The sequence below is a fragment of the Chionomys nivalis genome, chromosome 10 (assembly GCF_950005125.1).
Source record: "Chionomys nivalis chromosome 10, mChiNiv1.1, whole genome shotgun sequence".
NCBI lineage: Eukaryota > Metazoa > Chordata > Mammalia > Rodentia > Cricetidae > Chionomys > Chionomys nivalis.
The window spans coordinates 53,191,560-53,335,738 of NC_080095.1; the positions used below are offsets into that span (position 1 = coordinate 53,191,560).

The 144,179-nt window shown below is 44.8% G+C and overlaps 1 protein-coding gene across 2 annotated transcripts; it reads right to left on the reverse strand.

Annotated features, from left to right (window-relative positions):
• Nucleotides 1-8,016: 8,016 nt before the first annotated feature.
• On the reverse strand, nucleotides 8,017-79,692 carry Frmd6 (FERM domain containing 6). Of its 2 annotated transcripts, none has more exons than XM_057782694.1 (14): nucleotides 79,594-79,692; nucleotides 45,329-45,582; nucleotides 38,987-39,077; nucleotides 34,548-34,627; nucleotides 33,490-33,566; nucleotides 30,632-30,818; nucleotides 27,736-27,891; nucleotides 23,949-24,014; nucleotides 23,225-23,293; nucleotides 21,003-21,177; nucleotides 16,730-17,065; nucleotides 15,750-15,881; nucleotides 13,025-13,116; nucleotides 8,017-10,846 (listed from the first exon to the last, which is right to left on the reverse strand). In XM_057782694.1, exons 2-14 carry the CDS (start codon nucleotides 45,425-45,427, stop codon nucleotides 10,562-10,564), a joined length of 1,845 nt encoding a protein of 614 aa, XP_057638677.1. In that variant the 5' UTR covers nucleotides 45,428-45,582; nucleotides 79,594-79,692; the 3' UTR covers nucleotides 8,017-10,561. The 2 variants fall into 2 exon arrangements, with proteins under 2 accessions (XP_057638677.1, XP_057638676.1); XM_057782693.1 differs by having other exon boundaries at nucleotides 34,524-34,627.
• Nucleotides 79,693-144,179: the final 64,487 nt, after the last annotated feature.

Sequence of the window (144,179 nt, forward strand, 5' to 3'; positions counted from 1 at the left end):
CCCTCTCCACACAATCTCTCCCCAGGCACAATTTCCTCCTCCAGGACTAATACTTCAGCTAGCAGTGTTGGCTCCCGGAGCAGGCGGTGTTTCCCCTGAGCCTAGCAGCTCTGATGGCGCCCTCAGTTAGTATTCCTTTGTGTGCTCATCTAGATTTGTATCGCTGACCTTTTTTATGTTTTTCACAGAGCTATAAACCTCCCATATCACTCTTTAAAAAGCCAAGCACATTATGAGACTTTGAAAATTGCCTGATGATCTTTCCTGAACTGGTCTTCATTACTTGTTTTCTGGGTGTTTCCGCTTTTTTTTTTTTTTCTAGTTTGGACAAGCCTATCTTCATCTGGAGTCATTTCTTGTAAGCTTTCTTTCTCCAGATTGTCAGTGTGAACCAGCTGTCTTTCCATGTCTGCAGGTCCTGGATGCCTGCAGGTCCTGGATATCTGGGGTCCTGGATATCTGAGGTTCTGCATATCTGAGGTCCTGGATATCTGGGGTCCTGGATATCTGAGGTTCTGCATATCTGAGGTCCTGGATATCTGGGGTCCTGGATATCTGAGGTCCTGGATATCTGAGGTTCTGCATATCTGGGGTCCTGGATATCTGGGGTCCTGGATATCTGGGGTCCTGGATATTTGGGGTCCTGGATATCTGGGGTCCTGGATATCTGAGGTCCTGGATATCTGGGGTCCTGGATATCTGAGGTTCTGCATATCTGGGGTTCTGGATATCTGGGGTCCTGGATATCTGGGGTCCTGGATATTTGGGGTCCTGGATATCTGGGGTCCTGGATATCTGAGGTCCTGGATATCTGGGGTCCTGGATATCTGAGGTTCTGCATATCTGAGGTCCTGGATATCTGGGGTCCTGGATATCTGGGGTCCTGGATAGCTGAGGTCCTGGATGTCCACACCCTCTTATTTTCTTTCTTTCCCTCTTGCCCTCTTGACCTTCTGTTCCTGTTTTCTGGGGGACTCCCTTTCTCTCCCAACTCTTCACTTAAACATTATACAGCTCTGTTTCTGGAACTCTCCCTTCTCTCTGTGGCAGCTCTAATGTTCCACACACAGCACTTAATCTACCTCCGACAAAGTCCTCTAAAATCTGTTCTCTGATTCATCTATTTTTAATTTTTAAAACTTACATTTATTTAATGAAGGTGTTCCTGTGTGTGTGTGTGTGTACATTTGAAGGTCAGAGGACAACATGTAGAAGTCAGTTTCTCCTTCTACCAACCAGGTTCTGGTGTTCAAACTTGGGTCATCAGGCATCACAGTAAACACCTTTGCCTGCTAGGTTACCCCTCCGGTCTATGCTGTTGTTCTAAAATACTGATTTCCTGAGAAGAATGTCGTTTAGAAGAGAACAGCAAAGGTCTTCTTTTCATGCATGTGGCCTGTCTCTTCTGATTTACTCGTAGCTTTGCTAAGTGTCCTTCATGATCATTTGCCACACACTTCCCATGTAAGCAGACACAGACAGCCACATGACTTTTCCTCAGACCATGCTACTAGAGAGGGTTTGTTTCAGCCACTGAGAGGTGTCAGCGGGGCAGGAGTGGTGGCAGCAGAGCAGCTCACACCACAGCAGCTGGCAGGTACAGAAAGAGCCTCATCTTCATTTGTGTCTTCAGCCCAAGGGATGGTGCACGCCACACTCAGTCCGGTTCTTTGCCCGCTAGTTAATCCTTTCTGAAATGTCCGTTCAGATACACCAGGAGTGTGCCTTTCTAACCTAGGCAATTTTTCAATTCAGTCAGGCTGACAATCAAGCTTGTCCTTCATGGATAGCCAGGGAGTCCAAACCAGCCTGCTACTTGTAGTTTTGTTTTGGTGCATGTGTGTGTGGGGGTGTGTGTGTGTGCGACTATCTCTTTATTTGGAACAGATCCATGATCCTTTGCGCCTATGTTGTCTAGGGCTGTGCTCAAGCTATAATGGCAGAGGTATGTAGTTCTAACACACTTCACGTGTTAGGTAAATGTTCATTTATTGACCTTTAAATATGTAGTTCTACCACACTTCATGTGGTAGATAAATGTTCATTTATTGGCCTTTTATAGAAAACACATTTCTAGTTCTTTTGATAGTATATTTTCATCTTTCCTGTGCTATTATTGCCAGACACCTTCTTTCCATATATGCTTATATGTGTGTATATATATGTATATATGTATGTATATATATGCATATAAACTTTGTAATACATTGCTTTGGTTTTTGCTTCAACCCTTCAGTCTTGAGTGCCTCCTCAGTGTTTTCTCGGCTCACTAGGTCTCTTCATCCCCACTGGCAGAGGTGCAGACAGCTCCCACCCTGGCTAAGCTCCAGGGTTTTGTCTATTCTGCTTTCTGTGGGTTCTTTCAGTGCTGAGTGTTTTCCTCGTGTGTACCAAGTCCTCAGTTCTGTCTCCTCCGCCTTGGTACTCAACCCCGTGAGCTCTCGCCCCTTCACTTTACTTGTCTCCTCACCTTTCCTTTCTCATTCAAGGGGGCCCTGGGCTCTCCTGGGTGCCATCCCCCTGCTGTGGCCTGGAAGCTCTCCAAGGCACTAATCAGGGCATTGACAATGATGCCCATTTCCCGTCTCTGTGCCTGCCCACTGTCAACCATTGGCAACTATCTAAAAAAAAGATAAAATTTTTAAAATTAGTTAAGGCAAGCTAGCCTTCATCACTCCATCGTGGTTGCCATGGCTCATTTTGGTTGCAGCTGATGGGAATAACATACGTCATTGCAGCTGATAGGAATAACATACGTCACTGCAGCTGATGGGAATAACATACGTCATTGCAGCTGGTGGGAATAACATACGTCACTGCAGCTGATGGAATAGCATACGCTATTGCAGCTGATGGGAATAACATACGTCATTGCAGCTGATGGGAATAACATACATTATTGCAGCTGATGGGAATAACATACGTCACCGCAGCTGATGGGAATAACATACGTCACTGCAGCTGATGGGAATAACATACGTCACTGCAGCTGATGGGAATAACATACGTCATTGCAGCTGATGGGGGATAACATACGTCACTGCAGCTGATGGGAATAACATACATCACTGCAGCTGATGGGAATAACATACGTCATTGCAGCTGATGGAAATAACATACGTCACTGCAGCTGATGGGAATAACATACGTTATTGCAGCTGATGGGAATAACATACGTTATTGCAGCTGATGGGAATAACATACATCATTGCAGCTGATAGGAATAACATACGTCATTGCAGCTGATGGGAATAACATACATCATTGCAGCTGATGGGAATAACATACATCACTGCAGCTGATGGGAATAACATACGTCATTGCAGCTGATGGAAATAACATACGTCACTGCAGCTGATGGGAATAACATACGTCATTGCAGCTGATGGGAATAACATACGTTATTGCAGCTGATGGGAATAACATACGTCATTGCAGCTGATAGGAATAACATACGTCATTGCAGCTGATGGGAATAACATACGTTATTGCAGCTCTACATTCTAGGGACACAGCAGATCAACTTATTTCGGCCTTCCATTAAATCCTCATTAAATCGCACTTACCTTATCTCACCCACGGTGACAGGACGTGACACCAACAACTTAGGACTCATGACTCTGAGACCCTGACCCCAGTGGCAGTGGGACCGGGTCCTGCCTGTAGCAGTTGAGGAATGCTTGTGTCCCTTTGACAGATGGGGAAGCCCCTTGATTTTTAAGACACGCATTGGGAGTTAATGGGTGAGTGTGCGTGCTGAAAGGTTCCCTTTAATTCAGTCTTGGGCTGGGTCCACAGGAGGGTGCCACCTCTATTCAAGGTAAGTCTCCCTTCAGCTAACCGTCCCTGGGAAAGTCCTCAAAGGCACATCAAAAGGTGTGTCTCACTAATGCTCAGGATTTTTACTCATCCAATTAAGTTAAAAATTAATCAGCATAACCATCGCCCCTGTTCATATTGCTGTTGCATTTCAGAGCCTTCACGTAAGTTCCTTAGCTTTTCTGAAACACTTCCCCTACCCTGAGACCATTCAGTGGTAGACTCTTCAGGCTCTGAGCAGCTCCTAGCCCTTCCTTTCACCTCTGTGGATCTGAAGATGATATTTTCTAGGCCTTTCTCCCATGATGCCAGATCTTCTAGTGCTGCTCTGAACTTGGGGGGTTGGAGGTGAAGATTCTTCAGCTCCAAGACAAGTGCTTCACCTGGCCTGGCTTACCTGACGCTAATTTCTCTGTGTATTATAGCTGAGCACAGAGGAGCCATGAGAAGGGAAACCTGAGATTTCACTCTCGCCTTGCAGGGTCTGCTGTCTTCTTTGCACCTGTTTGTGGGGGTCACCTCTGCTTGTGGGGGGCACTCCACCTACTTTCTTTGACAGATGGTTACTAATGTACATGGTTAAAAAAAAAAAAAAAGAAAAAGAAATCTCTAATAATATCCCTGGACAAAACAGGCATTTTCAGGCCAGTAAGGGAAGTGGGATGTGTGTTCTAAATGTCAGACGATCAATTTAGAAGCACACTTGGAACACGATTCCTTTCCCATCTGAGAGCTGTCTGTTCCAAGAAAATCAGCCTCTTGCAGTGATGACGGCGACACATGGAGGAGTCCTCAGCTGATTACAGCTGATACCAGATGGGTAAACATCCAGCCCATGTAATAAGGTGGTTAATTATAGCTCTGCCATGTTTATAGAATTCGATTAATCTCTTGAGCGTATTTAATTTTGTCACCTACAATGGCTCAGGGCATCTATCTGAGCAGGACTTCTGAGAAGTCATGCTCCTGTGTTGACTCTACACGCATGCCTTAAGAATCAAAGGGCTAGGTGGGGTAGCTTGCTTTCATTACCTTCTGCTTGGGGATAAATCTACACAAAGCATCTGAGAAATGCTGAGGCAAATGAAACAGTGGCAGGGGATTTAAGAACATCTGAGGGCACTCCCTGATCCCCACCCTTACACTCAATTACAGGGCCCAGCACTCTCCCCTAGTGAGAGAGGATGCATTCAGATGTTCTGGAACAGTGAGCCCACTGCCTCATCTGAACTCGAATCCCTCTAGCAGTTGTACTGACAAAGGAATGTTATTCTCACAAAATGTGATATGCTTGGATGCCCTGGAGACCCAGCCCATCCCAAGCAAGGATCATGGCAGTTTGGGGGCAATGGCCTGACTGGTTCATACTGCTCAGGTTCAGCTCCAGACAACAGGCTCAACCCTTGTGCATCTTAGTTTACCTCAAACTACCCTGGATGAAACTGGCCAGATGCCCAGGCTAGCCCTGGGTCAGGGCTGATTTATGTTCTATAGGTCTTCTTAATGGGCAGCTGAGACTGAAGAGGGTAGGGAACCGGTAGCCACTGGGACTGTTTTTTAACAAAGTATTCACAAGGCGTACTTGTCACTCATAATTGAGTTGTAGATAACCGTCATCTTCCCAGGCCCTCTGCCAAGCGCACAACTGTCTGCTCTTAGCGGGTGAGAAGACTGTGTCTAACAGCCCTTGGATTCTGCTACCCCATGGCCGCATCCCATTCAGACTCTCGCCATCCTCTCTAGTCTGGCTTCCCCTCCCTAACCATCTGTAAGCACCATTCCGTTGTTTATCTCAAACCAACACACATTTTCTTCCTTCCATACCATCTGTCAGTGACTCCTTCCATCGATGAAACAAAACAAAACCCAGTGTCTTCTCTCTGTACTCAAGATCTTTCACCACTATGCAGAAGAGTCACCAGGTCCCTAGAGTTCCTCACAGGGCCCCAGAAGACCCCTGCCGTGCGAATTTCAAGTCTTTGGCTAGCCCCATCCTGCCAGGAGGCCCCTATTGAAGCATAGTCTTCCCCCCAAAAGCCTCTGCTCTCCCACTCTTTAAGCCCAATCCTTCATCGCTTTTAGGTTAAGGCAAAACCTGAGCCTTGTACATGCCTGGCATATCGGGTGCTAAAAAGCAAATTACTTAATTAGCACTTTTTACTTTCACCCCTAAAATGTGGTTCTTCCCCTCAGCATCTGTTTTCTCTAAGGGCTTTGGTTAGGTTGGTAGGTACAATGGGAAAGGTTTTGTGTAGATTTGGGTTTAAAACTGATTCATGGGGCTGGAGAGATGGCCCAGCAGTTCAGAGCAGTCCCGGCATCCACATGGCGACACACTTGCTCACCTGTAACGCCAGCTCCAGAGGACCTGCGGCTTCCTCCAGCCTGTGCTGGCTTCAGGCGTGCACACGGTACTCATACATACATGCAGACAAGATTACTCAGACATAAAAATTTAAATGCCATGGTACCATTCACTAGCGACAGGGTCTTGAGCAAGATTCACTGTTTCCTCAGTGGTGAAATGCGGGTGATAATTCCTTCAATCGCCTGAGGATTAGACAAGACGGATGTAGCACTGGATGAATAACAAGTAGCCTGACTTTTTTTCCCATTGACTTCTTCAATTTACTCTGCAACATTCATGAATAACACCCCACTACAAAATTCTGGTTTTAGCTAGGCCTGATGATACAGGCCTGTAATTCATTCAGTAGGCTGAGACAGGAGGATCATGAGTTTAAGGCCAGCCTGGGCAACTCAGTGAGAGCCTGCCTTGGGGGTGGGGTGGGGTGGAGACTAGGGGGCCAGAATTGGGGGTTGGAATCCCAGAAGCCACATAAATGCTGGGTAGGTGTGGTGGCCACCTGTAATCCCAGCCCTTGGAAGGCAGGGATAGGGCCTAGGCAGTTTGGCTAGCTAGACTAGCTGAGGTTAGTGACTTCCAGGTTCAGCACGAGACCTGCCCCAATAAAGTGGAGAAAGATTAAGGAAGACAGTCAGTGTTAACTTTGGGCCTACACATGTATTCGTGCACACACACAGAAACATCACACATAAGCAAAAAACCATGGGCTGCCGGGCGGTGGTGGCGCACGCCTTTAATCCCAGCACTTGGGAGGCAGAGGCAGGCGGATCTCTGTGAGTTCGAGACCAGCCTGGTCTACAAGAGCTAGTTCCAGGACAGGCTCCAAAACCACAGAGAAACCCTGTCTCGAAAAAAAAAAAAAAAAAAAAAAACCATGGGCTATAGCTCAGTGGTACAGTGCCTGCTAGCCTGCTTGGGGCCCTAACTCCAAACCTGAGTGTTACCCCCCCACACACACACACTCCCATACCCATCCCTCACTGTGGACTCTAGGCTTCTAAATGACTATCCCAGAAGAGTTAAATGCCTGAAGTTCTGAAAGCTCTTGCTTCTCATCCTACTCACCAGGGTATCTTATTACTTTAATTTCTCAAACAGTCCTTTGAATTATTACTGCCTCTTTGGAGCCGAGAAAATCAGAGCAGAGGTAAGGTCTTGTCTTTGAGAGCAGAGGTAAGGGCTTGTCTTTGAGGGCAAGCGAGGCTCTGCAGAGATCATCTTTAGACACTAATTCCTGGCTCCTTCCCTTTATGCCTCAGGGCCTCCAGCCTCGCGAATGCAACCACTTAAAAACAACTGACAGTTTTAAATGTCTAAAGTTACTGCCTTTTTTTTTTCTTTTTTAAGAATCAGGGAGATACCTTAGTGGATAAAGGTACTTACTGCTGAGCCCAATAACCTGAGTGCGATTCCCAGAACCCACATGACGGAAGAACCAATTCCTGCAAGTTGTCACCTGACCTCTATACAGGCACTGTGGTCTATGTGCACCCCCCCCTCCACACACACCTTTGAGCCTCTGATGAGACAGAGACAGCGGTGTGTGTCTTTGCCACAGTATCTGGAAAAGCCCTCGAAACCTTGGTTCACCCTAGCTGGCAGGACTCGCCACCTCACAGACATGAGGATTAACGTGTGCAGCCCCAATCTGGCAACACAGGCCTGGCAAGACGGCAAAACTCAGCATCCTCTCTCACCGCCCTCCACGAGGGTGTCTTAAACATCCTCTACAGTGGGACAGAAGAGCACAGAGAATGCATACAAGCACTTCTTCCTGGTTCCTGCTGAACGTGAAGCCGAATAACAAAAGACACCTTAAAGGCCAAAAAGTTAACTTTATTGACTTCCGATCTCACCATGAAACACCTATAAGAAATAATTACAAAATAATGCGAGTTTTTTTTTTTAACATACTTTCAGTATCATCCCAACATGGTGATCCTTTCACAGAAAGGATTATTTACAGCTTACTGAGATATAAAGCTCACTGTGGCAAATACAAACGCGGTGACATGGAGCGGTGACATGTTCCGACCTGGTCTATGTACCAGTCATCAACATGTTAACCAATGCAGCATCAACAACAGCTGTGTCGTTTTCTTTTCTTTTATTTTTAAAAACAATTTCCCAATACAAAAATGCCAATTATTCAAAGTGGGTTTTCACATAGCTACCTGTGTACGAGTCTACCATGGACCACAAAATTACAAATGTTCCCTAGCAGGTTTCCTCTTTGAAAAATCTGTAAGGCTATTTCCCAAATCCAGCCAAAGGAGAGGGAAGGAAAAGCAACACCCCGGCAGAACCCTGGAGACTGGATTCTGGAGCAGAGAGGAAAAAGAATACAGAGTACAACCTGTTCAATTAAATAACTATTTTATCTTTGTATCTGCAAGCGCTGCTGAGGGCCATGGGAACACACGGCACGGCGACCGGGGCTCTCAAGAAGACCAACTCCACCAGGGCCTGGCCCCTAAGCGTCTATGAAAAAATGGTGAGATTATGTAATGACTCATAAGCAAAAGAAGTCATTAAGTCATCCCTTCAACTTCCAGCCTTCTGCAAGGAGACTGAGATATATTCTGGTATCTGAGACTTTGGTTCTTCTAAAAAGCATTTGACAACAGCAAAAATAATGTCATGGCCACAGAACTTTTTTCTTCTGTTCTTCTTTTTAAGGGGTCCGGTGAGAGTTACTGGGTGACATTCTGCGGCAGCTGTGCCTGCACAGGAGGGCAGCATGGTGGGGCAGCCCCGTGGCCGCCACCGGTGCTGTAACACTGACTCCCACACACAGGGAGCACTGCTTAAGTTCTGCCGTGCCCTATGTCTATTTCTTCGTTACTTGAAAACATAATTTTGTAGAAAAATATGAGCTTCTTTAGAAAATAATACATTTTTTAATAAAACCTGGCAGATAGCAAAAATGGAGTATCAAAATATGGTAAACAAATGTTGCAAAATACTAAACCATTAAAAACACCCCCTAGAAAGACATTGTGCTGTGAAGTCCTCTCCCGAAGTGCGAGCAACATTTCACTGCATGTCAAGTTGCTAAACTCGTCCCCTGGCTTGCTCTTACCACACACTGTAACAGTAGCAGGGCAGTGACCGTCTTCTTAAACATGGCCCACTCACCATCACTAATATCCCCTGTATACTTTTATTTCAAAGTTAATAAAAATACTCTCTTGGATCAGTGGGCTCCAGTCCTACTGTGCATTACTTCTGCCTGGTAAACTTTACAAGAAAAGACCGTGTCACCCGGGCCCCATCCACAAGAGCCCGATTTGAATTGACCTGGGGTAGGACCCAGGCTTGTTTTAAAAGCTCCCCAGAGGAAGTCTTATGATGCAATCGGGGTTGAGAATCTTGGCCAAAGGCACACAAGGAAAGTCACTCTTAACTCTACATTTATCAACTGATTGTCTGTGGCTACCATTCTTTCCATAATGCACCCTCAACATTAAACAAGGGATTCTATGTGTGCAAGACATACAGGGAAATCCAAATGAAGAGTCATTAGGCTTCAAACACATATAAACACACAGAGTTCCATGTGTCTACACATGTGTGACATATACACACAGTTAGGGTATCTTTTTAAAGCAGAAACTAGCATTGCCACTATTAAAAAAACAACAAAGAAAATACCACCAAACAAACTTTTTCTAAGACATTTCCACTGTTTTTTTTTTTTTTAACATATACCAGCTTTGTAAACTCCACAAAATGCACCATGTCACGGACACAAGCAAATCCCAGAGCTTCCTGGAAGACCAGCACAGTGGGCGTGGCACTGTGTGAAGGAGTCCCAGCATGCGTCTCCAGGGCTCTGAGTAGCACTTCCATTGTACACGCATCTTTGGCTAGAACCCCAGACTCCCACCACTCTGTCGGTGTTCATTTTGGGCCAGCCTCTGTGAGGCAGCCATGGCTATAGACCTAAGAATGACTCTCTGTAAAAGAAGAGAGAACTTCCATCTGTCCTCCCTCAAGACATAAGCGCTCCATGAGGGAGTGGTTAAAAAAAAATACACAAACAAACAGATAAGCCTAACATCTTCCATGTGAATAACTAGAAAACAAGGGATGAACACATACCACAGCCTAAGCCTGGAAGCTGGGCAAGCTCTAAAGCACACTTTCCCCCAAAGGGTCAATAAACATCCGGGCACTTGTCTGCCTTTTACATTCTGTGTATCTTTTACCTCTGCATAATACTTAAAGTGCATTGTCCCAAGGCTTTCGTTTCCATCGTGGATATTATAAAGAAAGAGCTAAATTTGGGGTGAAAAAAATATGGCACAAATAATATGTGAAGGACCTCGGACTCCACAGCCTCCAGCAGACAGCAGCTGCCCGCAGTGAGGCTTATACGACGAACTCCGGGACCTCATCGTGAGTGAGGTCCAGGGAGAAGTATTTGCTGGTTCTTTTGACTGGGAAAGTGTCTTGGATGTTGACGCACTGTTGAGCCAAGCAGCTGTTGCAGTAGAGACCGTCCTCCTCCAGTCCATGGCCACACCCGAAGGTGTAACTCTGTGCAGTGTCCTGACACAGGCCTGCGATGCGCAGGAAGTCTTTCTGGTACAGCCTGATGTCATCGAGGCTCAGGCTGTGTCGATCGGTGGAAGTCTTTGGTTTCCGACATATTGTCTGCAAGACAAGGAAGGGCGAGAAGACGCGGTGATGTGGACTGCCTGGGAAGGTAGTGTCTCTGGCCAGCCGCGGCAAAAGCGTAAAATGTCAAGTAGTCCTTCTGTGTTACAAAGTGCTTTCCTACCCACGGCTTCTGCGGGAAGGAACTTCGATCGACTATTTAAATCAGTGTGCCTGTATTCTGCCTAGACACTCAGCTGGGACGAACTGTGTAGTGTCCCTCCCCAGTCCATAGAGCCAACACAAAGACTGGTGGGCAGCTCCTCCTAGCACTTGAGAAATGCAGCAATTACTGCAAAAGAAGGCTATAAAGATAGAAGTACTGCTTTTCTTCCATCAGGACAGGGCAGTTCAACTTGCTAACACCCTTCCTGTTTGTGTCTATTAATATTTTAATAAGAAATGGAAAAGCAATTATCACTCAAGAAACACAGCTTGAAGAAGCAAGTTCTAGAGTCCAGAATATAGAGCTCTTGCTGCCAAAAGCTGGGAGGAAGCTGGGGCTGCAAAGACGGCTTAGCTGTTAAGAGAATGGGCTACTCTTGCAGAAAACCCGGTTCAGTTCCCAGTGCCCACAGCAGTGGCTCACATAACTGCTTGTAACTCTGGCTCCTAAGACCCGCCACTCTCTTCTGTCCTCTACAGGTACCTGCATGCATGTGCACACACATGCACACTAAGAAAAAATAAATTTCGAAATACAGAATGAAAAAAACAGCAGTTCTGGCCAGAGAGGGCCTGTCCTTCCAAATGGTACCAGTAGGTGGCAGGCCTTTGGAATTCATTATCCAAGTGGTCCTTGTGTAATAGAGAAGGTAACACTGGCTGGGAGAGTAACACAGATGGGAGATGCTTACTGGGTGATGTGAAGAAACTAGACAGTCTAAGCTTGTTGTTTGGCACCACAAGGAACATCTTGTCGGAAAAAGACTCCACTTTTCTAGACATTAACATTCCAGGAGCACATTTTGCTAAAAAGGGGTCACATATGAGAGATACTGGCTATATGGAATGTCCCCTTAAACTTGATATAGTCTTCCCAGGTCTCAAAAAGAGCTCAGACATGGAATTATTTGGTTATTACCAGAAACCCTCAAGGCACACAAATGTCCCAGAGCTGTAGGTTTGGCATTTGCTGCTTAGCTGTGATACCTGTGACATCCGTGTACAGTGTAGTATATACGGGGTGGCAGAACTTGGGTTCCAATTTTCCATGCTACACCTACTGTTTAATATCGGGATTCTAGAATTATATAAGTATGTCTACATTTTTAAAGAGTTGTACCAGCGGCCACAGCCAGCAGACAGTGTAGCTCAGCATCAGTGGCCACAGCCTCAGACAGTGTAAATGTAGCTTAGCATCAGTGGCCACAGCCGGCAGACAGTGTAGCTTGTAGCTCAGCATCAGTGGCCACAGCCGCAGACAGGGTAGCTCAGCATACTTTGGAAATTCAGTGAAACTGCCCTGCTAGTTACACACTCAACAATGATCTTCCCATCTGCTGAGGTGGCCAGTTAACCATGACACACACTAACACAAACATACACCTTCTCAGATGCACACAAGCAGTTATCCAGAAGCCTACTGACCAGAGAGGTTCCCACCTAAAGAGAGTGTATGACAAAGTACACAATTATCCAAATAAAACCCAAATATAAGTGGAACTAGCAAGCAAGATGCAAATAAATTCAGAATATAGTGAGCTGTATGTAACTGGTCACGACTTGTTTCCTTCTGGCTGTTTTTTGCTCATTTGTAGGAACTGCAGTCCTATGCAAGCAAGTGATGGTCTGAATAGGAATGATTGGCCCATAGGAAGTGGCACTATTAGGAGGTGTGACCTTGTTGGAGGAAGTGCATCACTGTGAAGGTGGGCTTTGAGGTCTTATATGCTCAAGCTATACCCCATGTGGCCCACAGTTCACTTCCTGCTGCCTGTGGATCATGATGTAGACCTCTCAGCTCCTCTCCAGGACCATGTCTGCCTGCCTGCTGCCATGTTTTCCTGCCATGTTGATAAGGGACTAAACCTCTGAACTAAGCCAGCTCCAATTGCATGTCATCCTTTATAAGAGTTGCCGTGGTCAATGTGTCTCTTTACAGCAACAGAAACCCTATGAAGGCAGAATGCCTACAACTCCAGTTCACAATATAAAGGTTTCAATGCCCAGTACCTGTGGAAGGGAGTCGGTGCTCTGTCCACGCAGCTTGACAACCGTTTCTGAAGAGCTGGAGGTGGAAGAGCTGATTTCTTTCACAATTAACCCTGAGGTAGAACAGAAAGAACGATGAACCTCCTCCACATTTTCTGACAAGGCCAGCTGTGACCATTTCTGAGGACTCTCATGGTGGCTCCTCGGTGGCTCACAGCTAGTGGCACCCACTCTTTGCTAGGAAGCAGAGGGCGATGAGTAAGGGTCAGCTGGGGTGGGGAGGTTCAGGAGTAAGTTGTTCACAGCGTGAGAAGAGGCCTGGCCTCGTCTCCGCGTCTCCCTTCTCCTCTCCATGTATCACAGTGTGCAGCATGTGTATCACAGTGTGCAGCATGTGTATCTCCATGTGAAGCATGTGTATCTCCATGTGCAGCATGTGTATCACAGTGTGCAGCATGTGTATCTCCATGTGCAGCATGTGTATCACAGTGTGCAGCATGTGTATCACAGTGTGCAGCATGTGTATCACAGTGTGCAGCATGTGTATCTCCATGTGCAGCATGTGTATCACAGTGTGCAGCATGTGTATCTCCATGTGCAGCATGTGTATCTCCATGTGCAACATGTGTATCACAGTGTGCAGCATGTGTATCTCCATGTGCAGCACCAACATAATCTCCTAGCTTTGGGTCTATGTGGACATTAGGAGTGAGGACGTCGGCCTCTGCAATCAGGTGGCTGGGGAGCTGGAACCTGCCCAGATAATTAACTGACTGTGTATCCTGGCCAATCTTCAAGTCTCCCCACATCTCATTAGCTTCCTTCTACAAACAGGGCCGCTACTCAACTAGTATTTTCGTGATGGTTAAACAGTAATGGACAAAAGGGTCAGGAGCTCCCGCTGGCCAACAGGTCACTATGACCACAGTCCCCATGGCAGATCCCAGTGGGAAGAGATCAAGATGGAGATGGCAGTGAGAACTCAGCACCGGGTCTCAGAGATCAACGCAGCCCTTAATCACCTCTGGGCCTCGAGGAAACCTCCATTTCCAGGACCAGAAATGCAAGGATGATAGTCTCCGTTCTGACTTTAACATGGGAGTGATGCACTCTCCAAAAACGTTCCAGAGGCTAAAATCACCAACCCGTGCTGGATACTGGACCAAACACCACTGAAACAAGTGAGGACCAGCAGAGGCGTAAAGACGATGGCTCAGAGGGACACACACCCCTACCACCCCACTGCCAGCAGCCTATAGAGCCTAGCATGCACCTTGTAAATACAGAGGATTCAGTAAGCAGCTCAACTGAAACATGAGCCGTGAAGCCGTTCCTGGCTTATACAAAGGTGCTTTAGATGCTCTTGCTTGGGATGCAGTGTGAGCCCCTGAATAGATCCCACAGGACTGAAGGGCTCGTGCACCATTGGGTATGTAGGATGAATCTGTGTGGGCTCTCTGGTAATGTTCTTGGCTCCTATGCCTGTGAACACTCCTCCACACTCAGATCCGCCACTGAAGAAGTCAGAGTCAGGCATGGCTGCCCTCATCAGTCCTCAATCCACCATGAGAGTGCAAAGGCCATGCTCATGTGGTACAGAAAGTGGAGAACTGGGGTGATGCGAGGAGCAACTGAAAGCATCCGTGACCCCATCAAAGTCACGTTTTTATGTGTTCTATGTAAACAGTTTTAGTTATATCACTTTTATATAACTTGTATTTTTGTTGCTTAGCTTTTGAATTCTGTGTAGTATCCTTTGAAAACTCATGTAGAGGCTATCTAATGCTCAATGTCTAGTGATCAGATAATTCAACTAGTCACTGTTTGCCTTCTTCACTATTAAAAAGGTATATCAAATATTAACAGCCATACTATTTAAATTCTGTTTCTATTCAAAATTACAAATAAGGATCCAGGGTCCCTTTATGGGGAGCTGGCTCCCTAAATCTTAAGTCTTAAGAACAGACCCGTGATAGAGGTACACAGAGGTTTTAAAACAAACTCACACTGCTGACTTCAGATGGTGGAAATATGCATTACAGAATATTATACAACCCTAGTGTTGAAGTTACTGTGAAGGCACATTTTCTAGAAGAATTCATGCAAATATGCAATTTAAGAATGTCCACCTCTGTGAATGACAGCATGGTCTACAGAGCGAATTCTAGGGGAGCCTGGAATTTGAGATAGAGAAAGCCTATCTCAAACAAACAAATAAACAACAACAAAAGAGAAAAAAAAAGACTATCAAAAAACTACACTGTTTTTTCTTGCAGATTCTTTTCTTCATATAATACAGTGGGGGACACAGACTAAACCTGGAGACCTGACTTCTGTTTCTAGCCATGGACACTTGTCTCTTTAATCTCTATATACTTCTCATGTACACAAGGAAAGAGGCCAGACTGAAGGGTCTCCAAGGTTCCCTCTGGGGCCACAGGGTTCTCTAATTATCAGGTTGATAATAGCAAGGAGGGAGATGGGAGAAGGAAAGAAAAAAGTCAGTCACCCTATAGCACAGCGTGGTCCACAGCCTGTGTAAAAGATGCTAATGCTCCTTCCTGGTATCCCCCGCCCTCAAACACGCGTGCACGCGTGAGCGCACACACACAGACACACTTTCTACAGACGGCACCTGGCCTTGTGACGGTCAAGTGACCCAGAGTGGCTGCTCTCCATGGTGAACTGAGCAGGCCCACTCTCCTCCTAGTCTCAGAGCCACACGTGGGCTGCTGTGAGAGCTCACCCGAGTGCCCGTTCAGCTTCCTTGACAGGAGCATGTCCTCTGTGATGTAGATGCACACGTCGGGGCTGACTTCCAGTGACTCTTCTGTCATTGGCTCCAGGTCCCTGGGGTCATCGACCAGCATCTCTATTTCTGACACAGAAAGGGAAGAAGACACTGAATGATCCCAAGGAAAATGAAGACCATACCCACAGCCACATTACACTGCGAGGGCGGCCAGGTAAACAGCCACACTGAGAATGAACTGAGAGCGCGACACTCTCAGTCTAGGTTCCTTCTGAAGGATCGCTGGTGCTGCCGCAGCCTCTGTGCCACAATCTGCCATCAACCGCTCCACCCTTTACGCTGTAGGGTCATGCGGCACTGACCCGAGGCTAACTGATGCTGACGGGTCATTAGCACCAGGGCAAGGACTGCTGACCCATGCCCACCTGAGCGCCCCAAAGCGGCTGCTGTGGAGTCCCGTGCAGCGTTTAGGGGCCTAACATGTTGTGCAGCTTTTCTTAACAGAGTCAATCGTGTTTCTTTGTCTGTTTTCATCAAGCCCAGATGTCACAGATCTCATGTGAAACAGAACAAAAGAAGCAAACAAATGCTACATCTGGCAGACACAGGCTGGGATCAGTTGCATTCTCTCCACAGAGAGCAATTTCCTAGTAGCCAGGTTCCGTGTTTCTTTTATACTCCCTGTAGTTCCGGTGGCATGGGGAACACTCAAGAAAACACTTTAGGGCTTAACGGTATGTACTGGGTGCAATGTTTCAGGGGAAGAACACAGGACAAAAGGGCTACAGGACTTCTGTCCCCTTGACTTCATACAAGCTGCCAACCCTGAGGCTGCCAAGGTCCCTGACAGACACGGGTAACTCAACCATGTCCCTGGGGAGACGGCCAGACCTCTCTACCACCATTACTTAGTCACTAACCAGATACTAATGCTACGGGACCAACATGGGAAACGCCGCAGCGCCAGGACTTACCATCGTCCTGAGAGTCCTCTTCCAGGCGCTCTTTGCCACCGCTCTCCACTCCTGAGGTGTGGGAGCTGCCATGGCTGGTCATGGAGCTGCAGGTCTTCAGCTTGCGGTGCATGGCGCTGCCGGAACAGCTGTCTTCTGGCCCGGGGTCGCGGGGCTTAGTGTCTGCTTCGATGCCGGAGGTGTGGGAGCTGCTGTGGCTGGCCGTGGAGTGGCGGGACAGACGCTTATGCTTCGCGCTGCCAGCGCTGCTCCCGCTGGCACGGGACCGCTTTTCCAACTGGTCCATGTCAAGGTCCAGGGTGTCACTGATGTAGGATTCCCGGTACTGCTTCTTCTCTGTGTGGGAAAACGCAGCTCAGCAGCATGCTCAGCGAAGGCAGAGAGCCTGAGAGGGCCAGGCTGAGATCAAGGGCAGCCTCTCTGAACCTAGAGACTGAGGAATTCAGGGAGCTGGAGCTTGCTGTAGGAACACTGTGAGGGGAATAAACATCAGCGCAGCAGTGCCTTGGGGGGACTTAGAACAGCCAGTTATGAAGCTCCAGACACCAGAGAAGTGAGCTCTTCCGAGTGTCACGGCGTGTCACTTACTCCCCGTCCGCAGACTGCTACCATTCCACAGTGAAATAAATTCAGTGACTGAGAACACCTATCACCTTGCAGCGTGACGGTGACATTACCACGGCAGTCACTATGGGATTCTGCATTTTGCAAAGCTGGCAGATAACAGCATGTTAAATATCAAAATCTGGTCCTCCACAGATGATTCTAGAAACATTCAATGATTGGTTATTCAATATGCTAACTGCTGTTCAATTTGGTCTCCTGTTACCTTCAGTTGCTGAACCCAACAAGACAAAGCTATTCAGAAAATTTCTTTCAAAAGATTCTAAAACTTAGCTTTTCAAGTAATCCAAGAAGAATAACTTTCTCCAGTTTGGCCAAAAAGTGAGGCACTATTTACCATGGTCATCACTAATGGCTTCGTGCCATACCCAGGTGACCTTCAATTGGTAAAAATCCTCAGATGTTGGCTGCAGCAGTCAAAGCAGATAATGGAAAGCCAGACTTGAGGAAGCTCTCTTAGCAAACACTAAGCTAAATAGACATGGAGTTACAAAGCCACACATGGACACGTAAAAGGAGCAGCTGGACTAGGGGGCGGTGCTCACTGCCGAAATCTTATGTTTCAGGTGAGAAAAATTTAAAAGCAACAGTCTGGCTTCCTTAAAACCGATGAGAAAGAAACACAGCAGACCAATGTTAAGGACAGAGTACATTTGGGGAACATTAAACTGATGTAATTTTAGACTAGCAGCCTATAATTGGGATCTTGGGGGCCTGTTAATGGATATACTTGTCCTGCTTCTTGCCTAAGTGGAAACACTTGCAGCCCTTCTGTCTGCACACAGCCCTGAACCCGCACCCCCACCTGCCCTCTGGAGGCAGTGGGTGGCAGGACAAAGAAAGGAGGCCTGGGGATGGAGCTCACAGTCCCCTGCCTCCTTCTGATCACAAGAGCCCATGGCCAGATCATCAGAACACCATGCCTTCTACAGAGTAAGCCGGGAGAACAGAGGTTTTTTTCAGACTATATTTTGGAATATAATGTCGTAAGCGTGATTTCTTGATCTGGGACCTAAGAATGTGTTCTAGTAACTGTAAATGATGTTTTTTGTTTGTTTGTTTTTTTCAAGACAGGGTTTCTCTGTGTAGCAGCCCTAGTGTACTGGGTTTCACTTTGCAGACCAGGCTGGCCCCAAACTCACAGAGAGTTGCCTGCCTTGGGTGATGCTGAGATTAAAGGTGAGCACCACCGACTGACTGACTGGCTGGATGATATTTTAAAGACACTAGGCACACTTTCCTTCTCTCAACCCCAAGGAAGTATTCTTGTGACCTTTTCTATAATAATGATGAAACGGTAGTATCTTTTTTTTTTTTTTGTTTTTTCGAGACAGGGTTTCTCTGTAGCTTTGGTGCCTGTCCTGGAACTAGCTCTTGTAGACCAGGCTGGCCTCGAACTCACAGAGATCCGCCTGCCTCTGCCTCCCGAGTGCTGGGATTAAAGGCGTGCGCCACCACCGCCCGGCGAAACGGTAGTATCTTAAAAAGGTATGTAGAAATGAAATTTAAGAATACTCTCTCTTTTTATGTTCAACTAAACGCATAAAAGGGCTTTTCTGGTGAAAATGATAAAGCCCTTACATGTGGATTAGCTCACAGAAACTTGGTGTGAGAATGTGTTCAGACCTGAAGGTACCTCTAAGTAGGAAAAATAAACAAACAACCCCAACCCCTGCCCAGATGGGTTTTCTTTGTGTAAGTCCTAGCTGTCCTGGAACTAGCTCTGTAGAGCAGGCTGGCCTTGAATTCACAGAAATCCGCCTGCCTCTGCCTCCCAGGTGCTGGGATTAAAGGCGTGCGCCACCACCGCCCGTATATTCTTTTGTAGGAATACTGTCCCCATCATTTATTTGAATTGAACCAAATAAAAGATGCAACATGTACCGTTATCATTTCTCCAGTCCCCTATTATGCTCTGAATCCCCCTCTCAACCCTGGTTGAAATTTCATCAGCGTTGAGACAGCATAAGATGTGGGGCTGTTCAGAGGAGATGAGGCTGTGACAGCTCTGTCCTTTTTTTTTTTTTTTTTTTTTTTAAAGATTTATTTATTATATATACAACATTCCTTCCATGTATGCTCGCATGCCAGAAGAGGGCACCAGATCTCACTATAGATGGCTGTGAGCCACCATGTGGTTGCTGGGAATTGAACTCGGGACCTTTGGAAGAGCAGGCAGTGCTCTTAACCTCTGAGCCATCTCTCCAGCCCAGCTCTGTCCTTATTAATGGGCAAATGTGACCGTGGGAGTCTCCTCCAGTCTCCTGCGCCTGCTCCTTGTTCTTCCAGATGATGCATCAGGAAGCCCCTGCCAGACGCCCAGCCTTGTTTGGGCTTTCCAGACATTCTCTCTGCATCACCAGCCTGGAGCGCTCTGCTCCGGCAGCAGACTGAACTGAAACACTTGCTCCCTTAAGTTCTAACACATCAAGGGGACCGTGCCCCGGCCTCCATGAGCTCAGCGTCCTCTGTAACCTCACCAAATCTACCAGACTCTCAAGGGTTCCACTCAAGGTCTTCTGCATCACTAAAATGCTTTGGGCTGAGAATTGGTGTGATAAATAAATCTCTTTTAAAGTGCCACAGTGGCCACTTAGGAATGAGGCAGAGATGGAAAATCATGGGCTCTACACCTGGCTGAGTCACCTGTTCTCACAGGCTCCTCCTTGGTGCTTTTGTCCCCGAGAGGATCCCTCTTAACATTCATGCCAGCCCAGAGGTGACATATTGGCTAGGCTGACAGACAATGGCAGTCTGCAGCAGCAGCCGGGACATCGGATGGTGCCACAGGAGAGTCACAGGATCTCCACACAGATCTGACTTTAGGGAAGTTGGTCAGATGCACATGTCTTTAAGGCTGTGCTGTTAGAGGAGCGCTGGAGTCAGCAGTTGCTTCCTAGAGCTAAGGCATGAAACCGCATGCACCACTGTGTCCTGAGGCCCAGCAGACATTCCGTTTCTAATCTGATTACTGTGACAGTGACCACAATAGAACTTTGTGCAACAAACTGAAAGCAATGCTCAGCAAACCGCATTTGGGGCTGAGGAGCTGGTATTTACTAAGCAGAGGAGCCCCACGGTGTCACAACTGATGACAAAGACAGAATCTGTTAAACTGAGGTCATCTACCGGAGGCCCCAACACTGCCTCCTTCCCCACACAGTTCGCCCTCTCAGGAACAGTGCTAGGACCTCAGACACGCTCTTCAGCTTCACCGCATCTCCACGAAACCACCATGCTGCTGTGGGCAAACTCCTTGGCTGGAAAAAGCCTCCCCCACTTTTATTATTATAGGGTCGGTCACCTTGAGGGTCTCCCTGCTGTCAGTCAGAGAAGCTGTGATCTATCTTCACTGACACTTGGACCTAAGGAAAGCACCACATTAGGAGGAACTGCGGCTTCCTGTAGACAGCAAGGCCATGGCCTGGTGCAGTCAGACTCTGATGCAGAAGGTTCCATCCTAGCCCTCTCCAAGCTTTTCAGGTTGGGGCTAGAAACTCTAAATAGGCCTCCTGGGCTGAGACCGGAATGGAACTGAGCTCTGAAGTCCTAGTCCCCGGTCCTGGCAGGGAGAGCAGGAGGCGATCTGGGCCAAGGCATTCTTTGCTTTCCCCATGTGGGACCCACATCGCTACCCCACCCGTCCCACCTTCGTTCTCCTCCAGCTTGCGGAGGTGGCGCAGGACCGGCTGCAGGTTCATGTAGAGGCGGTGGCTATTGCTCAGCAGCTGCAGTAGATGCCGGGAGCGTGTGGGACACCCTGTGTAGTAGACCAGCTTCCTGGCCGAGGGAAGGCCGTCGGGCAAAATCTCAAACTTCTTGCCCTGTGGAGAAAAAGCGCAAATCAAATTATGGTAGAAAACTCCCCCCAACAGCCAAAGTCCCCTAAGCTTTTTATTTATTTAAGACAGTTTATTTATTTTTATTTTATGTGTATTGGTGTTTTGTCTTCATGTATGTCTGTGTGAGGGTGTCAGATCTTGGAGTTACAGACAGTTGTGAGCTGGGAATTGAACCTAGGACTATGGAAGAGCCGTCAGTGCTCTCAACCGCTGAACCATCTCTCCAGCCCGTCCCCTACACTGTAAAACTAAGATTCTCACAGATGTGTGAAGCTGAACTGACCATTCTGAGGGACAAGTTATTGTTTTTTTCTCCTTCAGAGCTGTCAGAAAATACCAAACTCAGGTGGGTTCTATCCAGGGTTTCTGGGAAGCCCTCACGGTGGGACGGGTCGGGCCCAGCACAAGAGATCCCTCCAAATACAATCCCAACACCTTAATGTAGCACATGAAAGGGGGTGGAGCTGAAGCAAAGGAACAGGGGACCGAAACTCACATACAGATGGCGTTTATGTTTTTAAAGCATTGACTCTTGGATTTATTGGGCCACAATGTTGGGACGTCAATAACTGAATTTAGTAAGCATTAAACATGCATTGATTCATCTAGCCCTCACAAGAAGTCTGCCACTTGGTAGAAGAGCAGACTATCACTATTTGAAAGGAACACCAAGGTGGAGAGAAACTGAGTCTCTTGTTAAAGGTCACATGTAGGCAGGGCTGGGAGACTTGGGAAATGGACTCCTGGTGTCCATGCCAATTGATAAACCTCCCAGGAAGGGAAACGAGGCTGAGAAACCTGCCACCTTCAACAAGACCCTATGTAAGGGTGGTGTGGTGGGAGTTCCAGGGGTCATGGTCAGAGAACCCTAAAGAGACTTAAAAAGGGCCGGACCATGAGAGCACAGCGAGGAGGGGGCAGAGCAAGCTCTACTTAGCGTGAGTGAGGCCAGAGAAGTCGGTGCTCAAGGAATTAAGGCAATGCAGAGTCAGGCCTGACTGGCAGAGCTGCGCAGGCCAGGGTTCCGCTCCAACCAGGTAAGATGGCCCTCTGTCTGCATAGGCCTTCTTGTCGGTAGAAAGGAATGCGTGTCTACACATCTTTTACAACGTTTTCTGGTCTACTTTTCTTGATTGCTCCAGAACTCAGGAGGATTATGGATATTTGTGACCTCCATATAGACACACATGACGGTAATTCTTGTAATTCTTGGAATGCTATCACACAGTGAACATGGCTGGTAGAGAGGGTCACCATGAAGAGTTGAGACTTTGTTCTCATAGACCCCATGTCAGTCCTTACTGCTCCCCCATTGCTTATGGCAGACCACTGGAAACGGCAAAGGTTACAGGGTCTGGCATTCATGGAAACACCTTTGTCAGTTTTCGTTGCATTTTGAACCTCGTAGGCCAACCGTCAGTCTACACACTGAGCCATTTACTCCACGTGCCGACAACTCCTCTACTGTGGAGTTTGAAATACAATTCCACGTGGCGGACTAACTTCTATTTTCTCCTTCACTTCCTTCTGCAGTCCAGTTACTCACGGTGGTGTGGCAGGAACTGGACTCACAGATGAAATTCTTTGGTTCTAATTTGCTTCTGACATAAATAACTTTGGTTATGAGAATACCTGAGAAAGCAAATTGCTCTCAGCTTTTTTACTTTTGAAAAACTGCTTAAACACTTATTTTGTGTATGTTGTGAGGGGCACAAGCCACTGAGTGTTTCTGGGGTCGGTGAGAGGACAGCCTGTAGGGTCAGGCCCTCTCCTTCCACCTGGTGGATCCCAGGGAGTCAACTCAGGTTGTTAAATTTGGCTGCGAGCCCTCAATGCGGAGCCATTTCACCCATTTAGCTTAGATTGAAAAGAAAAGAAAACAACCAACCATTCCTGACCCTATTTTAAAAAAACCTGACGACTTTTGCTCTTGGACACAATATTTTTCAAAATGACCCTCAGATTCTCAAAAACAACCATTCTTCTTTTTCCCCTTTCCACCGCTTTTTCTTAGTTACTTTATACTTACCACAAATACCAACTTCCCGACATTTGTCCAGGGGAAATCGTACAGCAATTGCTTCTCTTCTTCTAGATTCTGTGGGAAAAGAATGTCGGCACATGAGGAGTTAAGAGGAAAGGACAAACATCCTAATGTTGCTGACTCATCTCATAGTAAACAAGGATTCAGTAATGAAAACCTGAAAGAGTTCTCAACCCTGTGTGGAGAAAGGCAGACCGGGGCTCCTGTGGACTGCAGTCACTGGTCCTTGGCAATCTCCCCTTTGGTCTTATCCCCGAATTTAAATAGGAAGTCCAAAAGACTCAGAGACTGGGCAACCCAACCAAGGGAATGAGACTTCCAGATATTTTCCTGGATCAAAGATAAGACATCTTTTTATCTTCTTCGAAGAGAGCTACTTCCTCCCAGTAGTTCCTGATATAAAGCTAAAGCTCCCACCAGCGGAAGGGAGACTATGGGACATCGTGTATCAGAAAACTGTAAAAGACACGGAATCATCGGGAAGACCCGAGGAGCAAAGTTTGGATAGTGAGGCTCTGGAGACTGGGCCCGTCTTCCGCCCTGCATTTTTTCTTAAGGGGGGTGGAGCCGCTCCATCCATGACTTACACCACCCATCTCTGTGCCAGCACACTGGAGATGAGGGCTGAACCTGGCAGGTTGGCAAAGCATTCCCTGTAGTAAGACCTGCTCGCCACCATTTGATACTCCTCCCCCTCCCCTTTACAAACCTGAAAAATCTGTATTCCCCGCATGGTCAACCCCAGGGCCAGTGAAGCTTCAACTTCCCTTTTATCCTGGGGGAACAAAATTTTATGAAAAACCGTTTTTCCTTGTATAATAAACAACTGAGTAATGAAGAAACAAATAGATACTTTTCAGAATTAGGTTTTTTGTTTTCTTAAAATAACTGCTCAAATCGTTCACATCCTTGGTTTCCTGCAAGACTTAAAATTTTGAGTACTTATTAAACCAATTATTCTCTTATTTCCGACTCCTTAGGTTTCCAGGTCTTAGTGTTCAGCACTGTATATGCAGCGTCCCCTTCTGAGACTATTCTAAATACTAATGTCACGAAGAACTTGGACAGCAAGGCGTTTCCTGCTGCCTTCCCACTTTTGATGACTGTCTCCTTCCACTCTATGCTCACTTACTGTTGGATGCCACACTATTGATTCAGGGGTCTAGCTATGTATAAGATGGAGTTCAGAGGTTTACAGGTTTCAGATCGGGTAACTCTCCCAGCTCCCCCTCCCTGAAGCCAAAAGGAGAGACAAGCAACCAAACACGGCTCGCCCACACAAGATTTATATTGTTCACCTGCAGGTACGTGCCGGTGCACACTCTGCTATTATGTGTGTATGTATAGAAACTGTAAAACTGAAGCCATTTTAACTGTAAGAAAAACAATACTACAATTTAAAAATGTGCTCAGATTGGGCAAATCTTTAAGGACTTATATGTAATGAGTAAGCCATGAAGCTTTAAAAGTTACTAATATTGTCTTTACAAGTTATCTCAAAAACAATAATGAATATTATCAAATCTTCAAGTTTAAAAATATTTTTAGATTTATTTTACATGTATGGGTATTTTGCCCGTGTGTGCGCATGTGCTGTGGGCTGGCAGAAGTGAAAGAGGGTGTTGGATGCCTGGAACTGACGTTACGGATGCTTGTGAGCCACTATGTGGGTGGTGCGCATCTAATCCAGGTCCTCTGAAAGAGCAGCAAGTACTCTAAACAACTAAGCCATCTCCTCAGCCCCTAGATCTTTATCAAGCTTAAGGCCAGTTTTCTCAGGAACACACAGGAAGAAGTATTAGAAATTATGTTCTTGCCTGAAATAGAAAAAACTGACCTGTTACTAGGTTGGATTACTTCTTCCTAGCTAATCAATTTTTATGTCAAGAAAGGCACCTGCAGGGTCAGGTTCAACAGGGCCTGCTCCATCAGCACACAACCTCAGGTCGGTTTCCCTCCCCAGGCTGTGCCCGTGCTTCTGAAATAAGATTGGGTCCAAAGCAATACTGTGTGTGTGCCTGAGGAGTGCACCGAGAAAACAGGCACCAAACCTTAGGAATGCTCCCCGTTCTGCCTTCTCTCTTCATAAGTGACCCCTGATGAAGCAGATTTAATGGCTGCCATTTGAACTTTCCAGACGGGAGGTGTCTATCAGGTAGCAGTATCTCCTTCACCCTCTTCAGTTACAGCTCTGGTGAGTCTCTTTTTAAAGCAGGCAAGGCATTTTCTACACAACGTAGAACCATATACTAAGCAAACTGCCCCCACGCATCCTCAAAAGATTAAGTTGTATATATCAATTTTACTGAAAGACTAATTTCTTATCAAGCTTCTTTAAACTAGCAAATTTCCCCAGCCAATAAGACAAAAAGCAATGGTCAATTTCTAAACACTTGCTAATGTCACAGGTGCCCACCTTGCTATTTCAAGCCCGTTACTGCATGGCCTCACAGGCAATAGAGTCAACTCTCACTCAACAGATGGCCCGTGACCAGCACAGCTGCCCAGGATCCCCAGGGCCTCTAACTGATACCTCATTCCAAGACCACAGTCTGTCCAACGTATCATTTGTATCTCTAATGCACTTCAAAATATGAACAGATTGTCCCAGATGCCACTTACTGGAATTGTCTCATGTAAAGTGGGGTGTCACAAAGATACCTCTTAGGAAAAGCAAGTCAGTCCTTTAGGAACTTAGATCGTAGGGAACTAACTCTATGGGCCTCGCTAGGACAGTGAGGTGTTAACTCTGAGAGCCAGAGCAAAGGAGGGGGATTGTGCTGAGGTCTGCAAGCAGCTGGGAAGACTACCCAGCAATACGACCAAACGCCTTCCTCCGTGTGTGCACACACACAATGGTTCAGTTATACTGATCTCATCACAAAGGATGTGATAGGGACAGCAAACATATCAATGAAATAGCTTGCTGAACATCATGCCTGACATGTGACAGACATTGTTTTAAGCATGGTTCTCTCATCTCATCAATTCTTTTAGACTGCAGTCCTAAGGGGTAGGTATGTTCTAGTGATCCTTTAAGTCATGGGACATCTGCAGCACAGAGATGTTAAATGCTTGCCTAGGGTCACACAGTAAAGAGCCAAACTGTGTTCAACCTCACAGTTAAGACCTACTGATCATATTTTAACAGCTTCATCCCATTGGGCTTATAAAAACAACTTGAGTACTTAGAATCCAGTTCCAGTCAAAGAATAGCACTTGTAAGGATAGGGAAGATGAGTGGGGGGCAGGGAGGGAAGGCAAGAAGATGCTGAAGCCCGGCATGAGTGTGTGCACAGCAGAGCACTCCTCCCCCCAATGCTCTGTGACTGTGTGGTCCATATCAGGAGAGAAAAACAGGGCTAGGGATACAGGGCTGCAAAGGAGACTAAGGCACCCGAGTGCGGCAGTGCTTGACTTACACACACTGTCATCGAGGAGCCCGCTGAATCCAGTCTGCCGCTTGGTTTTGCAGCCTTAGTGAATTATTTAACTTCCTTAAGCCTCAAGTTACCTGGCCTATAAAATGAGCACACACTTCTTGCAGAGGGGTGGGGGACTGAACGAAACAATGAGGAATACTGTGCTCTGTCTGCACTGGCTGCTGTGGGGACATTTAAAGGACCTCAACGGAGGCGAATGAAGGCTAAATCATATCCACTAAGTGGGTTGCAAGGGTTACTCTTCAAAGCAAAAAAAAAAAAAAAAAACCTACGGAATAGGGACTGCAGAGATGGCTCAGTGGTTAAGAGCACCGAGACTCCTCTTTTGGAGGTCTTGGGTTCAACTCCCAACTGTAATGATCTGTCCTGTCCTTTAAGAGACAAGCTCGGCCTACTCCCACCCCCCTGTCCACTGAGGCAAGCTGATCTTCCTTCAGCTTCCAGACTGAGCTCCTTCCCTTTCCATCTTTCTCCCAAAGAGGTGGCTTCTCTTCTCCTCCCCCCCCCTTCCCCTTTCCCTCCATAACCCACTAAATAAATACCCACTTTCTCTGCACGGTGTGCCTATCCGTCTGTCTCTCAGCTGCTGCAACTTCTCGAACTCTCACCCGCCTTGCGGCTCCCTGCCTGGGACCCACTGTCCCTCATGGCCTGCCGCCCACTGCTGCCCCTCGGGGAACGGGGCTGTTTTATTTTTACCATCACACCAGCACCCACACGGCAGCTCACAACTGTGTAACTTCAGGACCCAACACCCTCCCACAGACTTACATGCCAGCTAAACATTAATGCATATAAAGTAATAAATAATATAAACAAAGGGCATTAAAAACAACTACAGATTAAGCACCAAAGAGGCAGATTCACGATCTACAGTCACAATCTACGGTACTGTTACAAACATTTAAGGCATCCTCCATCTTGCTTCTAGGCTGGATCAAGATGGCCTCTGGTCTGACCTGTGGAAGCCAAGGGCAAGCCAAGAGAAGCTCTTTCTACAGCTGTGCAGTGCTCAGGCGAGCTCATCCCAGGGGCGGGGCCTCAGACTCCTACCTTGTACAGCCTGTAGTAATGGATGGCAACGTCGTCCAGTCGGACGGCCTCTTTGATGTATTTCAGATGCGCCTCGGAGGCTGTCAGTGCAAACTGGTCTTTGTGCATGTTCGGAATGTGCTTCAGGATGTACTCCTTCCCCCTCTTGGAAACAACCTGTTGGAACACCGGCCCCCACAAACGACAGAAGGATGAGAAGCTAAAACAGGCCACATTAAACTGGCTGGTTTCCATTAGAAAACTCTAATTTTATCCCCTTTCCACTGTCTTGTTATGCTACTGGGTGGAACTGGCTAACATTATGAGCTATAAGTCCATTTGGTAGAAGAAAAATCCCAATGGGAAAAACAGTTTCTCTTTGTTTTAACAATCACCAAAGTGGGGAAAAAAATCCCATGCAATCTGGTGTAACTTCATACACTTCATGGATTATACTCCCAAAACGGTGGGTACCATAAAAAATGCCTACGTCAGAACATCTGCAGGCTCTGGCTCCCGCTCACTCCCATGGTCACTCTTCTCTCTCTCTCTCTCTCTCTCTCTCTCTCTCTCTCTCTCTCACACACACACACACACACACACACACACGGAACACGAGACTGTAAACATGCGTCTGGGGAAAGTAAAGGAGCAGGCAGGGTTCTTTGGAACACTTTTGATTTTCACACAAAAGGCCAGGAACTCTACTTAAAAATGCGTGAGGAAACTGTTTCAACTCAGTGTTCATTGTGATTTGTTGAGGCTCAGATTCCGATGGTGTCAAAGGCACACAGGACCCAGCAGCTGCAGGCTAACAGATGCAGAGAACGCCCTACCTGATTTCACATGGAAAGGTGGTGGCAATGAGAGCAAAAGGAAGGACTTCAAACAGGAGTGAAAATACTCCTGAGTTTCTAGCTTTAACGTGGCTTTTCAGATATGGTGTTTGCGTCTCACTTTGAATATCTCATAAAGAATTATATTTGGCACACCTTTAACCCCAGCACTCGGGAGGCAGAGGCAGGTGGATGATGACACTTATTGTATAGAAACTTCTTGTATACAGAGCAGGAACGCGAGGCACACTGCTGGACACCTCGGCAGGAACACCCGCCCCGCAGGAGCCGACTTTCAAGGGTCAGGAGTCAGGCGCCTGAAATGAGGGGAGTGGCTTCACATGCTAAAGGAAGTAGAAGAGAGGCCACTGCTGGGTGTGGTGCTGTGTGGACAGGTTTTTAACGCCAGCACTCAGGAGGAAGAGGCAGGAGGATTTCAGTGGGTGCCAAACCAGCCCGGTTTACATGGAGAGGTCCAGGAAAGCCAGGTCACACAGTGAAAGCCTGTCACAAAACACAAAACCACCAGCCAACCAGTCAAGCAAGCAAACAAACAAACAAAAAAAAAAAAAAAAAAAAAAAAGAAGAGGCCCAAGGTATGAAACATCACAGTAATGATGCCGACATACAGGTCAGTCACTGGCTGGGTGATGCCAGGCACACATTCAGGTCAGTCACTGGCTGGGTGACACTAGAACACATAGTTTAAGGTGCAGGACAAGCAGCTAAGAAGAGCTGGAGGGGCAGTGGGAGCCAGATCCTGGAGTTTTGACATTTGGGAGCCGGGACTTCCCACCACAGGGAACTGGGGAGTTGCTGCAGGCTCGATTCTCTCAGGTGCAAGCTGGGGAACACAGAAGCAAGGATAGCGCCACCCGGTGTGCTGAGATTTGGGACTCAAATGGAGGGACTGATAAAGGGAGCGGATGCAATAGACATGGACGGGAAGTAACAGTAACAAGAAGATTCAGGACTAAACATGGTGGCAGGTGATGTCAGAGGATGCTGCTGCTGCTGGGTGGGACACGGAAGAAGCCGAACACCAAGCAGAGTCCACGTGATGCCAGCCAGGTTCGGGGCAACCGGGCCAATGGCAATGTCCAGCACTCTATACCAGAAATATGGAGGTCGGCTACTTCTGTGGAGTTGGGGAAAGGAGCATGATGGGGTGCTCTGAGTTTGCAGTACTTAGGACTGCACGGCTATGTAACAGTACTGTGGAAACATATTGAGGGGTCACCTGCATATTGTGATGGTAGTCATGAAAAGCAGTGGTCAGGATGAAATCTCCCTGGTGTAAATGGCCAAGTGCCATGTGCAACAGAAAAACTCAGCAGAAAGAGAGAAAAGTGTCTGCTAAATCAACCAATGTGCATGGCTGAGCGGAAGCGGGTAGGCGGAGGTGGACCAAGGTATACACACGGGAAGGAAGAAGCTGGAAAAATAAAAAAACACTTGGCCTATCTTTACCTTTTTCAAGCTTTCCCGAGACAGGAAGCAAGCCAGGTGGCTCTGCTTTGCAGATGCAGGTGACCCACTGTTCTGTGAACACTATCTATTGCGGGAGAGTGAGCTAGAGCCAGAGCAGAGGACTCGGAAGAGAGGGCCAGGGTGGCCTGCGGGAAGAACAGCAACCCAACAGGCTAGGGAGCCTGCTGACCTACATCTATCTTCTCACCAACAGAAGAGGGTGGCTCCTCGCCTGGCAGGGAAGGACACAGAGGGTAGAGCCAAAAGTTGATTTAGATTTCTTTTCTCGGCCCATTAAAACTGTGAATGACCTCATCTCTTGAGAAGCCACCATTTTTTCCTCAAAGGGGAAAAATGCATGTCAGCAGGAGGATCCTGAGTGCCACCACCACGCACATCCAACAGGGGGCTGTGGACACTTGCGGTCCCCGGCATCTAGGCTGGCCGGTGAGCCTCCTCAGCTATGAGCAGACTGGGAAAGACCTGCAGTGTGCCAAGCTCCTGTACGTGGGCATCGTGAGCAGTTTCACTGTCCCCAGAACCGGCAGGTTCATCTCTCAAAGAAGGTGGTGCACCTGAATGGGTGGGCAGGGAATCCAGACAGTACCTACCCATGCCGGGAAGTAAGCCTCGGGCTCAAAGTACTTTTCACGGTGCTTATTCCTTTTGAAGTTCCCAAGATCAGCCTGCAGCGCGAAGGCCGCCAGCAGGAAGTAGGCCTCCTCTCTGAGCACGCACCGAGAGTGCAGGACTTGTTTCCTCAGGTGCCAGTAGTAATAATACCGCGCTATGCGGTCACTAGAAGACAGGAAAACAGACGTCGTGTTCCGGGGGAATGGCACAAACATGTCAACAGAACCCAAATTTCACTCTGCATCTGCTGGCAGACGTCCTTGGCTTCTCTTCCCCGTACCCACGTCACCAAGGGAGGAAGGCCCAAGCTGGGACCAGATCACCACCTCAGGAGGCTTCAGGAGTCAGAAGGCCCCCACTCTAAGGCCCACAGCCTTTGATTTGTTCAAGAAAGGGAAGTCTGAGGAATTCCACTCCAGTAAGGCAAGTACGTCACAGAACACAGAGTGGCCATGCTGGAAGCTGGGCACTGGCAGTCTGCTCAATGTTTATTCTTCCCCTGCACATCAACGCTGTGCACACCACTCGATGGGAAAAGCCTGACTGATGCTCTTTGGATTGTTCCAAAGGCTCTACAGCTCTTTAGAATGCTTGTCGGCGAACACCACGCACTAGTGGTTTGTTACTCTTCTGTGGCTGAGGAAGAATGGACCAGAGCTTCCCTTACACCTGCCCTGTGTTACAGGAAGAGGATGCCGTCTTACAGAGTGTTTTCCCAGGCACATCATGACAACCATGATGCTTCCCCCAAGAGGAAATACCAACGGCGCACACTCTGTAATCCACTCCAGCCAGAAATAAACTCAGTCTCGGCTGAGATGAGTATAAAGCGCTGGCTGTAGTGGTGGCAGGGGTGGGTGGGTCACAGGACATCTAGTCAGCTCTACAGAAATGTTCCTGGATAGCTTTGCAGACATGCATGCTCTCAGCGAGGTCACTGCTCTCCCTACTTCAGACTGTTTTCCTGAGGTCACGGCTCATCGGCAGGTAACAGAGCATAATGGTCTGTTTTAACTAAGACCAAGGCTAAGAACAAAGAGCTTAGAAAGAAAGCATCTATGGCATTCCTTCCCCACAGACAGGCACCTTTTAGTGTTGCCTTTTATGACACTGACTACATGCTGTCGGGTGGTGAGAACCCAGCCTGTCTCCATCTTCTAGTAAGGACAAACTAGGTTTATTCCTGTTTATGATTAAACCTCTATTTCTCAGAGATGGGGTGGGCTATACCCTACCTGTAACCTTAACTACAAATGGTTCTGTGCTGCCTGTTCCGGGAAAGGCGATCATGTCTTTGTTCTAAAAAGTTGTTTATAACCAACTTACTCTCCTCCCTTTGTTTCAAAAGGTTGCAGGGCCACCTATGACTTACCTCGCTATGACTACCTGTTGTCATGACAACTGTGTTATTGTTTCAGGTGGCCGCCAGGACTCACTTGCTATGCTTATGTCCTGCTCCTGTAACCCTGCCTATTTTGCCTACAAATCCCCCATTTGGAAACCCCCTACCCTGAGCTATAGAAGCCTTGTCTTCCTCACATCCAATGCTGACCCCTTGAACTCCGACTTAGGGAAGGCAGTCCGTGCAGACAGATAAAAAAGCTTGCTTTAATTAATTTGGTCAGGATGATTTGGGTCTGTGGTCTTTCTCCTCCCATCTTTGGGGTTAATAGTGGGGGTAGGGGCACACAGAAGTAAAGGGTTAACATTCGTTAGCCCTGTGGGGTTTATTAGTGGTCAAGTACTATATTTTCCTTCCTTGCAGGGCATTCCATATAACCAGGTAAAGTGGGTGAGCACATCACACAACAGGCAAACTAGTGAGGTCTTTAGCCTCTAGAAATAGTCTGGGTATTAGTACTTCTTACTCTTCCTTTGCAGCTGATAATAATAGAAAAAAATTAAGTGCTAATTTTTCACATTACATTGTCCCAGCATCCTTCAAGGTAAAGGAAAACAAGTTCTTATTTCTTGTGGTTTCTGTCAGCCAAATATGTGATCTCTTCACGTTCTCTAACATTGAATCCCACACCAAAGAAAGAGATTCAGAACCAGTTAATCCTGACTCACATCATGGTGCAGATCACACATCCACCTCTGAGAAGAAGAACCCTGTTCCACTCCCCTCAGAGTGTACCCTCGAATTCCACAGGAAGCGCCTCAAGGTTTGCTCTTAGCTTCTGAACCACTGGCTAAGAGTGCAAACAAGACCTCAAGTGAAAACCAAGCAGACCCCTAAAACTCAGTGGCTTGAGAGTTTGAGGCCCTGTCCCGCCTGGAAAACAATATAATTGCCAGGCAGTGGTGGCACATGCCTTTAATCCCAGCACTCAGGAAGCAGAAGCAGGTGGATTTCTGTGAGTTTGAGGCCAACCTGGTCTACATAGTGAGTTCTAGGACAGCCAGGGCTATTCAGAAAAACCGTATCTCAAAACAAATAAACAAACAAACACCCCCAAACAACCAAAACAAACAAACAAACAAGAACAGACTCATATTTAACGAGTCTTTTTTTACAATGGTGACAGTTCCTTCTTGGGGACTGTGAGTGGAAATGTGAGCCAGTGACATTAACATTGTCACCTTTAGTCTATGATTTACTTAGCCCACAAACACTTGTTTGGCAACCAAAGTACCCTGTGTTTAGGCACCGAGAATACACAGATGTGCAAAGACAAGCAAGCGAACAGACGAACGAACAGACTGCTGCTGTTGTAGACTTTACATTCCAGCGGGAGAAGAAAGCAAAGAACACCATGATGTGTCCGGTGTGTGTCAGGGAAACATGCTGTAGAGGAGACCAAGGCCCAGGCTCACGAGTGCTTCGTCTTCATACCTGATCAGTTTTCCATTCTCCACATAGTACTGCACCCGGAAATGGATGATCATGGGAGGCCCGAACTGGTCGATGCCCTAAGACGGAGACATGGGCAGTGAGCTGTGTGTAGTTATCTCCACTGTGGGCCTCAAAGGCAATCACTCTGGTATCGCTAGCAAAGCACATTCCCCCGCACAGAGAGGTTTTATATGCTTGGAATGTGGAGCTTGTAGCAGGCACTGTTGTCCCATGCAGACACCAGGTCCACGTCCAACCAGAAAGTTACAAGGCGAAACAGGGCACCCTCCCTCTTTGGATTCTCTTCCGTGGTGATGCCAATGGGAACATAAGGGAAGATAAAAATAAACGCCATGGAAATTTCTAGCTGAGATCCGGCTTCTGGCCCAGCTCTGTCCCCTGTGGTGACCATTTGCTCCCTATTACAAGTGCTCTCTTGTTCCCTCAGCATTCCACATGCCACATTCTAATATGCTGCTTGTTTACTTAAACGTTGGAGTGTTTTACTCTGAGGCTGGCTTTGAAGTCCGCCTTCCAGTGCAGCCCAGAACCCTACACTGCTACGGGAGAATCTGGATTAGAAGTGCGATTTCATTCCTGACTCACCAGGATGATGGGGAAACCACACAGCCCCCCTGTGCCTGCTCCCTCGCTCAGATGGAACTGATGTTTACTACATAAAGACGCCAGCACAGCAAAACAACAAAGACCCGAATGCAAGAACTCTAAGAAGGCAAATTTAAAATTACTAAAGACTCCGGCAAGTTTTGACAACACTGTCACAGGAGAAAAGCAAATACTTTCTCATGCTTTTCACCCCAGACAATACCCCAAGATTATGGAAACATTACTACCAATAGGTAGTTTACACTGTCAGGTATTCACACCCGAGCCACAAGACATTTCAGCACCTAGAATTCATTTCCTTTCCTCATTCTCCACTGGAGAAGTCGCTTAAGACTTTTCCTAATGAGACAGCTACAATAAACAGCTTTCAAGAATAAAAAGAATTTTGCGCATAAATGTAATCTCACCCAAGTGACTTCGTATTGTCGTACCTTGCTGGCCTCTTTTTTCCATTCTTTTGGACAATACTTATAAAGCTTTTGTGACAACTCCATATATACGTGTTCATTATCTGCACATTAAAAAAAAAAAGAGAAGATGCTAAAGAGAAAAAAATCTGTTTCAAAGAAAAAAATATGTAAAGTGACAGTTCAATAAATACAGTCTCATGATCTATGAATAAAATGTGAACCAGGAAAACTCAAGACAAAAAACCCAAGGTGTATTAGCTAGACATTAATGAGGTTATGAATTCTCTTGCTTTTGCAACACAGAACTCAAGATTCTAGAGCATGTAATGCTCAGAAGAACTGTGGCTTCTAACTCTCTATGTGCTTAGATTCCAGAATCTGTAGACAGCATCTAGCACCCACTCCCGTGGACATGCATCTTAGAAAATACACTTTGGTTCAGTGTACAGAACACTCTTCTCATAGATGCAAAACACTGATCCAGCGGCAGCACCAGACCAACCTCTGTGAGACACTAAACATTGATGATAGCTCACTTCCAAGGGTGGGCATGACACCTGCTTTGTGAAGAGCTGGCTTTAAAAACATCCATTCTCCATGTTCCCACGCCAGAGCACGGCTTGCCAGAATGACAAACCACTACTGGCTCTGCCTTTGGGATCTATCCTATCAGAAAAGTTCTGCAAAAACCAAGAGTTAACACCAAACAATCCCTCGAGGGGGGTGACGTGCTCTTAGAGTGAACAGAAAATATGCCCACTGGAACTTATGAGAGATGAGTGAGCATAAAAAACAAGCTGGAAGATGCCATTAGGACAGTTATGCTACTCTGGCTATAAATGGGCTCTTCAGTCCTCTTAACATGAAAGAAGGGATGAGACGTCCCAAAGAGGAAAGACAGGAGGTGCTGCTTAACCCAATTAGCAGGTCAGTGAACGCCTCCCGTTCTTTTACTGACCGAACACGACTGATCTGTGTGTGGCTGGAGCCCCTGTCAGAAGCAGCAAAATGATGACGCAAGTGAGACCGCTCAGAGTAGCTCATGCATGTTTTCATTTTATATATTGTCGAAAATAATTTTTTAGACAATATATTCAGATCATGGTTTTCTCTCTCCCATTCCCTTCCACATCCTCTCCACCTCCCCTCTCAGCCAACTCCATGCCTTCTCTCTTTAGGAAACAAGCAGGCAAATAAAGCAAACTAAAACATTTAAAACAAAACAAAAAGAAAAAAACACAAGAAACACAGACACAAAATCCATAAAAATACAAAATCAGAAACTGTAAGATACAAGCAAAAGGCCAGTTAAGATTAAAAAAAAAAAAAAAAAAAAAAAAAAAGGCCAAACAAAGCACTAGGAGACAAAATGTTTGCAAAAAAGTGTCCGTTTTGTGCACTGAGTTTGTTTTGTGCTGGCCATCTACTGCCAGGCACGGGGCCTGCCCTTGAGTGTGGGTTGTTTCCCCAGTGAGACTCCACAGGACAAACTCATTTTTCCTCTGTGAGTGGTTGTTAATCAGAGATGGTTCTTGGTTAGGCATGGGAACCACTTCCCCCTCTTGGGGCTGAGACTCCATTTGGCTTAGATTTATTTGCACAGGCCCTGTGCATGCTGCCAGAGTCTCTGAGTTCATGAGCACATGCATATTTTAAAATTATCTTTATGTGTCTATCATTTGACAGTGTGACCAGCTCTGTCTGGCTTAAGAACTCTGGGTATCTGAACAAGGGAAACTGGTATCCAATGAGAGCAGATGGGTGTCCCCTCCCTATAACCTGCCCTAGTATCTGTGCCTCTATAACATCCTTTATGGCACAGTCCTAAATGCCTGAGCAAATAACCCAGGTTTCACACTTCTGTCCAAGGGAAAGAAGAAGGGGTAGGAAGAATCTCATGGAACTAGATTATAATAAGGGTTAATATGAGCTCATGAATACCAAGGAACGCATGTGGAGAAATTTTTGCCAAAAGCTAACATCACCATTAAGGCATAAGTAACTGTTGTGTGTCTCATGATACTGTATACTGAGATGGGCTCATCATTTATCTGATATTCCCACCCAAATCAGGCATAACCTGAATTAATCATGAAGAAACATGAACCAAATTCAAATTAAAAGACATTACACAAAGTAACTTGTCTCTTCTCTTAAAAGAAAAAGCAAAGATCACAAGGAGGGGTGATGGAATGGCTGAAGAACAGAGCTGAGCCAGGCATCCTAGTTCCTGATAGACTATGATGGCTATTTCCAGGTTCCTCGGCACCTATAGCATGCCGACTTCCTGACAATGAAATTGCCACCACGGTTATGTAAGAGATGTTGGAAAGATGGAAAACAGGTACATCACAGATGGAGAAGACATGCACTCTGGCGTTAACACCTGAGGACATCTCTATCGTCTTCTTACATTGCTGGAAGTTCGAAATTTTAAAATGGAAGTTGCAGAACTGGGATGACATTAGGATTCCTCATGTTCGGATTCCTCCTTGGACAGCTTTCGAGAAGAGTGTTAGAATGGCTGGATTTGAAAATGCCAGTGTCTGAATTACTTGAGAATTACATTTTTTCCAACTACTCAACAGACAAGAAGAATTTCAGCTGAGAATCCACAACTGTGTGAGTGGCTTGGGGCAGTGACGTCATCCTGCACACCGTGACCACATGCCATATATCCATGCAAAGCCGTGGGATACAAACACCCAAGTGAACCCGGGGGCAGATGATGGACTCTGGGTGGGTTCACTGGTCACCACACCAGGGTTGGGGCTGACAGGAAGCTGTGCCTACAGGTGCCTGGCTTTCTGGAACTCTCTAGACTTCCTGCTCAACTGGGCTGGGAATCCAAAACCATACCAATCAAAACCCGTGAGACAAATTCTCAAGCACACTTCCAATTTCTATCTGATGTGAAACAACTTGACAATGAGGAAGCCTGGTGACCTGTCTGCAGGCTCGCTGCTAAGCCAGCAGTAGAGCCAGAATCAGAGCTGGGTGCTGTTCTGACGCTTTTACCACACTGCAAACTCTCTTCTACAGAGCATCTCAAATGCTCCCCTTGGAAACGGAAGGAAGCTAGGAACTGGTTTCCTTGGACCGACTTGTTGAACCAGAGAGATCAAAAGTCTGGCCGCAGGTGCGAAAGGAAGAATCAGCCTTGAGGAGACCACAGGAAGAGCCACTTGGAGTCTGTAAGGCATCTTACTGCTTTTAGACCAGCGGTTCTCAACCCTCGGGCTGTGACCCCTTTGGGGGTCTAACAACCCTTTCACAGGGGGCTGCCTAAGACCATCAGAAAACACAAATACTTACATTAAAATTCATAACAATAGCAAAATTACAGTTATGAAATAGCAACTAAATAATTTTATGATTGGGGTCACCAAACATGAGGAACTGTATTAAAGGGTCACAGTACTAGGAAGGTACTGTTTAGAGCCTTCCTAGAAAGATGATGGCGGTCTGCACAGACACAGTGATGGATGGAGCTTAGCCTAGGGCCCTCTGTAGTCTCCATCCCAAGTTCCTAGACAACTGAGCACAGTTCCCATTCAGAGGAAGGGAGCTGGCTTTCTCTGTTGACCACAATACGTTCTCGTACTCAGCAGATGTGAATATTCACAGCGCAGACCAGATTTTCAAGCTATCATAATCAGTTTAGATTTAAACTGATTCAAGTAAAATATTATCCACATAAACATAGAAAACATAATTAAATACAAGTAAATCTCCTTGAAAAAGATAAGCAGAGATGCTAAAAGACTCTGGAATTTAGAAAACTAACGCAGAGGAATTTCCAGATACAAACTGACACGGGACAGCTTTTATCAAACGGATGCAGGTGATCCCAAGAGCCTAGAGCTAAGTAAGGCACACGAGATGGCAATGCGTCTATGAAATCAAATTTCTCATGTAATGGAGGAAGACAATGACTGTGTTTCAAAATCACACAGCCTGACCAGAAAAAGAGAAGAGCACAAAGAAAACCAGAAAATAAAATTCAATGAATCATCTGTCACACTGCTAACCAGGAATCTAAACAGAAGAAAGGCGGCTTTACTGAGCTCAACATTTTTGTGATGTCACAAGCCATTATCACTTATAGTTATTATAGATCATAATGATAACTGACAAGAACATCTACTTTCCTCCCAGCTACAGCTGGTCTGTGTACAAGAAAACTAAACAAAAATCAAACTTGTTTCACTAAAACAAAACAAAATAGGGAACAGATATAGAAGCATCTAGATTCCTAAAAAGGAATAGTTATTAAGTTCAAAATGTAATAAATATAATAAAAATCCTGAATCATGTAAAAAGTACATCATGCTGATATTGGAAAATAAATACCAGACTAAGAATGAAGATTAGTTGATGGGTATCTGACAATCAGTTTACACAGCACGATGGTTTTAGGCTTTAAAATGCCATTTCCTCGGGAACGAACTGAGACTTACTTTGTATAACACTGAGACCAAAGAGGTGACAGTCCTTTAACCTGAGCAGGTCACACACCTGGACCAGCAACTGGTGACAGAGAATTTTAACCTGTAGGAGGGAAGAGAAAAGACACTTGAGATAGTCACATTCGGCCCACAGCGAGTCACAATCAGCCACTTTCCAACAGGACTTGGTCACATCAGCACCGCTGGCTTATCACTGCAACCTGTGGCTCTGTGTCAACCGTTATCACAGTATCACTCTTCACAGTGCTAACAGAGCACCAACACAATCTTTCACAGGACACATAAATCTCAGGACACACGATCCAGTTCTCAGATCCATAGGACAAATGGGCCCTTCAGAGGGTCCCTTAGAGGAGCTCGCTCCACCACAGACATTTATTTGGCAAGTATGTTTGCTCTCTTAACATTTTTTTCTTACTTTAATGGATATGCTTTTACATAGTATTCAATATTTTGGTACATGTATACTCTACAGAATGGATTAACCAATGCATTGCTTCACATACCTATTATTTTTTGGTGTGTATTTAAGATCTGCTCTCAGTCAGCACAAGACTAGTTACAATTGCCATTCTACATAGGTTTCCTGAACTGATTCATCCTGCAGATGAAACTTTAGATCCTTTGACCAACAACACCTCCCTGCCTTGACTACTTCAGGCCCTGGTACCTACAGTAACTGCCTTATACTCTGTTTCTATGAGGTAGCCTTTTTTCGATCCCACACAAATGAGACCATGCAGTCTGTGCCTGGCTTATGACATTTAGTATAGTGTTCTTTGGAATTACCCATATTGTTGTAAATGGCAAGCTCTCTCTCCTGCTGTGGCTTATTACTTCAGCCTATGTGGACACACTACATTTGGTCTCTTCAGTCCTCAGTGGGCACAGCTGACGGCCCTGAACAAGGCTAGGGACTGTCAGAGTGCAGGTGCATTTCCCCCACGGTGACCTCATTTCCTCTGGATGCCCAGGAATGGCCCTCCGAGATCACAGACTCATGCTATATTTAACGTTTTGAGGAACCACATGCTAGTTGCCACAAAGGTCATGCTGCTTTACATTCTGATCACAGCTGACACATGCTCCTCTTTGCTATGTCCTCGGGACTCTGTTTGGTGACAGTCATTTTAACAGCTGTAAGTTTCAATTTGTTTTCTTGATGCTGAGGCCGAGCTCCTTGGTGGACACCCATCAGCCATTTGTCTATCTTCCCATGAGAAATGTCTCCGCAGGGCATCTTTGCTCAAGGAAGTTTTCTTCTTAAAGGTCTATGCAAAGTATTCACCCACTGCACAATGACAGCCTGCCAGATTTTAGTTATTTTAATCAATCACTTTTATTACTTATTTTCCCTGTCTGAGTCTTAGCATAACTCAATCACACTCACATTCTGAGGATGAGCTATTACTAATTGAGAAGGCATCACTTGGGTGTGTGTGTATCTGTATCCATGTATTTGTATTTGTGAAGTGTGTGTGTGTGTGGGGGGGGGGGGACAACCTTGGGTGTCAGTCTGCACCTTTCACCTTGTCTAGGGGGTCTCTTTGCTCGTGGTCCTCTGTGTCCACTTCTCCATCTCCCTGCTTGAGCTGCTGAGTCAGGCTTTTAATTGGGTTCTGGGGACTCAAATCCAGGTCATCGAGTTTGCACAGCAAGCGCTTTTAACCCTGTGAGTCAATTCCCCAGCTCCCAGATACAGATTTGATGCTTTCTCTATTGTGAGAGAGCTGTCAGGTGACAGCGCCCTGAGTGTCCAGAGTCAGCTGCACTGCACCCAGAGTCACCTAAGAGACGACCTAGCTCCATCTCTTCACCTCACAGAAGTAGAAAATGAAACTGTTCAGTCATGTAAGCGACTAGTGAAAAAGGCAGGCCCTCACAACTTACATGTGTCAACGGTTGCATACGGGTTAAAATGTGCAACACAACCTTGGTGACTTTGATCTACGTACAGTCATGATGACACCAATCATGTTTTTATACAGGACTAAAATTAAGAAAATGAAAATTATGCAAAATCCCACTGGAAAGAGCAGAAGACACTGAAGGCCACAGGAACCTGTTGACTTCTCCAAGTCCCCGGGACTGAAGAAAGCTATGGGGGCTTTAGGAACTTCTTACCACTGTGACAAAATAGTTGACAAGCAATTGAGGAGGAAGGGCGTATGCGATCTGGCTTACAAGGAGCTACATTCCATTGCTGTGGGAGGGTGGGGGTGCGGTGGGTGTAGGAACTTGAGGTGGGGTCACGTGGCACCCAGTCAGCAGAGAAGGGAATGCTGCTGCTCACTCTGTCAATCTTACTCAGTCTGGGATCCCAGGGCATGGGTGGTCACCCACATTTAAGATGTGTCTTCCTATATCTGGGAACCTGACTCAGAGACTCCCTCACAGCCATGCTGTGAAGTTTCTAGATCCTGTCATGGTGACAATAAAGATGAGCTGTCACAGGTAGTGTCCCTTTATATGCAGGATTCGATTCCCAGAGTGCTCCAGGGCACCTCCACTGTGGTCCCCTAGAGACTGCCCCCTCAGTTACCCCCATGAACACTCTAGCTTATAAACGTGCCATCCAGCGATATTGTAAACCCTTACTTTATATGCACAGGAGTTTGCCTGAATGGGTCTGTGTACCCATGCGTAGAGTGCCCTCTGAGGCCAGAAAAGAGCATCGGGTCCCCTGGACCTGATGAGTTCTCCCCTGGGCCCTCTGGAGGAGCAGCCCGTGCCTCTAGCTGCGGAGCCAGCACCCAGCTCAAGTTCACCTCACCAAGAAGACCCATCGCCACCCCCTTCCCCACCCCGTGCTAGCTCTATCCAACAGCTTGATGTACTTGACTTGTGTCCTAGAAAAGCTCGACTTATTTCCGACACTCACTGTAAACACTGAATTTGTATTTCATGCCGTAACTATACTGCCGCAAAGAAGCTTGAACAGACTGACAGAGAGGAGGAAAAAGGGCCACAATGACAGACAACTCTTACACCGAGCTCCATAAACTCGAAACTTACTTAAAACTTCGCACAGCTCTGGGGCACTTTTAACCCTTAGCTTGGCTGTTTAAACTTTGGTTGGCTTGGCTGGATATGGAGCAGCCAGGGTGAAATGGGACAAGCAAGCAGCCGAATTCCAAATTCCAAACCCAATGTTTGTAAAATAAAGTATGTGGTGAATCTTGACTAAATAAGGCTGTGCCTCTCTTCCAGGCATCCCATCTAGTTAATACTGTCCTGCTACTTAAATCAAGTATCTGGAGCCTTCTGCTAAAGCGCTCTAACAATCATCAAGTAAGTACAGTGTTCTTGTTTAAAAACTATAATTAAATAAGGATGTGGCTTGAAAGGGTTACCTGCTGTGAAAGCAATCTCCAGCCTTGGGTGTGTGCAGAACAGAGTCTTTATAAAGCCACATGGCTGACTGTGAAGTTTTGTAATTCTTCTCGTCTTCAGGGGCAATGGGAACTTTAGAAGCACTAGGCTCTCGACAGCGTGGGCTTTACTCAAAATTACCCTCCATATGGAACTTTGAAGCAGAAGGGGGTTTGATTCTCGCTGTGCCAATGGTGTGTTACCATGCAAGGATATCTGAACTGTTCTCTGGAAAGAAAGAATTGTTCGCTTTGCCGCAGGAAGGGAGGTATAAGCTTCTGGCTCTGTGATTTCTGCCACCCTAAAAACTTTCCGCCTCTTATATTCACCATAATTTTATTGTTTAAGTTTCTATGCTTTATATTCATTTGATGATTAAGATGATTTAAAATAGCCCCTGCTAATACAATTTATGGATATTCAAAATGATTAAAACATTAAATTGATTCCACATGCAGAAAGCCAATATGAAGTCACCTATACCTGAGAGGGGAAAAACTCTCAATGCTTATGTTGTATGTCTTGGATTGTGTGTGTGTGTGTGTGTGTGTGTGTGAATGAGACTTCACGCAGCAGATCTACAGTAGAGTTATACTTTTCATTTCCATTTATGCTGCTGACACCCACATTGATATGTTTTCAATTTTCATCAGGTTTCAGAAATCAAGTGCCGCGAAGAGAACAGTCCAGCACTCTGCACGACCAAAATCACCTTCAGGTTCCCTAACCATCACTAGGTGCTGCCCGGAAGACAGTAAACCCGCCTGGGAGGCAGGTTTGATGCTCCAAAATGCATACGAGCAGAAACCAGGTGGCAAGGGAAAATCAGGAAACTGTTGGCTGCTTGAGGAAGACCAAGATGTCTACGGTTACAAGCAGAACCTTGCTGCAATCTAAGCTTTTAATGAGGTTATTTCAATGTTGTATCTGCTCTGCATAACCATCTCATTACACAGAAATTATTATTAAAACTACATAGCATGCCGGGCGGTGGTGGCGCACGCCTTTAGCTCCAGCACTTGGAAGGCAGAGGTGGGCAGATCTCTGTGGAATCGAGGCTAGCCTGGTCTATATAGTTTTTTCCAGGCCACCCTGGCCTACTTTGTGAAGCCCTGTCTCAAAAACAAAAACAAACAAACAAACAAATAGGTTGATAGGTACAAAATCGACTGCCATGAATCCACCTGGCCGTTCCTGCCCAGGGCGCTCGCTGTCTCGCCGCCGTGCTGGTCTGCGATTCACACATCTACTCTGACAAGTGTGCGTCTGTGTTTGTGGGCTATCCCGAAATGCTCACAGCAGCTTCCTTCATATTAGTCTGGCCCGTCAAATGACACACCATCCGTCAGCCACAGTGAGCGAGTAACTAAATGGGGCACGGCCACACTGCTGAAATATTATCTTATAATGAAAACAAACACGGCTGTGTCAATTTCACGGGCCAGATGCTGCGTGAGAAGTATCGGAGACGAGAAGAACGCGTCACATAGCTCCTGCGGCAGGAGCCGTGGACAACGGGTCACTGTCATGAAACATCACCAAGGGTCTTTCTCCCCAGAAAGATGGAAATTAGTATCTTATGTTGGGCAATGGTTACGTGGATGTATATACTAACAGTGTATGTACTGGGCTGCACATTTAAAAGAATTTTACGCTTTGCAATGTGTAAATTGTAATTTAACTGTTAAAAGTTAAAAGGAAAAACTAAAAATAGTATCCCAGTCCTCAATGTCCTGGTTAACTAAGTTTCTGAATCTGATTTAAGAGCCAGGGGTAGCATCTCACCTTACCCATGGCCCTTCAGCTCATCTGGGATATTGCTTAGGCTGACTGATCAAACTAGTCAAGACACAGATGAGAAACTTAGCAACGGCTACCATTTTATGACATGGGCGACAACTCTGAGCATTTAAATCACAAACGGGCTACTTAGACGGCTCAAGTGATTAAGAGCACTGACTGCTCTTCCAGAGGGCCTGGGTTCAATTTCCAGCACCCACAGGGCAGCTCACAACTGTCCATAACTCCATTTCCAGGGCACCCGACACCCATGGCAAAACACCAATGCACATAAAGTAAATAAATTTTAAAAAACCCACAAATGGACAGACTTAAACAGAAAGTTTATTCAGAAAGCCAAGCAATTTTAGAGGCAAAAACCAAGGCTCAAAAATGTTCAGCTTTGGGCTGGAGAGATGGCTCAGCAGTTAAGAGCATTGCCTGCTCTTCCAAAGGTCCTGAGTTCAATTCCCAGCAACCACATGGTGACTCACAACCATCTGCTATAAGGTCTGGTGCCCTCTTTTGGCCTGCAGGCATACACACAGAATATTGCATACAAAATAAATAAATAAATAAATTTAAAAAATGTTCAGCTTTGGGCTTCCTTACTCCATCTATAGTCTCTGGCCTCTGACTCGTTGCATTAATTCTTAGCTAAGAAAGAGACTCCCACACAGTAGGAATAGCAAAAGGAATTCTTCTTAGCACAGAAACTAGGAGCAGAGGAAGCCAAAGAAGAAGCTGAGTCTGATGGTGGGATCTGAGGGGGTCCTGTCGCTCAGCAATGTTAGGAGCATTCCCTAGACCTGAGTGGAAAGGGGAAGGTATTCCAAAGGACCCCAGATGTATCCACGGCTGAACACACAGAAAGACGAAGAAATAGAGAAATTCAGTAAGTTAATTCAACTGAAAAATTATTCAATAAAGTTTAAAAACAGAAACTTTTTTTTTTTTTAGTGTAGTACCCAAACTCTTAATTTTACCCCACAAAGACACTGCTGAAGGTAGCTGTGCTGAAGGGAGCCACAATACTGCTTCTAGCTGTGTGAATGCCTAAAAGGAAGCCTGCCACATTATCTCTGGTTCACTCTCTGATGACTTCGCCCTGAACTACCTGATGTGGGTGTGGTCTGGCAGGGGAACAGCACATCTGAACGCTCCTAGAAGAGACCTACTCACGTTTATGATGATGTTCAGGGACTCATCATTGGGAAGGAAGATGCACACGCTACGCCGGTCCTGCATGACTCTGTTGTTATGGAAGGTCAGTTTGTTCATTGTGTTGTGGGCTCTCCAGTGGGCAGGCTGGGCGCACCGAGTGCTCAGCAGTTGCTCCAAAGCCAGCTTCTCCTCATCCTCATATGGCCAACAGGAGAAGCATCGTGGTGCCCCACTATGTAGGTTTCATAGCTGGAGAAAGTCCACGGGGAGGCCTGTGAAGAAAGAGGGCAGTCTGGTCAGCGGAGAGGCAGGCCGGTAGCACACAGCTATTCGTCAGGCGCAGGGAGAAGACTGCTGTACCCGGGACACGAGACGGCACAGACACACTCTGCCCCTTAACACCCATCTCCACACTCCATTCTTAGACATCAGTTAATAGACACAGTGAGAGCCTGGACATTCACAGACGGCCAAGCACCACAGACTCAAGGCGACGGATCCCGACTGAAGAGTTCCCAGTCTCTCAGGGAAGATGACGGGGTTCTGGAGTGAATGCAAGGATGGCTTCAACAAAAGCCTCTCTTCCGGGATATGGAACACAGATGGGTCCCTGGCCTCTACCACATTCCTTCATTTCACCAGCTGGTTCTACAAAGGGAGCCATGGCTGCTGGACCACCCATGGGGTCCACGGGAGCAACAGTAGCCACTGGAGCTGATTTCTCCATGGCATTCTCCAGAGTTATTAAGTTCTCCTTGGTTTTTATGTCCTGCTTTCTCCTGGTTCTCTAACTAGCTAATGAAAAATTAATTCATTAGTTCATAATCAAATAATATAGCAATACTAATGCTGTATTACCAAGTCAGGTATACATGTAAAAGAACTATGGTCTTAGAAACCTCTCGTGTTTTGTCAGTTTACTAAGCGTTAAGTTGGCCCCCTGCTCCCTGAAGTTTTAAAGTATGTAACTTTGCTTGCAAGTAACGAAACTTTTATATCTCTGGTCTTCAGTAATTTCACCCTTCATTTCTGTTTTCTGCCTCCCGGTATTGTAAAAGCCTGCAGAGTGATTGTCAAGCAGGGGTCTTTTTCCTGCTCTCGAGGAGGGCTTCGTATGTTGCCGCTAGCAGGACATTACTCAACCACAGTGTGTTGAAACTAGCTGTCTCTGTGCCATCGGTATTTACATTACTCCTCGGCAGCTGTATTTGCAGGGTGCGAGAAAGCAAGCCCAGGAATGCAAAGCTGATTTCCAAGGCAGAATCCTGACCTCTCTGCTCCTTAAAACTCATCTGTTCTCAGCAAGAGAGATGATATTCATAGATGCTAAGATGAGTAAGTGTGATCTAGTGGTTTTTAAGAACGTAAGTAAAGCTGGGCAGTGGCGGCGGCACACGCCTTCAATCTCAGCACTCAGGAGGCAGAGGCAGGCAGAGATCTGTGAGTTTGAGGCCAGCTCTGGTCTACAGAGCGAGTTCCAGGACAGGCTGCAAAGCTACAGAGGAACCCTGTCTCAAAAAAACAAACAAACAAACAAACAAACAAAAAAACAAAAAACCAACCCCCCCCAAAAAACCCAAAACAAAAACCAAAACCCCCAAAACAAACAAAAACCACATTAGTAAAATACAATCTTCAAGAGATTTATTGAAAACTAAAATTAGGTGGTTAATCTTGCATGTGGTACTTCTTTCTTAGGAAGGGGACCATCCACTCAGGCATTCTGTCTTCCTTAGAGGAAAGGGTGATTGCTTCCCCTTGGTTTCCAGTACATCTCTAGAGGCCAGGGCCTCTTTAGAGTATGGATGCTCAGTCCCTGAGTTCCAGGAACTACTCCCCAAATGCAGTCATTCACCTGAAAAGTATTCTTTTCTTTTAAAATTTATTTATTATGTATATAGTGCTCTACCTGCAGGCCAGAAGAGGGCACCAGATCTCATTACAGATGATTGTGAGCCACCATGTGGTTGCTGGTAACTGAACTCAGAACCTCTGGAAGAGCAGCCAGTGCTCTTAACCTCTGTGCCATCTCTCCAGCCCCGAGTGTTCTTTTCTTAACCAACAGTGACCAAGCACCAGTTTGAATGGCGGTGCTGGCTACATGTGACCAGTGGGGTTGGAGATAAATGCAGAGTCCAAGCCACAGTGACACTTCTACTCATGACAACTTCCTGCTGTGCCGCAATGTGGAGACCACCACTTCATACTCCACCCCCCTCTCGGGGCATGCCGGGAGAACATCCTAAGAACCGACCCATACCAGAGAGTGACCCCTCATTGCTACTGCTGAAAATGTTCTCAGCATTTTCAAAGGTATACATCCCTAAAGCACACCGGGTACATGCTGGGAATCTCAGCACTAAAGCACAAGAATTTCAAGCTCAAGGCCATCCTGGTTACTGTACATTCCCATCTAGTCCTATACAGAGCAGGAGCCTACCTCACGGAGCCAAACACGAGTCAGGTGTGGTGGTGCACACTTGCAATCCTGGCCTGCAGAAGATGAACGGCTGTACGTTGGGGCCAATCCAGCCAGAGCTACACAGGGAGACTCTGTCTCAAAAAACTGAAACTAATAAAATTCCTGAAATGGATCAAATCTGGAGACTGAGAGCCCCCCCCCACTTAAAAATTCATAAAGTATTAAAGGCTCTGAGAAGGTGCATAGGCAGATTTCTTAAAGATGACATCACCTCACGCTCACTGGGCACACACACACACACACACACACACCTCTCCCCAGAGACTATTAAGGTCCTGGAGAACAACAGCCTTAGGCACGTCCTATCAACCGAGAAAGGCAGTTCTGGAGAGATTCCATGGCAAAAGGTCCCCCAACAATTGGAATAGTCCAACATTTAGGCCTCTCTTTACTACATAAATTATAAGCTATGATTAAATATATCTTAAATCAAACCCTTAAGTGATATGAATCCCACTATAATTCTTCGTATTTAAATCTGCACTTCATATTGAAAAAGTCCTATGTGTTTCCATTTTTAAAATTAAATCAATTAAGTCAGGATATTTCTACTGACCTACTTTTTGAAATTTAAAAGTTAAATGAGGGAGGATCTTCTAAGGTTTAGGATGGTTCTAGCTTCATTAAAATACATTGAAATTCTCGTTTGGGTGTGATTTGTATTTTGTGATTTGGACACAGTACAAAGTCTGGACAAAGATTGCGACAGCAGAGTTACTGACAGCCACAGAAGAAGGTGCACTGCTTCACTGCTGCCTTAACACGAGGGTGACACACCCAAACCCCCTAAACAGAGAAGGGACTAAGCCTTCACTATGCCAAGACACCATCAAAGCTGACTTAAAAGTCCTACTAAAAAGGCAAACACAAACCAAACCAATCCCATCTCTAACACATACCAGCATAAAATTCAATCTAACCTGGACTGTCCTGGGAAACAGTAAATAGATAGAATTTATGCCAACTGGGACTGCAGAAATCAGGAAGAAATCACCAGCTATGTTGTTATGTTCTATGCTGGGCCCCACCTCAGTGCCAGGGGGCCATTTCTACCCCAGAGCAATGCCTTTTTGTCCCAGTAGTGACAAAAGACAGTGATCAGACCCCCAACTCTTTTCCCAAAGAGATTTACAAAAAATATACATTGCAGAATCTTTAGTTTTCCAAGTTTTTACCACATGATGTAGTTTCAGTTGAGAAAGTGGCAAAAAGGATTCTCTTTTTGCATCTACCTCCTCAAAATGTAACAAGATGACCCTTGTCTAGATCATGCCAGGCAAACATGATCAGGAAAGACCCCATCTGCAGCCAGCATGGTCATTCTATCACCCAATGAAAACAGAAGCTATTTTGGAAAGTGGACTGTGAGAACTTGACTGTTTCCATGTACAGAGCTCAGGTCACACGTAGACTTAGACTGTGCTCACTGCTTGCTGAAAACAGAACACAGAAGCTACAGCCATCTACAATGTGGGTCATGGACACTGTCAAGAAGCCTGAATGCTGTCTGATTCCCGAAAGCACACACACATGTGGGCAATGACATGTCAGCTCAAGGGAAGCTGCAGTTGAGTGACAGCCTCAAGTACACAAATACAGCCTCTACTGTAAGCTATACGATGTGATGAAAAAAAAAATCAGTCTAGAGCAGCAGCTCTCCACCCAAGGGTTGCAACCCATGGGGTTGAAGGACCCATTCACAGGGGTCGTATGTCAGATATTTACATCATGATTAATAACAGTAGCAGAATTACAGTTATGAAGTAGCATTGAAAATAATTTTATGGTTGGGGAGTCACCAGAACATGAGGTGAGGGTACTGAGGGTCACGACTGTGAATGTCGTGTTAAATCAGCCAACAGGACCCCTTGCTGATGGGCTGATACTTGAGCAAACACCTGAACAGAGAGTGGTGGTGGCGCATGCCTTTAATCCCAGCATTTGGGAGGCAGAGGCAGGTGGATGCCTGTGAGTTCGAGGCCAGCCTGGTATATGCAGCTAGTTTCAGGATAGCTAGGGCTGCTACACAGAGAAACCCTGTCTCGAAAAACAAAGACCAACAAAACAAACGAGCAGGATGTCCTGTCTTCACCCACCCGCCCGTCTCAGGGAAGAGCTTTCCAGAGAGAACAGTAAGTGCCCAGGCTCGCTCACTGCTTGTCACAGGGGAGATAACAGGCCTGACGATTGCTACTGTTAGCTACACACTTACTGCATGCTGGGCACTGCTGCTAAGCACTTGTGGATCAGGGAAGGAAACAGTGACCCCTGTGTCATGTACCCCAGTGAGGAACAGGTTGTCTTTTTCCCTGGAACTTGGGTAGACTGGGTGATCTAGTCATCCTTGGAGACTTTGCATCACTGAAAACAAACTTTTGCAGACACCTGTTTCTTTTTCTTTTTTGGTTTTTCAAGACAGGGTTGGGGGCTGGAGAAATGGCTCAGGGTTAAGAACATGGGCTGCTCTTTCAGAGGACCTGAAATTCCAAGCACCCACATGGCAGCTCACAATTGTTTGTAGCTCCAATTCCAAGGGATCCCATACCCTCACACAGACATGCATGGAGGCAAAACACCAATGCACATAAAATAAAAATAAATTTAAAAAAAGACATGGTTTTGATGCATAGCCCTAGCTGTCCTGGAACTAGCTCTGTAGACCAGGCTGGCCACGAACTCACTGAGATTCGCCTGCCTCTGCCTCCCAAGTGCTGGAATTAAAGGTGTGTGCCATCACAGCCAGGCCTGATAACTGTCTCTTGTATCAAAACATCATCTCTGCATGAACACTGAGATCAGCCACTTACAATTCTGTCTTTCCTTGTCCTTTCTTACAGATCTGAGAGCCACTATATAACCTCAGGGCCAGACTCAAGGACTAACAACTCAGCAACTGCTGTCTGCACACAACATCCCTGACCAGTGAGGCTCCTCCCACTGAAGATTTCTTAGCCTTGGCACTTGTCATGGTTTGAATGTGGAATGGATGCTACCACTTGGCTCCTGGTGGCACTGTTTGGGGACATTACAGAACTCTGGAGATGTAAGACATAGCTGGTGGGGTGGAGTGCCTGGGAAAGGCCCTGTGGAAGCTGGGCCACCCCTGGTTGTTTCCCTGCTGCACTACCACATGGGACACTGTGCCTCCCCGTATGCGCCTGTCCCCAGAGCCTTGCTACCGACTTCCTCCTGAGGATGGCCTGTGCCTCAACAAACCGTCCCTTCCAGGCACAATGTCGCACTGAGACACTATTCCCGGTCGGGTTGTTGTTATGTGGGGGCCAAATGGTCTCTGTATGGGGTTCATCCTGAATCATGTCTGTTTAGCTACTTCTTGCCTCTGTCCACTAACTGCCAGGGACCCCCTATCAGCTGTGACAACCCAAAATGTTAATGGGCATTGCCAAAATTTATCTCAGGGCAAAATTACCCATGGTCAGGAACCAACGTTCTGTAAGTTTCTGTATAGAATTATTATGGGCCACCTTTTTTTTTTTTTTTTTTTTTTTGTGTTTTAACTGCTCGGCTATTTTTTAAAGTAATAAGCTTTTAATAAATACATGCAATATTTATTTTTAACTATATGCATGCATGTGTGTACGTGTGCACACATGAATGCAGGGTGCTCTAAGGCCAGAAGAGGGAGTACAGGCAGTTGTGAGCCACCTGATCTGGGTGTTGGGAATCAAACACAGATCCTCTGAAAGAGCTCTTAAGCCTGGGGCATCTTGCCAGTTCCAAATGTGTATTTTTAAAATTAAATTAATTTAAAATTAAACATTTTAAATTAAATTAAAAATTAGGAAAAAAATCTGGCCTGAACTCTGAAGTCAAGTTTTTCCAGCTTCTTGAATGAGCATGGACTGCAGTTGTGGGACAGCTTTGAAACTCGGCTTTATGACGGTGCACTACCAGGCCCTCACACAGACTCCCATTACAGTGCACATACTCTGAGGAGCGCACTACTTTGAAGATTGGAAAATATGAAAAATGACCTGGAAATATGACATTTGACTTTTGTGATATGCCTGGATATCCTGTTTTACAATGGGTTTTAAGAAAGGGTCATTTACTTCTAAGAAATACTTGAGAGCGATAAAATTTACTTCTGTCATTTAGCTAGGGGAATAAGTAAGTGGGACAGTTCCTGCTTATGGCCAGTTTCCATGTGCATGAGTGCTTACCTGTGTGTATATATGTGAACTGCATGCATGCCTGGTGTTCATGGAGGCCAGAAGAGGCAACTGGGACCCTTGGAACTGGAATTATAGAGGGTTGTAAACTGCCATGTAGGTGTTATGAACCGAACCTGGGTCTTCTAAAAGAGCAATAAGAGCTCTTAACTGCCCTGCAGCTAGGCTAGTTCTGAAGTGACTGTCGCTCCTGAGGAGAGAGTGCCTGGTGGCTATTAACCACAAGCCGCCAAATGCGCTGGGAAGAACACCCGCTTCCTGCTTGCTCATCTGCCCTTTCCAACTCTGCTCTAGCAGAGCAATGAAGTCCTAGGGAAAGGGTAAGGGTGCATCTCCACAGAGCTGGTCCCCAGGAGGGTCACATGATGCACAGGACAGAGTAGGGAAGACCTGACCTCATCAATCAGTCAAATCTAAAATGCCAGCTGTGCGGCCATGTGTCCATTTCCTATCTGAGACCAATTCTTCATTTGCAAAATTTGTAACATGGGCCTCCTAAAATATTGCACAGATTAAATGGCATAGTGACCATAAAACATTTGGTGTCAAGGCTTTTGGGCTAGGAAAGGCAGGCTGCTAGCCGTTATGAATTTCCAGGTGGGGAGAAGAAACAGCTACGACTCAGCCACGCGACAGTCACTCCACAGAGAGCTCCCCATTTCACACTTTCACAGCTAAACCAGAGTTTATCCTGGGAAAGGGGAAGGTATTGCTGGTTGCACATGGTATAGTGACACTGTACTACGCCACTGCCCCTCTGAAATTCTCGAAAAAGAGCAAGGCAGTGTGGGAGTGTGTGTTCAAATGTGTGCCGGCTGACCAAAGGATGCGCAGAGATAGGTTGGTTCTCGACTTAAGACCATCTGAAGGACGAGACAAGTGTTTCTTAGTGTGACACAATAAATTACACAATCTCCTACATCATGGTTGGCATGGCTAATCGCTACAACCTATATGGCTCTAACTATAAAGATACTTACATCTTTGGTTTAACAACTCCACATTTGGAGCAATAATCTGACAAGAGCAAACTACATTTCTGAACAAAGGCATCCATCAAAGGGAGGATGGGAGAAACGGGAAGTCGGCCCACAAGGTGCTTGCAGACTAGGAAAAGCATTGGAAGACCTGCCAGTAAGAGCCGTTTGCTGCACATCCCTTCGGATCACAGACACCCTTATGTCCACCTTTAGAGTAACTACCGGAGAAACACAGGGACCCAAACCAGCAAACAAACCAACGTTAGCCGGCACCTGAGTACCACAGTAATTGGTAAAATGTAACTAGTTTTATATCCTGTATTTGAGATTCTTGGGACCACAGTGTTTCAGATTCTAGAGGGCTTCCCAGTTTGGGGATACCTGCAGAGATTCACCAGTAAATATTTCTAATGTGAAACTCTGAAACTTTAAAACTTTGGGAGTATTATGTTTACGGAGTAGCACAGCATTCTGGTTTATGACTTTGTGCTGTTAGAGCCTGTGTGTGCACTTGTCATCCCTCAAGCCACTGCTGAGTTCTGGCCACCAGAGCTCATAATCTCTGTGAGGAGCCAAAGGTAGCACAGCAGAAACAACAGGAAGTAATACTGTGATATTCTAGATGAATGCCAAGTGATGCTATAAAGCGAGACACTCGTCAGAGGGACGTCCACCAACCAGTCGCCTGCTCTAGCTACCCTGATGGTTCTGAACGCTACTGTTGCTATTCTGACTTCTGATCTCACCATCACCATTTTCTGTAACAGTCGCACTCGCGAGGAAGAAGGCCAAGCAAAGGACAAGACAGCTGTGGTACTTGGGGGAGTGACGTGACTGTTCCTGCCCTACAGACCAGAAGCACAGTCCTTCAAAGCCTGACTTGGCATGCCTGTTCTCTAGAGTGAGGGGGAACAGGCACCGTACTGTAAATCAATGATGGGAAGGGCTTTGTTCCTGGAGTCCAGAAAGGAGTCAGGGTGACCTGCCATTCTTTCTAAAACCCTGATGGAAATGTCGCATTTACCCTGGCCGTACACCAGAGAAAATACGTATCAGTTAATTAGCCCTCCTACCATCTGAATACTTACCTGAAGAACACAGTGTCACAGGCCATAGTGATGAAATGAATAATCTTTCCAACCCAAAGACTAAGGGGAAGGGACAGATGATAAAGTGATCTTCGAGGTCTGAGGGATCTGACTGCCATATGTAAACACTGACAATAATCTTAGGAGGGAAAAGTAATACTGCTCTCCTCTGGGGGCCACCCTTCTGATGGTCATGGTTAGCTGCTGTTCTCCTGGATTCTCAAGTTCTCTTGTATTGTTCCTTAACCACACCCCCAGGTGCTTCTGTGTTAGCAAATGCTGATCACAGACAACACATGCTCACATTCTTCAATGGCTCGGCACTTCTCTGGACACAATTGTCAAGGCTCACTTTGGGTTACTGCAAATCATTTCAGATTTTCTCTTGCTTTTGATCACGCTGTTCCCTCTGCCCAAGATATCCACCCCTACATCCTGTCCCAGCCGTCAGCTTCTTCAGAGAACAAACATGGTCCTTCCTGCTCCCTAGAAAACACAGGTGCTGGTCTAGAAAATCTGCTTCCTCATCCCTGGGTGGTCATCAGCTGCTGCTTCCACTCCGTTCAGGGGATATGGTCCTTCTCCAGGACAGATCTATGTTAGCCTGGAGTAGCGCTCTACTTCAACACTGGGAACTCAGTGAGACTCGCTGAGTATTTTAGAGTTACTTGACGAAAAAGCAAACTCCTTAGTAATTAAGATTAATATTATGTTCCTTAAATATCCTTTGGAGCCAGTCATAGTAGCTCATGACTATATTCCTAACACTTAGTAGGCTGAAGCAGGAGGATTGCTGAGTGTTTCAGTCTATCCTGGGCTACGAAGTGAATGACGGGGCCAGGCCCTGTCTCAAACACCAACCAGTAAGCAAGGAAGCAAGCGAACAAATGAATCCTTTCTTTCCCCAGTGGTATTAAGTACTGACCTCTGCTTTTTGAACATCACAAGGGTTAGAGTCAAAATGGGCACATCTTTTCTTTTCCTCCAAATGGAATGGGCACACAATGAGAACACTACCCCAACAACTATCAACACAATACTTTTTTAAGTCTCAATAACTTCCGGTAATGTCAACTTATATTAAAATAAACATAATGAAAAGTCATGGTTGGATTCCCTAAATTGCAAGTGCCAAAAAATACCCAACTGAAACCTGAATGGTGGTGCCAACTGCTTGATTCCAACTCTTTGTTCGCCATTTACTAGCTAGCCGGCTACGCACCAGCTGTATACTCGGGATGAGTCCTATCACCTTTCGGTATCGTCCGTGTGTTGGAGGGTCTTGTAAGGCATATGGTAAGTTCGATAGAAATCTTAACTACTGTTAAGTAACATGACTCATTAAATAATTCAAGGAGATTTATAAAGGCAATGTCTTATGTGGGTCTGATGGAGAACACAATGTCATCTAGGACCTCGTTTCTTCCTGATGCACTGAAATCGGTTCTATCTGAATCGGCATCTCTCAGAGGGGCTGCATCAACTAGAAGGTGGCAGGCAGCAAACTCGAACACTCGACTAATGCCATGGGTCACGAGGCCCCATCAAAAGGCAGGAGCAAGTCCGCCTCTACATCAGGAGGAAGAATCAGCTTCCCTGGAAGCAAACCAAAACCAAAATTGAGTGCCATGGTGAAGCTGAGATGGTGAAGCTGAGATGGTGAGGTTAGACGGGCAATCAGCAGGGAAGACAAAAGCAATGCTAAAATTCATGAATTTTAAACCACAGAAATGTTATTTCCACAGCCATCTGCAGTCAAAAGTCGTATCATGTTTAGCAATGAGGCACAAAAATTCCTTTCAACCCAGATGAACTTCTAGCCTGGCACTGCCAAGGGAAAGCGCTGTTCTCAGGGAAAACACTAGACGCAGACGCGCCTGCTTCTAATTCCTACAGTGAAGTCTTTGACTCCTTCATTAGCAGGACTTGCACTCGATTCCATCTACCACAGGAATTATGGTTTTGTAGATGATGATTTTGTTGTAAAATTCTCATTATTATTATACATATGGATAAATATATACATGTATGTATGTATGTACAGAATTTTAACATCAACTTTTTGGATGTTTCTCCTGAAATAATTTTCTCCAAAGAAAACATAATTATAACGCCTTTAAGAAAGACTGAATGAAACATTGAGAAGTTGCTAGCTTTCTTGAATACTGCATAGTCTCCATATCATTAAGGAACTCCTCATAACAACACACACACAAGCTGAAAACAGAGACGTCCACGGCCAAGAGTAACATAATCAGCATTAAACACCACTCACAGGGAAAATGAATGAATACACAAATAAAAATCTCAAAAATGATGAATGAAAACAAATCAAGTTAATAGAAAGATATATGATTTTATCTCTAGGATTAACAAGTTCAAAAATAGGCAAAAATAAAGAACGATTCATTTAGGAAGACAGGACAGACGCAAAAGGCAAGACTCCTAAGGGAAGCAAAGGAACCATTCAACTCAAAATTGTATAAAAATTACATATAAACTCTTTATTCTATATGCGACTTTCCAATTTTAGAGAGCAAAACCAACCCGTGGGTATTGATGATAAAAATAATCACATACTAGCAATTGAGTTTTTAAAATATAAATATATATACACACACACACACACATACAAGGGCTGGAAATATAAGCGATTCTGCTACGACTGCCTGCCATGCTTCACAAGGTGACCCACTGAGGACTATCAGCTTATCACACTTCAAGTTAATATAAAATATTTCACTTACCACATAATTGCTATCATGGCTTTGAAACTGAAAAACAGCCTCCAGGGCACTTAGTGCTAACTTAGGAGACAATTTAGTGACAACACATGTGTTCTGTCTTGAGTTTCTAAGTATCCTAAATGGAAACATTGTAATCAGGTACAATCAATGACACCTTGACCTCTGCTCCACTAGCTGAACCTGGGAACTTGACAGGTGAAAAAACTGGCACCTGACCAAATAACCCTGTCAGTGTGGGCAAGACTCTCCCTCCCTAGTTTAAAACAATAATGGATATGAAATAATTTAAATCTCCTTGGAAGGCACAATAGCTACATATTTCATAGAAAGTTAAAAAACATTTGGAAGCATATAACTATGTCAAACACACTCAAGTGCTAATAAAATGTCTTTTTTTTCCTATGCGGCTAGCCACAGAATTACATGGGAAAACCTATGACGTTAGAGAAAGACTCTGAGATGCCAGAAATTCAATATCCATACATATATTATGAGACTGAGGTTATACTGTTACACAGACACACCCAAACATGTGGCAATTCCACAAGGTATCATCATGTCCATGCACACATGCACACATACACACATGGCCTGTATACATGTAGTCTGGGGACAGACACTCTTTTCAGTAAAAGATCAAAAGCACAATCTACAGGCTTCAAAGGAGAATTTTCTAACAAAGCTTTATATTGCTATGAAGTCTTGTTTTACACCCCCTTGGGGATTTTGCTTTGAATACATGAGTTGGAGACAAAGATGTCATATATAGACAGAGCTGTGATTTATGGCTTAAAAGGCACTTAAGAGAACGATAAAAGTATTTGCTCTATGCATGACCTACTTTTTACAGCTTCACACAATGTTCGCTATAGCTACTCGCACAGGGAGTCTCTATCAGATGCCTGGAAAAATATGTCTGCTCCGGCCAGCTTCGGTCAACAGTCCCTAAAGTGTCATTAAATTCGTGAGCCCGTCTGCTCTGAGGAAATCATGGTGGTTTGTGTACCAGTTGGAGTGGCTGTTGGGAGATGGCGGCAAGCCACAGCTATGACCCTTACCCAGGGAAATCTTTCCCCTGAAGCTGTCTCTCTTAACCAGTGGCCAATATTTAATTACTCCAGTTTACTCACGTCTGGAAGTAACTACCATAAACACGCAAGTCCACCAGCTGGAATGTCATTTTTGAAGGGTGCTTACCTGTGGGGTACTGTCCTGTTTTCCCTTACGCCAATTCACAAGTCTTATTCTTTAGCTCTTTTCACTGAGGTTTTTGAAATCAGATAAAAATCAAGGCCAACTCAATGATTATCCATTTCTTCTCTGGGGGATGGAAAGGAAGCCAAGGCCTGACCCTCTGTGCCTTCGGGTATGCGAGGCAGTGAGCCCTGAGCAGCTTAGGCAATCCCCAAGGGCAGACCCCCTGCTTGCTCCCTGGACCTCTGGTTGTGAGATGCGCATCTCTGCATCTCCCTCTCTGCCTCGACAGGGCACATTCCTTCTTACAGAGATCACCAGCGGATGCTGGGAGAGACTTGCAGTCTGGCTTTCCGAGGGTGTGGAGGAAGGAAATCAGAATCACACCTTACCTACACTAACATGCTTAATCTTCCGTGAAACAAATGGAACCATCCCTCAACCTTAAAGGTTACAGTTTTAAAAAGTCCCAGGCTAAACAGAACCAGAAACTACCCCACCTCTGCTCGGGACTTTTTTTCATAAGGCTGTGATCACACTGGAAAGGCAACTACTTTTGAGTTGAGCCAGGGACTTTCTGCCCGGGGAAACTGGATGAGCAGCTCATCCGTGGCCAGCTGTCACTCACAGCAGGACCAATGCCTGGCTCCAGTGGTGCAGGGTCACCCTATCAATTCCCTCGATTCTCACCAGGACAAGCCTGTCTACTGCCAGCGGCCTCAGAACCATTTCATCTGTGAGCCAGAAGCAACGCATTCCAATGTTTTTTTTTTTTTTTTTTTTTTTTTTTTTTTTTTTTTAAAGATTTATTTATTTATTGTATACACAGTGTTCAGCTTCCATGTGTGCCTGCAGGCCAGAAGAGGGCACCAGATCTCATTACAGATGGTTGTGAGCCACCACGTGGTTGCTGGGAATTGAACTCAGGACCTCTGGAAGAGCAGTCAGTGCTCTTAACCTCTGAGCCATCTCTCCAGCCCCCCAATGTTTTATTTAAATTTAAAAGTACTCCTCTTGGCCGGGCGGTGGCGCACGCCTTTAATCCCAGCACTCGGGAGGCAGAGGCAGGCGGATCTCTGTGAGTTCGAGACCAGCCTGGTCTACAGAGCTAGTTCCAGGACAGGCTCCAAAACCACAGAGAAACCCTGTCTCGAAAAACCAAAAAAAAAAAAAAAAAAGTACTCCTCTTGCCAGCACGCCTTTAATCCCAGCACTTGAGAGGCAAAGGCAGGCGGATCTTCGGGAGTTTGAAGCCAGCTTGGTCTACATAATGAGTTCCAGGAAGGCAGATCTACATTAAAAATAAAAAACCATACTCTTAGTCAAGTGGTGGTGGCACACATCTTTAATTTCAGCACTTGGGAGGCAGAGGCAGGCGGGTCTCTGTGAGTTTGAGGCCAGCCTGGTCTACAAATCAAATTCCAGGACAGGCTCCAAAGCTACACAGAGAAACTTTGTTTTGAAAAAAAAAAAAAAAAACCAAAACAAAACAAACAAAAACCCCAATAAGACAAAAAACAAAACAAAACAAAACAAAAAAAACCCAAACTGAAACATACTCTTGATTTAGTGAGATGGCTCAGTGGGTAAAAGGAACCTTATGCATAAAACCTGATGACCCCTGAGTTCAATTCCAGTATCCCACAGTGGAAGGACAGAACCCACTCCTGAAACCCACCCCTACTCTGACCACCATACAAGCACCATAGTGTCTCTCTCTCTCTCTCTCTCTCTCTCTCTCTCTCTCTCACACACACACACACACACAGCACAAATACAATTTTTCATTAATTAAAACTACTTGTGTGTCTAGACTGAGGATATGGCTAAGAGGCAGAACTCCTGGTTAGGGTTAATTTGGGCCCTGGGTTCAAACTCCAGAACCCTGGGATGGGGAGGGAATGAGTTAAGAAAGCATGTTACCCCTAATGCTGAGCTTCCTAGTATGGAGAGTTGGGTAAGAATTCTTTCTCATGAGCCGGGTGGTGGTGGCGCACACCTTTAATCCCAGCACTCGGGAGGCAAAGGCAGGCGGATCTCTGGGAGTTTGAGGCCAGCCTGGTCTACAAGAGCTAGTTCCAGGCTAGGCTCCAAAGCTACAGAGAAACCCTGTCTCGAAAAACCAAAAAAAAAAAAAAAAAGAATTCTTTCTCACATATAAGATCTGCAAAACGCTATCTGCTGTCGATACAGGTCACTATATTCAGATGATCCTAAAACCTCCCCTGGCAAGTCTTTCTTTCAAAAGCCATCTTCCAAGTGAACACAAACTACTTAGAGTTTGGAAACGATTTCCTCTGAGGGCAAAGGCAGGCAGTTCCCCAAGCACCTGCCCTCCGGGTTATCAACACTAGTGATGAGGCCATCAGCGGCAGAGATCTTCATTTCGGTCTTACCTTGGCAACTGTGCAATACACTCTGGATGCGCTGAAGACAATTTCCATCAGCAGATGAGTGCTCGCTGGAGCCATGCTTCGAAATAAGCACCAGCATAAAAATTAGGCATGAGATACTGAGTGTTTTGCTGTCTATATTTTCTTTTTTTAAATATTTATTTATTATGTATACAATATTCTGTCTGCAAGCCAGAAGAGGGCACCAGACCTCATTACAGATGGTTGTGACCCACCATGTGGTTGCTGGGAATTGAACTCAGGACCTTTGGAAGAGCAGGCAATGCTCTTAACCGCTGAGCCATCTCTCCAGCCCTGCTGTCTATATTTTCACAAGTGGGGTTTAAAGAGTTTTAAAGATTAAAAACAAAACAAAACCACATCTAGGAATTTCTAGCACCTGCCGAGTTCTGTCTGGCTGAGACGAGAAGACTGAGATCAGAGCTGGAGTGGTAGAGGCATCTGGGGCTAGGACAGCACAGAACATCAAAGAGGATGCCGAGGTACAAAGCAAGGGCTAAGCATCTATGGGGATGGGGGAACATGCCGGAAACCACCAGCCTGGTATCCGTATGGAAAAAGTCCCACAGAGTCAGACACAGACTCCTCAGAGAGCAATAGGCCAAATGATCCCCAGAGTTCACAGGGTCTGGCAATGGCTCTAGGCCCCATTAGCCAGGGAGAACAACCCTCTAGCATGCATCGTAACAGACAGCTTACTCCGAAGGCCCTCCTCATAGCAAGTATCTGAAATAGCTATTGTTTGAAGGCAAAATACCTTATAAGCTTCAAATCTTCCGAGGGCCAAACGTGAGCCCACGTGCTAGAATAAAGCCCAAACTCAAAATTTGTCAACTGTTGCAGATGTGTGAACCATTTAAGTTGACAGATACAACAACGTAGCTGAAAAACGTTCAGATTTTTCAGAAGACACAACCGACCAAAGCTCAGTGGAGAAATAAGCTATCTGCATGCACCACTGTCTTTCACACAGATCCATGTTCTAGGAAAATTAGACAAAGAAAATGCCAAGTGCAGATGCTGTCCCTCCAACTACTATCAACGTTTAAAGAAAAAACAACCCAATTCTCTACAAATTTTCTAGGAAATTAAAGAGAAGTATTTCCCCATTGTTTTTATGAGGCCAACATTTCCCAAACCTATTCATTAGAGAAAAACAAACAAAATGACCAACATCTCTCACAGATGCACACTTAATAAAAACCTTTACTAAAACTTGGTGTATTGAATCCAGCAAAATGTAAAAAACAAATATGAAGCTGAACACGGTGGCACACATCTTTAATCCCAGCACTGGTGAGGCAGAGGCAGGTGGATCTCCGAGTTTGAGGCCAGCCTGGTCTACAGAGTGAGCTCTAGGACAGTTAGGACTATTCAGAGAAACCCTGTTCCCAAAAATCCAAAACCAAAAACCCCAAACTAAAAACTCCAAGAACCCAAGAGGAAATACAGTAGGTCTAAGTCTATAGCATAGATAATAGCATTATGCCAAAGGTCCTGGTCTGGAAAGCATATATAGTTATGAGATTCTCTTTTCTCCCTGTGGAGAGGTTATCAAAGGGTACGATGGAACTACTATTTTTATGGGTCTCAAATTATTTCAAAATAAAGTTTTAAAGCTTTGCAGTGTGCTTTTTTCAACTCAAAAATAAACAAGTGGATATAAAATCAGCTAAAATGATTTTGAAGACACCAAAGTGGGTCTCACGACCTCATTCATAGATTCTTTTTAAAGGTGTAGCAACCAAAGCAGTGCAATGTGCGTCTAAGGAAAGGTGTGGGTCACCAGAGCCAAACAAAGCCCGAAATATTCAGCCGAATAGAATAAAGGGTTCAGGAAAAAAACCTGTATAAAGTTATCTAACTTTTGACAAAAGTGATTTTTTTTGGGGGGGGGGGTTCAAGACAGGGTTTCTCTGTAGCTTTGGTTCCTATCCTGGAACTAGCTCTTGTAGACCAGGCTGGCCTAGAACTCCCAGAGATCTGCCTGCCTCTGCCTTCCGAGTGCTGGGATTAAAGGCGTGCGCCACCACCGCCCGGCGACAAAAGTGATTTAATAACACATTTTTATCAAATTGTACTGAAACTACTAGACCTAACTATATGGAGGAAAATTACCATAGACCTTTTTTTTTTTTTGGTTTTTCAAGACAGGGTTTCTCTGTGGTTTTGGAGCCTGTCCTGGAACTAGCTCTTGTAGACCAGGCTGGTCTCGAACTCACAGAGATCCGCCTGCCTCTGCCTCCCGAGTGCTGGGATTAAAGGCGTGCGCCACCACCGCCCGGCTTACCATAGACCTTAAACAAACAAAAGAAATCATCCACAGAACTCTGCCCTTTGAAAGTCACCTTAAAGATGAAGAAATTTTCACACTGGAAAAAAAGTAAACACCTGCTTCAAAACAAGTCCAGAAAACATGAATAACACAAATAGCTCTCATAATGAAATAGAACCGACAACTTCTTAAAAATATGACCAATAAATCTGAATAGTCATTTCAGCGAGGACCAGGAGGGAAGGACAAAGAAGCACTTGGGATGATGCTTGGCATCATTAGTCTTTAAGAGACACAATAAGAGCCAGAGTAAGCTACCTACACACTCATAAAACTGCAAAGACTGACAACGCCAAGACTCGGCAACAATTCGAACAAAGAACTCTCGGCCATCATTGCTCATAGGACCTTGAAATGGCACAAGCCACTTCAGAAAAACAATCAGGCAGTTTCTCTATAAAGTTATGTATTCACATACCACACAACTAAGAAAGAAACGAACATGGATATTCTTGGTAATAGAATATTTAGGATGGCTCTAAAATAGAACAACCCAAGTATCCTTCATCAGTAGGGGAATGAATGAGCCAACCAACAACTGGACGCCACCCAAGAATGCGAAAGGAGCTACTGGCATGGGCAACCAATGCATTAGGAACGTTTTCTTTTCTTTTTCTCCCCCTTTTGGTTTTTCAACACAGGGTTTCTCTGTGTTGCCCTAACTGTCCTGGAATTTGCTCTGTAGACCAAGCTAGCCACAAACTCAGATCCTTCGGCCTCTGCCTTACAAGTGCTGGGATTAAAGGTACAGTGCCACCATCATCTGGCAAGAACATTTTCTTTAAAAAAAGATCACTCATGAACATGCTCACCAAAATCCCTAACAAAACTTGATATCCCCCAAACACATATACTAAATGACAGAAGAAACCATGTACAAAAACAAGGTGAAAGAAAGAATGGGGGTGTGACTAAAAAGGGACCACAGTAAACATCTGGTCCCGACAGAATGGTCTATGTTTTAGTTATTTTGTTGGTTACATGAGTGCATATATTTACCCAAACTCAATTATCTACTTATAACTTGTGAACTTTATTTCTCATGCATGTAATTTGTCTGAAGAAAGGTAAAATGTTTAAAAACAAATCTACATATCCACTAGTGTTTATATAGTAAGTAGCAGTTATTACCTCAAGCCTCTTGCTAATGTGCATTGAATACAATGCAGAATTGGCTCAATTGGTAAACCCGAGGCTTTAGCTTAAACCCTGAGCTTAAACTCAACCTTAAAACTGAAATGTAGGAAGTCATGGTCATTTGGTAACTGAGACAATGTCAAGGCTACTTCATAAAACAAAGACCCACTTATCACTGAGCAAGAATTCTGAATGCTTTTAGTCTCAGCACTTGGGAGGCAGAGGCAGACGGATCTCTGTGAGTTTGAGGCCAGCCTGGTCTACAGAGCTAGTTCCAGGATACCCGAGACTACACAGAGAAACCCTGTCTTAAAAAACTGAAGGGAGTTAAAAAAAAAAAAAAAGAAAGAAAGAAAAAAGGAAAAGAAACAAGAAAAACAATTCTGAACAGCAAAGATAATCTGTTGTCAAAAACAGGAGAGAAGTTATATGTAGCATTCTCCTTAATACGTTGTGTTAAGTGTGCTTTCCTTGTCCTTCTGGTCGACCTGTGCTAGGCTCTTGTCCTGCTCATCTCTGATTTTCGGCAAAATCTCTGGCATGTACAGCTTTCAAAGTGACCTGTGAGCACAGCAGAAGGTCCGTGGAAGAAACACGTCCATAAAGCACCAGTTTTGCCACCTCATGGGCGCCACGGGCTTCTGCATTCCAGGTTTTAAACAGAAGCTGTAAAGAGTATGCGAAGTTTCTGAACTGAGTATCTAACCTTTAAATATACAATGTGCAGTCATTTCAAAACACTTTTCACTTTAGATTTCTTGCTAGCCGGTTCGAAAAAGGAACGAAGATAACATCCGCAATTATCAAAGGAGCCACAGTGTAAGATTTTACACACATCTTTGCTTTTTGTGATTAAAGGTCAATGATTTGGAATTCTGGGTCAAGCTGAAAATGACTGAAAAGACAGACTTTAGTTGGCCTGAAATAAAACTTCTCTCCGACAAAATAAAGACGAGCTAGAGAAAATAAGTTGCTAGTGTCCAACAGAAACTATAATTGGCTTTGCAAGTTATCAAAAGGGTACTTGGGAGGTTGAGGCAGGGCTGTGGCAAATTAGAGACTAGCCTAGTCTAAGCAGAGTAGAGGTATCAGGCCAGTCAAGGCTATGCAGTAAGACTATCTCAAATAAATTATTAGGCAAATTTTAAAGGGGCTAAAAAAAAAAGGAATAAAAAATGTTGTGCCATATATTTCCAAAACTGCAATTATTTTATCGAACAAGGTAGTTAGCGGAAAAGAGCACAGGCCTTAAAGAGGACCCTGTTCTGCTGCAGTCACCGACTGCCCAGGGAAAGGTGTCCTGCCATTGAACTCACTCCTTACAGGCTCCGTCTTACAGCTATCTTCTATCTGAAGTCTTCAGACTCAGTTCTCAGATTCCTTAGAAAATTTAAGCATTAAATACATCTTGCTCTTAAGGAGCGGTACTTTGCTTCCTGGTCAAGCTGCCGGTTCCCGGCCTTTGGGAGCCATCACCCATGCTGAGATGGCTTTGGGGGTGCGTCCAAGTCACTTCAGCTCTTGGCCGTAACCCTTCACCCATATGTAATCCCCATAAAACTCATGGTTCACCAAGTTGGACTTTGGGGTGTCAGTATGTTGGTTTGTCCTGGGCTCCGAATCTGTGATCAGACAGACGTGTGTCGCATCTCCCCAGAAAGTCTTGTCACACAATATTCCCAAACTCAGGTATTTCAAAAGACAGAGCTTACATTGAGAAAGCACAGATAATTTCTACTGTTATTTTCTATCAGTAGTCATAAAAACTCAGTCTCTACTTAGGGCCTTTTGAATATCTAAGGAACAAAATTTGTATTCTTTTCAATGCAAATATTAAGAGCTGAATATGTATCGCTGTTACAAGACGATAGAGTTTATTCATATGCCAGACTTAGGACAGAACACATTTCCCTTGCGGGTCAGCAGGTAAACATGTGATTTGTCTAAGGTGTGAACCCAAATGCCAGGTGACTGACCTCACACTGCTTGGAAGGAACAAAGCGGAGACACCACCAGAGTCGCCAGTGCTCCAGGTGGCAGGAAGATCCAGAAGGGCAGAACAGGAGCCGCTACCTGCTGGCAAGCTGCTTGCTGCCTACCTGTTAAGCCACAACAGGCCTCCCAGCCGTGTCAGTGTCACTGCGCGAGACACAGGAGCTACCATGACAAAGTCCTGCCAAGACTCGAATGCCCAAAAAACCAGTTTGGCTGACCCCAAAGCAAGGCCACTCTCCCTCCCCTCCCCAGCCCCAAAGCCCTCAAACCAAATTTCACAGCCTTTCTAGTCTCTTAGGCAATTTAAGATAGTACTTCAAACTCTATTCAGCAGAAGACAGATTACAGAATAAAGGTATTAATTTAGCTCTCTGTCTCTACCATTCCCATTCCCAGGGTCCTTCATAATATCCTCCTCAGGAAGCAGGCCTACTTGAAGGACAAGGCTGGTACTAAAGGGAACTGCACGCCCTATCTTGGGTCACTTCCATTAGCTTTCTGTGACGTCATGAAAACATCTCCTAATGTTCCTCTAGACACCTATGAAAGTACATAATCAATCAAATGTCCTTTTTCAGCTATTTAAAATGAACACAGGCTTAGAAAATAAACTCTGGAGATTAGAAAGGCTTTATTTTAAATGGACTTAGTTAGGGTTTACTGCAAATTCTAGACCCTCCACATTCCTAGAAAAAACTGTTTCTTAATTTGATTTTTTTAAAAAAAAATTTTTTAATGTTAAATTTGAAAATCTCAGGTTTACTTGAAGTAACACTCCCTAAAATCTGCCCATAAGTAACTTGATTCCTTAATAAAGATTTTAAACTGGCACCTTGAAGCTGACTTTAGTATGAAAAACAAATGAACTTTAATACTGTATTTAGATAGGTTTGGTTAAGCACAGGATTCTCTTTTCTTTGGAAGAAAAACACGAGCCATTTCTGGTTGTGGTGGTGGAACCTATGCCAACACAGAGACTGACTACAGCCAAGTCCTCAACATTTCCCAAAGATATCAGATGGGGAAAATCGTTATGAGCTTGGAACCATTAAATAAAGGCTACCCATTTCTCATGGGGAGGGGGTGTTCATTTATTTTCATTTTTTCCTTCTCAGAGCAATGAGACAAGACCTTACTGTTACTACCTTTGAAATAGTTAATAGTCCCATAAGTTATTTCCAAACTGGCTATGTATGTCTTATATTTGAAGCCTAATTTTCCCATTGTCTTTTAATTCCTTTTGAAGACAGATTCAATCAATTCCTAGAGTCATAAAGTATTATTTTCTTAAACACTACTGCAATGACAACAGGCAAAGAAAATTCTTTGGACAATAGTTTTTCCTTTTTTTTTTTTTTTTTTGGTTTTTTGAGACAGGGTTTCTCTGTGGCTTTGGAGCCTGTCCTGGAACTAGCTCTTGTAGACCAGGCTGGTCTCGAACTCACAGAGATTCACCTGCCTCTGCCTCCCAAGTGCTGGGATTAAAGGCGTGCGCCACCACCGCCCGGCTAGTTTTTCCTTTTTTGAACATTTTCATCCCCCAAGCCCTGGCTTTTAGTTACATCTTCATTCATTTTTGTCCCAAAGGCTATAGGTTTACATTCTGATTATTTTTAAATCTTCTGTTGGAGAGCAGAAAGGAAGGAGGAATTCAGAACCTGGTCAGTATTACATGCCCTACCTTTGCACCCTCCCAGACACTCAGAGCAATCTCTACTAAGATCTTGCTGTATACTTTTCTTCTCCTTCTCCTTCTTCTTCTTTCTCTCTTTCTCTCTCTCTCTCTCTCTCTCTCTCTCTCTCTCTCTCTCTCTCTCTCGGTTTTTTGAGACAGGGTTTATCTGTGTAGCACTGGCTATCCTGGAAATGGCCTCAAACTCACAGAGATTCGCCTGCCTCTGCCTCCTGAGTGCTCTGTACCACCACTGCCTGGGTTTGTTGTATACTTATTGCAATAATTTTCAAAACTAAATCATTATGTATTCTAGTATTTAGAACCTACCTTTCACAACCAGTCACTGTGGTCCACACCTTTAGTCTCAGCACTCAGGCTGGCAGATGCAGGCAGACTTGTGAGTTCAAGGTTAGCCTGGCCTACAGAGTGAGTTCCAGGCCAGCCAGAGATACACAAGTGAGACCTTGTCTTCACAAACAAAATCAAAACCAAAAACAACTCGGGAGGCAGAGGCAGGAGAATCTCTATGTTTGAGGCCAGTCTGGTCTACAGAGCGAGTTCTAAGACAGCCAGGGTTAACATAGAGAAATCCTGTCTCAAATAACAACAAAAAAAGTAATGTACACATTATTTGTAAATGAATGAAAAAATCTGGACTTCTGAAAGTGGTCATAGCTAAGATGAAGCATACCACTCCCCCAAACTGGTAGGCAGTACTGACTCATTAATCTGGAAATCACACATTTTCATATTACATACATCTATACAACGGCACAGAACGTTGACGGTAACTGAAGTATTAGTGAATGGATACACAAGAAGATTGTGCAAACACTATGACAACGGGCTTGGGAATAATATACCTAGAAAGTACAGTTTGAGGGCGATTTTACGTAAGACTGCTATTTTCCGTTTCTATACCATCACCATAATTATAGAGTTCTATGCACCAGAAACTAAATCAAAAAAGCTAATCCAGTAAATCTAAAATAAACTTTCCTGGTACTGGTAAATTATATGGTCTCTGCTTTCAAGAAATGAGTGGGGAGACTGGCCGAGCCAGGTACCACACGCAAAGTTGACTGCACAAGGTGCCAGGTGCCAGGTTTCGGCTGTGAGGAGCAACAGAGAGAGCCTGGATTCCGGAAAGAAATCCCAGAAGAGGAAATACGACGTCAGCGTGTCACACGGGATGATGGGGGAGACAATTTAACTAGACCTAAAGTGCTCTGAGATGACACACAGCCCACTGGAAGAAGCAGGCTACGGTGCTGGGGATGTGGACACTGGCTCTCTGCTGGCCCCTGTGGGGCTGCGGAGCACACGCCCACACAAAGAAGGTCACTGCCAGGGGTTCTGACCTTTCAAGGGAAACTGTAAAATACAATTTTTAAAATGTCAAATTTCCCAAGTTTTAAATGTTGGCGAATAAAAGTGTTAAAAGCTAAATTATGTCCGCCGCCGCCAATCTTGCTGATGGGCCTCAGGCAGGCAACCTGGGTTTGGCGTGAAAAATCTCATGCTAAGAACTCTGGATAGCATCCTACAGTCCCGGACAGAAGAGACTTGACATGGTCTGCTTAAAGTTCGGCACCACATAGCTTCCACCATGGAAAATACTGCACTGCAGAACCATTTCACACTGGCCTGGTGTGTTTCTCTGTTACGAGTCAATTATGACCATTTAACTAACCGTAGAGTGACTTGCAAGCTTCAGCTGAAAAAACATGCAAAAACGATGATAAAGAAGTGTGGACAGCGCATGCCTGAGCATGTTGACATTAGACGCTCGAACCACAGTCTGCTGGAAACAGGCTACCATCAGTGGTGCTCCAATATCCAAAAGCCATGTGCCATAACCCACTGCCAACGAAACCTTCGCCCTTTCCAGCACTTCTCCATAATTAGTGACTTTCTAAAGAATCTTTTATTACCAAACAATAGTCAAATACATGTAACAAAGTCTTAATTCTCCCAATCACTTTGTAAGCCTTTAACACTCCAAAAGCTTAAGTGTCAGCGTTTGAATACACTTAGAGAAAGATAATTAGTATTAGAGATGTGTTATTCATTTTGATGACAGCATTACATAAAATTACCATTATAATCCAAAGTTAATTCCAGGAAGGGAAAATTCTTGGTGCTCAATTATGATATAAAATCCAAAATTACAAAAATTGCTTAATCACATGCTTAGAAATAACGATCATGATGAAAGCCATTAGCGGGGTATAGAACAAACACTAAAGAGAACTTCATTATTTGCTTTGACTCTTGAGAACCTCTAGTCCTAATCCCTTCTGTGAAAGAGGACTTCCAGAGTGGGCCCTAAGCATAGCCTGGACACCCCAAACCTACTGCTTTTCAGGTATGTATCTCTTTTCCTACAAAAGAACTTCATATACTGAATCCAAGAACAGATCACTGGACAGATAAAGACTCATGAGAAGTGCTTTCAGGGTACGGTTTTTAGCTAAAGACAGTCAACCTGCAGCTTGAAAACTGCGACAGAACAGTTCTCTTATTTCAAAATAAGTAGATACATACAATCTGGACACCGGAGCCTTACCAACAATCACCAAGGAGGTGGGTGTAAAGGTGCCCAACTCCTGTCTGAGCCCACTGAAGCCCTCACGCTCCCAACAATCCCATTCTGAAATAATGCCCCATATTAAAATAAAAAAACACAACCAATATTAAAGATTTATAAATGGCAGAATTACAAACAGTTACCGCTCATAAACTTCTCGTTCTCTTGGGACCCTCTCCAACAGGGCGTCTGTCCCTACCCTTGCTATCACCACAGCTTTTGCCTTGGTCTAGAATGATTTCAGGGGTTCAAAGAATGACTCTCCTACCTTACTCCGCTTGACCTCTGAGCAACATGTGACACTCACTCACTCACTCTCCCAGACTCTGGGAGACATTTACTGACTTCAGGGACATTCCCTGCTATCTTCTGGGAGTTCACTCTAAATTCAAGTCTGTTGATGAAGTAGCTCAAGCACCACAGTCAGAAAAACAACTCCTCTGCCTGTGGTGCAGACAACGGTGTTGGTAACAGCATCAGACGCTCAAGGAGGAGCCCACTCCACTGGAAACGTGTAAGATCCTCGGCTTAAAAGCCTTCCTTGGACAGTTCATTTCTTCTCTTCTCCACCAACTACAGATACTTACCTGCCTCGCGGCTTTGCTCATAGGCCTTTCTCTGTCTGCAAAAGCTATCTCACGTATACTGTGTTGGCAACTTCCAGACTCTGGACCCTGTCCCTGGACTCCAGATCCCACAGCCAACCTCCCTCCTCCTCGGCTCCTCCACTTGGAAGTCAGTCAAAACAGCTTCCGGGAACTCTGCCCATCTCAGTCACCGTCACTGGCACAATGAAGCAAAATGCTTTGGTACTGCCCTGATATCAGCGTCTCTATTCCAAGCAGTAATGTCCCCATCTCCCTGGACCAGCATTTCTTTTGACCTCCTTTTGTTTCATACTTATGACCTTCTGAACACATAAAATGGACTTCACTTCCTGCCCGTCTCTTAATAGACTACCACGAAGGTAGAATTCTGTTCTCTATTCTGTTCACTTACGTATCTCTGGGGCCTACAACACAACCTGGCATATGCCGGTTATGTATTATGTTAGATGAACAACGGGATTTAAACATCCAGTCACTTCAATTTCTTAGTTTTCTTCTAATACTTGAGGCTTTTTCCTGAATTTCAGGCAAGTTCCCAAAGATGGAGCTCAGCCTGGCTTCCTACCTACCACAGGCTCAGCACCCAAAGATGGGACTAGACATCGTACCCTTGGCCATGACCACTAGTTTCCTAGTAACTAAGGCCAGATTTGGCACCTCCCTAGGGACACCTAACTCCTTTCCCCACACTTGTATTTCACTGGCCAGGCAGACAGGGGCCGCAGGCATCACTCAGTGTAGCTCTGAACACTTCACGCAGACACTGAACCTAGTTTCTGTTGGTCTAGTGCACACTGCTAAGGTGCTCAGTTTACTCAAGCCTGAGGTTTGCAGAGTGCACAGGCAGGAATGGGCCATGTGAGGTAGCACCCCCCACTTCTAGGAACAGATCAGAATGATACGGCACTGCTCATCCGGGCCTATAGCTGGGCTAGTAATTACGCTGTTTGGATGTAAATGTATCTTCCCGATGCGCTTAAGCTAAGTTCCTTTTTGCTTAAATGCTCCCTCTGAAACTTTCAGACTATTAATTTCCTCTGAATGAATGGTTTTAAAATCTTAAACTCTGGGCCCAATAACAGAAAGTCATTAAGGGGTTTGACTCACAGTGTGTAAACTGGGCCAATGGGGAGGGGGGCTGAGGAATAAACAGTAACAGGGGCTTTGAAAGGGCTCATGGGAAATTCTGCAGGGTGTATGAGCAGAAAGCAGGGTCCTCTGCCACTCTTCAGTCTGAAAGCGCTACCCAATATATTAATGACATAAAGAGAATACTTTTAATATGCAGATTTACTTTTTGGTATCTGTAAAAAGAAAGAAAAACAATTAGAAGAGAACTTGGAAAACTTCCTCCCATCAACCAGTAGGAAAAGCCAGCTGTTCTCACTGCAGCAACCAACTGCCCAGTATCTCAACAGACACAGGGTTTGTGGCCTGCTTTTCCTGAGAGGGAAACCCAAGGATCCAGTAGTAAACAAAGGCAACCTCTAAGAAGCCCATTACTCTTTCTGTACATAGCGATAACAGCTCAAACCACTTGACTGCTTGCTGTATGTCAACACCAGGCCAGTTGTTTTGCATGTACCATTGCATCTAATGGTCACAGGAACTCTGTGGGGCAATCAAAACTTCCGTCGCCCATCATTTTATAGGAGAGAAGGAAATGCAAAGCACAAGTCATTTCTCCAGCTACCCAAGGAGAACAGCAGAGTCTGGATTCCAGGGAGTGACTTCAAAGTGACCCAGTGGAATCTGGGTCAGCATACTAGAGACACTGCTCATGACTGACAGCCCTGTTGTGGAGTCAGCCTAGGTGCCTATTAGCAGATGAATGGATGAGGAAAAATTTGGTGTGTGTGCGTGTGTGGGTTTTATCCAATCAAAGTATATCATTTGCAGGACCAAACTCAGAAAGACACATACCACATTTTCTCTAATATATGTTCCTAGATTTCATATACATATATAAAATCATTTATGTGTGTGTGTGTGACATGAAAAGAGAAGCAAGAATAGCTGGATATAGGAAGAGCATGAAGTGGGAGGGGCAAATACAGTCAAATCACATGATACATTTGAATGGAAACTTCTTATGAAACCTATCACTATGTAAAATGAATATATTCCCACTTAAAAAAAAATTCTTGCCAGGCGGTGGTGGCACATGCTTTTAATCCCAGCACTCAGGAGGTAGAGACAGGCAGATTTCTGTGATTCTGATGCCAGCTGGTCTACAGAGCGAGTTCCAAGACAGGCTCTGAAGCTACTGAGAAATCCTATCTGGAAACTGCCTCCTCACCTCCTCAAAAAATTCTTATCAGTAAGTAGGCCTGTGGTGATGCACGGCTTTAATCCCAGCATTGGGGAGGCAGAGACAGGCAGATCTCTGAGCTCAAGGTAAGCATGGCCTACAGAGTGAGTTCCAGGACAGCTGGGTCTACACTGAGAAACCCTGTCTAAAAAGAAACAGACAAACAAAAATCCTCACCTCACCACCTCACGTCCCTGCCTCTCTTCTCTACAGTCCTCAAGCTATAATAATCTCTTGTGATTTCACTGAGTAACATGTCGGGACTGTAGACTGCGGTCATCATATACTTTTCCTGGGATGCTATCTGACAAGATTTTGCTGTTGAATGTAGTACCTCATTCCATCAGGGCTGAAGATGACACACTCTTATTTAAATTTCTGTAGTTCTACCACCCACTACCACCTTTTTCATGAGCCTAAACCGAAACGGCAAGCCTTGTCTGGAGGCAGGAAAAAGCCCTTTATTCTTGAGGGAAACTTGAGAGAAAGAGCGCATCTGCATCCTCTGTGGACTCTTGGTTTCCTCCACCGGGTCTCAGCGCGACCACAATCCCAGGCTTCTCTGTTAGTGCTTCCAGGGCAGGCCCCAGCCCTCGGCAGCAGAACTTCACCTCTGTTTTTGATGAAGACTAGCTGTTTCTGAGGATATTTACTTGCTGGGGGAGAATATGGAGAGGGAGGGAAACTTCAGAGAGGGAGAAAGCTTACATAGAGGAACCCAAATGGTGAACCTTCTTTAGAGACAAGATCTTTGAAATTAGAGTCCATCTTAACAGGGCCCAAGATACCCACTCAGCTGTCTGCAGCCCAGCATCTCTGGCTGGCCTAGACAGGAGGAAGATGAGGGAGATGGGGAAGAGGGAGGGGGAAAAGACAAATCCCAATAGCTCAGTGTGGAGGGCGCAGGGGTAGGGGTGGGGTCAATGGGCATGGATGGACAGAGGGATGGACAGATGGACGGATGTCCCGCCTCACTACCGATCCATTCTAACAGGTTGGACTACCTGAGCAGAGCCACACAACATCATGGGGTGAATCAGAAAAGGGCATCTACCCTAGGCACTGAGCCTCCAGGCAGACTGGGATGAGAACTACCGGGTTCCAGGCCTGTGCTCTCCCCCGCAGGGTCTGGACAGAAGCCCCATCTGTCTAGCTGCTGGCTGGACCACACTGGGTCCTGATACACGCGCACTGGTGTGAGTCATTCCGCCCCTAAAAATGATGGGTTAGCCGATATGTCACCTAAGGCCCCTTTCACTACCTTCGGTGCTCAGCTGAAATCCGGCACTCTTTTGCCGTAACACTTCAAACTATCCCATAAAGTTTGAGTTCCCAGCTGAACCTTCAGTGTTTCTGTTGATAAATACTGCTTTTAAAAAAAATCATTGCATACCCTATTTTGAAGTTATTTTTAATCTTAATATTATACTCGCAATTCTGAAATACTCAATTTTTCTTTTTGAGCCACCAAAGCATTAGTCAGTACATATGAGCCCCACACTACCCGACTGTCTGGTAACAGAATGGAGAAACTGGATGTATTAATTAGTGGAAATTCAAGAAAAAGAATCACCACTCACGACATCAATTTCTATGCATTATGTGACATTGTTGGGGTAACCATCCAACCCCCCAAAAGGCAAAATACACAAGAAAACCAAGCAACTTATATTTGCCTGTCTTTAGATGAAATCTAAGAACAGATTAACCTTATATAAGAATCCAGAGGGCTGGAGAGATGGCTCAGAGGTTAAGAGCATTGCCTGCTCTTCCAAAGGTCCTGAGTTCAATTCCCAGCAACCACATGGTGGCTCACAACCATCTGTAATAGGGTCTGGTGCCCTCTTCTGGCCTGCAGGCATACACACAGACAGAATATTGTATACATAATAAATAAATAAATATTTAAAAAAAAAAAAAGAATCCAGAATAATGGTCCTCCTTGGACCAGATCCCTGTGTGCCGGATGATTCTGAGTTGAGCATGTCTCTGGTTATATATAATAAGGGAGCAACAGATTCAAAGAGATAAAGCAACAAGGACTAAAAGGTGTGAAAGAAAGTCAGCCAGCCACTGCAACTGTACAGCAAGGGCTGTGTCCTGTGGGGAGAATATTAATTACATCTCATTCAGTGTGGCCAGAGAGCCAGCTCCTGAGTTAGCTTCACTTAGGGAAGACTTTCTCTCTCACACAAGACTGCGGCTGTGTGTTGATATAAAACGGTGTTTTATAAAAAGTATAAAAACATTGGAAAACATCTGTGGGTATGCCGGGGTAAGTCACTCAGGAGACTCCGTATCTAAGTTATCTAAGTTGATGCTTCTGAACGGAACCTTGTTCTAGCTCCTGGGGAATGTCTGGATCGCTCCTTAGTTTCTTACTGTCTGAGCTCTGCCACAAGGGCCATGCAGGTGGGAAAAGCAAAGCAAGCAAATGCTGAGCTAGAGACACCGCCAGGGAAGCCCCAGGTCAACAGTGCCTTTTCCTTGGGACTATGTATGCTTGGTTCATCTGTGAATTCGTTTCAACACATTCTTCTCTTCCTGAAGCAACACAGCCAGCTGTCAGATCAGTTATTTTCTTCGTCCTTCTCATGGCCTGTAATCTCTCTTTGATCAATATAATATATTACACAATGGGTCCACTTGGTGCACATAAAGAGTGACCATATACAAACTTGCACTAGAAGTAATTATACCACTAAAAAATGAAAAATAACGAGATGCACAGAGTGCCTGCTTCTACCCCAAACTTAATGTCGGCCATTACTGCTGAAGAACCCTTTGGTCCCACGTTTTTTACCAAGCATGTATTAATAGCCTTCCCAAATGGTAGAGACCAATTAAATATCTGTATAATCATTAGCATTTACACACAAAAATTTTCCACTCTTTAAAATGGGAAGTGGCTGGGTAGGGGTGAGCAATAATGGCATTCGGCTCCTACACATTACTTAACAGCAAACTATTGAGTCAACATCAAGGGAGGCAAGGTTTCCAGGACAACAATCAATCAGCAGCCGGTCCCACTGCAGCCTGTATACAGACCCTCGGCATGTCAATTCCAAATTTATCCTTTGTGCAGCTAAAAAAGATATTATTCTTTTAATTCAAATGGAAAGGTCTCCCTACTTTAACGCTGACATTCACTATTTATCCTTCTAAGTTTAAATTCTCCATGCAAGCCAATGCTTAGTATTCTGCTACCTGGTTCCTCTCAAATTATCCCTTTACCTTGTTTCTACTTATTTATGTAGATCAGCAAGGCCTCCTCCCCAGACAGTGTGCGATTTTAACAGCCCTCTCAACTACCTCCTACCCACTGAAGTTTCGCCACTGAAGTTGGCAATCCCACTCTTCTCACTTAGCTTTGGGGAAGACACATTTTCATTAAAATTCCACAGCTCAGAAACTCCTTGTCAGAGCTGGGCAGTGATGTTGCACGCCTTTAACCCCACACTCAGGAGGCAGAGGCAGGCAGATCATTGTGAGTTCCAAGGCAGCCAAAGCTGTTACACAGAGAAACCCTGTCTTGAAAACAAAACAAAACAAAACAAAACAAATAGATCAATCTTCTTTCTCTTTTAAACTACTTGTTCAGACTCAGAAGGGGGCAGAGGGGTTAAGGCTAGTCAAACAAGACCCAAAGACACTTGAAACCACAAGACAAGCCCTTAAGCGGGACTCTACTGAAGACTGGAAACACCTGAAACTTCTTTTTCTGTTAAAGGGAAGCTGGACTCAGGTAACTAAAGGAAACCTTTGAAGGCTAGCCCCCTACGTGCTCTCTACCTCCTGTTTTTACACTAAGGAACAGACCGCATGTCCTGCGCTGGGACCCTGCAGGCTTCTGTGGGAATAACAAGCACCCGCCCTGCTATGGTTCAGAAAGCTTTCTATTCTCGAGATTTAAAATAACATTAAAGTGACTTTGGAGAAAGCCCATGAAATTCGGTCCTCAATTCAGAAAAAGGCCTATGGGATAATTTGTGGATGCCATCTGGGATCCAGGCAGTCTCATCAACAAAAGGGAAACTTGTTGAGATCATCCAAATCTAAAATTCACATACATTTTTTACATCTGGACTGAATTAATCTTTTCTTGGTACTGGCTTTCACGTAACAAAATAATTGTTTGCAGGTTTCATTTAAACACACACACACACACACACAGCTTTGGAGATCAAAATGTATAACATCCAAGTTGAAAACTACAAAGAATTCCTTTATCAGAGAGTTTGCTGTGAGGCAGGAGTCATTTACACAAAACTCTTAAACCTGACAGCTCAGTCAAAAACAATTCTATTTGAAACTTGCATTCCAAGCAACTGCCACAAAAGGCTACACGGCCCATTATGTCATAAGTTCTGAAAGCCAAACGTTCTTTATAAGCATAGTTAAATGTGGAAGGGTCTTCAACAGCCCCCAATTCAGCCAGCCCAACTGAATGACAGATTTTTAAAAACCTATAGCACACTGGCATGTTGCCTTCAAAGCAGGGCCTCAGGAGCCTGCCCAGGTTGCTTGCGGGCATTTTCCTGTAAAGCCAGGGGTATCTGAAATCTACACGCTCAGATTGTGTACTCAAAGCTGGGGTCTTACCCCTGTTAGATCCAAAAAGGAAGGGACAAAGAAGTCAGAAAGATTTGTCCTGTGTCAAAAGGTTTTGAGCCTTGCAAGAACTGCCCATCAGGGTCAAATCACGGGTATTCTACAAGCAACTCAAAACCGGCGGGGAACGAATTCTGATTAGAGTCAGCCCACTTTCCGGAGAAGATATCCTGCAGATAACTTGATACGGGATATCCCCTGGGGGACCCCTTCCATCTAATAATCCCACCTAAGGTCTACTTTACTATGAAATATGAAGTCAGTGTGTTTACAAACATAGCTCCCTCAAAACCCCCCACATTTCCATGTCATCTGCCTCCAACTGTGGAGCATTCTCATTTTTAACGTAAAACTGTAATTTCTTAAAACCACACCCAAGGAAAATGATTAGGTGCTAGGAGTTTTACTGCAAAGGACCGGGGCAAAAGGCATCTGTTTTCCTGTCCCTTTCTGCTCCCCTCCCCTCCCCCACTCTCCATCCTGCAAGCCATTTGTAGGTCTTGGTTGTTAAAACTTTCTATAGCAATCACAATACTCTAGATTCGGGATAAAGAAAGCAAACAAAACAAAACAAAAAAACCAAGAAGCCTTCTTGTCCCTTTAACAATGCTGGGCCTGAATTTATGCACTGTTCTTAAGGAGAAAACACAAAAGTCACAAGTCTTTTAAATGACAGATGTATTACGGAAAATTTTCCCCACAGAATTTTGATGCTGTGAAACATCAACTCCCTGAAACCACAGAAAGGAAATGACTTACATTCTTGGAAAATGAAGCCACTAGCAGCTTTCTCCAAAAGCATTCTCTAATCCCCAAACTACACCCTGTGGCAACAGGGGGGATTTCGTGTAAAAACTAAATGTAAGAAGACGCTTAGAAAACCAGTGAACAAACATCACCAGGTCCAAAGAAAGGAGTGAATCGTGCGTGGAAAATCCGGTAAGGTACACTTTCCCTCCACATTCAGAAGTGCCGAGAACCTTTGCGCAAGTTTTCTTTCCCCGCTGTGGGCACCACACAGCTCTCGAGGGCAATGCAGGCAAAACAGACCCGCTGCTTAAATAAATAAATAAACAAAACCAAAAAAGGTGTAAGGGGGCCAATGAGGTAATATTTCTTCTTCCGACACCAGCCACACAACGGCACGGTCTGAAAATCGTGCCAGCTTTTATTTTAACTTTAAATGTGTTTGTTTTGACAGCTTTCCATCTATCCCCGCCTTTAAGAAAGCGCCCCACCATTAGGCTAAGTCATCCTGGAACTCCAAGTGTTGTTTTAAGCCTGTAGACCTCACAGGGGTGGCCCCCAGCTGTCCGCGTCCCCGCCTTCCCGGCTCAAAGGAGGCTAGTGGTCTCCTTTGCTTGGCCGTGTTAAGTTCCTCCAGAAACCCAAATTCTACAGGCCGCACTCCCCCCCCCCCCCGGCTTGTGTATCCCTGAGGCCCCCTTCATCCCTGAGGCCCCCTTCAGGGGCTTCCCACACTAGGCAATTGCGGGGACCCCGGACGGGTGCTGCCTTCCCAAAGCCGGCAGCCCGGCCTGCAAGCGTAACAGGCAGTCCTGCACAGCGCTCGGAAACACCCGGTTCACGACTGGTCCCAGCTAGTCAGACGGGCGCTACAAGCAGGCGCCCCACGACGCGGGGTCTCGGAGATTGGGGGGCTCAGGATCGCAGCGCCGGGCACCCCCAGCTCCCCGCCTTCCTCGCGGTCGCGGCTGCCCCGGGGCCCCGGTCTGGGCGAGCTCCGACTCGCGGAGAGACGACCTGCCCGCCCGGTGCCCGACGCCCCGTGAGAGAGAAGAAAGAAGCCGAGAGCGGCACTGCGGGGAAATCGCACTTTAGACCAGCAGGGGGCACAGCGGCGGCCGGGGTGCACCGTCCCAGAAAGGGGGCCAGCAGGCCCGCGCCGGCTCCCGCGCGTACCTCCAAAGTAGCCAGAGCCAGGCGTCCGACTCTGAACCGGCGTCTGCTCCAGCGGCGCCGAGCCTTCTCGCTGCTCCCAGCCCCTCGGCTGCCGCCAGACCAACGCTGCAACTGCCCCGCCCCCCGCCCCCGCCTTCCGCTCCACCCCCTCGAGCCCACGCCTACGCCCCTCCTAAGACACGCCCCACTTTGCCCGAGGCCCCGCCCCTCCCCGAGTTGGAAGCCGAGGCAGAGCAGCGGAAGAAGTCGAAAGCTCGGGATCGGGGCCGCACGTGGAGGCTGCCCTCTCCGCCCCGCCCCGGACCTAACCAACAATCCCGCGGAGGGGTGAGGCGACCTGGGAGCGAGGGAATGCGCGGGAGAGCCGTCCCTCCTCTGAGTCCCGGATAACCGAGCTAGGGTCAAATGCAATAGAGTGGACTCTGTCTTTGCACGCCTTTTCCCGGTACGACGGATGCCAGGGCATGAGGGTAAACTGTCGGCTCCCCCCTCCGTCTGAATGGTCCACTTCTCCGCTCGCCTCCGCATCCCCCCCCCCCCACCCCCTTGGCGCACCCTCGGAGGCCCAGACGGGTTACCTATGGGTGGCTGTTTGACCTGAGTTCTCGCTTGATAATTACGAATAAACAGGGGCGGCCACTCCGAGAGGAGGCGGTCCCCAGTGGAGGCGGCTTCGTGACTCCTCGATCCCCTCCTGTCCCGCTCCCACCTTGCCCTCCTAGTTTTATCCTGCAGGCAGGATGTGGGCGCGGCCCAAACCCATCCGACCCCGCTCAGTCTGTCTCTCCCACTTGACACAGCCTCTGCCTGCGACCCTCAAAATGATGTTCGCCCCAGGTGAAGCTGGCCCGCGCAGCGGCGAGTAATGCAGGAGGCTGCAAGAAATGATTTCATTGGCCCCAAAGACCCCAGCAGGGCTTGGAGGTTTCCTTGTCTTCCTTAGTTGTTAGGTGGAGAAGTGAAGTCGACTTTGTTCGGCACCCATCTGGCCCAGCAGCGGTGCCTGGCAGGTTAGAGAGAGCGACCCCAACTGGCCACGAGCCTTGCCACCCACAGAACTACACCTGGGTTCTGTGGGCATTGCTGCTGTAATAAGGGGGCGGTCTGTGTGTCTGGCTTTGCCAGGTAGGTGCAGAGACCCATGAAAGAACAGTTGATACCGGTAGAATCTAGCTTTGAAATTGTTCTCGTCTTTCGATCCATACATAATTATATAAAGCTCTCTGTTATTGACTGAATAGACGTTCCTTATCTGTGACTTGTTTGCATAGCCAAAGATGGTCAATTTAGGGTTCCTTACAGATGCTTGGAACAGTTAACTTCTGTCTTAGTTATGTTTTCTATTTCTGTGATTAAACACTATTGCCAAAAGTAAAGGATTTTATTTCAGCTTCCAACTCTCAGGCCATTCTCCATCACGGAAAGAGCAGGAACCTGGTGTCAGGAGCTGATGCAAAAGGCCTTAGATGAGTGCTGCTTACTGGCTTGGTTTAGCTTGCTTCCTTAGAGTATTCAGGACCACCAACCCAGGGATGGCACCTCCAACCCCAACTCATACACACATCTATCAAGAAAATGCACCAAAGGCCAATGTGGTTGGGGGCATTTTCTCAATTGATTTCCGTCTTCCCAAATGACTTTCATCTATGTCAAATTGACATAAAAACGAAACAGCACACCCCTTCAAAAGCCTTTACTATTTGGAGAGTATGAAAATTAAGGATTGTGATCACTTACCTTTTCTTAGGCAGTTTCTATGAAAATTACACTTAGAACCTACAGTTGTGACCTGTTTATGGAAAGCAGAACCGAAAAGTGTGTTTCAATAAAAGCTTTTACTTACTGTTATGCTAATATAAAATACTAGTTAACAGTAGTGAATCATGATGTCTGTATTGCATTTAAAGTAGATAATGGGGTCAGAGAGGTGGCTTTATTAGTAAGGCACTGGTGGCCAAGCCTGACTACAGTACCCCCTGATGGAAGGAGAAAACCAACACCCCAAAGTCTCTGACTTCCCAGGGAGCACATGAGCAGAAGACTTGTTCTTCTCACGTTTTATACTTACTCAGGATGGGTACGTATTGGGTATTAGTTGGGTAATAATGTAATCAGTGTTTAATGAGACAAACCAGCATTTATTGTATATGATAAATGAGAAACATATTACTGTCTTAGGAAAAAATTCCTAAATCTGGTTCATTTTCAGGTTTCATGTATCAAAACTTAGCAGAGAAAAAAGAAAACAACATATTGTTGGACTGTAAAACATAACTGTAATTATTGAAACAATTAGGCAACCCAAAGAGCAAAATATTTTAAGTAGGTTTAAAAAAATGTTTAAGAGTAGATTTATTGCCCAGAATTAGATTGTCTTAAAATTTATTATGTGAATATTTTTTCTGAATTGTAATGGCCATATTTTAACAGCGATGAACTGCACAGTAACCCACTCTTACATAACACATTTTGTAAACTACTTCAAACTTTCTAAATCAGTTCTATAAACTCCTGCGACATAAAATGCCAACAGTTGCCTTGGAAGCAACACACAGGGCCCTAAAGACAGAAAGGTGACTGAGAAAGGATGCTTCTGACCATCACAGGATATGGTTTTTAATGTGCTCATTACGATAGGAATGTAGTTCTGTGTGCAGTCTGGTTTTCTCCTTCAATCTTGAGATCTCGTTTATTTTCACTGGTAAATGAGATGTTTCTCTAACGTGTAATATGTCACCAGTGACACATTCTGAGCATCTTAAGTTATCACTTTTTCCAAAGCATTTAAATATCAGCATGACACATTTTTAGTTTTGTTTTTCTTTGGATCTATTCCATGGGTGTGATAAGTATTCCCAACACTGGGGCATAGGGTTAGCCCTGGGAGTCAAAGATAAAAATTCATTCCTGCATCTTAGAGCAGACGGGGAGAACAGGCAGAAAGATAAACAGTTGTAGCATCCTCGGTGCTGAGGTAGAGTTACTCTGGAGGAATACTGCAAAGGCCTGACACCTTCAGGGAGAACATTAGACATCCCCTGGGACCTAAGAGGGGAAGAAGGGACAGAAGTTTACCTCGTAACCAGTTTGTGAATGCAGTCTTTCCCAAGCCTGTCAGCAAACTGGGATCATTTGGAGACTTCAAAAAACTAGTAAAGAGTGTGTACTAGGTCTGGATTATAGCCTTGGCTTGGGAACATTTTTAATACACGCACATTATGTGAAGAAATACTTAGGGTCAGGTACTACAGGGTCTCAGGTAGGGTCACGGAATGAGGAAGTATCCAGGAGCATGTCTTGCTTTTAAAGCTTGATAACCATATAGCTGACTCCTGAAGTCAAAAGGCTTATATAGTTTTAGTATTTGCTTGCTTGTTTGTTTTACAAGCTCTTGCTGTGTTTTTCTCCCTGGCCTCAACTTGTGGCAATTTTCTTCCTTTCTATGACTACTGAGAGAGCGATCAAGGACTCAAGAGCTGAAACACTACTCTGCGCCTTTTAAGATCCATCATATGGGCACAAATGTCAAACACTAGGTTTGGTGCTGTGGGGAATCTGTCCCTACTTCTGCTGTATGTCTTTCTGTCCTGAGCCCTTCTGCTCTCCCCCATCACCTCACTCATAAGCCATCCTATTTCACAAGTCCTCAGCTGCATTTCAGCGAGCCCAGTGTCCCTTCAGCTAGCCCTGCCTCTGCTGCCACTGAGTCTTGTGACAGTTAGAGCTCAGAGATGTCCTCCATCCTGGGTCACACCTTTTCAAGAAAGAAGAACTAGGTGGGGTCCTCCTGGCCTTATCTATGGAGCCTTTCTCCTCACTCTGTAGTATTTGAATATTCTAGTTTACCAGGACTGAGATTGTGATGTTTGTGGGAAAGCGAACCGTACAGACTGTGTGGTCTGCATCCTGTATGTGCTGTTTAAAAATCAATCTTTGTCCCTCAGGAATCAAGGTATCCTACTGCTAAAGATTGTCTCAGATATTAATGAGCAAAGCCAAGCATGGTGTTGTGTAGAAGGAGGACAGCTGAGTTCAGGGCCTACTCAGTCTACACAGCAAGACCCTGCCTCATATCGAACTTGATGAGCAAGTGAGAATTTAATGAAATTATTTTTCAGTTTTGTGCTGCTAAACTGGATAAAGGTACTCTTTTGACGTAGGTTGCTCAATAGCATTAATCCTCCCATTACTCATTGAATGGTACACACTACAGAGTATATTCTCTTTACTCTGATCATGTGGCTGGTTTGTGAGTGTGTGTGTGTGTGTGTGTATGTGTGTGTTGCAGCTTTCTGGACCCTAATATAACAGGAAAGTATGCCATTATCACCAAGTCAAGGGAAGACCAAATCTCAAAATCTAAACGATGTGTGGGTTTCACTGAACACAGACAATTCACTTCTACAACATCCAATAAAAAGGTCCCAAATTACATGTATTGGGACCACCTATATTTAAATTTTTGGGTTGGTGCTCCTGATAGAATAATCAGATAGATTAAATATCTGAAGTCCATGTTCTTGACCTGATCACTAAAACCTCTTTCCATACTTTTATTTTGCAAGATGCAGTGATGAAGCCGCTGAGATCAGTAAAAAGGGTGTTTTAAATGTTGGGTTGTGAGAGCCCGTAAGGAAGTGCCACACTACTTAAGTGTCTATGTGCTGTAATTTGTCTTTTATCAGCTATAAAGACATTTAAAGCATTTAGAATAGGACTTCAATGATCTCATTTAGAGTGTATTTTAGTTTGCTTTAAAAAATGAATCTCAATAATTGCCAAATGGAAAATGAGCTTAATCTGCATGACCTTCAATCAATATGATAAATAGTCTTTAATTTTGGAAAAGTTTTCTTTAAAAGCCAGTATGTCAAATTATTGACTTATCTTTTAGACCAGAACCAAAATTTCAGCATTAAAATATACTATGAAGCTGGGCGGTGGTGGTGCACGCCTTTAATCCCAGCACTTGGAAGGCAGAGGCAGGTGGATCTCTGTGAGTTCGAGGCCAGCCTGGTCTACAACTAGTTCCAGGGCAAGTTCCAAAGCTACAGAGAAACATTGTCTTGAAAAACAAACAAGTAAACAAACAAATAAAATATACTATGAATTCCTCAAAAATTTGAAGTACGTAATAGATGAAAAACTAAAGTTTTCTTCCTTCTATGGAACTGATTTTAACTGTTCACAATGTTATTCTGGCGTCTAGAAAGTGCTTGTACAGGAATGCTTACTATAGCAGATGCAATTTAGAACATGCTCACAGAGTTAATTTTTTATCATAGTTTAATTCTAAACAATAAAATCAATCTTAAAATATTTCTAAAAACTTATTTATAATAATTTGTTCTTTTGGTTTTCTATACACAGGCACTCCTTACATCAAAAGCCTGAGGCAGCTGGGACGGCACGCGCCTCCCAGCACTCAGTGGTCAGAGAAAAAGAAGAATGATGGCAAGGTGAAGCCAGTCAGGACTACACAGCAAGACTTTGTCAGAACAAACAAACAAAAAGTAAAGTTTGGTTTTATATAGGAGATAGTCTGTATGGTTGTCTTTTTTTAAACCGCACAGACAGGATGCAAGCCACACACCCACGATGGGTAACAGTCTCACCTGGAGTTAGATTAGATGGGAGACAGAAGGAAGCGTGAGTCTGGCCAGTACACCCACTGGTTATTCAGGCTTGTTTCTGCTTCAGGCACATCCTATTTTCTGTCTGCTATCTGAGATAGTTATCCTAGGAGGAGTCACTTTAAGACAGTGATAACATATAGATATCTTGGGCCATTGAGGCTTTATTCACTGTTTCTATGATTTCGAGCCTGCAACAGCTGAGGGAGAAAGGGGGACTTTGATCTTTCAGAACCTGTGTATCCTCCTGGTTGTCGAAAGCTGGCTTTAGAGAGAACACCAGCAACAAGCGATGCCATTCACTGAGAGGCCTTCACGAAAGTCCCCTCCCACATCCTTTCTTAACTGGTCACCTTGAGTAGGTTGTAAGCATAACAAACCTTCTCTCAAACTTGGATTTCAGTGCTTAAAACAGATTGATAGATAAATACAAGTGAGATATTGGAGCCCAGGGAATAAGTTCATTGAAGTCAAAGGACCCATGGTATGGCCTCCAAGAATAAACCTCGATGCCTGGCAACTGGGGTATAAAACATGGCTCTGCTGGGTAGGAAAAATAATTTGGGACATCTTCATTAATTCCCTAACTTTCTTCATCTGTAAGTTAGAAAAAAATCAATACTCACTCTTACTCAGTTTTGGTATGGAGTCAACTGCCAAATAAAGTATTCTACAAGCAAGTCCCTGCTTACACTTTTCCTTTTTAAATGGTGGCCTCACAAATCACCCTGGAGTGATTGCCTCTATGTCAGTTCTTAAGGGAAGAATCCTGGCAATAATACCTCAGATCGTGAATTAGGAACCATGGGCTGGGAAATTATTCTCAAAATCCTCAGATCAAGGTGTTGATTTTTTTGTTTTGTTTTTCAAGACAGGGTTTTTCTGTGCAATATCCCTTGCTCTGGAACTAATTCTGTAGACCCCGCTTGACTCAAACTCAGAGATCCTCCTGCCTCTGCCTTCCGAGTGCTGGGATTAAAGGCGTACACCACCACTGTCCAGCAAGGTATTGACTTTTGATAGGCGCAAAGACAGGGTAGTATTGGGCAGTACCAGTTTTAGCTGATTGGCTTTGAAGGTAAGATGGGGGATACATTTGTGAGACTTATTCTTTTCAAAAGTTAACTATGTATTTGCAATTTGTGTGGAATTAGGCCAAACATTGCACTCGGTTTCTTTCTTTGTATTTTTTGAGGTATCAGAAGTCTCATGTAGCTGGGGATGGCCAGATCTCCCTCCTGCATCTCCCAAGTGTTATGATCATGGGTGCACCTTGCCCAACTTCCCTGTGGTTTCTTGAGCTGGAAACACAGAAGGCAGTTCTTTTCTTTGATCACTAATCTGTATTGGATAGTAGCTTTTGTCCTTGTCTTAAAGGATAATGGGCACATGTCTATAGCCTATGATAATTTCATATAACATAGATTTATTAAAAATCCATATAAGGTATTCATGATCATGTACATTCATATTTTTTTATAGCACTCCACTCTCTGAAATTATTTATGAATGAGTTTGTCTCTTGGAGTTTAAGCTTTGCATGAGCACATAGCTTATCTCTGCATGGCCCTAGTCTCTAGACCATGCCTGGCATATATCCACTGAATGAGTCTCAGGAATGATGTGGAGGGATGGAGAATCTGATTTGTGTTTGTGTGTCGAGGTGGGGTGGAGAGCAGAGAGTCATGGCAGGGTGAGAATGTGGAAGGCAAAAGAGCATTTGAGATGCTTCTTGAGCAGATAACCCTGAGGCTGACGAGAAAAGGAATTTTGATGGGCATGAATAGGATGCCTTAAGTCAACCAACTCACATAATGTTTAGTTTTTCAGGTATAGATAGGAGATAATGATTAAAATCCTGTATCCGTTGATGATTTTCCTTACTATAGATGGTGTTTCTACCCTAACCCTTCCCTCTGCTTTTGCCTAATCACCCCATAGCCCTTCTACAAGTTAAGATGTTTGCCGAAGCCATTTTCCTACATGCTGAATTCATGCTGCTGGGATGATGTCCTTGGAGACAGAGTGGTTTGAGTTACCAGAGTGGGGATGAGTGATCTTGTTTCCTCTGGCACAGCACCCCTCTTCCATGTGAAGTTAGCAGCAGGAGCTCCACCTTCCTAGCCCTTGCTGGAAACCACTGGCTCCACCAAGTCCCGCCTTCTCTCTCCCCTCCCCACCCTCACCCCCACCCAGGAGTCTCAGTTTAGTTCCTGGGTTTTGGCTTAACTTCTTTTCTTTTCAGGTTAATCCCCGAGGTAGTCTTGAGTCCCAGGCCTCTTGACCTTCTAATCCAGCTTTTCTAACGACCCCAAAATGAAGGCCAACCCAGCCATTGCTTTCCCTGCTTTTTGCTTTAAAGTTACCGAGGAAGCCTAAGAAAATCCAATAAACGAACTGACTAATCTTGGTGACTAGTCACATCACCAAGACAACAGCTCCATCAGTGTTTCCACAGATGCTCGGTCAACTTTGTATTTCTCCCTGCTTGGACCGCTTTTCCATCACTGTGACTTAATGTTTCTAGATAGTATTTGTTCTCCTCACCCCCTTCCTCTTTTCCCTCTCCTTCCCTGCTTCCCTCTCCCTGGACGTCTCCTTTCTTCCTCCCCTCTCCCTTCCACCTCCCCTGCACACTAACATCTGCTGCTCAGGGTAGTTGAGTTGAGTGATAAAACTCTCTTCATTTCCCTCTTTCTGCCACTCTCCACAGTCAACCCAGCCTTTCTTTTTGTCAGTAATAGAAGAGGTTTATTGGTGTGACCTTGCTAAGTCCTGGCAGCAGTTTGGAGAAATTACCATCGTTATCCTCATTTATAGATGCCCCAAGTTTTACTGAAAACCCATGTTCTTTGTCCCTCCGGTCTGTGGCCTCCAGGCATTTTCTCAGGTGCGGTCATTCATTTTTTCCACCTCAAGACTCCTCTGTATTTTCCCTTAGGCCATTCTTTCCTGATGCTTCTTCTCAGTCTCCCTGCCAAAGCTCTTCAGTGGACTCATTAGCAGATGAGTATTAAGTACTGTTTCATCAGATACTAAGGACTCAAGTAGGTCAAAACCCAACATACAAAAAGATCCCATTATCACTCAATCTAGAACTTTCATTCACACAATTTGTTCTAGCCATCTAATTCATGCCCATCCCACAGATCCCTTCTTAGCCTACAAAGCTGTGGTCATTCTGGGGGCACCTGCTTGACAGATGGATGAGAAGCATCACCTTCCTGTCTGTCCTCCTTTTAAAATAAAGTGGCATACATGAGTGTTCAAACTTCTGTAGCTCCTTCTCTCTGTTTGTTTTAATCTTAATAAAAGCCTCTCCGCCAACACAAGAAACTCCAATCAAACCAGAGTAGACTAAATTAAAATGCCCGTGTTTAATAAATGCTATACTCTCGGGTGGACCAAGACAGCATGGCAGGGAGAAAAGCCCATGCAAACCCGAAACCACGCGTTCCTTTTTCCAGCCCTAGCCTAAACAGCCTGTGGGAGTGGTCCTGACCCTCTCCGGGGGAGGGGTCAGTGCTTGGCAGGCTGGGAGTTGGAGTCTGGACTGGGGCAACTCCCAGGCCAGGGACTTCCAATCATCCTAGACTTCTTGGATATAGGGGTGTTAGAAGGCTGGGGTGATGCCTCCAACTTAATACTACACTCTCCTCATTTCAGACACAAGAAAATTCTGAAAACCAACCCTTTGCTGTTAAGGAGGGATCTGTTGCCTTGAAGGCATTTCAACACCTGAAAGGTGGGAGATATTTGTGACACAGAAATCTTCAAGTTCGTGTTTCACACTTGTAGTGGCCCTTATGCAGAGGGCACTTTGTCCTCAGATAACATTTGGTCATGTCTAGAGAGGAGAGGAGAAGGGCAGTGGTCAGGCTAGCAGGGAGAGCCTAGAGACACCGCTAAACTTCCTATACAGTATAAAGGACCATACCTACAATGAATTTCCACCGCTGGTTAGGAATCACTGATCTAGAAGGTAAATGTAAGGAGACCAGTGTGCCTGTGTTTTAGGGTGGGGGTGGGATCCATCTGGGGATCCTGACAGCCTGCAGGAAGCTCGGAACAGAGCCACTGGAGTATACCTCATGTTCTTGGGACCTACAAAGTGGCTTGCTAGAGATGTATTTAATAGATCAAACAGCATGTATGTTAAACAAGTTGCCCCCACTAAATATATAAAATTAGGCTTTGTTTTTATGCATTTCTAGGTATTGAATGCAGGACCTTGTATATGATGAGCAAGCATTCTACCACTGAACCATATCCCCAATGTTTTAAAATTAAGCTCTGAAATGATTGAGAGCTATCAAGAGTTGATTATATAAATTAGATTGAGTAAGACTCTTGCTTAGCTCTAAATTTCCATTGTTAATCATATCTCTATCATTTATGATAAAGAATTATAAATCTTATATACTTAAATATATTGAAGATCCCATGAAAGCAAAACCCAAGAGTAGCTATAAAAAGTAGAACAAATCATCTTCTAAAAATATTGTCTGATTCCCACTTAGATTTATTAGCTGATTTCTTTTTGGCAGTGATTTCCAAATCTGGCAGCGGATTGGAACCATGTAAGAATGGGTGACAAGGCTGAGCATCTTGATTTAAAATAACTACAGCCAACTCCAAGTAATTGTGACAGTCATTCATGACCACATGACCATGTGAGACTGGTGCCAAAGCAAAATTTAAATGAAGTCAAGAATATAAAGTGTTTAGTTAAAAGCATTAAAAAGCTTTAAAAAGCTTTACCACCCCTTCCAGGGAATAAAGCCCATAGAAGAAGGGGTATGTGTCAAGATGTGATTAGTAATCTTTTTATCACAATAAGGGCATTGACGTCATTGCAGTCAAGTCAGGTTGAGGAAGGGTTGTCTATTTTTAATTTCCTGTGATGCGAATAGGATAATCAAAATTGATTATTAATTTGGGCAATAAGAAGCTGTTCAACTAAAGATAATGAAACGGAAACGACCAGTGTCTTGGTGAACAGCGTAATTGCGTTTGGCCCCTAGAAACTGCCACATCAATCTAATTATGTATCAACGAATCAGAGCCTTAATTAACATTTCCATAAAAATGCTGAATCTGGGAATATAGACTGAGCAGGATATATGAACACCCCAATTTCTATTTCACACTCCGAAGTTCGCTCTTTTGAACATTTATATATTTTACACCTATACTGAGGTAAATGAACATATTTCATCCCTATTGTTCTGCCCATTATAGTCTTTGGAAAGAGACAATTCACAGATAAATAGATACACAGTGACATGGCTAGAAAGTGGTTTGTTGAGTGAATGACAAGGGTAGGATTTCTAGGAACGTATTGCATTTATAAGTAACTTATTAACAGCTGATTGCTTATGATCATTAAGTTTGTTGTCTTATTTAATCATAGCAGCAATACTATGGGATAGGTGCATCATATATTTTGTTTTACAAATAAAGGAAACAAGACATAGGCAAATTATCCAAAATTGAATAATTCATTAATGGTTGAATTTCTGAGTAATTTAAAAAGAGAACTGTTCTGTCAGGTCAAATGGAAACGCCTATTTCTAATGGAGAAAAGAGGTGGCACTAAGTGTTCACCTTCTCGGCAGAGTGTGAGGATTTCAGGCAGCCATCTGTGTGTCAGAATACAGGGGAAATTACTCAAGGTGTGTGCCCACATGTGTATTTGGAGCAGGAAGGGCTGAGGGCAGACTCTCAACCCATTTCCAATGGGTGGACCTCTTTAATAATAATTGCAAAGAATCACTGGAGGTCATTTGGCAAGAAGGAGTTGATAAGCCGAGCTTGATGACATTACTTCCTCCTCAGCAGCTCAGCTTTGCCTTGGTCTTGAAAGGAAAGGATTAAAGAAAGGGTCAGACCGAAGCTCTCAAGTTGCCATGCCCCTCAGCATTCTAAATGGAACTCAGTTTTTGTGCTTTCAAATCTCCAGTTGCTTCATGTGAAACGCACACGCACACACGCACGCGCGTGAGCACACACACGCACACACCATTCAAATCACAGGTGGAAAGCTGTCAGTCCCTCGAGTCAGTGCCGTCAGTTTCTCTGGTTGTGTGTAGCATTGCTGGAGCCACGTAGTAAAATCCCACATGTGACAAGAGCCTCTGATGTCAGCTGTGACTCCCAGAGAAATGGCCCAACCATGAGAATCTTCAGCAAGAATGTGAGCAATGCAGAACCACCCTCTTCTGGAGGCTCCCAGGCCAGGTGGAGTGAAGAGGAGCCCACGTTCTTCCGTTTTTCTGCTGGCCTTGGCTGCCAGGCTATCCTGGCCCCTCCAATCATTAAGCCAGGAGTGAACTTGGCAAATTTTCTACTTTTTACAGACAATCCTGCTGCTCTTAGCATCTTGGAGAATTCCTAAGTTTACTCAAATTTCAAGAAGAAGAAGCTATTAAAATCTTCTGGGAGATTTGGATGGGAGGGTGGGAGTTAAGTTGAAATGATTGTGGGAAAACTTGGTCGGATGTATGGATTCCATTTATGAACACGAGAAGACATCAACATGTGAATTTAGTCTTTAGTTTTACTACTTGCTCCACCTTCAGAATGAAATCCCTTTGGTGTTGTGGCTGGTTCTGCTGACTGACACAGGGACAAGCTTTCCTTGTTCCGTTTCTTTTATTTCCCTGAGATGCACTGCCCTGGAAGTCTGTGGTGGCAAACAGTTGCAGATTTTTCTGCCCTCTGCTGATGGGCATGCCATTTGCTTTAGCTCAGACACTATTTCCGGGCAGAGTTATCACTCTTGTTGCTCTTCAAAGATATGTTTGTATTTATAGCAAAGCTATGTTCCTAAAATAAAGGGGTGACATATGGCATATTTGACATCATCTACATGCTAAGCCAGGGCACATCCATTAGTCAAGTCATGTTTTAAAGGGTTTTGATGTAGCAGCTTTTACTTATTTTTAAGGTTTATTCTTGACCCTAAATCGGAAGCATAGTCATCCAAGAAGAATTTCTGGACAATTATTTCAATGAGCAAGTGAAATATTTTTAAGTGTGAAATGTATCTACTCTTATTTATGAGTGTGGGAAAATAGTTCCAAATGAATCTGGACTTTTCTTCCCTCCGGTTGCCTCTGTCTTCCTGTTGTTTGTCAGCTCTTTTGGGAATGAACTCTCTACTGCTTCCTTCTCAGAGTGCGTGGAGGACGTAGAACTCCAGCACGCTTGTAAATGAACACGTGACCTTGTCACACTGAGAGCCCTCAGATATCACATCCCCCATTTTAACCTTGATGGCCTCAAACGGGACCTTTCCATACTAAGTAATATTTTATACAGATAGACTACAGACACATTTCTTGTAGCTTGCCAAAACTGGAAGATGTTGGCCAATAGAAGGGCTTTTCGAGCCATCCTCAACACAAATCAGCATTTCATGCAATAATTTCCCTGTGGGAAGTATAATGGGCGATGGTATAAAGCCAGACAGGAGACCAGGTAGGTCGGTAAGTAGATGAGTTGACCCAACCAAAGGTCAGTTCATGGCAGAAAGCTCTGGTCCCCAAGGAGGGGCAGTGACCTACGGCTGCCCTCCACACTTCCTACAGAAGGCATTCAAACTGAACAAAATGAAAAGCTTAATCAACCTAAAAGGAATGGGTTTTGGTTTGGTGTTTCTCTTTTGTTTTTTTGTTTTGAGACGGGGTCTCAAGTAGCTTATGCTGGCTTCAAACTCTCTCTACTGCTTTATAGTAATAGAGGGATACGTTGAACTCTTGATCTCCTGTGTCTGCCTAGAAAGCATTGGGATTACAGGTGTGTCCCACCACACTCAACCCAAAATAATAGAATTCATGGTGGATTAGTCAGAAAAGTACTATTTTTCTAGATGAAGGGAATATGAAAAAAATCAATTATGATGCTTTATCAATGGATCCCTGTGTATCCGGAACTAAAGTATTTTCATTTACTTCTTACGCCTCCCAACAAACTCATGAGAGAGTACTTTCTAATTAAATAATCAGTCTTTTTAAAAGATAAAGTTACCCTACAGCACAGAGAAGTCCCCTACCTGAAACTAAAGCTAAATTCAAACCCAGAGGGTCCTTTACAGCTAGAATGTGCTGCCCCATGGTAAAGCATATTTAAAACATTAAAGAAATGAAAGCACTTGAATTTTTTCCCCTAAATGTATTTTACATGCCCCGCAACCAGGACCATCCATTGACAAGTATGGATTTTGTTTTCCAGTGGCTAGGTTCCCAACATTTGTGATGCCACTGGGGCCAAGTGCTAGGCAGTGCTGGCCAAGAAGCTGAGCCACCACCAAGCACAGGTTAGTTCCTGCTCAGAGGACAATGGGGAACAGGCTGTTTTCAGACCTTTTGTACATGAGGAGCAATGAGGTGACTTTACTGGGGTAGGGACAGCCAATGTGCCGGGCCTGTCTCTGGTTTTCCTCACCACGTTCGTGCAGCAGCACTAAGTTACAAGTTATCTCCAGACGCATGAGAGCGGATTGTGCGTTTTTCTCCTCTAGGATTCATCGTTTTGTTTTGCTAAAAGCTAATAAGTTAATCTTTAAAATTTTTCCTTTGATTTTTTTAAGAAAGGGAAAGAAAGGTAAATAAAATGTGTTTGGATTTCTCGAGCACATTTGAATTTCATGAGTTCTACATTTGCTACAAAAGGGGCCAAGCCCAGCAATTTAATTTTCTTAGGCGAAGAGCTTTGATTAAAGCCTTCACCTTGACAAATAATTGGTTTGGGGAGTAGGGGAATAGAGATAATTCAGAGATAGGATAAACAGTCATTCATTTATTCAAGCAGATACTCATTGCATGCTAAATATGGTTGAGACACCACACTAGATACAGGTCAGACAAACATCATTACAACAAAATCCTTTCCCTTGAGGGGAGTGTTTCCCCGATCTCCCCTCTTAGCAAAGGAACTGTATATTTATTCTTGCTTCACTTTAAGTTAGACTGTGTCTCCCAAGGTGTAGTATGAAGACTATGTGTGGTATACCACACAACTTTAGGTGGTTTTGAAGAAATAGTTATGTATTATTTCATTGTGTGAAAATGTACTTGTATATTCAGTGTGGTTATATATTCATTTCTATGTAGAAAAGCCCAAGCAGCCCACGTCCATATACTGGATAACACTCAGCATATACAGCATATATGGAGTAGGGCCTCAGTGCTAACTCTTTTAGCCCACTTGGCACCCACAAGCCGAACAAGCTGTTATGCTTAGGCATGCTCTTTTATTTTTTCCTTTCTTCTTGTGGCAGAACCGAGGACCCCATGCAACCTAAGTCTTCTGCTCTGAAGTTTCATAAACATGATGATACAGGTTTTTAAAAACACAGAAGATTAGCCGGGTGGTGGTAGCTCACCCCTTTAATCCCAGGACTTGGGAGGCAGAGGCAGGTGGATCTCCATGAGTACGAGACCAGCCTGGTCTACAGAGTGAGTTCCAGGACAGCCAGCACGACACAGAGAAATCCTGTCTCAAGAAGACAAATAAAAAAGAATACAGAAGCTTGAACTCACAACACAGACTGCATGAGCTGAATTTTTCTGTTCACCCCCACATTCCTTTAAAGATACATAAAAATAAAATGGGGGAGGGATCCCACAAAGTCTAAGAAGGTGTGTCAAAACGCTACTTGTGGGGTCGATTGTTCTGCGTGTGGAATCTGTAGCTGCTCGCTGCTAATTCTGAGCAGCCCGGTTCCCTCTCAGCAGCTTGTTTTTAGGTACATGTGTGAAAATTGATTAGAGTTATTATGCGTACCATTTGATTTAACATGCTTTACTTGTAAAAACATAGCATTGCTTTTTATTCTAATTCTGTGGTTACCTTCTAATTAAGGCAAATAATTACTCACTTTCTCATTTTTTAATTCAAAGATGTGCAGCTGTGTTTGTATTTCAAACAGCAAACACATCGGAACTAATCAGTAGTAACAAGACATGTTAAATTTCCTTGTTTCGTGAGACGGTTGATCCCTGAGCTAGCGTCTGCAACCTTACTCTGTGCATCACTGTTCACTGACGTGGGCCCAGGCTACGATGGCTGGATATGTGTGAAACTTGGAACAGTCTGGAGGCAACCTGTACCTCAGCATTCCCAACCAGAAAACCCTGGAAGTGTGGAAAAGGGGAGGGGGGAGGAAAAGACAGAGACAATAAGATAATAGCAGACTCTCTCCTAGCCCAAGCACCAGTGCATTTGACTTCTTAGATTTGGGGCTGATAAATCAGCATTTAAATTTTATCATGGGGTCTGGGAAGATGGCACAGTGATCAAGACTGTGTACCCTTTGGTACTCAACAAAGACATTCACTCAATGATCCTCAAACCTATAATGAAGTTGGGGCTGTCTAGCCCATACAGATCATCTCTCGGAACATGGTTTGGGAACAGGTTGACCTCTGCCACATCGCTGCCTTCATTAACTTCACAGCTGGTTCAGCAGAACACCTTGAAGTTTCTCACCAGTTCTTCCTATTACCCTTAGCCCCCAGGTGTTAACTAGTAGTTTTTTTATCCATTAGAAGCTAAGTTTTATTAAATACATGAGATGAGCCAAGTAACAGGACTCTGTCGGAGTTGGAATTTAAATATAAAGTCCTAAAATATAAAGACTTGGATGCTAAACACACAAATAACCCTCAATTAACAAAATTTCTGTAGACTGTGATAACTAGAAAGGTCACTTCCTGATCCATGATTCATATTCTCATCTTCTGTCCCTTGTCTTACAATCCCACACTCAGCATGAACAGCCGCTGACTTGATTCTGGAAGGAATAGGGGACTAGACAGTCTACAGGCAATAGGTGACTTCTCCCAGAAGGGGCCCTGTAGCTTCTTCCATGCAAAGCACCCACTTCTAGAGCCACCACGCAGAGATGCCAGGTGGCCGTGGGTGGCGGTGACATCAGTAAAAATTCCTCTTACCCGAGGGAAGCAGAACTATTACTCAAAAAAATGTACCAGTTTAATTCTGGAGCCGCTCTGCTTCTCACCTTGGGTGGTAAAAATGACTCTGTGGATTTTCTCTGTACTAACCAGGCAAGTACGCAGGATGAACAATCTTTTCTTAGCTGGGAGAAAAATGAAAATGTCTTTTGAGCAATCAGGAATCACACTCCTCCACGCTCCTCCTGGAGCGGCCAGTTAGACTCGCGGTCTCCAGGGCTCAAACTCTGCATCACGCATTGCACCAGAGTGTGGATGTAAGAAGCCCCGCACCACAGGAGGGATAATGATTGGCAACTGAAGGGCTTGGTGTCCGAGTTCCCATTAGCTGCTGTGTGTGTGTGTGTGTGTGGTGTGTGTGTGTGTGTGTGTGTTTTCCTTTAAACTCCTCCTGACCATTAGATTGTGCTGCCTTGTTTGTTCTTGGCAAAGTGAAATCCAGCTTGGAACTAAATGATGGAGACTGGAATCTTAGCTTCTCTCGCTATCTGTGTGACCCTTTGTGACTTACTTAACCTCTCTGTGCCTGTGTTTCTTCACTTGTAGGATGATGATTATAAAACTAACTCAAGGGTTATGAGTTTTATGATAAAAAGTATGGAAATGTTTGTCTCATAACTGGCACGTGGGCAGTTAATGAACATTGAGTCCCTTTGCTGTTCCACCTCCCAACCCCAGCACATAAAACTTTCATACAATCCCATCATTTTGAGAAGAAAATGAAGAACCAACTATTTCTTTGGTTCTGTTTGTTTTCTTTGAAATAGCAACACAGGATATGAGAGGCTTATCCTAAAAGGCCCTGCCTCAGTTTGTGGGAACAGGGCAGGCCTCACATAGAGAAGCAACTTCCCAGTGGTCCGGGGGAAGGAGACTTGCCTCCAGCACCTCTTTTCAACATCTGCCACAAGTCTCTTTCTCCGCTTTATTCTGAGTGTCTGACTAAACATACCTTTTCTGTCTGTGCGGTTCCAGGTTGATGCATGACTGTGTGTCACTGTACGGTGTATATGATTCCACGTATGAGTATCATTAAAAGACAGAGGCCAGGCCATGCAAAGCTATGAAGCAACTGGAACCCTCGTGCAAGGCCAGTGGGAATGGGGAATTCTTTTCATTCCGGAAAGCAACTTGGCAGTTCCTCAACAAGTTAAACTTAGGATATCACCCAGCCATTCAGCTCTTGGGAATGAAGAGAAATAAAAACATATCCACTCTAAGACGTGTACAAAGATTATTTTTTTGGGGGGGCATTTTTTTACGTTTTTATTGAGCTATATATTTTTCTCTGCTTCCCTCTTTTCCTCCCCTCTCCCCTGTTATCTTCCCTGTGACCCCATGCTCCCAATTTACTCAGGAGATCTTGTCTTTTTCTCTTTCCTATGTAAATCCATCTATATCTCTCTTAGGGTCCTCTTTGTTGTCTAGGTTCTCTGGGATTGTGGACTGTAGACTGGCTTTACTTTGCTTCTTGTCTAAAAGCCACTTACAAGTGAGTACATATTATATTTGTCTTTCTGGGTCTGGGTTAACTCACAAAATATTTTTTTTCTAGATTCATCCATTTGCCTACAAATTTCAAGATGTCATTACATTTTACCACTGTGTAGTACTCCATTGTGTAAATGTGCCACATTTTCTTTATCTATTCTTTGGTTGAGGAACATCTATGTTGTTTTCAGGTTCTGGCTACTATGAATAATATTGCTATGAACATAGTTGACACATGTCCTTGTGGCATGATTGAGTATCCTTTGGGTATATGATATGGGATTCTCCTCTGTATGCTGTGAATACCATTGGTGGATAAAGAAACTGTCTTGGCTGTTGATAGGGCAGAACTTAGGTAGATGGGGAAAACTAAACTGAATGTTGTGAGAAAGGAGGCGGAGTCAGAGAGAAGCCATGTGTTAGGACTTTTCATGACAGTGAGACACATCTGCTCCTGGCAACACCTATTACTTCAAGAGGATGGATGGGCATCGAAGAGACTCATTATGGAGTTTGTTAGTCATTTGGGCAAGAAACTGCTCTTTCCTGGACTGCTTGATGGTATGCTGTGTAAACTGGGCATGTAGGACATACAGAGAGATGAGTGCTAAACTTGCCTAAAGGTGAGATTGTCCTTTGGGGTTTCTGCTTCATAAAAGAGTCTGCAGACATTTTTAGGACACAGAAAACAAACTGCCAATATAGGCAGAACTGTCTTTGAAATTTTCTGCCTCATGGAAAAGTCTGCTAGATACTGTGGGCCTGTTGGCTGAAGATGGATGCCCCAATGGTACAGAAGAACTTTGGGTGAGTGTCCAGGCAGTGAGATGTCTCTGTCAATTCTAGAGTTTTAGACGTTGCTTACAATGCACTTCCTTTTTACTTCAGTAATATTATATCCTTCTGGAGTCTTTGATGGAGTTGAAGAGTAAATAGTAATACTATAGTTTTCCTTAGTTATGATAAAAGATAATGTAGATATAAATATTGTAACTATAATTCTTGCTTGATAACTTTTGTTATATGTAATTTTACTATGTTAAAGTTAAAACCTTCCTTTTCATTTAAACAGAAGAGGGGAGATAATGTGGGAGTCCCCTCTGTATGCTGTGAATACCATTGGTGAATAAAGAAACTGCCTTGGCCTCTTGATAGGACAGAATTTAGGTAGGTGGGAAAAACTAAACTGAATGCTGTGAGAAAGGAGGCAGAGGCAGAGAGATGCCATGTAATCCCACTGGAGACTGATGCCAGAACTTTAGCCAGTAAGCCACAGCCACATGGCAATACACAGATTACTAGAATTGGGATAGTTTAGGATATGAATTAGCTAGAAATACGCTTAAGCTATTGGTCAAACAGTATTGCAAATAATATGGTTTCTGTGTGATTATTTTGGGGCTGAGCAGCTGGGGGAAAAAAACAAGAGGTCCCTTACAACAGGTATATGCCCAAGAGTGGTATTGTTGGGTCTTGAGGTAGATTGTTTCCTAATTTTCTGAGAAATTGCTATGCTGATTTCCAAAGTGGCTGTACCAGTTTGCATTCCCACCAGCAATAGAGGAGTGTTCCTCTTACCCCACATTCTCTCTAACATAAGCTGTCATCAGTGTTTTTGATCTTGGCTATTCTGACAGGTGTAAAATGGAATCTCAGAGTTGTTTTGATTTGCATTTCTCTGAACAAATATTCTCCCCCTGTCCCCAAGACAGTATTTCTCTGGGTAGCCCTGGCTATCCTGCAACTTATTCTATAGCCCAGGCTGGCCTCCAGTTCACAGAGTTCTGCCTGCCTCTGCTTCCCAAGTGCTGGGATTAAAGGTGTGCACCACCACTGCCCTGCATGTATGGGTATTCTTAGCAGTATTTACAGTGTCAACTGGAAATGATTTGGTGCAGGGAAAGGGAGGTTATTCAGAATAAAAGGAACAGATGGCTGCCACCACACTTTAAAGCCATCGTACTCAATGAAGGGAGGGAGATATAAAAGACAGACTGTATGATCCCATTGAATGAGAAATCAAAGGAAACAGTATTTAGAAGCTGCCTGCGGCTTGGAATAAGAGACTGGAAAAATGTCCTGGGACTTATCTGTGGGATGTTGGAATTATTCCCAAACTGGATTATGGTGATGATTATACAACTCTTAAAAAGTTCCTAGAACATTTCCGTGTGTAAAATTTATGACCTTACTTCAAGTTGTTTGGAATGTCTCATTACTATATAATTCATAGTGTTCTCTTATCAAACGTAGCAGTCACGGTCGTGAGGAATCTCGTCATCATGCGTTCCTGGAAATGGACTGCCTCAGTCTTGGAGACTATGGCTGTGCAGGTAACAGCGCCTGTGCTGCGACTTTTAAACTGGGTGAAGCATGGAATGGCGAGCAAAGCAGACAAACACGTCGACTGACAGCAAATCCAAAGAGAGGACACAGGGAAACAAGGAGCAGGCCAGAAGCCACTTCTTCGGTCTTTAACATCAGCCATGGAGATGACCTGGACCCAGCACTCAGCACCCAGCACCCAACACGCCCATCTGCCACCTCTTGTCTCGGCCCTGCAGCCCTATCTATGCTCTCCTGCTTTTGTTTGGCTTGATTTATAATCAACTCTGATAGTCCATACTTTTTCCTCTGTTGCTCCTCAGCTACCTGTACCCCAGCATGTCACATCTGGAGACTTTTCTGATGAGGCTTAGTCCCTTTGTGTCACATTTGAAGCTTATGAAATGTCTCTCTAGGTCTTATAAACATATACCTAAGCGGCCGCTGGAACTTTTCATTTGTGATTAATGTTACAGCGGGAAAAACGCATGGCTGAGAATTCAAAGAATAGTGAATGAAATCTAGTTCAGGATTAGATTGTTTAGTATTGCTTTCTTTCAACTTCATCCAGTCTCAGTTGTTTGTTAGTTTTGAGGAAGGGTCTCACTGTGTAGCCCTGGAAACCCTGGAACTTGTGAAAAAGACCTTCCTGCCTCTCTCTGCCTCCCGAATGCCAGGATTAAAGGTGTGTGCCACCTGTCCAGTCTCGGTCCTTCCAAGTATGAGTGTTAAGATAACGTGAGCTCTGGACCATGCAGGTAGATACACATATTACTGATCGGTGCAGGGCTTTGTTTGTTTGTTTGCTGTGTTGGGGATAGAAGCCAGGGCCTTGTACGTGTGAGGCAAGTGCGCTACTGCCGAGCTACATTCCCAGCCCACGTGGGTGTAGTTCCAAAGGCACAGAAGGAATAGTCAGAGAGTGTGTGAGTCATCTGAGTATCAGTTCATTTGGCATACAAATGAAGCCTACTTAAAACCTCCTTAAAGTTGAAAAGGTCCCCTAAGCCTACCTGGCAGCTAAATAACTGGGATTTTGAACTCTGTGAGTCTCTTACTATAAGAAGCCTATAGCACTTTGAAAATTATAGTTGATAATTATCAAGGAGTCATAATGGCCCAGCACTTTGCGTAATCTTCACAATGTCCCTATACAGTAGGTACAACAATTATTCCCATTTTACAGATGAGAGAAATGAGACCTCTAGAGCTGGTAGCACAGCTATGGATTCAAGGCCAGGTCTTTCTGACCCTACAACCATTGCCTACTGTCGCTACGCCATGCATCTAACCAAACCTCACAATGACAATCGTCTTACAAGACAGTCACCCTCCCTGTAGATGGGAGGCCTTGAGAGGCCAAGGAAATGTGACTCTTAGAGAAGAGTAGGCAGCAAGGTGCATGTTTGTAGATCCCCGGGCTTGAGCATATGCCCTCCTCCCAGCCCCCACCCCAATTCCTCACCAGTTCATCTGGCTGTCTTAACGGGTGCACTTACTCATGGTCCAGCTAAAGAGTCCCAAGTCAACCAGAAGACTGCAGGATCCTCCTTTGCTGGAAATCACTGGGGCAACTGAAAAAAAAAAAAAGCCCATTTGTATTCTGGGAGCTGTGTAATGAGACCCAGTAAAGAAACAACTTTATTTGGCTTATATTTTGTTCAAAGGTTTTGTGCACCTGCCTACTGCAGAAAGACAAAGGACCTGAAGACCATTATCTGATGGGTCTTAGAGGTCTTTGTCTTAATTTGACATCAGACTGGAGTAACTTGGGGAGAATGATAAATCCTGACAGTGAGTGAATGACTAGAGAACGAAATCTCTGGAAACCTTTCCTTATGAAGGTATGCCTGTGCTGTATTCATGGTGCAGAAAACCCTAGTCCAGATCCTGAGGGTGAAGAGGAAAAGTCACATGGGCAAGCTTGCCACAAACTGCAGCCATCCCTGTGTCCCCTCCCCCGATTCTCTCCCACTGAGTGCAAGTAATGCTACTCAATAATGTTTATTTCCCTGAATAGAAAATACCTCAAAGCCACATCAACCTATTTAGCAAACTTGTACCCAAGGTAATATTTATCATCTAGAACTTGATGCATAAACAGTTGCCGTTTGGTCCAGAACCTCTTTAGAGACGGCATATTACCTGCCTTTTACCATTTAGAATCCTCGTTCTTCTACCGTGGCAACAACAAAGAAAATTGGGGCTATGGAAGTTAAAAAGCCCTGTCGTATGCAAAACGCCTGTTCTTTCTTTCCACTGTGCTATCTCCCTCCTCATCAGACCTTGGAGTACCACCAAGGATTGGACACACAAATATTTATCTTGCATATTTAATGCCAAGTGAAAGCCTAGGACAGGACGATTCCAAAGAATAAGACATGTGCCTCGTTCTTTGGGATCTCATAATTTAGTCAAGATGAAAGGAGAGGAGAATAGTATTAAATTCTGTAAAGACTGATTTTGGAAGTAAATTAGATGAGAATTTAATTAGTAAATTAGCTAGAGAATTAGATGGATGCAGTTAATGTGAGTGGGTTGGGGTGGCTCCCTATACAGTGAGACTCCGCAGTGGATCTAAAGAAGGCATGATCTGGGTAGGCTGGGAAGGGAAGGAAGAATATTTTATGAAGAGCTGGAATGAGGGATGAACATTGTACATAACCTCCTGGCTGAGTGGTGAGGTTTCTGCTGAGTGCTAAAAGATTTGAAGGCTATAGCAATGCATATATTTTGATTATATATATTTATATAATCAATAAAACTCTACCTGCTTATGTATGCATATTTAATAATAGTCCTAGGCAACACTGAATGAATTTAGTTCCAAAGTTTAGGCAAAAGTTGTACAGGCAGTGCTTTCTACCCTGTCTAGAATATGCCTGTTTTCAAGTCCTCATATGAAAGAAAGAAAGAAAGAAAGAAAGAAAGAAAGAAAGAAAGAAAGAAAAGAAAGAAAGAGAGGGAGGGGGAGAGAGAGAGAGAGAGAGAGAGAGAGAGAGAGAGAGAGAGAGAGGAGAATACCAAATGAGTCATGTAACAAATATAGTCTTACAAATATTCAAAATACCAGGTTCTGTTTTCAGTTTTTGCTCTAAGAATGCAAACAATAGAAATCATCCGACTTCTCCTGAGCTCATTTTTCACTGAGAAAGCTATAGAGCCCTCTCATTCCTGCCACTAGCACTCGGGTTCTAACTACGATTTTGCCGGTGAAGTTTTCTCTCCAGCCTCACATGATGCCTGAGACAGAGCAGGCGGTCAATGATGGTGCTGGCAAACCGTGATAATGCTGGCTCTTCTAGCTATGAGGAGAGCTGATGTGAACTGCCTTTCTAGGTTTCAAGCTGTACAATGTAACTTTTATTAGCATTGTAATTTTTTCTTCTAACCTATATCGTTTAAAAGCTTTCTAATGTGTTTAATTACCCAGTTTTAAATTTGTACAAAATTGGGCTGAATTATCATTTAAGATTGGTATTAAATAGGCAGGTTAGCATCCCAGACAAGATTTCCAAACTCCCTTAGCTCCAATTTGGATTTTTTAAAAAAGTTCATTTTAACTAACTCATGGAGCACAAAAGATTTGATGCTGATGTTTAGCAATCTCGGCACTGAGGTTCATTAAGGGTAAGTGAAACCATCCCCGTGGGCTCCTGGGACAGCAGAAAGCAGCTGCAGACGACACTCTGATCACTGGCTAAATAAAGTGTGGCACAGTTCACTTCGTGAAAGACATAGAAACAGAACACACACGCGCGTGCGCACGCACACACGCACACACACACACACACCTCTATAATAGAATGATACACTCACCTCTACTTCCCCTACTAGTCATTTCATTATTAGGAAGGCAACAATGTTAACAGCTAGAAGAGGGTATAGTTGCAAAACTGACAAGTTCAATTTACCATTTCTATGTTATTCAGAGTCTCCCAGACACTTGATTCTCCCCCACCCCCATACTCAGTGTTTGACTAATACTAGCCACAAGGTGTTCCCAGGAAGAAACAGAAGAACCAAGTCGATGGAAAAACTTCTGACTCTTTTCACCAAGCCCTGGTTCCTGTCTCATGTGTGCTGTGCATTGCTGTCTTGCTCTTGCATTCGCTCATTCCTTTCTCCAGCATCCTTTGTAGTCTTTGTGCTTAGGTTGCTCGAAGTCTAGTAAACGAGACTGGGGAGTCAGTCTGACTCCTCAACACAACACAGCACACAGTAGCTGTGGATTGGGAACAAAGTGCTTGTGGTGACTGGAAGTCAAAATGGACAGGACGTATAGTGGTACCTGGGAAAGGAGAAGGATGACGGAGTCGCCTGAACTGATAAGACGAGTCAGGGGAAACAGAGAAAGTGCTTGTGACCTGGCAAAAGTCACTGATGGAGCTGGGAGGGGCCTGAGTGATTTATGGAACTCCAGCATCCGAGTGACCAATCAGGGTCAAGTTTTCATAATCTACTAACTCTGGATGTTTGGGCATGTAGAGTTCAAGGGTCCCTGCTAAGGCCATATCCTTGGTTGACTATGAGGAAACATGAGGGCTGACTGTTCCATTGAGACAAAGATCCTGCAGTATGAGAATCTCATTTCATTTCCTAAAACTTTCACCAGGATCATTTTTGTTTTCTTTAATACTAATTGAGTCCTTCCCTGCGTTCCATGTGCAAATGCATTGCTTTCACTTGTGTACTGAGGCTGCTCACTTTAAGTTCTCATCTGGCTTGGTGGCACCCTATATCCTAGTACTTGGGAGTTCAAGGCTAGCCTTGGCTATATTATATGCAGGTTCCTTCTTTCTTTATGGTTCATTGACCACCAGGCCATGAGGGTAAAGGGGGCAGAAGCAACAAGTGGAGCTTTGTCCGACCTGTGGTACAACAGAAATAGCTTTCCAGGAGACGGCTCAGTGTTACGGCTCGGCTTTATTCCAGAGTGAGGGGAGATATAAAGGCTGCGGACAGTGGCTGGGGCACAATCACCGAATGTGCATTAAACAGCAAGCCCCTGTCATAAGTGTCCGTATGTGGCAGCAGGGTCCTATAGCTCTGAACATGATGTCTATGTATCATGGGAAGTAGGAGGAAAATGTCTGCAGGAAGCTGTCAGAAGTCATACTAGAGAGAAGTCAGATATCTGGGTCTAGAGGCATTCTCCAAATAAGGTCAGGTAGAGAGCAGGAAGCTTCTGGTGTGTGTAAGGGTTCTCCATGTTGTGCCAAGCTCCGAAAGAGAGCTGCCAGGCTATGGTAGACTGCAATCTCTGACCCGCAAGACCTCCCAGCAATATTATTGCCAAGACCTTGCTTAAAATAAATAAGTGTATAAATATTTTTGATTTCATCCTTTTTTTTTGGAATCAGGTATTAGTCATTCTCACTGTATAGTCCAGACAACGGAAGATCATAGTGTTGACGGACAAAGCGGCCAAGTGAGTTTGCATTAAGAAAAAACTAGATTGAAGGACTTTCCAAGACTGGTTTGGGCTGAACTTGGGGGTTCTGCAAACAAGAGCCAATCACTGGGAGCTAAATTATGTATATTGTGTGTGTGTGAATCCAAGTAGGGATTGATGCCAAGTGAAGCTCCAGGGTCGGAAGTAACAGAAGCAGTGGGTACAGGAAAGGACGGACCAATGGGCCATTTTCATCCTAGAACCAGGGACTACTGCTGAGTTTCTATCTTCATCTGGGAGCCTCAGCTGGAGCTGAGAGATTCGCTTGCATTTCTTAAGCTTTCTTGAGTGATCATCTCTTCCTACTTTCACCATTGTTGATGTGGTACAGTGAGAAGTTGTCCATATTTTCCCCCTCGTGGGATGATGTCGACTGTTCTTCTGTCTCCAGGCCATCCCACCTAGGCAGGTGCCCTCACACAGGTGTGGAACCTGAAGCTTACACGGTTTGGGTGGCAAGTAGGAGGGGTGTGTGTGAGGGGTAACTTACTTTTTTTTTTTTTTTTAAAAAAAAAAGATGTGTTGTAATTTTTGTCTGTCTGTGTGTTTCCATGTGAATGTGACTATATACCAAGTATGTGTGGGTTCCACAGAGGCCAGAAGAGAGCATCAGCTCAGCTCCCTTGGAGCTGAAGTTTCGGGGGGATTGTTAGGCCTCTGACATAGGAGCTGGGAGCCAAACTTGGCTCCTCTGGAACAGCAGCAAGTGCTCTTAACCACTGAACCATCTCTCCAGCCCCAGACTGATTTCTAGAAAGAAGAGTAAAAACATGCATGCAAAGCAAATCACCAAATTAATAATTACTTGGGACAACGTATGAAACCTGAAAGGTCACTAATGTGAGACTTTATTGACGGCAAGTGCCCGGAATCACTTCTGTAAGAACGCTTCGATCTTTCTGTCCCCTCCCCGCTCCGGTCGCAGCCAGCGCAGCACTCACGAATCTCTCACAACTGAACGACCTGAGCCCTACAGTCAGTCCATCCACCTCATGAGTCCCCCAGATGTACTCCCACTGGCAAAGGTTACAGCAGAAGCGCTAAGCGATGGCTGCCAGACAAACTGTATTGTTTAGCTGTGGCCAATAATTCCCGCTATGTTCTAAAACCAGCCCTGGTTTGCATGCTGCTTGATATGGTCACCCTCTTTGCATGGGTCTCCTCTGTGACCACTTGAGCTTGACCCAGATGGGAAGCTTTTTCAGTTCTAACTTTAGCACCTCTGCTGGCTTTCTGCCCAAGCTGTGCCTAAGCAGAATCTGTTTCCCAACCTTAAAGTGGGCGTAATCAGATTGACCTACTTACAGTGGGTTGCAAGAAGGATTCTGTTATACATTTTTCTATACTCTTAAAAGTTCCTGTTTCCAAATTACATACATTTAAACCAATGGTTTGAAAACAGTCATTGCTGGACAGCTTCTTTCCTTTAGAGATCACAGACACAGTGAGGAACGGCAACCAACCCAGTCGAGTTATCCCCGTTGTGGCCTCACGAGGCTCGGCCCATCTTCCTGAACAGCCCTGCAGGGTGGGGCAACCAGACATTCAGGTCTCTTCAGAAGCTCATTTGGCTGAAACAGGTCATCTGGATATACTGTGGCACTAGAGAAGTTGATCCCAGAGGTCACTTGACCTTGGTGGGTGGCAGGAGAGCAACTCAGAACCAGGAAGGAATGGCCTTGACTCTCAGTCTCAAGTGCTCGAAGCCCCATGCAAAGCTGGACCGGTGAGAGCGGCAGGGCAGTTCTCTAGCGGAGGCTACACATCCAGCTCCACACTTAGAGCCTTTGAGTCACCCACCCCAGCGAGCACAAATAACCAGGCTGCTGAAGTCACATGCGGTGTCGAGGAACTTCAAAAAGTTAAGGCTTAAAAGGCAGTTCCCTTTGAGTGCTGATTTGGCTACGTAAACAGTGGCATGGTTAGATGCCACTCTGTGTTTAAAGTAAATTATACCGCAGCTCTGGAATGTGGGCCTGTGAAGGCCCCGGGGCAGCAAACTGGCAAGTCAGCTGGCTTGGGTGCCGCTGCAGCTTCCTCAAGTTCCTGTTTCCGACTTGGAGGCCGTCTCCAGAAGCATCAGAACTTGAAGACACGTGTGAGTGCGCTGCTCAGCTCCGGAAACCATGGGCCAGCATCATGTGTCTGAGGCGTGGCTTGGGGAGCTGGGTCTGTAGGTCCTCTATAGGACTGTAGTCACGCACGCTTCATACACGGGCCCTGGAAGACAGCTCAGGCCCATGGTGGCAGCGGGGCTATGAGTCTGGACATTATTATTCTGTCTTGGCAGATCCTGAAGGGACGGGACTGCAACCGTTCAGCAAGAGGGAAAATATTCAACAGGAAAAGACTCAGAAGCCGGGCGGTGGTGGCGCACGCCTTTAATCCCAGCACTCGGGAGGCAGAGGCAGGCAGATCTCTGTGAGTTCGAGACCAGCCTGATCTACAAGAGCTAGTTCCAGGACAGGAACCAAAAGCTACGGAGAAACCCTGTCTCGAAAATCAAAAAAAAAAAAAAAAAAAAAAAATGTTGAAGGATGAAAAGACTCAGAGATAGGTGAGGTTCCCAGGAAAAACCTCCCTAGGGATCAAGAGATTCGCTCAGGTTGTAGGAGTCCATGTTGAGGGCCCACTGTGACTGAGATAGCTTAACTTCTTTCTGAACAGAAGGATACAGGAGAATCAGACCTCTCTGACTTGGGACACGCTTGGGAGTCATACTTTCTCAGAGAATGAGACACAGTTATCACCCCAGCCCCCAAATCCGTGGAACCTTTCTTGAGGTCTGGGGAGAATCCTTTCCCTATACCCTCACAGCTCCCTCAGTTAGCTGCTGCTGGCATCTGTATTTCTGCTAATTAGCTACCCTTGATGGATTTATTTCATCCAGTTGTAAGTTTTAGAGACGTTCCCAGGCCAATTTAGAAGTGGCGTGCACGAACCAAATTGAGTAGAAATCAGGTTTGGATGACCTCCACGGAGCGGTTAAGCCAGTTCCCATGGGGTGGGTTTGACCTCTTCGTTCCCGGAGAGCACTAAAGTTGCAGAAAGATGCTTGAGGAAGAAGTCTCATGCAGACCATTTAATTCAGTTGCTTCATTTTGCAAACGAGAGACCTGGGGGCTCATAAAGGTGAATAGCTTATCAGGCAGAGCTGGACGCTGAGAATGAAAACACGGAAGACTTTACAGACTGTAGGGGATGTGTTCGTTACTGGGACAGTGTGGATAGTCACCGCCAGAAGCAGCCTTGGCTATTAGTCTCTTATTATTTATTAGTCTATTATTCATCTTCCTTTCATTTTCCAACTTTTTGTAAAAATGGAGCAATATTAAAACCCATAAGAAAACACATGAAACCCAGCTGTTGAGCTATTTCAGATATTCCAGAAAATATACAATGTAGCTGGCATAGTTTCAGTGGGGTCAGCTGCGAGGAAGCATGGGGCTTCCCAAACATCTGGAAGGGTCTGTGTCTTCGGTTAATCGTGCCCTGTGTACTTGCTATAAACCTTGGTGCACTGAGTGCAGGGTGATCTCGATCCACGCTCCATCCGGCACTTTAGAAGCACAGGGAGTCATTCTGTGAGGTCGTGGGGGCAGAGAACTTGTTTCTTGGGGTATGGAGAAGAAATCTTTCCTGTCATATTTATGATGTTTCCAAATGGGATGTTTTCCTTTATATACTGGCCTCAGGTTTGTTAGAGGGAAAATCCAGGATGGTTTTCTCCTCTCCTGTCCTTTCCTCTTTTCTTCTCTCTCCTCCTTTTTTTCCTCAACACCTCAAATCCCAGCTCAGTGACTTAGTAAACATCCATCTACGGTAAATGCTCACGCAAGGGCCATTTCATTCTGGCCTCCTATGATTTAGGAAAAATAAGTGTTTCTTCATATTGCTCAATTTCACCACAGGTTTAAATTTCTATTTTATACACAAGAAGACTCTCTGTTTTATTTTTCATCAAATCAAGAACAGTTAGTGTGAAACTTATGTCATGAGAAATATCTGTCAGCAGGTTCAATGGCGCCAAACTAACAGGCAAGGCAATTTGAAACCACTGGATAACCCATTGAGATTTTGCCTCATTATTTGAAATTCCTTATGCACAGGGAGTCCAAGAATCATCTGGACTTCTTTAATATTATAAATACATATGTAGGGGCTGGAGAGATGGCTCAGCGGTTAAGAGCACTGGCTGTTCTTCCAGAGGACCCGGGTTCAATTCCCAGCACCCACATGACAACTGTCTGTAACTCCAGTTTCTGGGGCTCTGATATCTTCACACCAATCCACACAAAATAAAGTTAAATAAATTATTTTTAAAAAATACATATGTATATAGACATGCATGCATGCACATTATATATAGATTTCACAGTGTTTCACAATGACAGATGCAACTGTCAATTTGTTGTAAAATACATTTGAAATTATGCTATAACATTTTACTGAATGTGATGGGATAAAATTGCTTCCAGTTTGATTACATGATTCTGAAAGCAGATTCCACAGCATCCCCTTTGCTGCTGAGTCTGTTCCTCCTGCAGACTACGCTATTTCAGTCAGTGGTGGCATCATCTGTCCATCACCTCAGCCTAGATGGCTGGGTGTTATCATCTCTGTTTGATTTTTTCAGTGCTAAGGTTGGGGGATCCAGGCCTTTGCACATGCTAGACAAGTATCTACCTCTGAACTGTGACCCCAAGCCCTAGGAGTTCTTAACACCCTTCAACATTTATCTCCTTCTTCAAGCCAGCATGGAGACCTGCCAATTTCCGTTCCAAAATGTGTTTAGACTCTGCCTCCATTCCCTCCCTTCTCCCTAAGCCACCATCAAGGAAGTGGTCACTCACCCAGGGCCTCCTAACAGGCTTCCCACTCACCTCTCTCTCTCTCTCTCTCTCTCTCTCTCTCTCTCTCTCTCCTGTGTGTGTTGCTCACAGTGACTAGAGGAGGTGTTTGAAGAGAGAGGAGATGTGTGCAAATGGTCCCTGCTTCTAGATTCCTGAATGTAGATCTAAATTGCTTTCCACTTCTCCAGGGGCTCCCTAAGCCCCAGCCGCCTTGGCCTTTGTTGATACCTAAGACATACCCTTTGCTTTCCTTTCACCCTGCGCTGTACCTAACTCTGTACAGTACAGGTTTCTTTCTATCCTCAGGTCTTAACTGAATGTAAATTTCCAGAGAACTCTTTCACCCATGCTTGTGGAAGTAATATAATGGAACCAGAGAAAGTAATTATTACTCTCAAATACAACACTGGGTATTGCCTTAAAAACTCTTACAAGTGTAGGCTGGAGAAATGGTATAGCGGTTAAGAATACTGGTTGTTTTGCAAAGGACCTGGGTTCAATTCCCACGGCAGCTCACAACCGCCATAACTCCAGTTGCAGGGCATCCAACTCCCTCTTCTGACTTCTCTGGAGGTACTGCACACATCTGGTACACATACACCTATACAGGCAAAACACTCAAATGCATAAAACACAAATAAATAAATCCTAAAACAACAGCAGGAAAAACCTCTTGCAATGGCCAGGCATGGTGGCACATTCCTTTAATCCCAGCATTTGAGAGGCAAAGGCAGGGGGATCTCTGTGAGTTCAATCCCAGTCTGTTCTACAGAGTGAGTTCCGGGACAGCCAGAACTACACAGAGAAGGTCTGTCTCAAAAACCTCTTGCAAATGTGAACATTATACTTTAATGTATTATATCACACTAATATATTTTATTGTTTTGTTTATATTATGTGTAATTTTATGCATGGTCTCTAGACACTGTATATGTTTCAACTCAATGTAGGCATATAATAAATGTCCAATAAATTTGCATGAAAAAAGATCATTATGTCATACATTTGAAAGTCACATGTGTTAATCTCACAAGCATGACTATCCTAATATCACTAAATTCACTTACAAATTCACCAGGTTACTTTTGGTTTTCACTAGATAAGAGCTTCACAAGTACAGTCCTCCCAGCAACTCTACAAAGCAGGCAATGGTATGTTTACCCATGTTGGTGTTTGTTTATTTGATTTTGAGGCATAGCCCTGGCCGTCCTGGAACTATGTAGATTAGGCTGGCCTCGAACTCACAGAGATCCACCTGCCTCTGCCTCCCAAGTGCTGGGATTAAAGGCGTGCACCACCGCTCCATGCTATTATTTTTCTGCTTTTTTACAGATAGGAAAGCTAGAGATAGATAGAGCTGAAATGACAAACCCAAGGTCTCAAGCCCGTGTACAGCAGTAGGTCAATTTAAATCTGTTTCACAGTAGAATGCATATTCCTATTGGCTATCTCACTGAAGTGTAGTCGGGGCACACTGAGCATTGCGTAGTTAGGTTTCCTATATTGAGCAATAGTCCAGGTTACAGAATAACTTTCAGCCAGTCTTTACCAGTAGCAGTTCCTTCTCTACACCTCCTACCTCTGCTCTTCCTGCTCCCTCCTCCTCCCCTTCTCTTCCCTTCCTTCCATCTGTCTGCTGTCCAGTCAGGAGATCCCTGATGGAGCCACTTCTCTGCCAGGCTGTCATATATAAAGTCAGTGTTCCCACATTCCAAAGGTAGGTCGAAATGTGTGTGGCGAGCAGGACTTCTGCCAGAACAATGACTCGCTGTGTACAATGCAAAGCAGTTCAAGGGGAGGTCACCCTTTAGTTAAGAGCAGGGTGCCTGTCCCCAGGAATGCAAGAGGACTCCCACAGAGCCCTCCGAAGGGTCGAGTGTGGCTTCTGCGACTCTCGGGAAAGTCAAACCCATCATAAACAGGTCCTGATGTTTTATTTCATGACTGAAAGGATGTGAGGATACTGTGTAGTTCTCAATGTTACAACATCATACACATTTATAGTAAGCACACACAGCCGCCTCTAGGTTATTCAGCATCTAATGATACAGGCAGGGAAGTATCTGGTTCCTTTGCATCCCTTTGTGGCTTGTTTACTTGCCTGTCTTTCTGACCCGGAGTCCTGTTGACTAGAACATCTACTAGCACAGATGTGGGATTGTGGAGGGCTGGGCCTGGGTAGCTTCCTGTCTCATTATTTCCAAGACGTGGCTAGACCGAATGGAAATGGCTTGAGCCATATTCACACCTCTGTACTCTCGAGCGTATGGTCTTTCCTACCACGACCTTAGTAACCACCAAAGCCTACTTTGGGACTAGCCTCCCTGCTGGTATAATATTGCTACTGTGTGTGTGGGGGGGGAAGCCCTTGCAGATTGGGGCGCTGACAAATTTGTTATCTCAAGACTTTCTTTCTTTCTTTTTTTTTTGTAGTGTACATTGCCCGCGTTCAATTCCCTTTCTCATTCCCCCGGCCCCAGTGGGGATACCAAGCCTCTGTTGTGCCCCCAATCCCTCCCTTCAGTTTAAATCAGTAGTTCTTGTTTGCCACATCTTAGTCTAATCACCCCAAACCCTTTAAAAAATTCTTTCCTAGGTTGTTATCCAAGATTAATGAAATTAAATCCGCTGGCATCAAATCTAAGCATGGTCTTTTGTTTTTTAATTACTTTTGTGTGTGGAGGTCAGGGGGACAGCTCGTGGGAGTCGGTTCTCTACTCTAATGTGGATCCTGGAGACAAAACTTAGGTCACCAGGCTTGGTGGCTTTTATCGAGTCATCTCACTCAGTCAAGCATTGATTTTTTTTTTCTTTTTTCTTTTTTTTAAAGATTTCGAGATAATTTCAGTTTGTAGCTGAGGACTAAACCATCGCTTTCAAAGAATAACAACATTTTATAAATCACTAGAAGATGTATAAACCCATAAAGCACAGACAGACGCCTCACCCCCGAATCCTCTCCAAGTTGTTCTATAGCCAACCTTCTCTTCCTTCCCTTCCTTTGGGTTTTAGAGATTTGGGCATCCCTTGCTCTGTGCGAACAAGTTCTGGCTATGGTCTCTTTTATCCTATCTTCCATGGACTGAACCTCTTCTCCGGGGCTGAGTCTTTCCCTCCAGGTTGTAAGTAAGCTAAAGTCTTATCTCTAGAAAGATAATCCTAGACTGTGCCATTTCTACCCGCGTCTCCAATCTCGCTTCTGTCTCCTCCTTCCTGGGTCTTTCATTTACTGGCTTTCTTCTCTCTGGAATCCTTGACTTTCATAATTCAGCTAAGCCTCACCAATCTCTCAGAATTTGGCTCTATTGTTATAGTCTTCATGAATGTTTCTAAATTCGCTGGCTGCATCAAGCCTCTCCCCTAGCACTTGGCCCCCATAGTTGGGTTCTCTATTTTTCCTTCTTCCTCATATGTATGACACTTCCCGAGGGCAGGAACCAATCTGTCTTCATCTTTATTGACATCAGAACCTGGCTCACTCTAGGTGTTCTGTCTGTGCTTTCTGGACAGAATTGCAAACAAACAAACAAACAAACAACCATTCTCTACCTGAGAAGGATGAGGTGTGCCTAGCAATATGAGCTTTATTTTGTCAGGTTCTCACTTTTTAATTTGCACAAACAATTGCTGTAGAGGTCATAGGGCACATTTTTTAGAGTTTTATACCATGTCACAAGATAATGGCACATTTACTTTTTAAAAGCATGCTTCTACACCCATTTAACATAGAATTCCTCTCATCAGTGTTTCTGCCCCCTCCAAGGCAACCCCCCCACAATGAACATCAGTCATTAGAAGAAAGAAGGACCAACAAGATGACTTGTACTTTGTAGTATTAGTAATTAAAATTCTTAGTTGGGCGACGCTGACACACACCTTTAAACACACATCCAGCACTCAGGAGGCGGAGGCAGATGGATCTCTATGAGTTCAAGGCCAGCCTCGTCTATGAAATGAGTTCTAGGACAGTCAGGGATACAGAGTAAAACCCTGTCTTGAAAAACTGAAAAGGAAAAAAGGAAGGAAGGAAGGAAGGAAGGAAGGAAGGAAGGAAGGAAGGAAGAAAGAAAGAAAGAAAGAAAGAAAGAAAGAAAGAAAGAAAGAAAATTGGGTACCACTTCCCTGTGCTGACCTGTCTCCAGCAATCAGAGAGAGAGAGCAGGCTGGGCCACAATAGTGAACAGCCCTGTGCTGACAATTTCCTGCTTCCTTTCTTTTCCTTTTAAACATTTTTTTTTAAAACACACACACACACATCTGTCCTCGGTTGTACTCTAAATGCTTGCTCTCGAAGGAGATGGCTCTCTTCATCAACCAATTAGTTGGCTGAATGGATCTAAGAAACTCCTCGGTCCTGTCCCCCTCTTCCTGCCAAAATTTTATGAAACTCAAGACTGCATGTATTCATAAGCACCAGAAAACACCTGCAAGCAATTAACCACACACCCTTGATTTAGAAGCCTTGGAAATATGCTGATGTCCTTTAGACCACGGTCACAGGTCTATAATTATGTAAGACCACAACCAAACCATTCCAACAGGCCAATTACAGGAAGGGCCATTCTTTCCCATACGATGTGACCCTGCCTCTAAAATCATTTTGTCCAGGATTCCGAGAGATGTACTTTTTAGAGAGGACAATCTATAAAGAATCCATATGTAGGGGTTTGGGAAGGGACTAGGCCTTACGGCATGTCTCTGAAATATGTATATAAACAACGCATGGGGAAAGGAAGCTACCAAACTCAATGAAAAGAAATCGCGGAATTAAAAGCCTTATTTAAAGTTATCCATCCAGAAAATGTCACATATAACTCCTCATTCTGTCCAGTTCAGAAGCAATCTCCTCAGGGTTAACAAACTAATTCTGCAAGCAACAGTGTCTCCTAGAAAATGCCCAAATCTCTTTTAGTAGATAGCCCACTGTCGGGTTGCAAAACAAAAAGGTTTGTCTAATCCTTTCTTTATGTGCAAGAATGGGTTCTTATCATTACACGGGGCACTTTATTTCACATTTGACGTGAGCAAGATATTAAAAGGGAAGACTTTCAGCACTGAAGAAAGCCATCTTTTTCTAGAATCATACTCTAACAACAGGGCCATAGAAGCCAGTGTTCTTAACCAAGTGCAGATGTGCCTGGTAAGTGCTAAGAAGTTCCATGATATCCGGACCCTCTCCCAAGTCTTTGTGTTTTCAGGCAGCAGAGCAGTGGTCTATGGTTGCATAGAATACAGTGTCAAGTGTTCTGTGTGGCTTCTGAACACTGTAATCTCTCGCCTCAATCAGGGGGCTTGCAAGACTGAAATTCACACTTGATTGTGAAGCCTGACAGTGACGAGAAGAATGTTAACTAGCTCTATAACAATTCTATTGATTAAAGAAGAAATTATATTTTATATATGTTAGACTGGAATTATTATTAAAATGAATTTTATCTTTCTTTTTACTTTGAAAATACATGGCAATTAGAAAAACTGAAGTTGCACAAGTAGCTCATATTATATTTCTATAGGAGATTACTGGTCTACCACTTTCTTTAGAATTGCTGAGGGCTCTTTTTCTTAGAGAAACAAGAGTCTTGTGAAGATGTGCAGACTCACACCTCAGCCTGTAGATGATATCTTACCAGGTCTCTGATGTAGCCCAGTACCAGGGCACTGCGACATTAGGCTAGGCTGACATGGCTGGTAATTGTCAGGAACAGAATGATCCACCCATCAGTCAACTGACCACTTACATGCAGATTCTGTACTCGTTCATTTTCTAGGTTTCCCTGGATCTGCTGGGTCCACCTTTCTGGTTTCTCCACCCGAGGACTGGATAATTCAGCAGCTCTCACCCTAATCCTGCTCCTCTTGCATTTTCTATCTGGGTCACAGCCATGTATGGCTTCCTCTTCTCTGAATTGCGTGCCCACACCCAGCATGCAAACAGTCATTAAGGCCGATCCATCTCTCAGTACACCCTTTAGGATTCCGCGGCCACCACTGCTTGGATGATTGCTAGAATCTCCAAACTCTCTTTCCCCATCTCATCTCCCTCCCTGAGGTTAATTTAAAACAATCCCAAATCTAGTAGATCACCCCCTGGTTCAAACATTAAGCCATAAGCCCTTCATAGTAGACAAAATGTTTCTTCTTCAGCTGCTTCTGTCCTGGTCCTGTATCTACCTGTCTCCCCACGTGGGCTCTAGCCACCCTGACCCAGCCTTCACTCATGCCTCTAAGCCTGGGAACTGGGGCGCCTCTCCCTCCCTTCTCCTTGGAATTCTCTTTATCCCTGTTCCCACCTCCTACTGCCAATTTGGGACTTCACTCTTGTGCACTTTCCCATTGTGGCGCTTACGCCATTGTATTGACTTTATTTGTGACTTCTTGTGCTTGTCGCCTAGTAGGTGGCTAAGAACTGGTGAAGAGTGACAGCTAGAAATTCCGGATTAGATAATGTTCCTACAGATCTTCCCCAAACACAGCCCTCCAACTTTATGAGTCTGGAGGAACCTCAGGGGTCCTCTACCCTCTCATCCACCCCCAGCATATGATGGAGGCGGAGCATCTCTTAATGCCTGCTGCCTCATTTCATGCTCACACTGACCTCTGAAGTGAGCATCTCTCTTTACACACATTTCACAGAAGCGGAAAACCAGGCCTCTGTGATTTAAGCAATGTGTCCAAAGTCATGCAGCTAGTTGCAAGATAAAAATTAGAACTCAGGTCTTTTTCTACTTGGGGAAGCCAGCTTTCCCTTTCTCGCATGGCTACTCAGGTTTAGAAACATTCTGAGCTACTCAGCATAAATAAGGATGTTGTACTCATAGAGAGAGAAAGAGACCGTTTTGGTGGAAAGAACCACATTGCAACAACGTGGCTAGTTTTATCCTCAGCTCTGTGGGTTATTGACTCTCTAATGAAATAATGTCTCATTTGCATTATTTGCTAAGTGGAGAGATTTTCTTGAGCTATATTTATTGCTAATAGAAAATAAGAGTGAATTTAAGCATAAAATTGGATATATGAACACATTAAATTTACTGTTTTGCTTGTTCTTTTTGTTTGTTTGTTTGAGACAGGATTTCTGTGTGTAACAGCTCTGGTTGCTGGAACTTGATTCTGGAACAGGCTGGCCTCGAAGTCACAGAGATCCACCTGCCTCTTCTTCCAGAATGCTGGGATTAAAGGCATGTGCCACCACTTCCCAGCTTAAATTTATTGTTTTTAGTTTGCAGATTTTTCGGCATTTCTTTGGGCAATATTTCATGTGTCACAGGAGTATGTGGTTATAACCATCGAATGCTTGACAACCATGAAAATGAAAAGAATATCACTACCAAGATCACTAATAGTAGGCCAGGTGGTGGTAGTGGCGATGGTGGCATTTAACCCCAGTACTCGGCAGAGGCAGAGAAAACTTTGGATTCAAGGTCAGCCTGGTCTACATAACAAGTTCCAGGGTAGCCAGGGCTACACAGAGAAACCCTGTCTTGAAAAATCAAAAGAAAAAAACAACCGGTGTGGGGGCAGAGCAGCAGGGAGATCACTAGTAGTGGGTAGATCACTAGTCGTGGGTGGATCACTAGTAGTGGGTGGATCACTAGCAGTGTGTAGATCACTAGTAGTGTGTAGATCACTAGTCGTGGGTGGATCACTAGTAGTGGGTGGATCACTAGTAGTGTGTAGATCACTAGTCGTGGGTGGATCACTAGTAGTGGGTGGATCACTAGTAGTGTGTAGATCTCTAGTCGTGGGTGGATCACTAGTAGTGGGTGGATCACTAGTAGTGTGTAGATCACTAGTCGTGGGTGGATCACTAGTAGTGTGTCTGGAGTAATGTCTCAGCAGTTAAGAACGTGTGCTATCACCTGGGGCCATGGTGGTGCCCGAGGGTCACGCTGTCTCCAGGGCCGTACAGATGGGGTGGCCTGCGCTGTCACCCAGGGCCATGGTGACATCAGTGCACTGACTGCTGCCAAAGGTTATATCTAGGTCTGTGGTCCTGCTGTAGCTGGGGTCTGTGTTGATGTCTGTTGCTTGCGTTACCACAGGAACCCATGTGAGCCATGTGTTGAACCACAAGAGCTATGAGGGCCGTGCTGAGATGACCTCACCCTTCACTGGCCTGGGGATAGCTGACTCTGCCCGGGGATAACTGACCCTGTGACTCTGGCACTGGAGAGCACCCCCAACTTAGGAAAGCTGGCCCCAACCTCCGGTCCCAGCAGACCAGACTGACCAACTCAGCTACCATCCAGAGCCACATCCATGGCTTTCAATTGGTACTCTCCAGCATCTACCCCATCTGTGACCTCCTGGAGCACATGAAGGAACAGGAATTGCGGGACCATAGCTGCAGGATCTCCATGACTGGGGTAACAGCAGGATATTCGAGAGGAGTTATGGTGAGGGTCCAGTATCGATGGTGTACCAGAAGCCGGAGGTCTGGAATCTGACCAACAACACATTACACGATGAACATGCGCAAGTAAAGCTGTTTGGACAAAAGGGTCTACTCAACGGTACACAGCAGCATCCAGCGTCACTAAGATGGATGGAGAGGTGGGACGGATGGAGGAGTGAAGTGATTTTGTTTGGTTGTTTTTAAATTAATATTCTTATTTATATTAAAAATTTTTATTATTTCTTTTTAAGTTTTCGTTTGTGGGGGCCATAAAAGGGTGAAGGGCAGAGGAGGAACTAAGATATGAGATTTATAAATAATCAATAAAAAATTATGTGGTCATTGTTTTTTTGTTTTTGTTTTTTAAAGAACATGTTCTGAGGACCAGAGTTCAGAGTCTAGCAGCCATATCAGGTGGCTCACAATTACCTGTAATTATAGTTGGAGGAGATCCAACACCTTCTTGTTTTGTCCTCCACACTCATGCACGAGTGTACATACATGCAGACACACACATATACATAAGTAAAAATAAGTCTTTTTTAAATGATCATTATTGATGTAATTCTTATCTTTTCCCATGCATTTTGTTGGACAACACTTATGGTCAAATAAAATTTTATCTGCCACCTTCTAGTTTGGTTCAGTTCAGTTTTGGTTTTGAGGCAGGGACTCACTTCTTTTGAGCAGGCTTGCCTCAAACTCATATTCCTCCTGCCCCAGCCTCCCAAGTTTGGAATTACAGGTATATGACACTCTGGTTTTATGATTAGAAAGAAATTGCTTGACTTTGGGACATAAGCATTCTGCTGTGATAACTGTATCTTCACTACTGGAACTGTTCACAGCTATTGTGGTCTGTCAACCACTCGCATCAGAATGCTGAGTTGTAGAGTGACCGATAGCTAAAGATATGGAATCCAGCAAACCAATGGTATTAACAACCTAACATGGGTTCAGAGATCTCGCCTTCCCCTCTTCTCGGGTGTAGCCCTCCTAGATCAGCTGCACCTGCATTTCCTGGGGACTTGTTAGATATGCATCCTCTTGGGCCCTATCCCCAGCCTACTGAATTCAAATTGGCATTTGAGATCTACAGGTGATTCATGTGCACGTACAGTAAGAGAAACAGTGGTTCTCAACCGTGGCTACGCTTCAGAAAGGCATGGAAAGATCTTCAAGATCCTAACGCCCAGGTTGCACCCTCTGCTAATCAAGTCACTACAAATGGAACCCACACAGTAGCGCTTATCAAAGCCACCCTGGTGATTCTATAATGTGCAAGGGACACGGAAGGGACTGAGTCACCTCCACAAACAGATCCAAAGCTGTTTATACAGCACCGTGCTCCAGTGGTAGAGTTCTTCCTATTAGACCGCTCTATGCCTTTCCATGAGGAGCTCTGGGGAAATGAGACAAACCTGAGGCAGGCAAGCTCAGGGAGTAGTTTAGCAACCTGTGACTACACTTAGTTTGGGCTATGTACGTACCCCTCTGCTAGCAATTGTGCACTTGACATTCTGGGACACTTACTCAATTTGTATACACATTCTACGTTGAACAATACACCTAGCAACCCAATTTTGGACTCCTACCTACACTGAGCTACATGCACACCCCTTTTTAAACAAAATAGATTTCTCCTCCCTTGACACAGTCAAACTTAGCCAGATCCTATTCAGTTGCAGTCTTGTGTCTGGGTAGCAGGGTGAAAGGGCCAAGCAAGCTAAACTGATTTGGGTGCGTGTTCATATAAGGCAAAATTGTGTCCTCAAAGCAAGTGTAGAGAGAACCCCCTGTTTAGCATCTAAAGTCTATCCAGAGTCAGGTGTACACAACGATTAAAGTCAGACGCATTGCAGGAAGGGAAAGACATAAATAATTGAGAAATAATTATAACCTAATCTAGCAATCAAAATAGAGAACCATCCTAACTACATTCCCTAACAAGCGGCCCCACCTTCCTTTAGAATCCCAGGAAAAGAGACTTAGGGTCCTTGAATAATCTCATTCAGGAGGTCCTAATCTCTTACATTGTAATCTGCCCTTTCTATCACTTCACTTTGAATAAAATTGCCTTGGCACTTTTGCAAATGTCTGTAAACCTTTGTTTCAGTTCCTTGAATAAGAGGCCAAGAACCCAGGAATACTAGGTCTGGACTCAAACTGACATCAAGAAAACAACAGCAAAATAATATAGAAGCCTCCTTCTCTATGTTTCTCTTCCCTAAAGTGATTTCTGGTTTTTGTGCTGTCAGGCTACAAACAATGGTTTCTGTGTGTCATGGAGCCACGGGACAATAGGAAGATCAGCCCATTTCTTCCCCTAATTTAATGTCCTGACATTCTCCTGATTGTTGCATGTCTGGTCTCTCTTGTGCCTGCATTTAAGCAAGCCACTGGATTTTGAAATTCTGATTCCATCTACATAATGCCACAGGTGAAAGACATAGAGGTTACACCCAACCATGATTTTTGTCATTTTCTTTTCTTTCAGTTTTTTTTATTTTTTTAAAATATTTATTTATTTGTTTGTTTGTTTGTTTATTTATTTATTTATTTATTTATTTATTTATTTATTTATTACAGGGTTTCTCTGTGTAGCCTGGCTGTCCTGGAACTCACTCTGCAGGCCAAGCTGGCCTGGCCTTAAATTTACCTGCCTCTGCTTCCCAGTGCTGGGATTAAAAGCATGTGCCACCACCGCCCGACTTTCTAGTCAATCGGCCTCTTCACAAAGAGATCCTTTTGGGCTGGAGAGATGGCTCAGCATTTCAGAGCACTGGCTGTTCTCTTCCAGAGGATTTGTGTTCAATTCCTAGTAGCCACAATAGCAGCTCACAAACCAGTTGTAACTCTGCAGGTACCTAGTGTGAAACTGGTACATAGATGTACACACAGACATACACAAAATAAAAAGAAACTAAATCAAAAAAATCTTTGAAGAAGAGAGAAAGTGACTCTTGTGGGAGGTTGGAGTCTCCTATGACTGCAGAGTATTTAATAGTTTCTAACTTAGGACCAGAGGAATATAAATCTTTCCATAAACAGTTGGTATTGTTCTTGGTTTTTTTTTCAGAGTTAGAACCATATTGCATGATACTTTTGAGTATTTTGACATTTGTAGAGAATATTAGAATGGAAAATGACATATTGATATGCTATTGGTAAGGAAAATGATTCTAAAATTTTCTTGAAATCTTTATTGTGATGATAATGGGAGACTGGGGATCAAACTCAGAGCCTTGTTCCAGCTGGGTAAGCAGCTCTGAGCTACACTCTACTGCCTTTCTTATCTTTAAACTTAGCTGCATGATATTTAAAAGTTATTGGTAAACATTGTTGTGATGGTTTGAAAGAAAATAAGCTCCAAAGGGTATGGCACTATTAGGAGGTGTGGCTTTGTTGGAGTAGGTGTGGCCTTGTTGGAGGAAGTGTGTCATTGTGGGATGAGCTTTGAGGTTTTATAAATGCTCAAGGCATGCCCAGTGTCTCAGACCACTTCCTATTGTCTGAGCAAAATGTAGAGCTCTCAGCTTCCTCTCCAGCACCATGCTTGCCTGCATGCCATGTCCCACCATAATGATAATGGAATGAATCTCTGGACTGTAATTGAGCCACCACAATGAAATGTTTTCCTTCATAATAGTTGCCGAGGTCATGGTGTCTCTTCACAGCAATAGAAACCCTAAGACGTTTTTATAACAAATAGAAAAAAGGGGGAAAAAAGATAGTAATGGCTTTGATTTTCCTTTCTTCTTGGAAGTCACCAAACACTGAAAAGTTAAAAAAAAAAAAAAAAGGAATGAGAAGAAACTGAGATAGGAACTTCCAGCTTCTGAACATTTTGAGAAGGTTTTTGCAGGAAGCAATGTGGTAGAAGGTGACCTGAAAGAAAAGCAGATTCAACATCTATTTTCCAGCTCCTGTCTCAGGCCCCTAGGGGGGGCATTGTCCTGGAGCTGAGTCTGTGAGTAGGTCAAGGAAGAAGAGACAGGTAATCTGGGGAAATAATAGAGCCTGCGGAGTACTGCCTACTGCAGCCACCACCAGAACCACACACAGGTGGATGCCCAGCCCAGTGGTGGCTCTTCAGTCGTGGGTAGCTGGAAGCAGGAGAGTTGACTCTCAATCCTATCTATGCACACAGTACTCCTTAAGCCTTTCAGAGGCTTCTCCTGAGCCCAAGCAGGCTCACTGAAACAGGCTTCAGAGTCTTGTGACCTCAGACTCTGTGTTCATACACATGTTTGGGGTGAGAAGATCTATGATCTGTACTATCCCATTCTCCAGAGGTCTGTGTTAAGAGTTTAAGATACACATCTAGAAAGCCTGGTCTCTAATGCAGCAGGGGAGGGTCTGAGCAATCCAGAGGAATCAGCTGTCTTGAGCTCAGTCTCCTGCCAGCCCCTGCCTTACCTTCAGTTATAAACTAAACTTTGCTCTGTGCATGATCCCCACATTGGGCACCATTTGTAAACAGATTTTTCTTTGGGTCATCAACTCACAAAAAATGACAGACTTATTATTAATTATGAAAGCTCAGCCTGTAGCTTAGGCTTGTCCCATTAGCTCTTATAACTTAACCCATTTCTAGTCATCTATGTGTTGCATGTGACTTGTGGCTTTTACCTCTCCTCCTGAACATCTGTTCCCTCTGTATCTGGCTGCTGATTCCTCCTTTCTTCTTCCCAGAGCTCTCTGTCCCCAGAATCCGACCTATACCTCCTGCCCAGCTATTGGCCATTCAACTCTTTAGTAAACAATCACAGTGACATTTTCACACAGTGCGACTATTTCACAACAGAACTCCAGTCCTAGAATCCCTCATCTCTCACCAGTCTCAACACACATGACACGGTGAGCTCTTTAATAAAACTTTGATGGAATATGCATCCCCCACCCCACGCTGACCTTTATTACTTGCAAACCTTTCCCTGCCTGGTAAATCCACTCCTGTCCTTTAGAGCTCAGTCACAACATAACCATACGGCCTCTTCCACTGGCCCTGCACTTCCTCCCAGAGTTCTCTTCCACTGTTTTCTGACCAGTGCACATGCTCATGTCTGTAGAACAATCCCAGTATTGTCCCTGTGTGTGTGCTGCTCTCTTCCAGTTGTCTGTGCAGTGCAGGGAGCACACAAATCATGGCTCTTTCTACTCCAAACCACAACTGAGGACATAGCAGACAAAAACAATATGAGAGAGGCAGTGATTGCGTTTATCAACAAGGTTAACAGTCTCCTTGGATCCTTCACTGTTACAAGACTGGGATAATCGAGGCCAGGTTCCCTGCTTAAGTTCTTAGGAGCTCTCCTGGTCAAAATACACATTTATGTCTGATTTTTTTCACACATTTTAAAAGATACTATTTTAAAAAGAATAATCAGAGAATAGAAAGATTACTAAGAGATAAAAAACAGAATATAAAAGAACATACAATTTAATAGGATGTTTGGAAGATAGAATTGGAGCAACTTAGAGAACAGAGCAGCCATTCAACCAGAATATCTCTGTGCACCCTGCACTAGCATAGCTCATTGACATGGCTCTGTCTGCTGGGCTCTCACAACAGGGACCAAATCTCTTTCTTCCCCATCAGCACTCCAGCGTTTAGTACATGATAGTTGCAGGCACATTTCTTCTGAAGGAATGAAGGGTGTGCACATCAGTGAGTGATGCACTTGACAGTGGAGCTAGGGTCTGAACAAAGATCAGATGTAAGCAGCTTTTATTTTAGGAAAAGATGAGGGAAGACGCATGAGGGACTTCCACCCAGGCAAGGAAGGCAGCAGCGAGTTCCCAGCATCATAACGGAAGAAGGGGAAGATAGACCTACAGATCATTGTTTACAAGAGCAGCATCAGGATTTCTCATGCTGTCTCCCGCAAAGCTTCACAGTACTGCAAGGTAGCTATGGTCTTCATTGCCAAGATGAGCTCCCTTTATCTGTGGTTTTATTTTCCAAGGTTTCAGTTGCCTAAAAGGTAACTATGGTCTAAAAATAGTAAATGGAAAATTCCAGAAATAAATCATTTGTGTATTTGAAGTCTCCTTTTAATTATAGCACATTGGTGTAATTATTCTATTATTAGTTATTAATATTAATGTCTTACTGTGCCTAGTTTACAAATGAGCGTTTATTATAGGGATGGACGTATAAGAAACAAAACACCACTAATGAAACCCTAGGCAGAGGAAAGGAGGCTACCATAAATAGTTTCTGGATGCCAGGACAAGGCTGTGAGGGGTACTTATCTGTCCAAAGAGTCTAGAGCCAAAAGGTCATTCTAGGACCTTGAATTTGAGGAAAAGAATCTGACTGTGTCTGTATTGCCTTGATGCTGGGCTATCATCCCTGGCACGGTTCACGCCAATCTTCCTATGAGTCCTGCTTTCCTGGCCTTCACCCAGCTGGGACTCCCAGCTTCTCTAAAGATCAAGACTCCCAGCCAGGATGCCAACTCCCTCTCCCAGATTATGCAGTCCCCCCTCCCACTCCCCACCCTGAAAATCCTGTGTGGGAGAGTAATAACTGGGTTTAGGACATAATGGTTTTCTTCTGTTTTGTGTTATGGGGTCTGTTGTGCGCGCGCGTGTACACACACACACACACACACACACACACACACACTACCCAGAACCTCAAGTAATTACAGTAAGACGACTCTGCTTCCTTCTCTTGGCCACAGCAGACAGGCGGGAGCCCAGACACTGCAGAGAGGGCACAGTGACTGCAAGACGGGAAAGGCAGGGACTAGGAATTAGGGGCTGTGACAGAGCCTCAAGCTCAGCGTGGCACTGGGCGGGAGCAAGGGGAAGGCCCTGCCTAGAGGGCCAGGGACTTGTCTCATTTAAAAACCACTTAATAGGAAGCCCTTTCAGACAAACAATTACGTGAGGGGAAAGGCAAGTCTAAGACAACTCATGTACTAGGCTATCATTTCCGTCAAGAAAGAGAGAGCTGCGCAGCCCACGTTTGCGGTCTGGAAACGACCGACAATGCTTTTCTGTAGGGAGAGAGCAGTTTGGGGAGAGGAAGAAGGGTTTTGCCTTTGTTGGAAATAAGATAACAAATTCAAGAGACTAGTGAAAATGTAGCAGTTTTTAATATAGAGATCTGCAGAAAGAGACACCAGCGGGGAGGGAAGGCAAACGTGGCTTGCTTGCTGATTTGGAGCAAGGCTCTTTCCGAGCTGTCCCATCATTTCCCGTCTCTCTTCCCATAGGCCAAGGCTTGCCCCCTTCCCAAAGTCCCCCTCCTATTGGCCCAGTTCACAAAGACTCGGCCAATGAACAATTTGGGGCTCGAGGCTGCCCCCCTTTTCTGATGGGGGCTTAGGCACGAAGCAGATGATGCCAGTAACTTTCCAATTCTCCTCCAGAGACAAGCTGGCGCCAGGTGCCAGCTAGGGAGAGAGAGGTCCAGAGCCTCCTGCCCCTCTGTGACTCCGATGAACTCTAAATGCACCTCAGATTGAAAATGGACCGCAGCAGTCTGTTTCTTACAGGAATTATCTATAATTTTGAAATTTTCACAATACTATGACAAGCATGTATCACTGGGTAATGAAAACAATAAAACTAAATCAAAGGAATTTAAGAGACGGATAATGTGGAAGACGTGACCACTCCTTTCCTTGTCCATGAAGATTAGACAGAGCCATTTTATTCTTTGATCTCAATGACCATGACCCCCTTCCCCATATTAAATTAGATGGAGTTCACTTTCTACCATACAGTGCAAACAAGGCTAATTTCACAGTCTGTTTGAGCAAGAAAGGACTGAAGAAATCGTCCGATCTACCATTTCCAGAGACCACACAGGGAAGTCAGCTCTTACCTGCTACCCTCTTACTTCAGGTCACCGCAGATTTCCTTTTTTCTCAGCACTAATTTCAGTCTCTTGATCCTAGAGATATTAGGAAGGGAAAAATTGGTGGGAGGAGGCTGGGATCAACAGTCTAGCTCAAGGCCAGAGCACCATTGAAACAGAAGGCTGGGGAGGGATTCTGGTGTGAGAGACAGTAGAGAGTGGTCTTTGGACACGGCCTGCCAGTGCTCAGCAGGTTTGTGTACGTATGTGTTTATGTGAATATGAGGTGTGTACATGTAAGATGTGTGCTCATGTTTGTGTGACTGTGTAGGCGTTTAAGTCTGTATAGCTGAATATGTGTAGTTATGCACGTTTTGTGAACAAACTAAGGATGTTTATGGTTATATTAGTACCTGTGTGTGGATGTGTAGGAGAGAATGTCTATGTCTATGTGTCGGGTGGAAGATTTCTTCTTCTTCTTCTTCTTCTTCTTCTTCTTCTTCTTCTTCTTCTTCTTCTTCTTCTTCTTCTTCCTTCTTCTTTCTCCTTCTCCTTCTCCTTCTCCTTCTTCTTCTCCTCCTCCTCCTCCTCCTCATTCTCCTCTTCCTCCTCCTCCTCTTTTTCCTCCTTCTTTCTTCAAGACAAGGTTTTTCTGTGTATTCCTGGCTGTCCTGGAACTTATTCTGTAGACACGCATGGCTTCGAACTCGAATTCAGAGATCTGACTGCCTCTGCCTCCCAAGTGCTGGGATTAAAGTCATGCACCTCTACAGCCTGGCCTGATGTCTTGATTCATCCTTTTGATGACCTTGAAGCACCAAACTAGGATGCAAGTGTGTGGCAGGAGAATGTCCTTCTCCCACTCAGGAGAGAACAGGCTTTCTGTAGTCTCAGAAGACTGACCCATCTTGCTTCTGACTAAGTCACCAATTTTCAATTGACATCAATTTCTCTGATCCTCCAGAGTCAATGGCAAGGAATCTGGGTTATTAAGAGTCCCTGCGGAGTAGCTTGGAGTCTAAGGAGCAGTCCTACGAAGGTAAGAAGTCTTGGCACACAAGGGTTCTCATTCCTCCTGCTTGCCCTTTAACAAATGAATAACGTGATGTTTGGGAAGTCTAGTTGCAGTCCTCTTTAATGGGTTTCAAAATTAATAAATATTACATCATCAGTTTTTTAAAGGTATGCACACTATCTCAAATAGAGGGGGCCAAGCTATCAAATAGCCATATTCCAGATCTCAAAGGAAGTTAATTCTGTATCACCTTGGTCTACTGGTGACTTTTCTGTAGATAGAAAAGTCTGGAACAAATTAATATACTCTAGAGAGACACTCATGTCTCTCTAGCTGACTATCAGGCTGTTAAAACAATGGACCCCAAAGAAGTGGGAATTTTCCCAGGAATCTCATGCTGGGAGAAGGAAAGGGGCAACCAGAGGGGCACTTATTTCCCTAAACATCTAATCAAATCCACCTTACAGGATGTGACTGGAGCCCAGACAACGATGTGCTAAGCTGGGCGGGGCAACACCTTGACCAGAACTGCTTATCCTACATATCCTTAGCCCTCTATTTAAATGTTGACCTTACTTCAGGATCCCAAAGATGAACTTGAGGGATTGCTGGATCTCTTTGTTAGGATTCTTCCTAATGTGGCCACATTGAATAAATCTCCTTTTTCTGCTTTCCATGCTTAATACGGTTTCTTTTATTGGCTTATCGAGAAAGGGTGCCCAGTCCTGACTTGGGTACATGTGATCTCTAAATTTGATAGTACCTTTGTTGTTTGTTTGTTTGGTTTGGTTTTTTTGAGACAGAGGTTTGCTGTGGCTTTGGAGCCTGTCCTGGAACTAACTCTTGTAGACCAGGCTGGCCTCAAACTCACAGAGATCTGCCTGCCTCTGCCTACAGAGTACTGGGATAAAAGGCGTGCGCAGCCACCACCAGCACTGAATACTTAAGATACAGAACCTCCCTTCACATCCTCAAGAGTGATATTTAAGTAGAACGATGTACTGTTTGTGGTAACACATGGCAATGTCACGATACAGACCCAAAGAACTTCAGAAATGAAGTCTATATCACACATTAGAAGAACATTACATTTGTTTTGCATGATGTAGTGATGGTTGCCTAGATAAATTCATCCTAAAACTGGACTAGAGTAAATAACACAATGCAAAGAATATTTGTAAAGAAATACACGTACAAAGGAACCTAGAGAAAGTAGTAGCTGTGTAGGTGGCAGGGGTGGAGACGTTTGTTTTTGGTGGACTTCCACCCTCCTCTTCACATGGCTCGCGATCACTGCTCATGTGGGTCATCCACACTTCCAGAATATGGACTCAAGGGCTGAACTGTATTCATGTGCCAGGAATGGTGTAAAGAAATAGTTGAAAAGATTAAGAGAATTTAGGTTTGGGGAGGTTCTGGTAGAAAGACATGAGGACATGAACTTTCAGGGTAGCATTCTCTGTAGATTATAAAGAACAAAGGGGTCTAAAGGAATATGGCACATTGTAGGGCTTCTGTTTGAAGCTCTCCTACCTAGGGAATGTGCCTTGGTGTCTGCTGAAGATGTGTAATAGGCTACAGAACCTTAACTCCCCCGATTCTCTGAAGCTCTTCGTATCTATTCCCTTAGCTTTCTAAATGTTTTCAATTACTCTTTTTAGTCCTCATCCAATTATATCCAATAATTTCCTCTAATCATAGTTATTATAAAGGTATTTTAGTAACAATTTTCTTTCTTCTTAGCCCTGAGTGGGAAACTATTCCTTATCATTCTAATTACTTGAGCTGGAAAATGTGTTGGACACACCATGATTGCCTTCAACACCTCCCCCAAAGTAATCTCCTTCTCACCAGCTCTCTGTAGAGTCAACATGCCCTAAGGATCTTGGGCTCCTGGTGCTATCACAGAAGAGGTATGAAAAACTCTTGGTTGTACTGTGAACTTTGCGATAGTTCTCCTCCGAAGACCCTTCCTGTCACACCTATGTGTGACATTCTGACTGCTGGTGCCCTCCTCCCCTCAGCAATCTAGCTGTCCCCAAACTACGTGAGAAGTCATGGAAACTTTCTTTTTCTTTTCTTTTTTTTTTTTTTGTTTTGTTTTTTTGAGACAGGGTTTCTCTGTGGCTTTGGAGCCTGTCCTGGAACTAGCTCTGTAGACCAGGCTGGTCTCGAACTCACAGAGATCCGCCTGCCTCTGCCTCCCGAGTGCTGGGATTAAAGGCGTGCGCCACCAACGCCCGGCTTCAAATATTTATTTATTTATTATGTATACAATATTCTGTCTGTGTGTATGTCTGCAGGCCAGAAGAGGGCACCAGACCTCATTACAGACGGTTATGAGCCACCATGTGGTTGCTGGGAATTGAAGTCAGGACCTTTGGAAGAGCAGGCAATGCTCTTAAGCACTGAGCCATCTCTCCAGCCCCCATGGAAACTTTCTGACCAAATGATTAGGTGAATGCCCTTCCCAACTACTCCGTCTACCCTCATCTTCAGGAGAGCTGGCGTCTCACCCCTGTGGCTGTCCCCCCATCCATCATTCACCTTCCACTCTCCTCACTCCGTGTATTTTACTTTAATGGCCTTTTCCTCAAGACAAATTACTGGAGAATATAGAACATCTTTATAGCCAAACTTTTCTCTGAAGTATGCTGTAAATCAATAAATACTTTTACATGCTTATCTGCTCCCCACTAGGTGAGTTACTGGTTATTTTGCATGTGTTAGCTTATTTAGTGCTTGACAAAGCACAAGCAGAGTGCTGTTTCCCTCATTTGAGAACTTGGAAAGACAAAAGCCAGCACAGATGGAAGTACTGACGCCATCAAAATCACCTTGCCTGTGACCTGCAGACCTTTATCAAGCCCAGTGGGCAGGCTGGGGATAATGTCCGTGTTCCACTGTCTTCTAGCAGGATGAAATATATATGTTACAGTTTTCTTCTATTTTTCTTTTAAATTACGTGTGTGTGTGTGTGTGTGTGTGTGTGTGTGTAATTCCTGAAGAAAGCATCAGATACCCTGGAGCTGGAATTACATGAAGTTGTGAATCACCCAGTGTGGGTGCTGGGAACTGAACTGTGTCCTCTGTAAGAACTTAGCAGCTCCTGCTCCATTAAAAACAAACAAAAAAGGTCTGATTTTGAAACAAGAGGGGAAAAGTTTTTCACTATGTACATGTATATATTCCACTTTTAAATCAATATTTGTTTATCAAAATTTATTTAGAAACTGTAGAGACACGAAAAGAAGAGGGGGAAATCATTTATACCTCTTGGGTATAGCAAGTCTGAATTTAATCACAAATATTTGAAGACATTTTTAGTTGGGACATTTTCTATGAGCCCATACTACACAAAGAGAGTTAACAGCCCTCTGTCACTTGCTTCTAGCCTTCCTGAGTTGCTATAACAAAATGCCACAGACTGTGACATTTATTTCTCTGGAGTTCGAGGACTTCAAGGTGTCTGGTAAGAACCTGGATTCTGGTTCACAAATGGGGCATTCTTGCTACGAGCTCACCCAGTAGATGAGCTGGCTATCTCACTGAGTGCTGTCAGGAGTTAATTCCACTCATTAGGGCTCTCCCTTAGTGACTCTGTGATTGCCCTAAAACACCCTCTTGTCATGGCCGTCATCTTGGGAATTAGGATTTCAACACATGAATTTACTTTGTGATGGGAAACAAAAAATTATACTATTGAGCCAATAAAGGATTCCCTGCCTACCGATTGTTTCAGTACACTGTAATTTAACAATACTATATGGCTAGACATGAAGTTTTGTTCTTTGTGTATAATAACCAAGGATGAACAGCTCCTTAAATATTTCTACATTTTAATATTCTGAAGGGGAAGAAGTATTATTTGTTGAGCAATATTTATGATTGTTATGAAGGCCATTCAACTGAAAGTATTACAGCTGAAAAAGAGAAAATATTTTTGCTATAAACCAGGAGTTGACAGAATTTTCTTGGAAGGCACAGGTAATAAGTACTTTAAGCTTAACAAATAATAAGATCTCATAAAACTGTTCAAGACTACCATCACAGCACAAAAGCTGCCATGGAAAGACATGAGCCAGTGAAGCAGTCTCAATAAATCTTTATAAACACTGGAATTTGAATTTCATAGAGTTCTTATATATGTTATAAAATGCTATTCCTTTTTTATTTTTTTCCAAGCATTCAAAAACATAAAAAGTACTCTTTACATGTGGGCCACTACAGCAAGCGGCCCCTTGTGCACTAAATCATCCATTCACACTAACGAGGTAATAAGACATCTGCATCCAGCCACAGACCAAGGCACAGAATTAGTGAGGATTTCCTCTCCCACCCTTATTTGTCCTGGACTTAGACATACCTACATCCACACCCACTCATGTCTATGCCTATTATCCCCAAGTCCTTCCATAGCAGATGGGTCACCCTTCTCCAGAGTCCCACAGGTTCAAAAATTGCTCCTGTCTAGCACGAAGGCACACACCTGTAATCCCAGGAGGAAAGATGTAAGTTTGGCCCAGCTTGTCCCTAAAGACCCGTGTTGCACAGCTGGGCATGGTGGAACACACCTTTAATCCCAGCATTTGGGAGGCAGAGGCGGGTGCTGGGAGTCCCAGGCCAGCCTAATCTACATAAAATTCTAGACCAGCCAGAGCTACACACTGAGATCCTGTTCCCAAACCCAGACAAATGTCAAACCCCGTGGCACTTCTGTTTTTCTTAGTCAGCTCTGTTTCTTGGAGTATCTAATTTTCTCTGGAAGTCATTCACATCAAAGAGTGACTGGTAGGGACCAGCTGTCCTCTGGGAATTACCACTTTAAAATGTATTTCTGTAACTAACTGTACATTGGGGAAGCCCTGTTTGAGCACAGGGTTGCCAGCTGTTCATTTAGGAAGGTGATTTGGTGCTACGTGGTAGTGGAGAAGGCTAAAATAATTCCTCTGCCAGGTATGCAATTGGGGAGGCAGAACAAGAGTGATAAAAACTCAAATCACAGCAGACGGGTAGTGAGTGGTACGTGTCTTTAATCCATGAGGCAAAGGCAGAGGGATCTCTTAGTTCAAGGCCAGCTAGGTCTACAGAGATAATTCTAGGATTGCTGAAGCAGCAAAGAGAAACTTTGTTTCCAAAAACAAAAACAAAAACCAAACAAAAAAGTTCAAATCATAAACTATTAACTGCCCAGTCAGTGGTACGTTAAATAAAAAGCCTAAATTAAGGTAGAGACTGGCGTAGTTGCTCAATGTTGTCCAGCAATACAATCTGCTATAATTCTCTGCACACTGGAATATAGGGGATTGTAATCTTTGCCTCAAGTCCCCATTTAAGTTATAACATTAAAAAACTGTCAATGTTCAGGCTGGTAGTAGTGGTGCACTCCTTTAACCCTAATACTTGGGAGGCAGAGGCAGGCGAAGCTCTTGAGTTTGAGGCCAGCCTGGTCTATAGGGTGAGATCTAGGACAGCCAGTGTTAGGAATATTTCTTAGGTGAGTCTCTCTGCCAATGCAAATAATTCCAATCAGACCAAATTAAAAGATATCCAGGTTTAATTGGATGTCTGCGCTCTCAGGTGGCCTTGGAAAAACATGAGGGGTTGGGGAACAGAAAGCTGACACGGATCACAGGAGAGGAAGAAGGGAGACCGCGTGTTTATTTTCTGGGGGGCAGTTTAAATAGCCTGTGGGAGTGGTCTTGACCTTCCCTGGGTCGGGGTCAACATTTGATGGGTTTCCTTGACACTCCCTGGGGAGGTGAAGTTTTGACTGAGGCAACTCTCAGGGGAGGAGGTTTCCAAAGATGGATGTGGGGAGCTAGGATGAGGCCCCCCCAACTTAATAACCAGGGCTACACAGAGAAATTCTGTCTCAAAAAGCCAAAATATATATGAAACTAGTGGCTCTAATGTATGTCCTCTTGTATCTGGCCTCCTTGGCAGGAGTGGCTATTTTCTGGAGACACTCGTGCCCATCTCGTTGGCTGTTAGATTATTGAATCAATGGAACCCAGGATGTTTGACTTTCCCTAGGACTCTCCTGCTGTAGAGGAAAAGCCCAGGGGCAGCCAGAGCAGGAACTCCTCTCCCGGAGAAAGATTTACTACTTATCTGCCAATCATGCAGGTGAGACTTGAGCTGAGACAATGGTGGGCGGGGCTACCTGGGGATCTGACTCCTTAGCCGCCACCTCTTAGCTTCTGTTTGAAGGTAAATCATGTTGTCCCTCCTCCCAGTGTGACCACATTGAGTACATCTCCTATTTCTGCTTTTCAGTATTAATTGCCTGTTTTAATTGGCTTATTGAGGATAGGTGACTGAATCTAGCATGTTGGGGCACGCGCACCGTGACCCTAAGTCCGATAATATTGTCTTCCACAGTAGTTTTTCTCTTGGGAAAAGAAAAGTGTCCTTGAGATGCAATGCACGGAGGAAGGACCCTGGAAGGTGAGTAGGTGGATAGTTGGGCAGAGAGGCCAACTTTGCTTAGGAAAAATGGAGTGATGGGGGAAAAGGTGCTGGCCTTGCCATTGGCAGGAATCTTCCACGATGACTCACGGGCAGCTAGACTGCTAGGGAGGAGAGCGGGAGCAATTTTCTCTTCATACTTCTAGTACTTTTGGGTGACTTTTTCAGACTCACAGAGGAAGTCATTTCTTTCTTTTCAAAGACATTAACATATAGCGATAACGTGAGGTAGACTCCGGTATTGTGCATAATGGCTTCACAACGTCCTTAGGGGCCCAGTGCTTTTATCCGAGAATCCCTATTTCATGGATTTATGTGTGCATAAATGATCAAAAGAAAAAAATCCTTTTTTTTCCTTCCCCATTAAGCAGCAGCCCAGGCTTAGAGGCAGTTCTTGAACCTTTTAGTGAATGTGTACCGCTCTGAAGAGAAGGCCCATCCATGTAAGGACGGATCTCCGGAGCTTTGGCAGGATCCCTCTGGGTTGAACTGAAACTTCTGTAAGGATCCCCTCACCCTGGGTGAGAAGGAGGTGAGCTACCCAGGATGAGCTCTCCAGTCTCCCTCCTGAAGACATTTTAAACCCAGGGTGGAAAACTCCTCTCTAAGTTGTCAGGAAAAGGTGGCCATATGCTTCCGCCTAGAGACTTGGTGTCAGCCAACTTTCTCCAGCCAAGACATTCCCTGGGGCGGGGAGGGAGCATTTTCCTGGGAGTGGGGGTCAAGAGAAGCCCCAGGCCTGACTCAGAGGTCAACATCTGTGTATCCCAGTTGCTTCAGGAAGGCAGAGGTGAAAATATGCCTTATCTCTATGTTCTAAAACTGACTGCCAGATAGTTTTCTTTAATCACTCAATTTTTATTTCCAAGCTAAGCATTGTTAATAGGTCACTAAAATAGTACGCAATTACTAGCCAGACTATTGGCAACTTCTGCCTGCTGCAAGCCCTTGACATTGCTCCCTGCATCTGACCAGAGTCCCACTTCATCTGGCTCTCTGCCTTTGGCATGGCCAAGGTTTGATGGTTCAGAGAAAGGCAAATTGCTTAGCTAATTAAAATCTATACTTTAAAAAACAAACATTTCCCCCCCTCTTATGTTGTCAGGCAAAGTTGAATGAGTACAGCTTTCTTTCTGAAAAAGCTAAAAATAAATGTTGGGCTTGGATGTTACAGATACAATTGCTGCCTTAGAATCTAAATCACAGAAGAAGAAAGGCCTCTTGTGGAGGTCGCTATTTAGCTGCTGCTGGGAAGGAGCAGGCTCTCTGCTATTACTACCCTCCCCTGCAAACCCAGCTTCTGGAGCTCCCATGGAAGACCCAGAGTCCCTGAGCTAAATATCCACAGAAAGCTCTCCTGCCTTTGGCGACTGTAATCCCACATCTGTTTCAGCCTTCCCCACCTTGCCTGCAACACTGCGAGAGTCAAAAGGATCTCCAAGGTCAACGGCAAGAGAGAACTGTGATTCCTGTTGATAGCTAAATTATGTCCCAATTTCTTGAGTTCTTCTGAAAAAAACGGTACTAAGCAGAGAAGAAATTAAGCCCCCATGCTTCTGCACATCTTTGCCAGGTACAGTAATTCTCTGTGCCCCAGGCACTAATTCCCCCTGGCAATTCAGAGGAGGGCTTTTCACAAAGATGGGGAAAAACAACTGTTTTTCTATCTGTAGCCTTTGGGAAGAGGTCAGAAGGTCGTAATTTTTAAAACTTGGACTAGCAACAATGTCACCTTGATTTCACGAAGTACAAGGTTTTCTGATTTGTGATTTCAAACTTCCTGATAACTCTTTAGGAGCCCGGGTTATAGGGCTGGAGATGGGTTGACGATGGGATATTGAACTGAAGGCAGAGATGGTTGGCTCTCCATCCAGACCTAGAGGACTATGGGTCTTTGGTACCACACTGCTCAGAGGATCGACGAGTCAGTCTCCAGAAAGCACGGAGGGCGGAGAAGTCAGAGGACCTCAAAAGCGTTTGAATTTAACCTGGTTGTCATCATTCTGAGGGAGATGGCAAGCCAGAAGAGTGGCAGAGGAAGTTGTCTCAGAGAAGGGGCAGGGATGACAAATGGGCTATGAGCGCCTGTCTTCAACTCTACGCCCAGACGTTCCACCCACTGGATCTGGGCTGCAGGTAGCTGGGGTGCCCCTGCACTAGGCATGATGCAAGTTATGCAAGGAGTCCTGCCTCTGGCGCCGCCGTGGTCTCTGCCTACAGCTAACACTGTGATTTCTGGCTGGGTTTGCCTAGCTGATCACTTTTCATTTCTCTCCTCTCTCTCTTTTTAGTCTCCTCATGACCAAGGAAATTGAAAATGGGGGGACTTTTCTGATGGAGAGGAAGCCAGACTGGTGTGAAATGGCTTCCTGTTCTTTCTTCAAATTCCATGTTAAAAACAGACAACCAAAGTTGGGAGGAGGGGGCAGCTGTCTGCATTCAGAATCAACTCTGTTCCCAGGCTTGGCCCGTCCCACACTAGAAAAATATTCCCAGGTTCTGGGGTGCAGCTGTTCCCCATGCTTGGCTACCACAGGGAGTGCTAGAACTTTGTTGTGTACTCAGAACTTTGAAAGGGTTCCTTGGCTTTTCTCATTAATCTTTCTGACCGATGTTTGTGGAGCTCGGACTGTACGCACAAAATGTTCTAATGATCTTGAGCTCATCTCTTACTTACACAGGGTTTTAAATCAACCCTTGCTCACCACTGCGGAAGCCAGGGCACAGAGAGGGTCAGCCACTGTCTGTAGCATGGGGAGAGCTAGCTCTCCTTAGGCCTCCTGTATTCCAGCCAGATTTACCTGTCTATGAATGAGTGAGCCCTAGTTCTTCCATCCTATGCCTGTGTTCCTCTCTGTTTCCTTTGCTTGGAAAGTTGCCCCAGCTGGCCCTATTGATCAGTTCTGTATTGTCGATCAGTGGTTCTCAACCTGTAGGTCACAACTCTTGGGAGTGTGTGTGTCAAAAAGCCTTTCACGGGGGTCTCATATCAGATATCCTGCATATCAAATATTTACATTCTGATTCATAATAGCAGCAAAATTACAGTTATGAAGTAGCAACGAAATAATTTTATAGTAATAATTTTATGTTGGGTCCACAGCATGAGGAACTGTATTAAAAAGGGCCACAGTAAGCTGGGGTTGGGGGTGGTGCGTGCCTTTAAGCCCAGCACTTAGGAGGCAGAAGCAGGTGGATCTCTGTGAGTTCGAAGCCAACCTGGTCTACAGAGCAAGTTCCAGGACAGCCAAGGCTAGACAAAAAAACCTGTCTTGAAAAAAAAGAACAACAAAAAAGATGGCAGTGTAGGAAATCTGGGACTCACTGGGAATGCTATTTAATCGTCCGTGGTCAGAGTCAGACACTCCTCCAGACAGTCCCCGCTGATTGCCTTCAGCCAGCGTCAATCTCCTTATCCTAAAGCAGCAAAGCACTTGTTTTACTATGCAGCCCTGTGCTCATTTCTTCTCTGTATTTTCTAGTGCTGTGTGCATACACAAAGCCGGTCTTTGCAAATATAAGCTCCTCTTTCCATGACAGGCTTTGTGCCTTCAGCATCACCCAACTTCCACATTGCCTGGCTGAGGCCTTGGACACATTAGATGATCTGTGTTGCTGAATTTATCACATGACAGGTGTGTCTCCCCAGCCTGCCAAGTGCTTGGACTCCAACTCCCAGCCTGCCAAGCACTGACCCCTCCCCCTGGGGGGGCGATCAGGACCACTCCCACCGGGTATTTAGGGTCTTGCTGGGAACAAGGAACACATGGTTTTGGGTTTGTTTTACGCGTATGCTCCCAGCCACCTGGGAGTCCGCTGTCTATTAAACTCGGACATTTAATTTGGTTTAATCTGGTCTGATTGGATTCCTTTGTGCTACCTTTGCACCAGCGGAGAGGCTCTGTTAGAAAATATTCCTAACAGTTGCATGCCCTCCACCAGACTAGATCGGTTCCAGACTTGGTGAGTTCCCCTTCTTTTGGTGTATGCTAGTAGGGTCCCCCAGGGTAACTTTATGTTTCTGTGTGCATGTGTGCTCGTTTTAAGATTCTTTGACTTATTAAAATATTCCTTTAAACATTCTTACATTTACTAACATTAATAAACTGTAATTAATTAGATAAAATAAACATGTAAATTTATCTTATATGTCCAGTTTAAAGTAACAGGTAATGATACCTGGTTCTCAAGTGCCTTTCTGGATCTGAGGGCATGGCATTTTAACAAGAGCTTCTAACACAGCCATGCCCATCCCGCAGCACCCTATAGCTCCTCCAAGAAGACGGAAGACCTTTTGCCTCCAGGCCTTGCCTTTGGGTTTGGCATAGCCACTCACACAGCAAAAGCAGCCTTTTACCTCTCTGGCTTTCTGGATGCTTCACCTGGGAATTGATCTTCTCATCCTGCCAAGCCAGGTAGACTAAATCTTCCCCCCCATAGGAAAAATCTTTTGGGCCTCTTGTACTCAACAGCTAATGGCAAGCAAGGCTTCTAAGCCTGGTTCTCCGAGGTCTAAGGAGAGGATTTGGGATTGCCTGCATAGCTAAAAAGCTGTCTCATTTTTGCTCCTTTATCTCTCCCAGATCTGTCTAATGGCATTTGATAACCTAGGTACTATTAACTTATTACTTCATTCATGACATTTAATGAAGTTTCCTGCTAAAATACAGACAGATGTGCCTGACCGGTTTCAGGTATATCTTAAAAACCCAGGGTTCCCAATTACTTTAATTGTCTTAACCAAAGAAATAGACTTTTGCTATGACAGCAAGACGTAAATCTGTTCCATTTCTCTTACAGGTTCCTGGAAAAGTTCCACTGCTATATCAAAATCAGGTCTGGTAAAAAAAAAAACTGTCTCCAGAGCCTTTTGCTAACCCCAGCCAGGTTCAAGCATATTTTACAGGTCACTCCTGCTGCCTGGGCCAAGACCAACCTACAAAGTGCTCCCTAGACAATGCCAAAGACCTACCTGCACCAGCTCCTGGGACTTCACCATGGGTACCAATTCTCCTGGATTAAGGACACCTGCCAACTAAAATCTGGTTTTATCTGCTATTGTGTCCCATCCCATGGCTAGCCCCATTTCATAGGGCCAATAATAGCAATATTTTTTTTCTCCTAGCCTCCTGCCTTCTCCTCTCCCTAAGGGGGGAAAAAAGCTGCCTAAGGACTCCAGGATGACAGCAAACCAGATGCTGCCCCAGCCACACCTCTCCCTGAGCGTAAACCAACACCCAGCTCTCCTCTCTCCCATGTTGCCCCATGCCTGCAGGAAGAAGTCAGACTTGAGCCAATGCCCCTTTATCCAAAGAGAGTCTAAATGTTGGTCATAAATATCACCTCAGCTCCTTGTCACACCCCTATATCCAAAGAGTCTGGAATGTAATGTCACCCCATCCTGCCAAGCACTTAGACTCCAATTCCCAGCCTGCCAAGCGCTGACCCCTCCCCAGGGAGGGTCAGGGCCACTCCCACTGGGTATTTGGGGTGGTGCTGGAACAATGAACACCTGGGTTTTGGGTTTGTGTGTGTGCTTCCTCTGTCTTTCTCCTGCCATGCTCCCGGCCACCCGGGAGTCTGCTGTCTATTAAACTCGGGCATTTAATGTGGTTTAATCTGGCCTGATTGAATTCCTTTGTGCAGGCGGAAAGGCTCTGTTAGAAAAGATTCCTAAGAACAGGAACACTGTGTGGATGAATATACATATCACACAGGTGCTGCTGCTGCATGAACCACGATGTCTGATGCACATAACAATTAGGCTCTTATAAAATGCTTAATATAAAGCAAATGCATTTCCATATGCTAGTCAGAAACTATATAGTGCTTCCTGAGGGACAAGTGTTTAAACAGCACTGTGTACGGTATAAACAGTGAAGAGCACAGCAACAAAGCCAACCTGAAAAGCTCATGAACACATGTGACCCATGTCTGGCATAAGACAAACACTGCATTGCTTCTTTGTCCTTCCTTCCTTCCTTCCTTCCTTCCTTCCTTCCTTCCTTCCTTCCTTCCTTCCTTCCTTCCTTCCTTCCTTTTTTGTTTTTTTTTCCAATGGGGTCCCTCTATGTATCCCTGGCATTCCAGAACTTGCTATGTAGATCAGGCTAGCCTGGAACTCACAGAGATCCACCTGCCTCTGCTTCCCTGGCGCTGAGTCAAAGGTGAGCCCTACCACACCTGCGTTCTCTCCATGTTCCTCTGTGAAACAAGGAGTTTCTGCTGGGTTGTCTGTGTTCTTACTGCCCTTTCTGGGCCCTCGAGCTTTTGTACCAAGGCACTTGGGCTCTGCTCAGGGGAATTGTTTTATTTGCCAACCTGCCCACACGGGAACATTGTTTAGCCTGAGTCCAGAGCCTCCCGCTAGGCTTAGACCCCTGCTGCAGGAGAGAAAGGAGGAGAGTGAGGTCAGAATTAGCATATAAAAGAAACCAGCTCAGAAAACCTCCCACGAAGGCCAACAGGTGATAGAGCATTCACAGGGGAAAAAAGCCTGCTCTAAGCCAGAGGTCTATGAAGGTGTGCTGAGTACAAAGCCATTGGTTGTCTAGCCTTTTCCTTCAGGCACAGCCCATTTTATTCCTGGAACTGCTTAAGAAAGATCTCGGCTTCTACGCCTTTCCTTGGGTTGCCTCCCAATTCCTTGCTCTGGGACACAAGAACCTGGAAATCTCAGCGGGTGTCCACCAGTTCCTGTTATTTGTCACTGCCCTCAGGACACATTCCAGCCCCTGTGTACTGAAGCCCGTTCAGCTCCTTATCCTTGACCCTCTCTGTGCCTTTAGCGTGGTGGTGGGGGCTTAACAAAGACTGCACCTCTCCTAATCTTCAAGCTGGCAGCTGGAGTGGACAGAAAACTGCACAAAATATTTTCATCTGATAACTTGATAGTAAGTAAAGAGGCCCGACTTAACAGTAGTGCAGCCATGACAGGCTGCAAACTAACAATACTGAGGCTAGGCCTCGCCATTACAATAACCAGGAAAAGCCACACACTTGTACCCTATGGGGGACAAATGAGAACTGTGATAAACAAATACTAGATGCTCTAGAGCATCAAGGATAGCTTGCCTAACTTGTATGTAGGTTGCCAATTTCCTTGCAGCAACGCCATACAAATCCCGCTGCTACCTCACTCCTGCCCAATCGGGAGTTTAAGCCCCATTTGAATTGGGAATTCCCCCACTCCCCCATCCTTTACTCCTTAAAAACCCTGCCTCAATTAAGCCCAGGGCTCCATGGTCCAACCACTGGGGGTCCCAAGCTTGAGCTTGCAATAAAGGCTCTTTGCTTCTACATACGAACTTGGACTCCTGGTGGTCTCTTGGGGGCTCAGGACCCAGGCATAACAGATAAGACCACACTTTGTAAACATTAGTTTACAACAGAGTTTGACTCCCTAACTTCAGTCCTCCACAACTCTCCAATCAATAGAACCAGGGTTTGTGATTCTGCCTATTCATCAGAGCCCCAGTGGAAACTCAGTCTCTCTCTCTCTCTCTCTCTCTCTCTCTCTCTCTCTCTGTCTCTCTCTCTCTCTCTGTCTCTCCTTGAAATTCCATAAAGTTTCATAGTTGTTTAGGCTGGGACATGTGGGTTGAGAATCGTCACAAAATAAGACAGAAAAATACAAAGCAACACCTACTCCCTGGCTTGTCCCTTGTCATCGTTGCTTTTTAATCAAAAAGGTTACAGCAAGAACACGAACAGGAACGCGAATTAGTTCTGCCAGTGAGAAGACTCGCAGTATTTCACAGCTGTGGAATCAGTGAGTGGCTGTGGCAGCAGCCACGGTGAAAGTGAAACATTTTCCCTCAAGCGGAACCCAACATCCTCCAGAGAAGAGAGAATACACATGGAAGATCTCGGAGCTTCCATTCATGATAGAATGTCATTAATGAACTACTGGCAAAATTTTAGTGCTACAACCAGAATGGGAAGACCCATTATTGCCTTAGAATCTAAGGAAGGCAATCTGTTGTTTACTGAGAAAATTGTAATGAGCCGTAGTCCATAACCATATGGCAAAGCTAATACTTTCCAGTCTATAGCAGGTAACTGATCCGCGTTATTAGCTCAGATTTACCCACAGTAACTGTCTTCTCCATGAGCTAGAAGGGTGTCCTCTTGCCATTTCCTTTTTAATTTATTTATTTCTATTTTACGTGCATTGGTGTTTTGCCAGCATGTATATCTGTGAGGGTGTCAGATGCCCTGGAACTGGAGCTACAGACAGCTGTGAACTGCCGTGTGAGTGGGGAATCAAACCTGGGTCCTCCAGAAGAGAACTCAGAGCTCTTAACTTTTGAGCCCTCTCTCCAGCCCTCACCCTCTTGCTGTTTCTGATGTGGCAGATTCTGAGAGTTATGTTGTATCGACTTGTCCTCTCTCCTCTTTAAATCCTCTTATTCTTTTCCTGGCGTTTTAATCCAGAGCTCAGTCTTTGCACTGGTAACACTTTCCTACCCAGGAACAGAAGGGATGGAAGTGCGTTCACTTCGTCTTCTTTGTCATTCTCTAGAAGGATGCCAGTGGCCTAAGGCACCTAGGTTCCACCAGTAATCCCGGTACCTCACCTCACACACCCTAAAAACACACTCATCCATGTCAAGCTATTTTGTCTGACCTTTGGTACAGAAAGCTTGAACATTTTTCTCTTAAAAACAAGGAGTGCAATGAGGCATGGTGGTCCACACCTTTAATTCCAGCACTTGGGAGGCAGAGGTAGGTGGATCTCTGTGAGTTTGCGGCCAGCCTGGTTTACAAAGTGAGTTCCAGGACAGCCAAGGTTACACAGAGAAACCCTGTCTCAAAAAACCAAACCAAACCAACCAACCAACCAAACAAAATAACAACAAAAACAAAGAATATAAAATTTAAAAAGGTGGAAAGTGGCTATATATGTGTGTGTGTATGCATATGTATATATAATTAAAAAAATCAAATTACCATGCTCTGTTTTGTCACTGAAAAATGAAACAAATACTTGGGTAGCTAGAAGTAGGAACTTTCTTGTTGAGATGAACCATATAAAGAAATAGCAAGGCAGAGAGGCTCAAAACTGGGTTTGCCATGACAGAGTGGGAGCTCACCTGTCTGGCACAACCCCGTGCTCAGTGCAGTCTCAAAAGGCTGAGACCCTGCATCTGAGGTGTCATTCAGGGGACAAGAGCATGCGAGCAGCAGCTGCCTGCCAGCTTGTGGCCTAAGGTACAATTTTGCAAGCTGGCAAGGAAAGCCGTGTCTGTTAAAGGGCCCAGTGAGAGTAGCTAAACTTTTGGGGAACGTCGTGTCTTTGCTCCCCCACATACATTCTCTGTGTTCATGGGGCAAAGATGGATTGGGAAGGCTGGAGGCTACCCTACAAACACCTTCTAGATCCGAAGAGAGACTTCCTGATCGGTCGCTGGTGTGTAGAGTTCTATCCTGCTCTCCTTGTCAAATGCTTCTTTCAGTGTGCGTAAGGATAGGGACATGGGGTCTCTAATGCCACACTGAGCTGGGGGCAGGACAATTCACCTTGTACTAAACCGAATGACAAAATAGTACGATAACGGCTAGTCCACATGCACCTGTTCGTCTGGAGTCAAATTAAACAGCCAGTCCTAAAACAAAAAAGCAACCACACATCACACATCTATCTTGTTGCCTGCCTCTGTGTCCGGGGTACTCAGCCTGATGCCAGCCCTGGACAGGCCTTGTGTAGATGACTCTGGGATGCAGCTATCTAGCAGTGAGCTGGAGAAACTTTATAGTCTTTCGTCCGATAGAAAGTCAGGAAAAGGGTTCCTCATCTGAGGACCACCCGGCGTAGGTGCCCCGTTGGTCACAGGTGCATCTCACCACAGAGGGTTGAATCGCCTGTCCCAGTCTACAGCGGAGAGCTTGCTTGCTCTCAGAGGCCGCTCCCACCTGCTTCCGCGGAGCCCATCCCTCTCCGACTCTGCAATGGGCGTGGTCAGGAGGTAGTATGGGGCCTGAGACTCCTCCCTCCACATCAGGGTGCCTCAGGCTGGGCAGAGTGGCCTGCTCCTCGGGAACCGGAGTGTTTGTGTGTTTGCTTTTCTTGGTGTAAAAACCATTCTTCTTTTGACAGTTCAAGTGACTTGTTACATTTATTATAGCTTTGAAATTAAAAAGTGCGAAAATA

Coding starts and splice junctions, on each gene's coding strand:
- Frmd6 (XM_057782693.1), bottom strand. CDS start 45,427: ATGAACAAACTGACCTTCCATAACAACAGAGTCATGCAGGACCGGCGT. Junction 34,628..38,986: donor TGGTCTCAGTGTTATACAAA/GTAAGTCTCAGT, acceptor TTTAATGTGCAG/ATAATGAACACGTATATATG. Junction 27,892..30,631: donor AGGCTTACTTCCCGGCATGG/GTAGGTACTGTC, acceptor GTGTTCCAACAG/GTTGTTTCCAAGAGGGGGAA.